General features: G+C 42.0%; 1 protein-coding gene across 2 annotated transcripts; it reads left to right on the top strand.

Moving 5' to 3' along the window:
- The first annotated feature begins 33,961 nt into the window (after positions 1-33,961).
- Positions 33,962-82,676, top strand: PPM1A (protein phosphatase, Mg2+/Mn2+ dependent 1A). Of its 2 annotated transcripts, XM_050952676.1 has the most exons (6): positions 33,962-34,144; positions 62,082-62,935; positions 65,344-65,461; positions 71,195-71,303; positions 76,411-76,468; positions 79,582-79,642. In XM_050952676.1, exons 2-6 carry the CDS (start codon positions 62,102-62,104, stop codon positions 79,627-79,629), a joined length of 1,167 nt encoding a protein of 388 aa, XP_050808633.1. In that variant the 5' UTR covers positions 33,962-34,144; positions 62,082-62,101; the 3' UTR covers positions 79,630-79,642. The 2 variants fall into 2 exon arrangements, with proteins under 2 accessions (XP_050808633.1, XP_050808632.1); XM_050952675.1 differs by lacking the exons at positions 33,962-34,144; positions 79,582-79,642 and adding an exon at positions 79,657-82,676.
- The last annotated feature ends 48,968 nt before the right edge of the window (positions 82,677-131,644 follow it).

Genomic DNA, 131,644 nt, shown 5'->3' with positions numbered 1-131,644 from the left:
AGACAAGTTAGATGTCTTCAAGTCACCAAGGCCTGATGAAATGCATCCTAGAATACTCCAGGAGCTGACTGAGGAGATATCTGAGCCATTAGAGATTATCTTTGAAAAGTCATGGAAGATGGGAGAGATTCCAGAAGATTGGAATAGGGCAAATATAGTGCCCATCTATAAAAAGGGAAATAAGGACAACCCAGGGAATTACAGACCAGTCAGCTTAACTTCTGTACCCAGAAAGATAATGTAGAAAATAATTAAGCAATCCATTTGCAAACATCTAGAAGATAAGGTGATAAGTAACAGTCAGCATGGATTTGTCAAGAACAAATCACGTCAAACCAACCTGATAGCTTTCTTTGACAGGGTAACAAGCCTTATGGATGGGGGAAAGTGGTAAATGTGGTATATCTTGACTTTAGTAAGGCTTTTGCTACTGTCTCACATGACCTTCTTATAAACAAACTAGGGAAATACAACCTAGATGGAGCTACTATAAGGTAGGTGCATGATTGGTTGGAAAACCATTCCCAGACAGTAGTTATCAGTGGTTCACAGTCATGCTGGAAAGGCACTGCAAGTGAGGTCCCTCAGGGATCAGTTCTATTCAATATCTTCATCAATGATTTAGATAAGGCATAGACAGTACACTTATAAAGTTTGTGGATGATACCAAGCTGGGAGGGGTTGCAAGTGCTTTGGAGGACAGGATTAAAATTCAAAATGATCTGGACAAACTGGAGAAATGGTCTGAAGTAAATAGGATGAAATTCAAGAAGGACAAATGCAAAATACTCCACTTAGGAAGAAACAATCAGTTGCACACCTACAAAATGGGAAATGACTGCCTAGGCAGGAATACTGTGGAAAGAAATCTGGGGAGTCATAGTGAACCACAAGCTAAATATGAGTCAAGAGTGTAACACTTGCAAAAAAAGCAAATGTCATTTTGGGCTGTATTAGCAGGAGTGTTGTAAGTATGACACGAGAAGTAATTATTCCGCTCCACTCCACGCTGATTAGGCCTCAATGGAGTATTGTGTCCAGTTCTGGGTGCCACATTTCAGGAAAGATGTGGACAAATTGGAAAAAGTCCAGGCAAGAGCAAAAAAAATGATTAAAGAAAACATGGCCTATGAGGGAAGATTAAATAAACCTATTTTTTTTTCAGTCTGGAAAAAGAGAAAACTGAGAGGGGACATGATAACAGCTTTCAAAGTACATAAAAGGTTGTTACAAGGAGGAGGTAGAAGAATTGTTCTTCTTAACCTCTAAGGATAGGACAAGAAGCAATGGTCTTAAATTGCATCAAGGGAGGTTTAGATTGGACATTAGGAAAAACTTCCTAACTGTCAGGGTGGCTAAGCACTGGAATAAATTGCCTAGGAAGATTGTGGAATCTCCATCATTAGAGATTAAGAGCAGGTTAGACAAACACCTGTCAGCAGGGGCGGCTCCAGGCCCCAGCACACCAAGCGCGTGCTTGGGGCAGCATGCTGGGGGGGTGCTCTGCAGGTCGCCGGGAGGGCAGCAGGCAGGGTTCCTTCAGCGGCTTGCTTGCAGAGGGTCTGCTGGTCCCACGGCTTCGGTGGACCTCCCGCAGGCGTGCCTGCTGAGGGTCTGCTGGTCCCGCAGCTCCACCGAAGCCGCGGGACCAGCGGACCCTCAGCAAGCATGCCTGTGGGAAGTCCACCGGAGCTGCGGGACCGGCAAGTGGCAGAGCGCCTCCCGCAGCATGACGCTGTGCTTGGGGTGGCGAAATGTGTAGAGCCGCCCCTGCCTGTCAGGGATTGTATAGATCAGCAGTTCTCAAACTTTACCAACCCAAGGACCCCCATTTTGATATAAAATTTTTCACAGACACCCAAGCCACCTGCTCAGCCCCAGGCCATGCTCCCACTCCACCCCTTCCCCCAAGGTCCCCCCCACCCCTGCCCCTCCTCTTCCCTGCCTCTGTCTGCCCCCTCCCCCAAGAGCACCTCATCCCAGCTCCTTGCCCTCCCTGCCAGTGGCTCCTGCACGCCAGGGAACAGCTGTTCCATGGGGTGCAGGAGGCACTGGGAGGGAGTGGGAGGAGTTGATCAGTGGGCTGGCAAACCCTCTGGAGTACCCTTGTGGACCCCAGTTTGAGAAACGCTGGTCTAGATAATACTTAGTCCTGCCATGAGTGCAGGGGAATGGACTAGATGATCCTTCTAGGTCTCCTTCAGTCCTATGATTCTATATATTGTTTGTTAATTTACATTGTCTCTGACTGCTCATTATTATCATCACTAAGGTAGCGAGACCAGTGATCTCATAGATGCAGGAAATCCAGACTCATGACCAAAACTAAATCAGCCACTGCTCTCCTTCACCTTGGACAGGTGGGCCTTCCTCCCCTGCTCTTTTAGTGACTAGCTTGTCCTTTGCATGCAGGCAGAGGTTGTCCTCTTCCCCCCTCCCCCTCCTTATTCTTGGTCTCCCTAGTCCTTCTGTGAATCTGACAGCTATTGCTTCCCTCATCTTTTCTCCACTGAGCAGGATTTATTTCATGGGAATAGAACCTCCTGGTACTCTGGCTTGTATCCTCATTTGTGCTCTTTGAGGAAATCATAGGACTGGAAGGGAAATCGAGAAGTCACGTAGTCCTGCCATGAATGCAGGGGACTGGACTAGATAGCCTCTCGAGGACCCTTCCATTATTATGAATCTATGATTTCCTCAATGAGCAAATTCACCATTCAAATCTTTTACCTTCTTAGTTCTTTTGACCATAGAATTATTCCAGATGTTTCTCTTACTGTTCAGACCCAATGTTTGTTTCTGTTCAAGCAGAAGGATTTTTTGGTACTCTTCCTGACTGAGATACACAAACTGATCACAATATTAAAGCCACTCAAAATCTGTCTTGATTTTTTTTTACGAGACGTGAAGAAAGCACAATCTATTGTTTGCAGCACTAATAGTGGAAAAAGAATATTTTTATAACTAATTTTAAACATGTGGCTGAAATATGAAGTCAAAACCTGAAAATAATGTTTTGTGGCAAGTGTAGTCAAATGCTGAATTGTGCGAGAAATAAAAAAATGTGATAGAGCTAAGCTATGTCAGGAAACAAATGTGATGAAAGTTAACAGATTTGGATACATTCTGCCCCAGATAAAAATCTAGATCAAACATGGAGAATAATTTGACCAAGACGTTTTTCTTTAATTACTGCCAGTCATTGGTATACATTACAAGGTAAGGTGACATCACAATAAAGGGTGACATTTTTATCATGATACAGAAACCCTGCTTGGGTCATCAGTGGGGTTTGGAGCCAGAACCTTCAGAGCTAAAAAGCGCGACTTGAGCTACAGCTAAATTCCTTAAGGGGCTCCTAAACCCTGTAGGTGGATCTGCCTTTAGATGGAAACAAGCCCCACATACTTTGCAGTTTAAGAAGCTGCAGCTGCTAATGGAAGAGCTGTTTAACAGAGAACCAAAGCAAGATGAAACACCTTAAATAGGGAGAAGTAAAGGCCCCAAATTTGACTTATATGTAAGCGGGGGATGGTCCTGCTATTGTGGGGAACTTTCCTGGCTCATACACCATCCTAGTGAAATGGGCTAGCAAAGAGATCTGATCTTCACTCCCACTCCCTTTACCCAAAGGCCTGCCTGACCATTCGCCTTCCACTCTCCTGGGTTGCAGAGTCTTCAAAACCCCGACAAGGCTGGGCCCAGGAATCCTGGGGGTCTTGACCCCCAACCTTTTTGTGGTTACTTAGGGCAGGGGATAGAGTGTCCCCACTCCAGAGTGCTCTGGATGCTTCCTTGACATACAGTTCAAAGCAAACAATTTATTAAACAGCAACTACTTTTAAAAAAAAATGGAAAAGAATAAAAGGAAAAACATGTCACCCCACTCTGCGGTACAGGGACATCACAACCAGCGGTCTCTGGAATATAAGGGAAGTTCACAGTCTGTCCCTCACATGTCTCCAGCCTCCTTCACATGCCCTGGCAGTGCTGTACGGATGTAGCAGATCAGACTTTCTCTGGCAGGGGCCACACACCCTCAGGATCTAGGTGGAAGTCCCTTCTTCCCAGCATCAGCCCTGTTGAGGTTATGATTCTCCCCCCATCTGGTGGGGTCTCCCTGCGCTGGGCCCTCATCCTGCCACAGGGACCCTGGGCAGACAACTCACTGGCATAGCGCCTCCTGCTGGTTGTCCAGGGAATTGGCTCTTTTTCAGCTCCAGAGCACCCTCTGCTGGCTGATGCCTCACCTGCTACTGGCCCCCATGTCCCTCCCAGACTCCAGTGACCTTATATACCAGGGTTCTTCCCCTAGTGCTAAGGAAAAACATGTCACCCCACTCTGTGGTACAGGGACATCACAACCTGCGGTCTCTGGAATGTAAGGGAAGTTCACAGTCTGTCCCTCACGTGTCTCCAGCCTCCTTCACATGCCCTGGCAGTGCTGTAGGGGGATAGGGGGTTTGGAGCCCCAGACCTCCTATCCCCACCTTGCCTCAGTGCCTACTGCCAGTCATCATCTAGCCCCTGCTCCCTGGGGAGGACTGCAGTCTATAAACCACTCATCATCAGTAAGGGGGGTTGGACCAGCTGCCTCTGTCTATTCCTGGGCCACCTCTCTGCAGCCCTAGTACCCTTGTGGGCCCTTAACTCAGCCTGCAGCCTGGGGCTTAGCTAGGTGGAGCTCCCTCTGCCCTTCCCCAACACTGCTCCACCCTAGGTATCCCTCTCTGATTCCCAGGCAGCCAGGTCCTTCTCTCTCAAGAAGCTAGCGAGAGAGTGTCTCTGTTTTGAGTGCCTGGATCACAGCCCTTTTATCAGGGCCAGCTGGGCCCTAATTGAGCTGGCCACAGCTGTAGCTGCTTCCCCAAGCAGCCTAGCTATTCTGAGCCATAGCCCCCTCCCATGGCTGTTTTAAGCCCTTCAGGGCCGGAGCAGGGTGACCACCCTGCTACAGTCCCCCTCACCGGTGGGCCAGCCTTTACTCTAGCCTGTTCCTGAGGCCCGCCGGGGATATCAGTTGGTGGCTCCTTCATGGGGCCGTGAGCATGGGTGTGTACTTGGCGCGGTTTACCCCTGTCCCGGACACCTGCCCCTTCTGCGGCGTGAGGGAGACCCTGGCGCATGTTTACTTAGAGTCCGCCAGGTTGCAGCCCCTACACCGGCTCCTCACAGCCATCCTCTTGCGTTTCTGGTTACACTTTTCCCCTCACCTCCTTTTGTATGCACTCCCTATCCGGGGCCCCACGAAGTCCCGGGACCTCCTGGTCAACCTCCTCCTCGCCCTGGCGAAAAAGGCCATTCACGCGACCAGGGAGGGGAGGTTGGCCGATGGAGACTCTGGTGACTGTGGGGCTTGCTTCCGCTCCATGGTCCGATCACGCATCCGGGCGGAGTTCCTCTGGGCGGCGTCCACTGGCTCCCTTGACGCCTTTGAGGAGCAGTGGGCGCTGTCCGGGGTTCTCTGCTCGGTGTCCCCATTAGGTTCTCTCCTTCTGACCCTTTGACCTCACTCCTGTCCCTGTTCTTTTATTAGTTGTCCCCCGCACTTAGTGGGTTCTGTGGCCCTGTGGTTCCTCCCCTTAGGCTGGGGGAGGATCCTTTAGCAGTGGGCAGCTTCGCCCGCCCACTTCCCAGACACCCAATAGATACAGTCCCCCTCACCGGTGGGCCAGCCTTTACTCTAGCCTGTTCCTGAGGCCCGCCGGGGATATCAGTTGGTGGCTCCTTCATGGGGCCGTGAGCATGGGTGTGTACTTGGCGCGGTTTACCCCTGTCCCAGACACCTGCCCCTTCTGCGGCGTGAGGGAGACCCTGGCACACGTCTACTTGGAGTGCGCCAGGTTGCAGCCCCTATACCGGCTCCTCACTAATCTCCTGTTGTGTTTCTGGCTGCACTTTTCCCCTCACCTCCTTCTCTATGCACTCCCTATCCGTGGCCCCATGAAGTCCCGGGACCTCCTGGTCAACCTCCTCCTCGGCTTGGCTAAAAAGGCCATCTACACGACCAGGGAGAGGAGGTTGGCCGATGGAGACTCCGGTGACTGTGGGGCTTGTTTCCAATCCACGATCCGTTCACACATCCAGGCGGAGTTCCTCTGGGCGGCGTCCACTGGCTCCCTTGATGCCTTTGAGGAGCAGTGGGCGCTGTCTGGGGTTCTCTGCTTGGTGTCCCCGTCAGGTTCCCTTCTTATGACCCTTTGACCACACTCCTGTCCCTGTTCTTTTATTAGTTGTCCCCCATAATCAGTGGGTTCTGTGGTCCTGTGGATCCTCCCCTTAGGCTGGGGGGGGATCCTTTAGCAGTGGGCGGGCTTTGCTTTGCCCGCCCACTTCCCAGAAACCCAATAGTACAGTCCCCCTCACTCTCCTTGACTGCTCACCACACTTGGCTCCGGACTGCCCTAGCTCCCATGCTGATGCTGCAGCTCTTCTCCTAGCACAGGTGACAGCTCTGCTCCCTGGACTGCTTCTCTGCTTCTCTCTGGCCCTGGCCAACAAGGCTTTGCTCCTCATCCCAGCCTGGGCTCCTGTTGGCCTCGCCTTAGCTTGGCCCCGCTCAGGCCCAGGGAACACCAGTTCACAGAGAGGATGGGAACCCCCCGCTCCCATGCCTTGGCCTCCTGACTCTCTCATTAGCCTGCCCACCCTGTCAATCATGCTGAGCTGGAGCACTGGCCTCTCCCCATTGCCCCTGAGGGACTGTCAGTCCCATTGTCCAGATTTTCCATCAACTCTTCCCCTTCCTTTTGGTACTGCGAGCTGGCCAACCAACAATCCCCACTAAGTTTTAGTAAGGTGCCAACAGTCCCCTTCAGTGTATTTAAATCCCAGATAAGCTAAATGAAGTTGGTGTTAGAGATTGGTAATACATATCAATAACTTGAGGGTTAAAAATGATTTTAAAAGATTTTTTCCATATTTTCCCCCTCATGGTGCCTTGCCTTACTTCACCCTTATGAAACTAATTTTCACTTCCTGAAGGAACAATGACTCATAACACTGAAAAAAATTAGTAAAAGAATTAAAGCCAGAAGGCAAACTAAATCAAGCTGAACATCAGTGAAGTGGCAGTTCTGGTGCCCTCAGTGCAGTGAGTGATACAGATAGCACTTTGGAGAGCAGTGATCTAGCAAGCACATTTTTGATGACAACACAAAAGAACACAAAGGTGTGGTTGTCAAGAGCAATGGGAGGCAAAGGGAGGATGAATTACAAGGCTGTGAAAACAAAATGACAAAGAGCTACCAATACTGTGCATGTGCAGTCCCGACACTTGTCCACTACTCACTGTGAACTCAGGTGAGCTCCCCCTGCTGACTCCAACAGCAGAAAACAAATTAATGAAGCTCTAGGAATAATCTAACAAGATAACACATATTACTCCCGGAGTTTCACTAATGATACTAATGCACGAAAAGACTATAAATAAACAGAGCTAAGTTGGCTTCTGTTCCAACCAAAATAAGAGAAATAAATGCTTGGTGGTTTTCATTAGATTGTTGTTTCCATATGTTTAGGGATACTGGGTTTCATTAAGGCTACAATTTTGTCACAGAGGTCACAGCAATCATGAATTTGAATAACATACATGAAATCTCAGAAATGGCTCTGAATGTACTTTTGACAGCCCCAAACTGACTGGCGTTATGACCTGGCACATGGGGATACAGTGACACTCTGATTTGGCCTGTCTGCCTCTCTGTCTCCTTCTATAGAGGGGCAGACAAGCCAAATGTGAGAGGCACTGCAACCCGATGTATAGGTCCCTACCAAATTCCTGGTCCCTTTTGGTCAATTTCAGTCATAGGATTTTAAAAATTGTAAATTTCATGATTTCAGCTATTTAAATCTGAAATTTCATGGTCCTGTAATTATATTGGTCCTGACCCAAAAAAAAGTAGTGGGGTGGTCACAAGGTTATTGTAGGGGTGTTGCAGTACTGCTACCCTTACTTCTGCATGGCTGCTGGCAGTGGCTGCCTTCAAAGCTCAGCAGCTGGAGCCATAGGTGCTGACTCCGTGAGTGCTCCGGGGATGGAGCACCCACAGGAAAAAATTGGTGGGTGCCCTGCTCCAACTCACCTCCACCTCCACCTCCTCCCCTGAGCACGCTGCTTCTCCCCCTAGCTCCCAGCGCTCCCCACTGTGAAACATCTGTTTTGCGGCAGCAAGCAGTGGGAGGGAGAGGGAGTGGAGGGGGAACGCTGCACACTCAGGGAAGAGGCGAGGCCGGGCCGGAGATTTGGGGAAGGAGTCCAATGGGGCAGGGAAGGGGCGGAGTTGGGGCAAGGCAGGGGCGAGGCAGGGTCAGACCAGGGCAGGGGGCGGGAGGTGTGAGCACTCACCGGCACTGGGAAAAGTTGGCGCCTATGGCTGGAGCACAGTGTCTGCTGGCTGGGAGCCCAGCTCTGAAGGCAGAGCTGTCACCACCAGCAGCACAGAAGTAAGGGTGCATGGTATCATATTGCCACCCTTACTTCTGCACTGCTGCTGGCAGGGTGGTGCCTTCAGACCTAAGCACCTGGTCAACAGCCGCAGCTCTCTGGCTACCCAGCTCTGAAGGCAGCGCAGAAGTAAGGATGGCAATACCATAACCTCCCCTAAAATAACCTTGTGACCCCCAGTTTGAGAAATGCTCATCTCCCCCCATGAAATCTGTATAGTATAGGGTAAAAGCACACAAGAGACCAGATTTCATGGGGGTAGACCAGATTTCATGGTCTGTGATGTGTTTTTCCATGGCTGTGAATTTGGCAGGGCCTTACCCATGCACCAGGACACAATGCTGGGAGCAGGAAGCCAGGTCCAGCCCTGCTGGAGAGGAGTCACAGCTGCAATGAGTGCAGGATGGGCTTGCTCTCCAACCCTCTCTCTGAGCCTCACTTTTCAGCACCCCCTCTATGCTTCTGTGTATGCTGATGTAGTGAAAGATACATTATTTGGTGACATTTCTGTGACTATTTTTCCCACACCTCTGCCATAAAATTCACTAAAATTTCTGTGCCAAAATCATAGCCTTAGGCATAATGCAATCACTCTATCCAGGCATTTCACTTATAAATAATTCATTTTTAATACTATTCATATTTTTAAATGGGAAAGGAAAATCTGTTTATGATTGAGACACTAACAAAGTGAAAAACAAAAATCTAAATTAGGAGCTCTTGTGCTGGTTTGCTCTCATAGTATATGTTTCCTAGTGGTCAGGGCATAGGCCCTTCAACATGCAGGGTAGGGGGTTGTTAGGGGAGCCAATGCCCTCCCACACCACTGGGCTCCGGTCCATGGCCTGTAAGGGCTATCAAAGGTCTGACACCAGGGGTACCTTAACGCTGCCCTCCCTAGGCCACTTCCTACCACCGCGCTATTGATCAAAGTTCACAGTCTATGGCAAGGAGGTGTGAAGGGGGTCAGCTCAGCACCTCCTCATGGCTGTGCTTGGCATAGCAGCTTGTGGTTTCTTTCGGGGCAGTGGCTACCTCTTCTTGTGACTTAGCTCTTTTGCCAGGTCAGTACCCACTCTCTCCGCTGTTGGAGTGAAACAAGTGAAAGTATTTTAAAATAAGTGTCCAAAATAAATCAAAATCCTCTATAACAGGGGTGGGCAAACTTTTTGGCCTGAGGGCTGCATCGGGTTTTGTAAATTATATGGAGGGGCACTAGGAGAAGGGGGTTGTGGCCCAGGGGAGGCTGTTAGGGGAGGGGGTTATGGCCCGGCCCCCACCTCCTCTCTGCCCCCCCAGGACTCCTGCCCCATCCAACCCCCCCTGTTCCCTGACGGCCCCTCTGGGACCCCTGCCCCATCCACACGCACCTGCTCTCTGTCCCCTGACTGTTCCCAGACCCCCATTGCCCCATCCAACCCCTCCTTTCATTCTTGACAGCCCTCTCAGGACTCCTTCCCCATCCAACCACCCCTTCTCCCTGTCCCCTGACTGCCCCCTGCCGCCCCATCCAAACCCCCCTCCTTCTGGAAACCCTGCCCCCATTCAATGCCCTGTTTCCCCCCAACCACCATCCAGACCTCCGCCCCCTGACCACCACCCTGAACTCCCCTGCCCTCTATCCAACTCCCCCGCTTCCTGCCCCCTTACCGTGCTGCCTGGAGCACTGGTGGCTGGCGGCGCTACAGCTGGGCCACGCCATTGCCGCCACCACGCAGCACAGCCAACCAGGTCAGGCCGGGGTCTGCAGCTGCGCCGCCCCAGGAGCTCACAGCCCCGCCACCCAGAGCATTGCACAAGAGGCAGAGCGAATGAGCTGAGGCTGCGGAGGAGGGGGAACAGTGGAGGAGGGGCCGTGGGTGAGCCTCCCAGGCCAGGAGGTCAGGGGTCAGGCAGGACGGTCCTGCAGGCCGTAGTTTGCCCACCTCTGCTCTACAATCATTGCTGCAGCAGATCGTGTGAAAGAATTTTAAAGCCAAATTCTACATGTCAGGTGACAAACTGTTTTGTACAAGCTGCAGTGTTTTAAAACGTTGGGTCATGCATGATGGGCAATCGTTCAGCACCACTTAAACTCGGAAAGCCATTGAAGCAGAAAGAGGGCTCTGCAGCATAGTGCATTGCTGGGAAACAAAAAGGAAAAAAAACAAAACAATTTCTTCTCTTTCTAAGAAGATCACTGAGAGCTCTGAGACCTGTCATTTAGCTATCACGGAACTTGTGGATGCATTTGCAAGTGCTAATATACTATTGGAAAAACCTGATCTCCCAAAACTGAGTGAATTCATTCAACAGAATGTACAATATGCTGGTTGCTTACCAAGTGCGAATAAGCTACGACAGGACTATCTTCCAAAGGCTTTGCAGACATTTTGAGGAGATGAGGTCTCTAACTCATGTGAATCTTTTGCAGTTATTTCCGATGAGTGCACAGATGAGCAAGACAACTATGCACACCATATTCTGTTTGATTTTATTTCTGATCAGGCCAAAGATATACAGACAGGAAAGCTAACAACTGTGCTTGTCAACTGCATTTACTTGGATGCTGTTAACTCTACTGTAGTTTCTCAAGTGATAATTAAAACTGTTTCAAAATACGGTGTGGACTTTGACAAAGTATCTGCTTTCACACGCGATGATGCAACTTACGTGACAAAATCTTTCAAATCGGTTCTCCAAGATCTAATGCCAAACGCTGTCCATGTTACATGTAATGCACATATAATTTCTCTAGTCAGTGAGCCGTGGAGATGCGAGTTTGGTAAAACTGATAAACTGGTCAGCTACATTAAAAAGATCTTTAAATACTGCCCTGCCCGCAAACTTTGATACAGGCAGTACATTGCAAATGCAACTGAAATTGCAGAACAAAAAATTGCACTTCCCCCAGAACATTAGAATTCTTGATTTTGAGCTGTACAATACTAAGCTGCTCACCTCAAGTACTGCTGAGAGTTCATCCCAGAAGAGCTCACACTGTCTCTGAAAACGCAGGTTTTAACAAAACTTTCAACCCTTCTTACAATGCTCAGCTGAATGAGGAAGTTCAGTTCATTGCCAAGAATGCCACAGGACTGATGGACTTAATCACTTGGTTCAAATCTTGACATGTCATAATCCGCAAAGCTCACAACAAAGTAATGTATGTACTGTTCTAGACGACGCTCAGTCAAATGAAAATCACTCTGACAATGCTGAGTTAAATGCCAGTGCTCAGAAAGTGTTTTCTTGTATGGACAATATTACTGCTATGGGGGAGTCAAGCCATGTAGCAAAAATGGCTCAAAAGTTTTGGCCACCAGCAGCAAGGCTCCTAAAAGCTGTACATATTTTTGATCCTGCATAAATGCCCCTGTTGATGAGGGATTTAACTTCCCTTAATGCAGTTCCTGGCTTTGACAAGAATTGTAGGCGGCAGATTCCTTCCTTCAAAAATATCACGAAAGCAGCACACTGAACTTTGCTTGTGCTACGGTTTTGGATCTCAGGGTAAGGCAGAATCCCCCACCTTGCAAGGCCAGCTCAGCGCTGTCTGACAATTCCAACCTACTCCGTGCATGCAGAGAGCTGTAACTAAACACAGACAGGTGTTTTCAGCACAGAGACAGGGAATGAAGAAAGATACAGTTGCAGGATGCTCAATAATCACATTCAACTGATGACATTTAAAACCAGAACTTCTTTTTCCCTCGCCCGCTTTTGTTAACTTAAGGGCTTTACAGGATTATATTTTTGCTCTCTTTAAAAACATATTCAAGCATGGTTATAACACTGTGAAATTTAAGATTTAAATATCTGACACTGTGAAATTCAAGATTTTTAAATTGCTATAACTATGAAATTCACAAAAATGGCCAAGAATTTGATAGAGCCATGGACATAAAGGTGCATTTAACTATTAGCATGTGGTTAAGTTCCATTGGCTTCAATGGGATATGAACATGTGCTTACTATGAAGCATATACTTAAATGCTTTACTGAATAGTGGCCTATAACTGTAATTCTGGTGAAGCTTTTTCATGTTAAGAATTAGTTTTGCTAGTAAGAACTTGTACATGGTTCTCAAGCACCAGGTGGCTTTCGCAGAGTTCTATAGTCATAATATTAAGCCAGAATTAGAAGTTGATTATAGTTTTGTAATGTAAAGAAACAACTTTCGACGGCTTTTCTATGATTGACTAAGCTAGTTCTTATACCTCTTTTCTTGATCTACTGTTAACTTTTTCACACTGTCCTAAGGCTGTCTCTAGACATTTTAATATCTTTGGGCCATGGCATCTTTGAATGCGTCAAGCAATCCTGGCTTGCTATGGTAACGGAAGTGATTCCTTTTGGGTAATGCCTTGCTTAGTAAACAAAAAGGCCAGAGTCTTCAAACCTGGATGCCTAGAGTGAGGCCACATAATGCACATTTAGGCACCTAAGTGGTCTGATTTTCAGAGGAGCGGAGCCATCCATATTCTGTTCTACTCTGATTATTATAATGTGCCAATCACCATTTCATTGAGGCCATCTGTCATTGTTTCACTGTAACTGGATCACTTTCTTTGTACAACAGATTATTACAATTCCAAATCTACGAAGGATGTTGCCCCAAGACCCTCTGACAGAAGAGCAGGTCAGAATGTCCTTGCTTTTGTTGGATTTTGAAAATATTTTGCTCCTAAATAGCACTTTCCATCTGAAGATCTCAAAGCACCTGACAAATGTTAATTCAATCTCTCAATACCAATGCAAGGTAGGTATCTCTCTGCCTTCTTGTGTCTTGGCCTTTGCTAACTTTTTTCAGGTTTCCTCTAAAACCCTTTGGCACCTTATAGACTAACAGATGTTTTGGAGCATGAGCTTCCATGGGTGAATACTCACTTCGTCAGATGCGTGTAGTGGAAATTTCCAGGGGCAGGTATATATATGCAAGCAAGCTAGAGATAACGAGGTTAATTCAATCAGGGAGGATGAGGCCCTGTTCTAGCAGTTGAGGTGTGAAAAGCAAGGGAGGAGAAACTGGTTCTGTAGTTGGCAAGCCATTCACAGTCTTTGTTTAATCCTGAGCTGATGGTGTCAAATTTGCAGCTGAACTGAAGCTCAGCAGTTTCTCCTTGAAGTCTGGTCCTGAAGTTTTTTTGCTGCAGGATGGCTACCTTAAGGTCTGCTATAGTGTGGCCAGGGAGGTTGAAGTGTTCTCCTACAGGTTTTTATATATTTAAGGTGGCCATCCTGCAGCAAAAAAACTTCAGGACCAGACTTCAAAGAGAAACTGCTGAGCTTCAGTTCATCTGCAAATTTGACACCATCAGCTCAGGATTAAACAAAGACTGTGAATGGCTTGCCAACTACAAAACCAGTTTCTCCTCCCTTGCTTTTCACACCTCAACTGCTAGAACAGGGCCCCATCCTCCCTGATTGAACTAACCTCGTTATCTCTAGCTTGCTTGCCTTATATACCTGCCCCTGGAAATTTCCACTACATGCATCTGACGAAGTGGGTATTCACCCACGAAAGCTCATGCTCCAAAACATCTGCGAGTCTATAAGATGCCACAGGATTCTTTGCTGCTTTTACATATCCAGACTAACACGGCTACCCTTCTGATATCTAAAACCCTTGAAATCCTTAATTGTTTTCCAGGGCTAGGACATTCCTTCAAATATGTTTGCTTATTTGTTCAGTCAGGAACAACCTTAAGTGCCAGCAGGCTTTACTGCCCTGGGATATCCTGAGCTCTCAAGAGTGCTTCAAAAGAAGTAAGTGTAATGCTGGCAGACCAGGTGCCAACGCCCCTACCCCTCATCTGAACACTGACAAATGCATGGCTGGAAACCAGTCTGGCTCATCTGTGAGTTATTATTGGTAAAATAGGTACTAGATTTATAAAAATGTGTTTAGTGTTTAGGCTTTGTGAAATGCTCGTTAATTGCTGCATGTATTAATCTCACTTCTAATATCTGTATCCCAGGTTATAAGATTATCTTAAGTGTTTGCATTGTAAACTTTTGTAACTGTGTAACTCACCAGCGGTCAGGAGAGAAGCATTACCAAGTGTGAAATACTAGTTTGCTGCAGGAGATGTTAGATCCTGCCTGGCAGGGATAAAAAAGGCACAGAGACCCCAGACAAACCACTGTGGAACATCAAAGGACAAAAGACTTTGTTGATTGCTCCCCCCACCCCCAGACACCTGTGAACAGTTGATGTGCAGTGGATTCATCCCATCAGCTTGAATTTTGGGGGAAGGGAATAAAAATCCCAGACAAGAAGAAACTGTATCTTTATGCTGCTTGGACTCTGAGTGGGGAGGATTACTAAGCATAAGCAAAAAATCCCCAGTGCTTGGCCTGGGTTAGCCCTAAAGCAGTGGTTCTCAAAACCCACCCGCCACTTGTTCAGGGAAAGCCCCTGGCAGGCCAGGCTGGTTTGTTTACCTGCCACATCTGCAGATTCGGCCGATTGTGGCTCCGACTGGCTGTGGTTTGCTGCCCCAGGCCAAGGGGGGGTTGCGGGAAGCGGCACGGGCTAAGGGATGTGCTGGCCAGGGGCTTTCCCTGAAGAAGCAGTGGACTGGCTTTGAGAACCACCGTCCTAAAGGACATATAGTGTTTGCTTATGATAGAAGCTTCTACTACTTTTTAGAACTTAAGACTGTAACTCATTTGTGAGTGTATGTTTATCAGCTTTAACCTTGTAAATAACTCCTTTCTTTTTCTTAGTTAGTACATCTTTAGTTATTGTATTATAGGATTGGCTATAAGTGTTGTCTTTGGTGTAAGATCTGAAGTGCAGTTGACCTAGGGTAAGTGACTGGTCCTTTTGGACTGGAAGTAACCTGAATATTGTTGTGATTTTTTTGGTGTAAGGAACCATCTATTGAAGGCAAACTTGCCTGGGTGGCAAGATAGTTTGGAGTACCCAAGGGGACTGTCTGTGATTCTGTGGGTTAGGATGTGATGGTGCCCGATACTTGGTTGCTGAAAACTGAGTATGGAACTTAGCTGGGAATTGGTCCTGCTTTGAGCAAGGGGTTGGACTAGGTGACCTCCTGAGGTCCTTTCTAACCCTAATATTCTATGATTCTATGAACTAGTTTGGGGTTTGTGCCTTGTTTCTTAATAGTCTGCCATGAGGTTGATGCTCATGCTCTTGAGCCACTCCAGGCAGTTTGACAGTAAGATATTAATGAGTACAGTTTTCCCTGATACCAATCCCATAAGAACACATATATGAACAGTTGGACAGGGATGGTGTCTCTAGCCTCTGTTTGCCAGAAGCTGGGAATGAGCGACAGAGGATGGATCACTTGATGATTATGTTCTGTTCATTGCCTCTGGGGCACCTGGCACTGGCCACTGTCAGAAGACAGGAAACTGGGCTAGATGGACCTTATGTTCTTATGTTCAGTTTCCATATAGCTGAGATGCAGGTTCTTTGTTCTACTTTATAGTAAATATAACTCCATTGCAATTAGTTGAAATTATTTCAGTGTCTGTGTAAAATGCAAGCTTGAAAAATCCTCATGTTTCACTAATTTATTTATGCAGGTTCACTAACACTAAAATGGGTATCTACTAAGTAGAACAGTCTTGTATTCTCATGTACTATTGTGATCATAATAGAGCAGTTCTAAGGAGAAAAGCTCTTTCCTTAGGTTAAGAAGATATAGTTTTAGAGCAAATCCATTTTAAAATTAGTACAAATGGAGGGAGGCCAATTTTTCTTCAGTGCTATTGGCTTCAGAATGTTACCTGTGATTCACTGTTTTAGTGTTGCTAGAATAGGGAACAAACAATCAAATATATACAAAGAGCCCTAGGTAAATGTAACTGGATGCTAAAATATGTCCTGCATAAACATGTGTAGCTAGACATTGGGTAGTTTACACTTCATTTACTGTAATCCATATTTTATATCAACTGTAAGTACAAATTATTTTATTGTTAGAAATTGCTCTTTCTTCTTTAATTCAATTGTTACCCAGTTATCGTACAGAAATCATGAAAATTGAAATACACAGCAATTACTACACTTTAATTTTTAATTTAATTAGCTTAAATAATGAGCTATCATTTTGTTCAGACAGTGATTTAAGGCACAATCTTATTTTCATTTAAGTCAATGGAAGTTCTGTTATTGTCTTTAGTGGGAGCAAGATCAGGGTCCTTTCTACATCAGAATTAAGTAAACTGCTCTAGCCTTCAAGATCCTACACAATTTAGCCTCTCACATCCTTCTGTGCCCTACTCTCTTTTCATTTCCCTGCTTATTTACCACTTTGCCCCACGAAGCAGCATGACTAACTTTCTCCCAGTCTCATCTTCATGCTTTGTCCTACAAAACCCCTTCCTCCTAGAACCTCACAACTTACTCAGTCGGTCATGCCTCCATCCTTACTTCCTTCAAGTCTCTCCTTAAATTGCCATTGCTCTTTGGGCTTGTCTACACACACAACTTGCACTGACTTAGCCTAAATTGGTTTAAACTAGTGCAAGTTCTGTGTGGACTCTTTATCAAACTAAAACTGGTTACATCTGTGTAGCTTGTACCTGTAAAATGTAGGCCTTGCCTAGAGGGTTGAGTTGCACTACTTTAACTTAAATTGCCTTTTAAACTGATAAATATAGTGCACACTCTCTGTAGACACTCTTATTTTAGTTTAGCTTAAACCTGTTCCCAGTCAAGTTAAGCTACACCAAAAAGAAATAAATGGAGACTCTTTTACCAAAATCAGTGGGTCCGCACAGAGGTTTGCACAGATTTAATTAATCCCACCTTCAATTAAACTGGTGCAACTTTGTATGTAGACCAGACCTTTTATGTTTTATCCTGGAGATAAATGTTAAATAGAAAAATAAAAATAAAAAGACATTGACAATCAACAAGATATAAAACAAGCATACAAAAAATCAAGATAAAACATACAAATAACAATATATGTGTTAAATAGGCAGCCATCGATACTACTATGATAAATGCTTTATAAATGCATATGGACACGTACATAGAAACACCTGCTGCTTATTCACTTGCTTGTTGTTGCATTCCTTCTCCCATTCTTTGCCTGTATGTTGTATCATTAGCTTGTAAGCTGCTCGGGGCAGGGACCTTGTCTTTATTCTTGTGTGTGTAGAGTGCCTGGCATGCTTTTGGTGCTATATAACTAATACTCTACAATTATTATTTTATTATAAAATGAGCTCATCTGGTGCTCACTGAAGAGTGAAATTCACTCCTATGCAGAGGGACCACACAAGGCCTATGTACTGCTCCAATCGGCCTTCAGTCCTATTTTGAGGGGTTAAGTGGGACTCACGCAGTGCACAGATATTCTTTGTGCAGGCCCTCTGCACAAGGGTAAATTTCACCTCGAGGTGAAATTTAAAGCTCAGGCTCTTTTGACTCGCTAGCCTACGCTCATTTCTCCAGACTCCAGCGCCTTCTGTTTTCTTCCTAGTTTATTGACATTCCATATACTCTTGTCCCTGCTTATGAAAAAAATAAAAATGCCTAGGAAAAGTCCAAGCATTTTTACAAGGGATGGGTAATTTATGTAAAGATCAGGTTTGTTTAGGATACATAAGAGTGATGGAAACCAGGAGTTCTAAAGTTATATCATGCATTTTCTTGTCATAACATACTGTCATCAGTTTACATAAGGCTCTGACTAAACCATCTGTGTTTATATAAGTGCTAAAAATACAGAACATATTCAGTTTATTGTATAAAACTCCACCTGATTCTGATAGCATTTTGCTTGTGTCACAATATGGCAATGGAATTGTTTATGATTCCATCAATGAAATATTTAAATAGGTCAAGATAGAAAAGTGTGATAGGCTTTTTCTTAATATGAGAATTGTCTCTTTTTTCTTACAGGTATAACTATAAGAAATTAGTCTACCCTATATCTGGAATGATGGGAGAAAACAATATTTGATCTCCTCTCATAAAATGTTCTTGTTTTCTAGGTCTGGGAGAGTTGTGTTGTATAAATAATAATAATCAAAAACTGGGAATTAAGATTTGTATATTTGATTCCCAGGTCTGATGAGGAAATGCTGTGTTACTTTGGGCAAATTGTTATGGGCCTGATCCAAAGCCCAGTGGAGTCAGTGGAAAGCCTTTCTTGTACGTCAGTTTTCCCATCCACAAAATGGTTATAACAATGATTAACTCAGCTCAAAGTTAACCATAAAATTAAGAAGGCATACTGACTGGAGTTCTCATCAGCTCTCCCAATCTTGCCCATTTCATACGTATTGAGGAGGATACCGTTATGCAATTTGATTCTGAGTATACATATAGTTAAAGGAACAATATCTGATAGTGCAAGATTGTTAATAATTTCTCAAGGGAAGGAGTGGAAACCTCCTCTTGAGACATTTAAAACTAAATCGAATGAAATTATACTTTAGGGGACCAATCCTGTACTAGGTAGGGGAGGCATGGCTGGAATTAGATGACCCAAAATGTCTTTCTCAACCCTAACACGTATTATACTTTTATATATTACATATTTTAACCTTCATTGTTAGCAATGCCCTTCTGAAAGCCTATTAATAAGTGTCTCCCATGCCCACTTTTTTTCTTTTAGTTTTCAATTATATATTCCCTTTTGTTTCTACTGGAACACTAAATTAAAGGGGCTTTCCTGTGTACTTCCTTTTTTGTGAACCAGTATCATCAAGAATGCCAGCATAAATCTGGGTATATGGTTTGTTAGTTAACTTGTGCACCCTCTGCTGGGTCTTCCATAACAGAGCACAAAGCATCATAGATCCTTCATATACAGTGATGATAATGTGATTGGATTTTAATCCAAAAATCCATATTTTGAATCTACAAGGGTTTCACCACCAGATTATGAATTATAAGGAAGATCAAATTTCAGGTCTAAACTGGCCTTTTAAAAAATAATACTTAATGGTGTAATGAACTCAGAAAATAATTGTTTGGTCCTTCCTGTGAGCTTGTTGACTTTTGGGACAAGACATCAAAGAATGGATATAGTCTGAAAAACTGAGAATGTTCTGAGTTCTAGAACTGTCATTTTAATGAAGAGGTCATGAATGAAACTCCAGAAGCATATATTGTAGGGATTCTTTTTCAGGTTATCAAAGATTGCTGTTTTTCTCTGCATATCCCAAATAAAAACAGTAGTATGTATAGGATGGGTAGACCAATATAAATCCCAGTAAGTACTTTGAAGGTGGTAGAAAAGAAAGGAAATGCTGATATGAAGGACAGATATTTGCAACCATTCCAGCTGCACAACAAAGAGAAATTTGGCTTCAACAGCCAGCTGGGGAAATCCCTGAGTGGCATAGAACAGGCATAGACAGTTGTACAACATGTGCTCTTGGCCCCTGTGAAGTATGGAATGTGTGAGGATGGGAGGGTGTTGCTGGAGTATCGGCATACCAGCATTTTGCAGGTAGCATGGCCTATAGGGAGCCACTCCAGCTTACACAAGTTAAAGCAACACTGACGCTGCTGTAACTTGCACCAGGGGCCACACTGGCTCTTTTTTTCCTGAGGATCGAGGGGACAGAAAGATGGCAGAGTCAGCTATGCCCTTCTTCTCAGGTGTACCGTGTGCTAAGCACAGATTAGGTTGATCTGAGCTTCTGATCCATCACCTGCAGTGACAGAGTCCCAAATTGTGAGCCCAATCCTGCAAGTATTCCACCTGTAGAACTCCAGTTGACTTTATGGAGTACGTAGTGTTGGGATGGATTAATGTTGTTATTGGGAATCATTACAAGCAGCCCAGTGATCTACTTCATTACTATCAATTTTGTGTGTACAACTGCCTGTGTCACAACCTCTATTGTTTCAGTAAAGTTGCACAAAACAATAAGGTTTTGCTTTGGATGAATTGAGTAGAAGATCTATTAGAGTTTTCCAATGATATGAAAAAGCATTTTATTCATTTCACAAAAAAATAAGAGGTTAATCATACTAGCCCCAAGTGTTTAAATAAAAACTTATTTTAATCAGCATCCTGTTATCACTCGCTAATTATCTACATGATCGTTCTACAAGTGACCCAGGCTATAGTGATGAAAGTCAACTGGTCACCGCTGCTGTTTTCTCTAAGCTAGTATGAAATATAGGCTTGATCCAACTCCAGTGAAGTCAGCAGGAGTCTTTGATTCCACTAGATGTGGATCATGGCCTCTAAGAATGGCTTTCAAAACAGATAATGAACTCTTATTTTTCTAACCTGCATTACTAAAATGTACTAGGTTTTTTTCCTCATGTAATCCTCAGATTACTTTTGCAGTCAGAAGACAAAATGGAAGCTCTCCATTAACAATACCTCTACATTTTCACAAACTTTAACTAAGCAGTAACTGACATAACGGTGTAAGAGTGTGCTTCATTTTTCAAAGATATTAATTTCTTTGCTGTTATGGTTGCACATCTATTAAAATGTCCATTATTTTCTATCCAGTATCAGTAAAGAGCCTTTCATCTCTAGACTGGGTCCAATCCAGACCAACTTCAAGTCCAGACATTGTCTGTAGTAAGCAAAAATTGTACCATCAGATCTCTGTGAAATAAATTAATAAGTCCAGTTTAAGTACAGTTATCATGGATGGATGTCCACTTTACCAACACCACACTTTTCTAACATAATTGTTTGTTTGTTTTCCCCACATATTATAGTGCAGAACTATTTTTTTTCTAATTTGTTTCTTTTAAAAAAAGATTATGTTCTTGGTTTTGAACACAGAATAAAACAATACAAAGGGACAGTTAGAATACAGCATGACAAGTGTTGGGTATCAGCAAACAGTTTCATTGAGGTACCATGCAAAAGTAAAAGGTAGAGGTATGCAAAAGAGAAATAAACATGGCATGTATATAATGGAAGTAAGGATTGATAAACCTTATTTAATCAACATATGAGAGGTAAATAATAAACTTTAACAAAAGGAAACAAAGAAAATACATTTTTAAATCCTTAGAGAAGTCATAGTCCCAAGCCTCTCTGGCTTTCTTGGTCTCCATGTGCATGGGACTAGCTGACGTTTTCATTTTCCTGAGGAGCACTAGCCACTATCTGTTCTGTATGGAGAATCAGATTATGTCTAAGGGTAAGGATAGCTCTCTTGGCTACAAACATAGAGGGTCTGTGGGGTTTTTTTTGCTGTGATACAGAGCTGCACTACATTATAACTTGTCTGTTTTTGTGAAATGTGAAATGTTTTGACTCAGGTACTATAATAGCATGTCCTGGGATATGAGGGTTTCCTCTTCTGATAGGTCACCTGCTCCTGGTATACTGAGTTTATACAGCTGCCTTAAGCCCTTTCTCTTAATAACAGCCCTTTCTGCTTGGCTAATGTTTTGTTTCACTCCATCCCTAAAGAAACACGTACTGATGTGGGTTACATAGCGTATTCATTACTTAGAAAAACAGACAGAGGCATAAAAATGCTAAGAACCCAAATTCCTGGCAACAGCAGTTCTTCTCTAAGGAGTCAATTTGATCCCAAAACCATTTTCTGTCCACCATCCTCTTCTGCCCAGCAGGCATTAACAATGTTTTTATTTTTGGCAGCAGTCACACCACACCAGCACAAAAATAATTAGACTAAATTTAACCTCAGCAGTGTTGTCACTAGAGAAGAGCTTAGGTGGCAAAAATCCAGTGGAATATTCTGAACACCCCGCAATTCAGGACTATTAAGGAGTTTCGGATCAGTCCCTTGTAAACACAGGGATTGTTTGCAAAATGTTGATCAAGGTTCAGATTTCAAATATCTCCAAATACAGTATTGAGAGTTTGAATCCAACATTTTGGTTCCAGCTCATCTCTAGTTATAACTGTTCAATTTATGCAAAAAATGTCTCATTAGCTGTGTTGTAGCTAAGAAGCTTGCTAAACGAGAGCAGTGACTGATTAGATTTACATCAATGAATATGGCAAAAAAATAAGTGTTTGAATGTACAAAGATGCCAACCAGATCCAGGTACTTAAAGGAGAAAACTAGATTCAGGTACTTAAAGGAGAAAACTAGAAAAATACAAGAAGTTTAACTTTAGTAAGCAGAAATCTCACCCTCTTGTCTGAACTAATCTGCTGTACTTTTGGGAATTCTTATCTTTATAAAATTTTGAAGTTTCTTGCTTTAATGTTAAATTATATCCAAAAAACCTGAGAAGGCTGCAAGGCTCTCAGTGACTCAATCTAAAGTATCCTCATGGGCCAGAGGTTTATAAAGATATCTTTAGCTGTGACTGAACGAGAATCTGAGTTATTTTAGGCTAAATAAAATTCCTTGAGACAATCCTATGAGAGGTTATAAAAAGTGGTTGGGACTACAGACATTTTACACCCTCAAATATCTTAGTGACTATGGGCCTGATACTGCACCATTGAAAGCAACGGGCACAGACGGCTGATAGCAGACAGCAAGCAAAATCTGTGGCTTATATAAACTCTCATTTTGATGACAGAGACACTATCAGATAAATTAAGTAAAGACTAAAGCTCTAACTGGTAAAACATGTGAGTTGTTCCGTGCTGCACAATTCTTCCTGGGAGTAGAAAAATCTTCTGACCAGAATAAAACTTCTAGCAATTGTACATCCAGGAGTTACAAATGCTCATCAATGAGAGTTCAGCATTCAGACAATTCTGGAAAATACTATACATCTCCTTGTATCTGAAAGAGAATCAGAAAGACAGCTGGTCAAAAAAGTAGTAGTGTGCACTGAGTTTATCTCAACTCCTGTGGTACAGTACTTCTAAATCCACCTAAACTGTTGAATAGTGTTACTTTAAGATGTTACACAGTTGCCATGCTCCACCCCATTGGTGGAACATGTCATGCAGAATTCCCACGAAAGCCAATTAAAAACAGTAAAACCTCATGCTATTGCATATTTTGTATATGCCACATATCACAGAAAAAAACTATTTGAGAAATGTTTGATTTTTGAAAATATTATTAGCACTATTTTTTATATTCCTTTATATTTGGGGGAAAGAAACAAATATTTCTGGACATTCAGCTCTTCAGTAACCTTTTATTACTATCAAAAGGAACCCTCCAAATAGATGGTGTTTTGCAGATGTTGGTGAGCTGTCAAAACGCTGTTGTCAAACTGTATTCAACCTGCACTGTCTGAATTTGTGCCATATTATCTGTGTCTCTTGGGTTCAGCTTTGGAATTGTTACTTGGAAATCTGAATGGGTAAGAAGAGAGAGCGCTTTTTCCCTTCTAGATCACCTGGTGCAAGCTAATAGTGACCAAAAGTCATCGCCATTTGACAGCTATTTAGTGTGGCCTCTCTGAAATAAATTGTAATTCTCCGTCCTTTTCCTAGACAAGACCCCATCGCACCAAAACAAATCCCACGGCAAGGGCTCCTTTATTGCTAGAAAAGAATTCAGATGCTCCACAGACTGAACTAGCTACTCCTGCACTCCACAGAGGGGGAGGCTTCAGTGCTGGTTTTACCCAGGCTCTAGCCCATGTGTTTCACTTTAACCCCTTCCCAGCCATACAAAATACCTCTACCCTGAGCTTGAGAGTGCTTTAAGCCTGAGCTAGCAGGCATAGCTGAGGGTATAGGCTTGAACTTGGGTTTCACTTCAGCCTGAGATGGCAACCCACCAACTTTGCTGTGTGAACACAGGCTAATCCAGCTGGGGTGCTGTTAGTCCTCCTATCCTATCCCACAATTCCACTTGGGCTGTATTTCTTGTCTAACTCCTCCTTTATTGTGCACTATGATTTAAACCTACATTTGCCTGCTCCATTTCTGTTGCACTTCCACAGCATTTACAGAGATGCCATTCAATAAATCCCTCTCCTGTGCTGCCAGTTGGCCAGAAACTGACACCAACCATGTGGTAAAGCTGTGGCATGACATCAGTAAGACCTGCAAGAGCACTTCCACGGGAGCCCAGGAAGGACAGACAAGTTCTCCCACAACACCCTGTGAATGAATTCAAAGAGTGGCCCAATTCAATGTACTGCTAAGAGCCGTGAGTCATTCTGCTAGAAATCCAGCCCAGCAAGTTCAGTACCATTGTGGACACAACCACATGGATCTGGCACAGGTAAGGCTTTGCAGTGGGGATGCGGATGCTCCACTCATGCTAGGCTAGCCCAAGCTAACACTGCAATGAAGACATACTCTAAAAGTGGCCCCTTCAGAATATAGTAAAAGTTCAATGGCAAAGCAGTGTGGGGAAGTTTGCCCCTCCTGTACCTTGTGTAGGACTTCCATTTCCAGAGCTATCAATCCGACATCTTTACCAAGTATTAGCTTAATTTTCAAAAAAGGAAAATGATGTTCTAGTATTCACCCACGAAAGCTCATGCTCCAATACTTCTGTTAGTCTATAAGATGCCACAGGACTCTTCGCTGCTTTTACAGATCCAGACTAACACGGCTACCCCTCTGATAGTTTTGCTATCACTACCTAACTTTTGAATCTGATGTTCCTGAGCAGTTGCCAAATACTGGCTAATAACAATTGTGAGTTTGGAAAATGGGGTCTAGAGTTAGCACATACCAAACCTGAATTCTGATTCCTTTTAGCTTTAAACAAAGATCCCCTCTCAAAGGCAGTATTGGATGCATGGAGAACATCCAAGATGATTTTACTATACTTGGCCTGCTTCTCATTTAGATATATGAATGTGAGTGATAAACATGGTAAGTAATGGTTATCAACAACTGAAAAACCTACATATAAAATACAAATATTGTGAGGAATAAAATCAAACCAAACAACCCTCCTCACCATAACCACCATTCTAGCATAAACCCTCTGCTGGTACAAGTCTTCAAAGTAAAGGGTTTTCCATCCTTTTGAAATGTAGGTGCTTAGTACATTTTTATTTTCTTGATTCTTCTGAACTGTTGCTTACTTCCATCAGAAAATTTTCACTAGAGAAATTCAAACATATTGATAGTTAGTTACTTTCTCTCATTCACAACTAAAGATGAAATAGGAAAATTGCTTTGTCAATCTCATACTGAATTTGTGCATAATTAGTCAGACTTAAAGAGTCTTAGGTTAGTGATTGCTATTCATTAAAAAAAAAGTCACTACCACTTTGCACAACAAGGTATTTGTTTTTAAATAATACTAGTAAAACACAGAGCTTGACTCAGTGTGGCCAGAATGTGAGGATGTGTGTAATGTTTCTTGAAAAACTGTATCGGGAAGACAAATTGTAATAGAGCTGGTACATTTCAAGAATGAAGAAAATGCATACCCAACCTTTCCTCAAAAGGCCAAGCTCTTTATGAAATGCTTGAGGAGAATTAGTTTGGGCGTGGATAAAGCACTGGCATGCAATCTAAACCATCTATTGACTACTTCTTCACTACTGGCATTTATGAAGTTTCCAAGTGTACAGCTGTTTCAGCAGATGCCTACAGATACAAGCTTGCCCGGGTGTTACTGAATTTACACTGAGATGATTGGAAGCATGTAGCATTTTGTTCCAGATGGCTTTTAGATTCCAAGACTAGGTATTCCCTTATAGAGAATATTTTGCAATCCTATGGGCATGAGCGCTTCACAAGATATTTGCAGGGTCTTAGCAATGTCAAGATCATGAGACCACAAGCCCTGGGTATCATTAGTAAAAAGTTTTAGACATGATGTCCCTGAAGTGCCAAGTGATTGCTCATGTGTTTGATGAGATTTATATTTACAGCAGAGTATGCACCTGGGCAATTTCTAGTGGTGGTTGACATCATACCAAGAACCCTGTTAATCATTTGTGTTTTCTAGAAGCTTCAGATGATCTAGAAGCACGCATGGGTGCCATTTTTAGTGGCCTTCCAGCCTCATCCTGAAAATCAGAACTGGTTAAAATGATCACCAGTGATGGTACACAACTGCAAAATGCATCTCAATTTATAACATAGCACAATTACTTAGCAGTAAGTCTCCCATCTAATCTGTGACTTCCATGCAATGACAGGGGAACTCTCCAAAACTGGAGCACTGATTGCCATAGATAAATTATACTGTGGTCCCACAAAGATGACATTGAAAAGGATACATAAGGGACACTGTGGCCTCGCCAAGTGTCAAGAGTCCAAATTGCAGTGTGGCACAATGACCAGAAAGACAGATTCTAAAAACCTTTCATGCCCAAAGCATTACCCAGTAGGCCTTGGAAAAGAAGAGCCCAAAGAAAGTAACATACTTAATTACTAGCCATTAACTATTTTTCTTATAAATATAGGTTCTCACAAGAGCCAACAGCTCACAAGGAAGTTAAAATACATCTTGTCTCATTCTGGCATCCAGAACGAATAGTCGCTGACTATAGGCCAGAGTTTGTCATCTTTTAATTTTAAGCTTTTGGGATATGGTGTAATTTCAAGCATATTGCTTCCAGTTCCCATCATCCACTACTGGCAGATTGGAGGAGATACCAGTACAGATTATTAAGAGAAATCTACAACAAAAAGACTGTTTATTTGATTTGGTGTCCTGTAGTCACTGGAGTAAATCCAGCTTAGCTACTTTTGGATCAACATATCAGAATGATGCCAATGTTATAGGTACATTTGGCCCTCCTTAAATAACATGAAGCCAAACTGAAGAGATCGCAGGCTCTCTTCTTTAACAATTGGAATGCAGCCCAAAATTTACCCATACTTTCACCAGGACACCAAGTCTACCTAAGACTGGATGAGAAAAAATACTGGAAACCACCAACATGTACAGATTCTACCTGATTAAACACTGATCAAAGTAGTCATTACAAAGGAAAGAAGTGGAATCTTCTGCTGGTTCCAAACCCCAGCTGGATTGCTACATGATCCTAGTATCAATGGAATTCAAACACACTCTTAGTGAAGGGAGATAGTCTTGTTGAGAAAAATCCTAAAACTAATGAACATGTTTTTCCACCTTTGCAATCTTACAATCTAAGTGACTCAACTGGACAAAACCCACCTCATGGCTAATAGATAATTTATTGTGGAATGATGGTAAAGCTGACAAACTGTCTTGATCTTTAATTTATTAAATATTCTTGTTAAATATCACGTATAGACAACATTTCCTTTAAAACTTTAGCAGGAAGCTGGGAAGGAGTAGGACTAGAAAAGGCTCTAAGCAGAAATTCTACAATGAAGCAGAGACAGACAGATATTGTAGCTTTAGGGATGTTTTCCTTTTTCGTTGTTCAGTGCCAAGGAACAGGAATCTTTCTGAATTCACTTTTGTCAAATGACACACAGTGCAGCAGAAATTTTACAATGAAGTCCGGGCTGTCCTTGTTAATGTGGAGGTTCTGCCTCCAAAGACTATGGGTCCCCACAGTCAATACCTTATCTTGCTGTGGACCTACATAGAGAATTGTGTGCTGGGAGTTGTAGTCTCTTTAGGCTACAAATATGTAGTAAAGAAGAGTGTAGCTACATAACTCCATTTTATTCAAATTAGATGTGGTCCTTGAGTTTCTGGTTAACTGTTGCCAATGCCAATAAACTAGGTCTGACAAACTCAAAGTTATCCTTTAAGAATGTATTTTGGTTATTTGACTCAACCCCATTTGCTGATAAAAAACATATAAATAGAAAATGACAACAGCAAAACTCTCTACCCATGCATTCCTGCAGCTTAAATCTCGGGCAGCACTGAAAAAGCTAAACCATACTTTTGTTCAGCTTCTTAACATTTGCAATCGCATTTAAAAAAAATACAACCAAAAGCAGTAAATAATACTAATTCAAATCTAAACATTCATTATGATGATACATAATTCAAGGAATTAAAACAGATTCAGCAAAGTATTATGTGTGTTCATGAGAGGAGTGGAGTCTGAAGAATTATCTGTGTGTTGATTTGGAGCCTTCGTTTGGAGAAATGTGTGTGTAGTTTTAGGGCCAACATTTCTACAGATATGCATAAGCTCTCCCTTTTGAAAACGTGGGCATAGAGGATCATTCCTATTATTCAACAAGCTTTAGAAAATTAAATACACTTTCTAAAGCTTGAGCTGATTAAAAAACGTTTATAAATTGTCTGGGTACTACAGGGGACATCACGTCTTATAGATGGGGACATGGTGAGTTAGGTGCTGACCTGTCAAAGTCTCTTGTTGTGGGGTACAGTGGAGGCTTTGCCTGAGGATAGATTTTCAGAGGAATGTGTGCTATAGCTCCTCTATTGGTTTGGCTTCACTAGAAAATTGTATTGTATATGAACATGATTGTGAAGAGCTGAGTTAGCTGAAACACTGCTCATTGACATGACTTACTGGTCTATATAAATGAAGGCAAATTGTGTTCAGTATCATGTTAGTAGTAACGATTAGCTGATGCAATGCTGAACATAATTTGATCTGGTCTACACGCACTGGTCAGTCACGGTCAGCAATGCCAGCTAACTCAATTCTTTGCAATTGCATTTAAACACAATAAACTTTTCTAGTGCAAAAAAGCTCTATGTGTTACAATAGCTCTACCCATCACTGGGAATTGAAAGGGGCAGAATGATTTTGCTCTATGTTTTATGATAGGCCTTTTACGTTACAGCAGTCACTCAGTGAGGTTTCAGGTGATTTTATTCACAGTCCGAAGCCTCACAAATTGAGTGTATCCACACTAGTCATCTGCACTCAATTTAAGGCTTTCCCAGCTTTCACATTAGGGCAACTTTAATCTGATTTAAGATGTGTGTGGCTGTCATGAGCACCATCTCTGACTGCTCTAAGATGACAGCTGCCTCAACCAGTGAACCTCCTTAGTCCTCCAGCTGAGTCCTCACTCTGTGCTTCTCAGCCCTCCACAGTATCTCTGCCCCTCCAACCATAGTCCCAGCTCCACTATCTCTCTTATTCTACCCTGAGAAATGCTCCCCCTCTAGACTCACTCCAGCCCTGAAAGTCCCCAGCCTGTGCTCTAGTTGGAGACTCAGAGAAAACTACACATGCTGCCCCCACATCACTCCCCAGTAACCTTCTGGCCATGCCCCATTCCCATGACAGCCTCCTTGAAAATTCCCCTGCCCACCCCTGCTAAGTTAATACCCCCTGGCTTCAGCCCTGACAACGCAATGCCAGTCCAGCTGTAGCTTCCTAGCTACAGGTACCAGTTTGATGATCTACAGTAGGATTGACAAACTGCTGCTTGCAGCTGGTGATCCACAGTTGAATTGTCATTTTAGACTAGTGTGAGGGGATGATGGGAGTATTGGTGAAGACTGGGAATGAGTAGTGGAAGTATTGGTGGGTTCCTGCTGGCTCCATAAGGATGTCAGCTACAGAGTTGGAGGAAAGTGCTCCCTGTGCTCTGTTGCACCTGTTCAGTTCCCCTTTGACAATGATCTATTTTTGAAAGGATTCAAAAACCACAGGATTGTCCAACCCATACTTCTTGCTGGTGATCCACCGCTGGATTGCCAGCTTTGCACTTTCTGGTCCATGAGAGGGGCTGCTATCATAGAAAACCCTGTCATGAATCAGTGATCATAACCTGTGAGCCACCCAAACCCTTTGGACCTGTTCCTTTGTTGTTGGGGCTGGACATGCTTTCATGGCCTGTTCTTAGTCCAGTAGGGGCTGGATTGGGCCCTTCCCCAAAACCCAGGTAAGGGGGAGATTTCCTTTCCGATTTTACACTTTGGTAGCTTTGTAATTAGGCTAGCCTCCCGCAGGGATCAAAGGACGGTGGCAGCCTGCTCTAGGTGGGCCTCCCTGTCTCAACTATAGATGACCACATCATCTAAATAAGCTCCAGCATATGAACCATGTAGTTCGAGGACTTAGTCTATGAGCAATTGGAACGTCACTAGGATGCCCTGGAAGCCAAAGGGCATAGTCCTAAAGTGATACAAGCCAAACAGAGTGGCAAAATCAGTTTTCACGTGATTCCAGTGTGAGTGGAATCTGCCAGTATCCTTTGGAAGCTCTAACTTTATAATATACTGGGCCTTACCCAGCCAGGCTAGTAATTTATCCACTTGGGGCATGGGCTCGGAATCAAATTTGGAGATAGCAATGATTTTTTCAATCCTATGCAGAACTATATAGCATAGTATATAGCATCCAATTTAGAGATCAGTACCACTGGGTTTTGCCAGTTGTTTTGGGATTCTTCAATGACCCTAGTTCCAATGACACAGAGCTCCTGTTTTACCGCATCCTGCATTTTTTTGGAGAGCGGCTAAGGGCTGTCCCTGATATTTTGCCCTGGCTCCATCTGGACATGGTGTTGAACATGATGAATTTGTCTTGGCTGTGATGAACACACCATTGGAAAGGCATTCAATAGGTGTCTCACTTAGGCCCTTGGCTCCAGGTCTAGATTCTCTCCCCATCTGCATGGGGTCAGGATCCGGGGAGGTGGATGCTTGGAGCCACAGCTCTGGCTCAGAGGAATAAGGAGTGATAAATGAGCTTTCCTGCTCCTTCCAGGGTTTCAGGAGGTTAATATGGTACAGCCTGTTGTCAGAGCTCATAATTAACTAGCCAAATGTGATGGACTACTTCATATGGTCCTTGTCATTTAGAGAGAAGCTTTGCTACAGGCTCACTCCTGAGACTGCGGAGCACTAAGGAGGTTTTTTTTGGTGAAGGTCCCAAGGGTCTTGAGCCTCTCCTGGAGCGTTAATATATATTGTACAACATTCTCTGTTCTAGGAGTTTGTTCCTCACACATCTCACGGATCAGATGAAGAAGACCCTGGGGTTGTCTGAATCGGGAAAACCCAGTAGATGACTGGGAAACCTCTCAACTAGACAATACAAGGGAAGGAATCAGCTGATCTCAATGACAGAGGTCTACAGCAATAAACATTTTCAACATCGTTTTTAGAGTCTGATAAAACCATTCAACCAGATCTTCAGTTTGCAGATGATAGACATACATACACAAGATTTTTATTTTTAATAGATGACACACCTTCAACAGATGAGATATGAAGTTGGTGCCTTGAATGGTGGTGATCATCTTAGGTACCCCAACTCTGGAAAAGATCTTTAGCAGTTCTGTTGCAATAATCTTTGCATGTGAAGAGTGTAGCAGGATTGCCTCCAGGTAGTTGGAGGCATAATCGCTATCACTAATATGTACTCTTTTCTAAGAGTCCAACTAGATCCATTCCTTTTATTTCAAATGGAACACTTACTACAGGGAGTGGAGCTAGATGGGCTTTGCCCACCCCTTAAGGTCCTATGAGTTGGCAATCAGGACAGGGGCTGCAGAAGTCTTTGCCCTCTTGGTAAATCCTGATCCAATAGAAGTGGTCCAGAATCCTGGCCAGGGTCTTCTCATGGCCACAGAAGGAAAAGCACGAGCCAGTCGGATAACCTCACGCTGATGAAACCAGAGAACAAGGAGTTGCAATCAAGTTTCAACCATCTGCCAGTCTTTCTCCAGATGGTACAGTTGCTGTGCCTGGGTCAATCAGTCTTCCCACTTCTCCAGGAGTGGGAAGGTCATGCCTGCAGTCTCCACCATTTTGTCACTGATGTTTCTACACACTAGGGCACCCTGTAGGTCCTAAACCGGGCCCCAGCACTCCTTTAGGCCTCTGCAGTGACCAAGTGTTTCAATACACCAGTCCAGTCCCTCTGGCTGAGCCCAGATAGTCCACCCCTTCCAGAATGCTTCCCTATCTTCCCTGAGAATACTTCTGTAAAGCTGTGGGTCTAACTAGGTTCCCTAGCTAAGGAAAAGGTGCAGTTCCAATACAAGTTGGTTCAGTTGATTCAGCCTCCCTCCAGGGTTGCTGTGCATCAATTGCCTGAGGAATCCTTGCCTTGATTCATCCCAAAATATTACCTGTGCTCCCATCATCTGCCTCCTCATTATATAGCTATTTGTAGATATATACACACAGCTATAGAATATTTCACCCCTCTCCCATTGGCCCCCCAGCCACCAGGAGAATCCCTCTTCCTCCACCTTGTTGGGGTGAAGAGGTTGTGGGGAGGAGGACCCCCCCATACAGAATGCAGCAGGGGCAGCTCTCAGACTCTATTTGGAGGGGTGCACTGTGTGGATAGGGGAGTTCTCCAGCCCCTGGAACCTCCGGAGGGCTCTGATGACCTTGTGGAAGTACTCATCCACGTTGAGGCTGTACCCTCTGTGTAGGGGGACGCAATTCTCCTGGTCGAAGGCCAATGCCTCCTCTTTGGGCACCTGCTGCTGTAGGTCCTGGTTGGCCTCGTTGCCAACAAGGATAATGGGAAACTAATCCTGGTCTTTGATCTGCAGGGTTTCGGTGTGGACTTTGCTTATCTCACTGATGGCATAAATGAGCAGGAACCCTTCCCTAGGCATATGTACTGCTCCTGCAGACCCCCAAACTCCTCCTGCCCTGCCATGTCCAGGAAGTCTAGCTGGGTCGGGGTCCCATCAATGCTGCAAATATTCATGGAGAAGTCCTCAGCTGTGGGCTGAGTCAGAGACAAAGTGCAACTGGATGAACTCAGGACCTACTCTCCTCACTAGCTGGAGCCGGATTTTTCCCTTTTAAGCTCCTCCCTGCAGTTCTGCCATCTCTCACATGAGCCTTGGGCGTAGGGCCACCTGAGACCGTATTAGTTTGTTAGCCCTGTTGGGGGGATTGTATATTTTATGTTACTGTGAGCGGTGTGGGGGAGGGGGAAGCTGTGCTTGTGTACAGGGGTTGTTATTGGGAATGGTGTGCGTGCGTGTGGGTGCCTGTATCATTTTTGTGTAGGTTACAGAGTACCTCCCCTGTGGGGATGACGTATGTATTGAGCAGGGAGTCTATTTTGCTGTGTGGTACATAGTCTCTTTTCCTCTCTGGGTACTGAGAAACGGGTTCCCTATGCATGTTACGCTCAGTCCCCAGCCACGGCCTCGGAGCAGGCGAGTCTCTTGAGCGTATCAGTCTGAGCTGATTAGATTCCCTCTACACCACACAGCAGCATAGGTCAGCGATCCCCTTAGGGGCACCGTGTGTGCGCGCGCGCGGGTTCCCTGTACAGTATGTCTCCCCCATTTCCCGCCAGAGAGCGGGGGGGTTGTTGTGTCCTGGCTGGGTGCCACACACAGGATAGTGTTGCTGTCTCTCCCCCCAGTGAACGGGGCGGTTATACCACCCATCCCCCTCAGCGTCCCTCTCTCTCTCTCTCACACACACACCACCTCCCCGCAGCACACGCGCAGTAAGGAGCCGGGAGGTGATGTAATAGCTCAACAGTCTGCTCCCCCTCCCCCCTTGCAGTTTTCCGAGCTCAACCAACATCCGGGCTCTTTACGCTGCGCCGGAGGCAGCGGCTGTACCAGAAGTCGTCGCAGCCGTCCTGGGCCCCTGCTTGAGAGGAGGAGGAAGGGGGCGCGCGCGCAGGGACAGCAGGGAGCGCGCTCGCAGCACACAGCAGGGTGGAAGGAGAGAGAGAGAGAGCGGCGGCTCGGGAGCGCGCGTGTGCCGCTCAGGGAGGGGAGCGGGGTCTGTGGCGCTGCGCGAGTCGGCGGCGGGCGGCGCTGGGCTCGAGGCAGGGCGAGAGCGAGCGGGGTGGGGGCGGGAGGAGGGGGGGATGAGCTCTTGGTTCCCCCTGGCCAGAGAGCCGCTCTCCGCAGCTGCCTGTGAATGAACTGAAGCGAGGCGCCGGCCCGCCGGCCCAGCCCCGCCGCGGATCCCTACCCCGGCCCCTCGGAGCGCAGAGCGCGGCCCTGCCCTCCCTCCGCTCCCCGGAGAGCCGGTGCCTTTGGCCGCCGCCGCGGGGTAAGTAAGTGCTGCTGCGCAGTGCGGGGCTCGAGTGGGGAGGCGGGCCAGGCGGGCCTAGCGGGAGGCGGCGGGGCGGAGTACGCTAGGGCGCTGAGCGCCGCGCTGCCGCCTGGGCCCCGGGGCCTGTAAACAAGCGGGGGCGGCCCGCGCGCGGGGTTACGGAGAGAGGCGGGAGGGGAGTGTGACACCCCCCCCTAGACCTGCCATCCCGGGCAGCAGCCAGCACCGAGGCGGTCTCTGCGAGCGAGTTTGTCCCTGCCTGGGATGTTGCACTCAAGGGGCTGAAGGTGACCAGGGGCTTGTCCCCAGGGGTCCAGCCCCGCATTGCGGAGTGGGGAATAGCGGGGTGACAGCCCCCCTTCCGCTCCCCTGGGCGAGAGCGGCCCCGGGCCTGCTGCAAGTAACAATCCAGCAGCGCTCCCAGCCAGCCGAGCTCCATTAATAATGCTTATAAACATCCCCCACACACGCCGCCGCCAAGGCACTTGGGGCAGGGCACCATTAAGAAACACATCTATTTATAAAACACCCCACCCCACCAAGGGTCGCTTCACAAACACTCCCAGATAGTGATTTCTTATTTTTATAGCAGACGCCTCCTCCATGCTCGCCTCCCTAGGTGAACCATTGAAACACATTTCAAGTTTGAATTACATATTAAGGTCTTTAAAAACAATTTTGAGAACCAAAGCAAAGGTTACATAGATGAAGCATGTGCCATCATATTTCCCATGTTAAGAGTGGGTGGGAGAGATTAGGCCCCTTGTAAAACTATTGCCCATTGAGGTACTTAGTAATCTTGGCTGGCTTTGGTTTTTTAAATGTCAGAGATGTGGGCTGAGAATTTTTTTTCCTGCAACTAACATGAACTGTACTAGCCAGAGATGTGTTTAGGGTGTGCTGCAAATTAATAGTTTTGAAAGAAGTGATTTGATTAGCATTTCTTTGACATACATACTGGTGAATAATAGGGGTCCTTCAACTTTGCTGTCTTGCTTATGAGGGACTAGTTTTAGGGTTGGTGTGTCCTTTAACAAGTTAGAAAGCCTGTTGCTTGTTGAGAATCACTATTGTGATAACATTACGGTTTAGGGCTCGGTATTTCATACAAAGAAGTTCATCTTTGAAGCAGATGCCTATCTTAAAAGGAAAGACATTCAGGGCAGTAAGGCTTCAAGCTCCACATGCCATTCACCGGTGATGAGGGGAAAGATTTCCCTGGCATGTGTGGGGCCTAAGTCATCAGTGTTTTCAGAATTTAAGCTTCCATTTATAAAATAATGTTTTGTATCTTATGCCTGTGAGAGAGGGCCTTCCAAATATGGACCAGTGCAGTATTTTCTTGGGTCTTCAGAAAAATTGTTCCAGTGTCTGTGCTGCTGCTCCAGGCTTTGCCAAGCCTTGGTAATGTGAAACTAACAGGTTTCACTGCTGTTGAAACCTCTGGGAAGCAACTATCAAGAATTGTCAGTTTCACACAGGTCTTTCTGTGTTAATTTCACATTCCTCCTCCTGCTTGGGAAGCTATGGACAGCAGAAAAGGCAAGAACTGGAGAGTTATTCAGAGGAAAGAGGAGTGAGAAAATTGGGGTTGGGGGAGATGTGATGTACCAGAGACTCTTCTTTAAGTTCCTGCTCCCTTCCAGCAGTTGGGATGAGGGGGGATAGGAGTGTCGTATTTCGTATCCGATTCTTCCTGTCGGTATCCATAACAATGGAACCGTTGAAGAAGAAAAACATTTTGGCAGAAATTCCAGCATCCTTCCCTGCAGTAGAGATTGGGCATCTCACAAGTGTTTTGCCCCTGAATCTCTCTCGCTTTTTGGGGTCTCCTCTCACCTGCCCCCTTGTATCCAAGTCCTAGTCTACACTCAGTTTTGCTGGCATAGCTAGTGGACTGGAAAAAATCATACCCCTAGCCAACACAGTTGTGCTGGCAAAAGCCCCAAGGTAGATGCAGTTAGACTAGGAAAAAAAAGGTCCTTTTCTTAATATAACTTATTTTGTTGTTTTGTTGGGGAACACTTTTGCTGGTATAAAATGCTTCTGGTATATATATCTATACTGGCAAACCCTTTCTAATGTAAACGAGGCCTAACTCTTGCTAATAACTACTTTCCAGAGGACTAAGCTTATCTGGTAGATCTTAGCTTTTCATGGTCAGTATTCAGTGCTTTTATTCTTTTTTAAAAAGTGAATGTATGGAAAACATAAGTATTTACTGAGCTTTCTATGGTAAGGTTTGTAGAGATGTTTCAGTGAAAAACTCAGAGGAGGATGCAGATATCACGGGATTGGTGAGAGTTGGTTCAAGTTAATGCCTGTTCAGACATGTTCACTTGATAGTTTGATGCAAATTCCTTTACAAGCGGTATATTATACAATGTTTTTCCCCCCTATGAAGTCAGGCTGGTTATTTCTTACCTAGAGTATAGTTTAAACACAGTTAAACTGAGTCACGTTCTTGCTGAGACCAGCCTTTTAATATCCCAAAATACTTTAATGGCCCCAAAATACTTCTTAAAGATTTCAGTTGGGTGTGGTTTAATTTGTAAACTTAAGCAACTTTATATGTTTTAGACTGCAGCTGTCAATAAAAGGGAGATCTTATTACACTTTGCCATTTTAGTGGAATTCAGATTATTAAGCATCTGCTTCCCAAAGATGAATTAAATATAAACTTTATGTAACTATAATAACCATGATTAATTATTTTGCACTATTGTCAATGTCAAAATCAATCCTATTCTAATGTCATAAGATTTTTTGAGTTTATCAGCTCAGCAAAAATTGTGTAAGATTTGGGTAAAACAAAAGTGTGTCCATAACTTTTATTTAATTATTTTATGACATTTTAAGTGCCTTGTAACATCTTGAGAAGTACAGTCTTATTGCAACTGAATAGACATTATTTGTAACAAATGTTCATATTTTCATAAAATGAATCTGACTACTGTTTAATTCAGTGGTTTACTGCCCTAGGTTTTTATTTGTGGAAATCTGGGTTCAAATACTATTTGGGTCACAAATGAGCATAAGTTTAGTTCCATCCTTGATTCTGTTGATCCACATCTTAAAAATGTTCACTTTGGCATGCGTTGCTGTTTCATAGAGACCAATCACTTGAATAACAAAGATGCCTTAGGTCAAGATGCTAGTGCTTTGGCAGAGCTGTGTAGGGAAGTTTGTGCAGCTCCTGCCATGTTGTGCGGCCCTGGTAAATTTAGTCTTGGGTTTACTGAAATCATCAGATCAGTGCTGTAAATGGAGACGGTCAACTTGAAAGCTGGTTTATTTTTTGTATGTAAAAGTCTCTCAGTTCTCTTGCAGATTTTTGTGGTTTTATGATCACCTCTTCACATTTTTAAAAATGTTTTTCTTCCACCCTTCAGATATAATAATATTAAGTGTCAAAAATCTCACTTCTGTCAAGTTTAAGTTGACTGTCCCTTCAGTAAAGTGCGCATCACTGTAGTAATTCCAGTGTACAAAGTGTAAAGCCTCTGTAAATGTAGTACACTTCTACTCTGATATAACGTGACCCGATATAACATGAATTCGGGTATAACACGGTAAAGCAGCGCTCTGGGGGGGCGGGGCTATCTGCTCCAGCGGATCAAAGCAAGTTCGATATAACGCGATTTCACCTATAAGGCGGTAAGATTTTTTTGTCTCCCGAGGACAGCGTTATATCAGGGTAGAGGTGCCTGAAAGGATGTTGGTGGACTGAGAATGTTTATTGGGCTGTAGGTCCATGAAATGCAGTCCAACAAGTGTTGCTGTATTTCATGATACCTAGACAACGCGTGTCACAGCTGCATAGGGAGATTCTTTGCATGTCTTCTCTGAGTAATGTTGTGGTATAGGAGGGGATTTCATAAGCATTCAAGATAAGGGGGTAAATTCTTGAAATCATAAGACTAGCAAGGACAGTTAAAATGCGGGGGATCCAGAATGCAGGGAAGGGTGAGAAGTGCTATTGGACAACTGTACTGTCCAGTTGGAAGAATCTCTGCCCCAAATAATATACAGTCCAAAAATAATTCTGAAATTTCTCCAAAAGATTAGTCATTGCATTTAAACAGTCTTCACCTCTCAGTTGCTGAGCTTTCACTGCTAGTTCTCATGTTGTCTTCCAGGTTAGACATGCCCTGAATTTCCAGTGTAAAAAACAAGCAGAAAGAATATAATGAAAGCCTTCTTTAGACATAACAAAGCAAAAAAGGGCACATATCCAATTATTTTCCTTCTGTAGGTCACCTTTAAAAAGAGAATGTAACAGTAATTTGTTAGTTTTTTATATCAAGATAGTTACATCTCAGAAGTTTGCCAGTAAGGCTTTCCCAAGATCTGTGGCTCATTGATGACATCTTCAGTGCCATAAGGATATGTCATAGCAAAACAGTATGCTGTACTGCTCCAAATATGTGTTTGAAGGTTAAAAGGCAAGGTTATGAATTGAAAATCCTTAGGCTTTGCTTTGAAAGTACAGTAGAACCTCAGAGTTATGAACCCCTTGGGAATGGAGTCAAGTATCAGAGGGTAGCCGTGTTAGTCTGGATCTGTAAAAGCAGCAAAGAATCCTGTGGCACCTTATAGACTAACAGACGTTTTGGAGCATGAGCTTTCGTGGGTGAATACCCACTTCCTCAGATGCATGTAATGGAAATATCCAGGGGCAGGTATATATATGTGTGCTAGCAAGCAAGCTAGAGATAACGAGGTCAGTACAATCAGGGAGGATGAGGCCCTGTTCTAGCAGTTGAGGTGTGAAAACCAAGAGAGGAGAAACTGGTTCTGTAATTGGCAAGCCATTCACAGTCTTTGTTCAATCCTGAGCTGATGGTGTCAAATTTGCAGATGAACTGAAGCTCAGCAGTTTCTCTTTGAAGTCTGGTCCTGAAGTTTTTTTGCTGCAGGATGGCCACCTTAAGGTCTGCTATAGTGTGGCCAGGGAGGTTGAAGTGCTCTCCTACAGGTTTTTGTATATTGCCATTCCTAATGTCTGATTTGTGTCCATTTATCCTTTTCCGTAGAGACTGTCCAGTTTGGCCGATGTACATAGCAGAGGGGCATTGCTGGCATATGATGGCGTATATTACATTGGTGGATGTGCAGGTGAATGAACCAGTGATGGTGTGGCTGATCTGGTTAGGTCCTGTGATGGTGTCGCTGGTGTAGATATGTGGGCAGAGTTGGCATCGAGGTTTGTTGCATGGATTGGTTCCTGAGCTAGAGTTATTATGGTGTGGTGTGCAGTCACTGGTGAGAATATGTTTCAGGTTGGCAGGCTGTCTGTGGGCAAGGATTGGCCTGCCACCCAAGGCCTGTGAAAGTGTGGGATCATTGTCCAGGATGGGTTGTAGATCCTTGATGATGCGTTGGAGGGGTTTTAGCTGGGGGCTGTATGTGATGGCCAGTGGAGTCCTGTTGGTTTCTCTCTTGGGTTTGTCTTGCAGTAGGAGGCTTCTGGGTACACGTCTGGCTCTGTTGATCTGTTTCCTTATTTCCTCTTGCGGGTATTGTAGTTTTGAGAATGCTTGGTGGAGATTTTGTAGGTGTTGGTCTCTGTCTGAGGGGTCAGAGCAGATGCGGTTGTACCTCAGTGCTTGGCTGTAGACAATGGATCGTGTGATGTGCCCGGGATGGAAGCTGGAGGCATGAAGGTAGGCATAGCGGTCGGTGGGTTTTCGATATAGGGTGGTGTTAATGTGACCATCACTTATTTGCACCGTGGTGTCAAGAAAGTGGACCTCCCGTGTAGATTGGTCCAGGCTGAGGTTGATGGTGGGGTGGAAGCTGTTGAAATCATGGTGGAATTTTTCCAGAGTCTCCTTCCCATGGGTCCAGATGATGAAGATGTCATCAATGTAGCGTAGATAGAGAAGGGGTGTGAGTGGACGAGAGCTGAGGAAGCGTTGTTCCAGGTCGGCCATGAAGATATTGGCATATTGTGGGGCCATGCGGGTGCCCATAGCAGTGCCACTGATCTGGAGATATATATTGTCATCAAATTTGAAATAGTTGTGTGTAAGTATAAAGGCACAGAGTTCAGCAGCCAGTTGTGCTGTGGCATCATCAGGGATAGTGTTCCTGACAGCTTGTATTCCATCTGTGTGTGGGATGTTTGTGTAGAGAGCCTCTACATCCATGGTGGCTAGGATGGTGTTTTCTGGGAGGTCACCAATGCATTGTAGTTTCCTCAGGAAATCAGTGGTGTCGCGGAGATAGCTGGGAGTGCTGGTGGCATAGGGTCTGAGTAGAGAGTCCATATATCCAGACAGTCCTTCGGTGAGAGTGCCAATGCCCGAGATGATGGGGCGTCCAGGATTTCCGGGTTTGTGGATCTTGGGTAGTAGATAGAATAACCCTGGTCGGGGCTCTAGGGGTATGTTGATTTCTTCTGGTGTTAGTGTAGGGAGTGTCCTGAGTAGATGCTGTAGTTTCTTAGTGTATTCCTCAGTGGGATCTGAGGGAAGTGGCCTGTAGAATTTGGTATTGGAGAGTTGTCTGGCTGCCTCCTTTTGATAGTCAGACCTGTTCATGATGACAACGGCACCTCCTTTATCAGCCTCTTTGATGATAATGTCAGGGTGGTTTCTGAGGCTGTGGATGGCATTGCGTTCTGCACGACTTAGGTTGTGAGGCAAGCGATGTTGTTGTTCCACGATTTCTGCCTGTGCACGCCGGCGGAAGCATTCAATGTATAGGTCCAGGCTGTCATTTCGACCCTCAGGAGGTCAAGGATCTACAACCCATCCTGGACAATGATCCCACACTTTCACAGGCCTTGGGTGGCAGGCCAATCCTTGCCCACAGACAGCCTGCCAACCTGAAACATATTCTCACCAGTGACTGCACACCACACCATAATAACTCTAGCTCAGGAACCAATCCATGCAACAAACCTCGATGCCAACTCTGCCCACATATCTACACCAGCGACACCATCACAGGACCTAACCAGATCAGCCACACCATCACTGGTTCATTCACCTGCACATCCACCAATGTAATATACGCCATCATATGCCAGCAATGCCCCTCTGCTATGTACATCGGCCAAACTGGACAGTCTCTACGGAAAAGGATAAATGGACACAAATCAGACATTAGGAATGGCAATATACAAAAACCTGTAGGAGAGCACTTCAACCTCCCTGGCCACACTATAGCAGACCTTAAGGTGGCCATCCTGCAGCAAAAAAACTTCAGGACCAGACTTCAAAGAGAAACTGCTGAGCTTCAGTTCATCTGCAAATTTGACACCATCAGCTCAGGATTGAACAAAGACTGTGAATGGCTTGCCAATTACAGAACCAGTTTCTCCTCTCTTGGTTTTCACACCTCAACTGCTAGAACAGGGCCTCATCCTCCCTGATTGTACTGACCTCGTTATCTCTAGCTTGCTTGCTAGCACACATATATATACCTGCCCCTGGATATTTCCATTACATGCATCTGAGGAAGTGGGTATTCACCCACGAAAGCTCATGCTCCAAAACGTCTGTTAGTCTATAAGGTGCCACAGGATTCTTTGCTTTTTTGGGAATGGAGGTTGTTCGTAATTCTGAACAAAGTATTGTGGTGGTTCTTTCAAAAGTTTACAATTGAACATTGACTTAATACAGCTTTGAAACTTTACTGTGCAGAAGAAAAATAATGCTTTCTCTTTATTTTTTTATTAGTTTACATTTAATACAGTAGTGTACACTTTTTTTTTTTTTTAACCATCTCTGCTGCTGCCTGACTGCATACTTCCAGTTCCAAATGAGGTGTGTGGTTGACTGGTCAGTTAGTAACTCTTGTGTTCCTAAATCTGAAGTTGTACTGTAACTTTAGCTCACCTGTGGAAGTGTTTGTAAGCTTGAAACTTAAAAAACAAGCCCTAAATGGTGATATTTAAGTTAAATACTTAATCAGTTTTTTCAAGTGGGAATGGGGCTTCTCTGAGAGTCCACTCTTCCCGATTTTTATCCCACTGCCACCTTCCTAATGGTTCGACTTCAGAGGTACAAACCTGGAACTGGACAGAAACCAAAGGGGAGTCCCGTCAACATTATCACTTACTGAAAATGCCACTGTTCAGCTATGCAGTGTTCTTTATTGCACTAACATTAGACCGAATGAACCAATCCCTATTACGGAATAATTACTGTAAACATTTATGTATAAAATAATCAAAGCAGTTGTTACTGCATCAGGAAAAGCTACCTGAAAGCAGAAAACGTTATACTCATATAGAAGTCTGGATCAAATTGTGGAAGGGGGAGGAGGCAGTGGTTGCACTATCCTCTAATTCTGATTATAATTCTGTTAGAGTTAAATGTTGACAACTGAATTTTCTTCATTTGGCCTCATTGTCAATATGCTACTGAAAGTAATAGAGCACAGTTCACACCTGGTGATGTTTCAGTCTATCTCTGAGAAATATGGAAGATAGCATTACATCTGTCAAATTTAGGTGATCTTTGCAGCCATAAAGGGTAGAAATAGTTTTCATTATAATGAAAGATTAAATTCTTCAGAAACTTATAAGGCCACCAACAAGAGTAGTTACTAATCAATAATTGCAGGGTGGGGAGTGTTGAATGTTGTCTATACACAATTCATATGTGGGATATTCTCTGGCCTCCCTACCCGCCATGCATGATCATCTTGTAGGTTATCTCTCTCAGATGCTGTTGCTCCTCTTGGTGGCACCGTCTTGGGGTCCTGTACCCTATAAACATGCTGATCTGTGTGAAGGGGTTCATCTGGTATGTGAATGAGAAGTTCATTCATAATATACACAGCTTGATTGAGGAGGAAGTTCCTACCCATGTATAAAGAAATCAGTCCCTCTAGTCATTGTCCAAACTTTTAATTTTGAAAAAGTAGGACAAAGGTAGACTGAATTACATCACTTAATAATACTAGGGATGTATATTTAGTCAACTGAGATCCACTGTGGTTATACCTTTTTAAATATCTGCAAGAAGAAATAGATTTATAATCCACAGATGAGATTTCAGAGAGCACAGCGAATTGTACTTTAAACAAAATATTTTTTACCTTATATTTTATTTCAGAATTCCGTCTTGCTCTGAGACATTTTTGGTTCAAAAGACTTCTTAGGCTGTATTTGCAGTTCCCCCAGAAGTTGGGAGTGAGGTGGTTAGCTTATAATTGAAACCTGACAAACTGTCAACTGATTGTCATTGCTGCAATGTTTATTTACACGTGTAACACAATTGTGCAACTGTTCGATGTGGTGTTATAGTATGATTTGATCACATTTTATTGCATATGCCAATTACCTTTGCAAAAAAATTGCATTAAAAAGACGGATGAAAGACAAAGGAAAGGGATATAGCCTCCAAGAAAAGTTATCAGTGGTAATAGGCACATATTTGTTGCATTTTGTTTGTTTTGTTTAGGCTAGTCATACTATATCTCCTGCCTACCCCATCTACTCCCCACATACAGCTTCTCTGCTACTGAACTTACATCCTTTCCACCCAATATTTTGCTCCTTCCTGCAACATAAAAGGGAGAGGACAGTCATAAGGTTAGTGAGAAATAATAGATGACTTAATTGTTTTTTCATAAGCAGCACGGAAAAGGGGGGCTTCTGAAAGAGTTAAATGAGAGTCAGCAGCTGAGGAAGGGTTTTTCACATGTAACCCTTGATGTGGTTGTAAAGAAATAAATGATTGGGGTGCAGAGGCTGGCACCATTAGCAGAATGGGTAGAGGTGTAGTCTGATAGACCCATTGTTAGAACTTGGCACAGATAAAAACAGTAAATTCAGCAGATTAGAGTTCTTACAGATTGTATCTGTTGAGTCATACTACATTATATGGGTAGTGTTCTGAGGCTATTTTTTGCTGGAAACGTGCTTCATCAGTATTTGAGGCACTTTCATACTATACAGATGAATATCATAAATAAGTACCATTATAAATAAGTTCTGTTGGCACCAGGTGCTTGGGCCCATAGTAAGAGATTACCCACCCTAACTTTTCTTTAAACAGTGAGGACAAGGGAAAACTGAATGAAAGCATCTTTTAAACTGTGCAACAAACCACTTATTTCACAGAAGATCCTCTACAGTACAGAAAGCTTTTGTATTGCAAGATAGCAGAACCCATTAAGGTTACTGTTTGTTCACATCCATGCTAAAACCAAGCCATATTTTAGCTAGTCATATTGTAACTGGGACCAACAACATGGCAAATTTCTGAACCTCCACCAATAAATGAGCGACTGGGAATATTGTTTAACCTTCTTTAAGGTAAAGTTCTCTAATGGAGGCTTTATTATTGCTCTTAGCATTCTTAACTTCCAACTGTACCCAACTCAGAGGCTATTTCTCCTGCAAATAGTATCTTACTCCAAATGCCAGTGTAACTTAAGACTATTTAACTGAAATGTTGAGGAGCACAGGTCAGTAGGAGCTAAATCCCTAAAAAGGTCCATAGGAAAATTCTTTTGTATATCAGCCAGGAAACTAAACTACAGTTATATTTTGAAAAGCGGCTCTATAAAAATACATGTGGGACCCTATGTTTCTCTCAGTTAATTCTGTATCAAATTAGATAAGTTCATAAATAAATAAAAATGTGTATTTTTCTAACTGCCTGTGCTGCAAACCTAGCCAAGGATCTGAAAATCAATCTATGTACTTCTGGCTTGTGCACCGATAATAAAACTACCTTGAATTAGAACTTGGCTAACAACTCTGAATGAGCTAGAAAAGAATCCAGCTCACTTTCCCATAGAATAAAAAGTAGACAAAACTTCTTGTTGTCAGCAAAGTAAGCACATAGACTCTGTACACAGGGAACAGATCTGTGGAGTGTGAAACTTTTTTCATCACTTATAATTGCTTCGCTTGGAGAGGAGGGGAGACTGCATGCTTCCTTCTTCTGAATAAGGTTTGCGTGAAAAATAGAGCTTTAAAAGAAAAAAAAAATAAAAGCAAACCGTTTCTACTGTTTTAAAATGAAAATGGAAGAGTCAGGGTGGAGTGGTCTTTAAGAAGGTGGCTGAAGAACTGAAATCTGCCATTTCCAACAAGGGAAACCAAGTTATTGTTTCCTTAATAGTCTTTTGACTCAATACTTACTGTTGAAATTCAAGAAGCTAGCACTGCAGGGATGGAAGATATATAAACAGAAGAAGAATTATCTTCTGGTTAGGATGCGGTATCTATGGTCAATTCTTGGGCTTTGTCACAGGCTTCATGTGAGGCTTTGGACAAATCACTTCGGCCATGTCTATGGTAAGAGCACTTTGCCTGTATACTATTCCATCAAAGAGCTTGTAGTATGGATCCAGTTTATTGTGGCAAAACTGCACTTGTGCTGGTATAGCTCATTCTGTACCACCCCTATCTTCCCTCTTCACTAAGGGCTTTTGCTGGAATGGCTTTATCGATTAGGGATCATTCCTCTTCACACCTCTGACCAACATAGCTATGCTGAAAAAGTTTGTAGAGTAGAGTTGGTCTTAATCTGGCTATACCTCATTTTCCATCTGTAAAATGAGGAGAATACTTCCTTTCTCCCAAATGCTATCTGTCTTGTCTGCTTTAGATCATAAGCTCTTTATGGCATGTTCTGTCTTTTACTATAATGCCTAGCATAATAGGGCCCTGATTTTGGTTATTCAGAAGGTGCTACCATAATGCTTCCAATTAGTCCCATATCTACATCTAAGAAGAGTGTATTCTTCATTTCAACTTTTAATATTTTTGAAAGAGTAAGAAAAAGATAAATGAAGGAAACTAACCAGCAAAGTGATGCAGCATTATAAAGTAAGACAAGTCAGTTTGGTAATGTTTGAAATTTTAACAAGTGTGCAACAAGTACTTTCATGCTTTCTCCCAAGCTGCCCACTGTAAACCTCCACAAAGCAACCTCATCATGCTTCAAAACCCTCCTTAAAACTCTCCTTTTCTGTGATGCCTACAAAATTTGTTGAGTTAGGTTGCTGGTGTGCCAAAACCACTGACAATCATGCTGCCCAGTATTGTCTCATTGTTTCCTTATATTACCCCTATCTGTCTGTCTGTTCTCTTGTAATTTTGTTCTGTTTGTACCGCACCTAACAAAATGGGGTCCTGGTTCATGACTAGGTCTCCTAGGTACTACAGTGATACAAACAGTAACTAATAATATCCTCTCCTAAAGTCAACAGAGCAGTTGCTTGTCTGACCAAGGTTATAGTGATCCCAGAAGGAGACAGTTACTTTCTGCTATTGAACAGCTAATAAAATGAAACAAACTTTACAAGGTGGTGTTGAGATTATTGAGAATACATCATCCTGTCTTCAAAATGCTGCAGTAACTACTTGCTTTGCTCGGGTAACACAACTCTGACAGGATGTATTACAGATTTCCATGTCTAAGGTGACTTTTAAGAAAGTCAGGTCAGCTGTATTTTTTCATTGAGTGCTGATCTGTGCATTATGTAGAAGCAGCATTTGTTTATATGGAAAATAAATCACCACTTGCAACAAATTCAACTCAATTAATAAAAACAAGGTTTTTTTGGCGGAAGAAATTGAAATTTTGTTCTGTGATTTTTACTAAAAATGTCTGTCATTCTCTAAACCCCAGAAGAGATTCCTAAGATTTCAGAGGATCAGACCATTCTTTTGTGGCTCCTGTAACCAAAACAAGTAGAAAAGAGTTACTCGCACAGAAAAGCAATTAAGATAAAACACAGTTCATCTCCTAATAGCATGACTATCAAATCTCCCTCAAAGGTCACCTCTGGAGCAGAAGGTGGGGGAGGGGTCCTTTGACCAGACCAGACAAGAAAATATCTCGTGGTCCATACTTGTGGTCCATGCCATCGATCTGAGCTCAGAATTCATTTTTATCAAAGGAGTGATGATTTAGAGCTCCCTAGTCTGGTAGATTTGACTGTGATATTTGAATCTTCACACTGTTAGGTAAATAGCCACATGCACTTGTTAATTACTGTGTGAAACAAAATAACTTGCTCAGTTGGAGGGCACGGAAAGAAAGGAGAATATTTTCTTATGATTTAGATGGATCCGGAAGTATTTCATGTGTTTTTATACCCTTTTCTTTCAGTGTAGTAATCCTAAGCTTGCCTCTTCAGGTAATGAATTCTGTCCTTTCTCAATTCCTGTTTCTATTGCCTTTTTGGTTTTCCCTATCCTTTATTCACTTTCCTGTTCTTGATCATGCTCTTTCTATGCCTAACCCTGATTCCTATGACATTTGTTACTCCCACTGCACTTTCTTCATTCCTCTGCTTTCCTGTCCATCTTCCTACCTCTTCCCATTCTTCCTGCCACAGATCCTTCTGGTTCCAGCAATTCATCTCTTTCCCTATTAGAGGGACATTATCACAAACTTCTTGCTGTTTTCAATATCAGTAGAAAGGAAAAGATTATTGCTACATGATCACCTGTTTACACACTGACTGGTCATTCTAGCCAAGCTGATGCTGAAAAGGAAAACCAGTTCCTTGTTTGTTTCCTTGTAAATGTCACAGAAAAGTAGAAGAAACGAATGATTTGCTTGTCCCACTTGTTACTTTGTGGGATATATGCTCTGGCTTATGTAAGTAATTTGCAGCACATACTACTGTTCAGGGTAGAGACGATAGGACTAATCATGTATGCACACTCCAACACTGGGCATAATTCCGCTTGGTGAAATTTTCAAGGAAACTGGCATGAGGGCAGTTTGAGTTTTAGCATTGAGTCAGAGATGTCAGTCAGCACCTGGAACTTAAGTGCAGCTCAGATAAGAAGTTTGTCCTGGAGAGAGGAACAGAACTAGATGTTTAAAAAGACTAATTAAATACAATTTCCTGTTTGGACAACCAGATAGGAGTTTCAGGTTTTCTTTGGACATGACTTAAACTCCTAGCCTGTGACTGAATTTCTTCAGACAAATGGGCCTTCTCTGACAGGAATACATGGATATAAATCAGTAAGGGATACTCAGTAGAATTTATAAGAATGCCTCATAGCTTCATATGTAACCCCTATATCAATTGATAGAACAAAGAACAATACAATCAGTTTCTTTTCTTGTGGATCAGGAGGCAGTAGAGCTTTGCTGTTTGCTTGACTGGCAAGATTTTAGGGGAACATATGATGGGGCAAAGGAGTTTTATGAATTCTTCTGAGGTGTCCATGGCTGTCCATGGTCCAAATTAGTAACAACTTGTTTTTCTGTGCCAGTTTATTTTGTGCAGCACCATTGCGTTCTGCTTTAGGTCATCACCTCACTGGTTGGCATCATGACTTGTTAGATATTTTGCTGTCTTTTCCAGCCTTTTGTAATATTCTCTGCAGTTCCGTGTGCTGCCTGCACATTGCAACTTGAATTTTGTACACCTTTTCAGTTGTAGGATATTGTCTTCTCAGTTGACTTTTATGAAGGAAGGAAGGAAGGAAACTCAGTACTTCAGTCATGTCTCATGGATGAGCACAATAGCTTCATCTTCTGCCTTGGAGAATACCAGCGTATTCATGCAGTTCAGGTTTTTGTCAAAATGTTGCCCATAATTGTTACTTTGTATAAAGCATCTCAAATCCTTCCTGGAATGACTAACATGAGACAGGCCTCCATTTCTGCAGGAAGCTTCTTCATGAAGAAGGCCCTAAATGGAAGTTAGAGACTGAGATGGTGACAAGAGAAGCCCCATCCTAGTTAGAATTAGAACTTAGTTCTATAGACACTTGCAAGATACACATTTTTGAGTCTGTCATCTGTTTATGGCAATATATTATCAATTTATCCTCTTTGTCAATAAATACAGCAAGAACATTGCAAAGAAATGTTTTGGAACTAAATAGCTTCCAAGGAAAAATTGTGCATGTTTCACATTTCCATTGGCGTCAGGGCAGTGGCATCTTCCTTGTGTTCAAAGCCTGCCAAAACAAATTGTACATTAGAAGAGTCCTGATCTACATAACCAGAGTGCACTACTTCTTTCCTAATTATCTTGATTAGCAATTTTGGATACTATGATAGGATGTGTTGAGCATCTCAAGGTAGGCAGGGAAGAGGTTAATAATCAGTGACTCTCTCTTTTTTTTTTCTTTTCTTTTCTTTTCTTTTTTTTTTTTTTTTTTTTTTTTTTTTTTTTTGCTGATACAAACTAACATGGCTACCACTGAAACCTGTCAGGGAGGACTGCATTTTCTGGCTGTCAGTGCAGGGTAGCAAGGCTGGGTCAAGGGTGGAAAAATAATCCTGCAAGCAGCTATATAAGAGCATTGTGGTGTGAAGAGTTAGGGAGGAATCACATCTAGGAAGGTGTCTGAAGAGAAAGGAGTGTCTTCTTTCTTTGGAACTTGACTGAATTGAGTCATGTTTTGAACTTTGAAGTAAACCATATTATGCTTGTGCTTAGCACTTTGGCAGATGGAAGCTTTTTTGTATATTTTTTTTCTTTTTAAAGATTAGGGTGGATTAAAAATGTTTTTTTATGTAAGCCCTCACCCCCTGGATTTTTAAAATTTATATTAAATACAGGTTTATGTAAAAATAAATAATTTTAAAATTGAAATTGAGAACTTATTAAGGCCTAAAGTACTTACAATATATTTGTCATTTAAGTTAAATACAAAAAAATTAAGCAATAAATGTTTTCTGCAAGCGCTAAATCAGCTTTAGACAGCAGTAGCCACTTCCACGGGTGCAGAGAGAATATTTACTTCATTCCATTGTATTCAATGATTAGTCTAGTCAAAGTTGAGAAATCAATTTGGGGTTGAAAAAGCAGGAAAGCTTGTTTTCTTCTTCTAATCTATGAATAAAACGAGGCGTGAGTTGAAATCTACTAGTTCTGCAAACTTGAATGACATGGTGACCAGAAACAATCCGTTCAATTCACTGACTGCAGATAATGCTTCCTTTGTTTAATAAAACAGTTCTAAATGCATAATGTTTTGATAAACTTTTTTATGTATCCATCATTTTAAGATCTATGTAATACAAAATTGTAATGTAATACAAAAAATTAAATACTATGTTTGAATTTTTAATTGAATTTGGATTTATGGATAATTGACACAATACTCATAAGTTAAGATTAATCATTATGTAATAATAAATACATCATTCACCATTTTGTAACATAAAAAATGTAAAAATCAAGACTCTAAATGTAAATTAAGCTATATTATTCCTTAAATAAATGTGTATAGACATTGTGTATCCTCCTGGTTAGCAAAAAAGTATCACCAAATTTAATGTTTAATGTTGTATTTAGTTGCAAATCAACATGTTTTAATGGTTACCAACTAATGAGAATCAAGTTTTTTCTTTAAGAAAATAACCAATAAGTATGAAAGCAAAACATGATTAAAACTGATTATTTAAATAAAGATTTCCTGTTCACCCACTTCAGTCATGATTAAAATGACTTGCAGACATTATTTTGATTTAAATCAATCTACCCTGTGTAGGAATTTTTTTTTCAATAAAGCATATTGCAAAGATATTTAAATTCTTCTTTGGGTGCTGCCCCTGTAGCAGGTGGCTGTGCATTCTGGTGCTGTCGATTGGAGCTTTATGGTGGCAGTGTCCACGCGGGTCACATATGCACAGTAGGCATCTCGTGGTGCCATTTCCTCGTCTAGCGCACACACAACCCAATCCCTCCAGTTCCTTCTCAGCTGTCCTCTGCTGCAGACGGAACTCGGGGCAGCACTTGTTACTCTTGCCAAACCTTTTAAAAAAACAAAAAATAGTTTAAATAGTTAAAAGTTCTAATTAGTTTTATTTAGTGTTAGTGATGATTTTGGCTGGGGGGGAGTTAACTTTTCCAGTTTACCCTCCCTGCGCCGTGGTTGGTTAACTGTCGGAGATGCCTGGTTCCCCAGGCTTTAAGTGATGCAACTCTTGTTGCAAAGTAATGCCCATTTCTGACAGACACTCTGTGTGCGTCCAGTGTCTTGGGGAGATGCATATTTTGCATAAATGCACCCATTGCAGTAATCTGAAAGCGAGAGCTCGGTGTTACTGAGATCTCCACTTGAAAATGATACTGATAGAGAAATCTCTTCAACAAGAGCCAGACCAATGGACCTCCTCTCTGGGCACCCGACATGCAGAGACAGGAGACTTGCCTTCCTCTAAAAGATGGACGAAGAGGGCACAGAAAGCACTGCAGAAACATTGGCTGTTTCCTGCAAGTCGCTACCTCTGATGCCAACACATGCTTGGGTGAGCACCTATAACACTCTGGCACCTCTGGCACTGCTGTGTCCTGAATGAAGGAGATAGTCAAGGCACAGATGGCAACATGCCTCCTCCAAGGCACTGAATTCACCCGTAGGGGACCTGGTACTGAGCATCTCCTCAAGCACCATGCCTCCACCCCGGCACTGGCATCAGCTGAGAAAACCAAGTTGGCACTGACCATGCTGACTAAATCAACGCCACATCTTGATGGCACCGACATCAGAACTGACATAGAATCTACTGCAACAGAGAGGCTTGGCAGTGTCAGCGGCACTGCAGTCCCCACTTCTTGGTACTGAGGGCTCTCCTGTAAGTTATAGAGCAGATTCCCATACTTCTCATGGCGCAATTCACTCGTCCGATGATGATGATGATATGCAGGAACCATGCACTTTCTCGCCGCACCACTCATCACCGAAAGACAGACCGACCACCATGTAGCCAAATGGGTCCTAAATACCCTTATAACCAGCCAGCTCAACCATGATATGCCCCACCATCGATGTATCCACCAATGGCCTTCCCAATGCAATGGGCATATTGGGAACCCTGGGCAATTTACTGGGGACCCCACACCAGGCCACCCATGGCTCATAGAGGTGAGCTGAGGTCTAATCCCGTGTCTCCCACTCTGCAGCCAACGGAGGCTCAGAATGTTGGGGATGAGACAGAAACAGCCACTGATCAGGAAGCAACATCTGCTCATAATACTTCTCCTCCCCGGATGAGGCAATCATGCCACTGTCGCCTACCTCGGTGGATGACTTCAAACAGTTCTAGGAACAGTGCAGATAAACCAGCACAAGCTGATACAAATCTTATAACTTGCATCTACTTCCAAAATTGCCCTGCCCATCAATGGTGTGATCTTGGAACTAGCTGAGACAGTCTGACAGACATCAGCCTCAATTCCGCTGACATGCAAAAGGGCCGATAGAAAGTATTACATCCCTGCCAAAGGGGTGGACTTCCTCTTCTCTCACCCGCCTCTCAATCCTTTGGTGATCACCACTGCTAACCAATGTGGCAAACTACAGTTTCGCCCCGCAAGACAACACGAGGCTCAACCTCTTTGGATGAAAAAATCACTCCTTGGTGACATTACAATTCTGAGTCGCTAACTATTCAGCCTTGCTGGCCAAATACAATTATGATAATTATGAGAAACTCAGCTCGTTGACAGTGCAGTTCCCCGAGGAGAGACAATCACAATTCCAGGCCATTGTAAATGAGGGTCAACTTGTAGCTAAAACATCCCTCCAAGTGTCTTTAGGCATCATGGACATGGCAGCCAGAATCATGGTTACAGCCTTAGTTATGCACTGAGCATCCTGGTTACAATCCTCTAGCATACATAAAGAACTGCAAACCAGGATCGAGGCCCTACCTTTAGACCAAGAGAAGCTATTTTCGACAAGACACATGAGGTGCTCCACTTAATGAAGGATTCTCGAGCCACACTGCACTTCAGGGATCTACACTCTACTTGCGAAGAGAAGATTAAACCAGCCATATCAGAAGAACAGGGATTCCTCTTCCAACCGACAGCAACAACAGTGGAATATGAGAACCAAAAACATCACCAACGGTCGCAGTGACAGAGAGCATCTCTAGTTCAACTGTTGACTTCTCAGTTGGCTCCGCCCAAGCCACAATTCCGAAATTTTGGTTGAGGGTCTGGATGACCTCCCTCACCAGGCAGCGCTTTCACCCAGTCTGTCCCCATGCTTTGGACATGGCCTTCACCCATTCTACCACATCTGAGCTTCAATAACAATGGATCAATGGATGTTAGAGATTGCACGATCGGGATATACCATCCCGTTTACCTCCTGACCACCTACCAACCCTCCCCACCCCCCCAGTCCCTCCTCAGGTATGCTTCTCATGAGCACCTGATCAACTTCTTGTCATAACATCTTCTGCAACTTGATGCCGTGGAATGAGTACTTTTGCAAAACGGGAAAGGGGTTCTACTCCCACTACTTGATCCAGAAGAAGAATGGGGGATAGAGCCCTGTCCTGGATCTCATGAAACTCGACTAGTTCATACACACTCAAAAGTTCAAAATGGTGACACTGGGCACGATACTTCCAGGGCTGGAAAAGGGGGACTGGTTTTCAGTCCTCGACCTACAAGATGCTTATTTTCGTATTACCATACACCCGGCTCACAGGAAATTCCTGCGTTTCACAATAGGACACGAATGCTTCCAGTACAGAGTACTACTATTCGACCTATCTACTGCACCAAGAGTTTTCTCCAAAACCCTAGCGGTGATAGTGGCACATCTACGCAAACAGGGAATAATGATTTTCCCTTACCTAGATGATTGCCTTCTCAAAGGCCCAATACAACAAGAAGCACTGGACTTAGTACTGATGGTCACACTATTCAGGGATCTAGGACTACAGATAAATGAACGAAAATCCGCTCTAATCCCTGTCCAACAACTGGACTTCATCGGGGCACATCTCAATGCTATAGAAGCCAAGGCATCAGTGCCCCTGAACAGATTCACAACTAGTTTGCATCCATAACGAACCACAAATGTTCCGCTGAATCTGCATGGTTCCATAATGGCAAACTAGCCTGCTCAGAACAAGTTAAACGTGTAACTAAACAGCAAGAAGGTGACCATGCGCAATACTTGCCTTCAAAAATGAAAGAGATTCTCCTCCTGGTATCAAGAAAAACACTTGACTGCCTCCACAGCACCACTATTGGTAGTGCTGGAATACCTACTGGAGCTGAAATGCTTTGGTTTAGCAATGAGCATGATCAGAGTCCATCTTGTGGCAATTACTGCATTCTATCACGAGATTGATGAGAACTCAATTTTGCGCACCCAAATACTAAATGCTTCCTCTTAGGTCTCCAGAACATTTACCCAGAAGTTTGCCAACCTACCCCTGCCTGGGAACTCAAATTGGTGTTGAAATGCCTCACCACACCACCATTTGAACACTAAGGGCTGGTCTACACTGAGGGGGGGATCAATCTAAGATATGCAACTTCAACTACACTATTTGCGTAGCTGAAGTTGAAGTATCTGAGTTCGGCTTACCTGGCCGTCCTCACGGCAGCAAGTTGACCACTGCGGCTCCCCGTAGACTCCGCTTACTGCTCCTGCTGAGATGGAGTACGGGTGTCGATTCGGGGATCAATTTATCATGTCTAGATGAGATGCAATAAATTGATCCCTGATAGATCGATTACTACCCGCTGGTAGGTAGTATAGACGTGGCCTTAGCCTCCTGTTCCCTGCTGCATTTCTCCATGGAAGTGGTCTTTCTGGTTTCTGTTACTTCTGCCAGACGGATGAGTGAGTTTGGGGCGCTCATGGCCGATGCTCCCTGCACAATATTCTTCAAAGACAAGGTCATGCGACATCCTCACCCAAAATTCCTACTGAAGATAACATCAGCCTATGATATGAACCAACCAGTCCATCTTCCCATGTTCTATCCCAGGTCTTACGGCACTCCAACGGAGGCCGTTTTACATACTTTGGATGTTAGGTGGGCATTAGCGTTTTACCTGGAAAGGACCAAATCTTTTGGGAAATCCTCTAGACTTTTTATTTCTATTACTAAGCATTCAAAAGGCTGCGCAATATCCACTTGGAGATTGTCTAAATGGATCTCCACATGCATTCAACAGTGCTATCGTATTTGAAATACTGACCTTCCTACACATATCAGAACGCATTCTGCTTGATCTGTTTCTATCTCAATAGTGTTCCTCAACGATTTTCCGATATTAGAGATTTGTAGGGCAGCCACTTGGGTCTCTGTCCACACATTCACTGAGCACTATGCAGTCACTCAGGACTCCGCAGCTGACACCATAGTTGGCCTAACCGTACTTTCATTTGCATTATAGAGGTATCTGACATGGAGCACCCACAGAGACTGCACTCGAAGAAGAGAAAGTTATTCACCATGTGCAATTACTAAGGTTCTTTGAGATGTGTGTCTCTGTATGTGCTCCACTACCTGCCCTCCTCCCCTCTGCTTTGGAGTTCACCACTAGGAGTCTGCAGTAGAGAAGGAACTGGAGGGCTCGGGTCGTGCTAGACGTGGCACCAATGGCACTGCGAGATGCCTACAGTACACACACGACTTGTGTGGGCACTGCTGCCATAAATCTCTGATCGGTGCCAGGAGGCACAGACACCTGAAGTGGAGCATCTACAGGGACATACATCTCTAAGATCCTCCGTTACTGCACAAGTCTGGCTCAGACTTCTCTCACAGCTATGTTGTTGCATAAAGGACTCGTGATCTCACTTAGGCTATTGGATCTACATAGAAGGTTATACCAGTCTAATTAAAGATGTGATTTTATACCAATTTAGTTAAACCAGTGCAACTTCTATGTTAAGGTAAGCCCTTAGAACTCTATGAATGAGTGAAAGATGTACCAGGGACTTACTGGCTAGAGACTGATATTTGAATGATTAGTGGGATATGCTGGGAAATGATACGGGGTGGTGGAAACAATAAAGTGTGGGCAATATTCTGGTGAGAAAATTGCAGTTTTCTTTCTTAGCACCCCAACACCCCCCACCCCACCAAAAAAAAAAGCCTTTTAATCTTTTTTATGATCTCTGCTTTTTGGATTGTTGTCGTCTTCTCTGTTAGCTCTCCACAAGTAGCTCATCTGCCTTTGTTGCTAGTCATAAGATATCCTAAATCAATCAAATTAAACTAACATGATTTGTTGTTTTAGGCTATGTCTACATCTACAATTTTGCAGCGCTGGTTGTTACAGCTGTATTAGTACAGCTGTATAGGGCCAGCGCTGCAGAGTGGCCACACTTACAGCAACCATCGCTGCAAGTGGTGTTAGATGTGGCCACACTGCAGCGCTGTTGGGCGGCTTCAAGGGGGGCTCGGGGAACGCGAGAGCAAACCGGGGAAGGAGACCAGCTTCGCCGCGGTTTGCTATCGCGTTCCCGGAACCACCCTGCAAACCGCAGGGAAGGAGACCTACTTGTTCGGGGAACGCGAGAGCAAACCGGGGAAGGAGACCAGCTTCGCCGCGGTTTGCTATCGCGTTCCCGGAACCACCCAGCAAACCGCAGGGAAGGAGACCTGCTTGCTCGGGGGTTCGGGGAACGCGAAAGCAAACCGGGGAAGTAGACCAGCTTCGCTGCGGTTTGCTATCGCGTTCCCGGAACCACCCTGCAAACCGCAGGGAAGGAGACCTGCTTGTTCGGGGAACGTGAGAGCAAACCGGGGAAGGAGACCAGCTTCGCCGCGGTTTGCTATCGCGTTCCCGGAACCACCCTGCAAACCGCAGGGAAGGAGACCTGCTTGTTCGGGGAACGCGAGAGCAAACCGGGGAAGGAGACCAGCTTCGCCGCGGTTTGCTCTCGCGTTCCCCGAACCACCCTGCAAACCGCAGGGAAGGAGACCTGCTTGCTCGGGGTTCGGGGAACGCGAGAGCAAACCGGGGAAGGAGACCAGCTTGATTACCAGAGGCTTCCTCAGGTATGCTGGGATACCTGCTTATTCCACGGAGGTCAAGAAAAGCGCTGGTAAGTGTCTACACTTGATTACCAGCGCTGGATCACCAGCACTGGATCCTCTACACCCGAGACAAAACGGGAGTACGGCCAGCGCTGCAAACAGGGAGTTGCAGCGCTGGTGATGCCCTGCAGATGTGTACACCTCCTAAGTTGCAGCGCTGTAACCCCCTCACCAGCGCTGCAACTTTGTGATGTAGACAAGCCCTTACTGTTTTCCTACAAGGTTTTGAGTAGCAGTAGTCATACTGACCAGAATCCTGTATATTTCAGCCTACTGCACTGTGTGGGGAAGCTAGGAATGCCAGCAGAGGCACTGTTGAAACTTTTGAGCTTTGTTTGCGGACTCAGAAAGGCAGTGCTTTAGCTGAATCTAAAGCTATTTTTGCAAGAAATTAATTTGCAGAAATTTATTTTTCAAATGAAAGCTGAAATTCTGCAGAAACTGAAGGCTTAGCACCTTGCTCCTAGGTGAAAGTTTCCTAGGTGCAAATCTATATTTTTTAAGCCAGCTTGGAGCAGAAGTGAAGAACTTTCCTGTTGACTAAAATTTTATGTAGAGTGGCATTGTCATTAATCATACTTTCACAAAAAACATGATAAACCATATATGCCTTCATTTAATGCTCTCTTCAGAGGAGCTCGGGGGCCGGGCAGGAGAGTCCCGCAGGCCGTAGTTTGTCTACCCCTGCTGTAGGCTCTGAATAACTAAATTTCCTAGGGCGAGTTCCACAACCACGTTGTGGTGATCCTCCAGTCTGATTATATTTACTGCTACATTAGATTTTAAAAATATATTCACATGCAAACCTCTCACCTTTAAATTCTAGTCTAGACAAGATAGCAAGAGCTTTGACCTACCCTCATATTGGTGATGAAACTAACTTGACTGGAGTCGGGGTACATAAATTACTCCAAAAATTAACTGAACAGTTTTCCACTGAGGATTGCTAAGGTTGTATATGGTCAGTCTGTCTTAATAAAAGGCCTCGTAGTCAAAGATACTGTCTTTTCAAAAATGTATACAAAAACCTTAATGAAAAGGGAAACACCAACTTAAAAAGCACACCTCTATCTGAATGTTTTGTTTCTATTTCCGTTAAAAGTTAACTCCTAAAACCCTTGTAATTTAAAGATTAGAGGAAAAAATCTAGTTTGTGTAGTTTGCATTTGACAAGCACTTTGTGTATAGTCAGTTTTACTGTATTCTCTGTATATTCACTTTTCCTTTTTGTGCAAATGGTTTACACAGTAGCAAGAGGTAAGAAATACTTTACAAAACATGAAATTACTCTGCTAAATTCTTATTTTATACTCAGATTTTCAAGTCTTGAATTAAAACGTGAAATTATTGAATTGATTAAATTCCATTGTTAATACTTTTTATGCTATTGAAGTTCATTCCAAAACATTCGAGGAATGTTATAGTGGAATAAGTGAGCTGTAGTTTTCTAGGAAATAATTCTATTTTTGAATTATTGTAACACTGTATAAACGAGTGGGGTTTAGGTCAGTATATGATTTCAGCGGGATGATACGCTGGAGAGAGAAATGCATTGTCAAGATGGTATACTCTATAGCAATTGTGGCATGACCCTTTTCATATGTGTAATATTTTATATATGCTTATAAGACTTAGATAACAGTATATACATTGTGCATGCCTTAGCTACAGTTGCTATGGGAATAATTTTTTAAATTAATTTGTTCAAATCCAGAATATTGTGGTAGTATAGCTAAAATTATATTTCTTATATTAAATAATGTAGAACAAATGTGCACTTTGGCCGCTGGCACTTTGTCGACAAAAGTCAGTTTTTGTCGACAAAACTGGGGAGGTGTACACTCAATAATGCTTCTCCTGCTGATTTAATTCTCCTGCTATGCTGACCTAATAAAACCACCTAATAAGTGGCATAGAGCTTTTTGCGACGAAGTTAGAGCAACACAGTGTCAGTATAGATTGTGCGCTTGCTTATGTTGCCCTAAGTAGCTCCAGAATGTGTCCCACAATGCCTGTCGTGACTACTGGTAAGCGGTTTCTACTCTGCTGCAGGTACACAGGTATACACCCTTTAAAGCTCCAGGAATTTTTGAAATTTCCACTTCCTGTTTGCTCGGTGTGGACAGCTCACCTTGCATCTTCCTAGCTGACAATGCTTGCTTTCTGCATCAAACGCACTCCTGCAGGAAGTGCACCAGAGTTGCTGGATCTGTTGGGTCTGTGGGGAGAAGAGGCTATGCAGTCACAGCTCTGATCTAGCTGTAGGAGCTTTGGCGCCTATGAGCAAATTGCTTGTGGCATGGATCAGAAGGGGCACAAAAAGGATACACGTCAATGCTGTGCGAAGATCAAGGAGCTGAGGCAGGTGTACCAGACAGCAAGGGAGGCAAACCATCGCTCTGGTATGGTGCCAAAAACATGTCGCTTCATGAAATACTGCACGATGAGCCACGTTGCATTCATAATGTTCATCACAAGACTGGTGAGCAGTGCAGGATCCATGCTTTCAGGCAGACATGACGGGTGCAAAGTTTATGGGAGCCGTTGAAAAACAGCATGTAACCTAGTCAGAAGCCCTGAGAATTATGGGACAGAAAAAACTGCATCATGGGGCAATGATCCTGCCCTCATGGTGCACTGTGATCCCTTCCCAGAACTCCTAGCAAGAGAAGGTGGTGATTTTCACAGTGGGTCGCTACCAACAGTGCACTGCTCCATCTGTTGGTGCCAGAGCAACAACTGTGGATGCACTGCGCTGACACAAGGATCATTGTATGAATATGCGCAAGCAATGTAATACAGTGGTTTATGATTGTCGTAATTTAAATCAACTTAATTCTGTAATGTAGATATGGTTATATACAGGATTTTGTTCATAGGCAGCATATACATATATTTGAATATATTGTCACTTTCAGATCAAATGTAAATACTCTGAGAACATAAGAATAGGCATACTGGGTCAGACCAGTGGTCCATCTCGCCAAGCATCTTGTCTTCCAACAATGGCCAATGCCAGGTGCTTCAGAGGGAATGAACTTGAACAGGCAATCATTGCGTGATCCATCTCCTGTCATCCAGTCCCAGCTTCTGACAGTTGGAGGCTAAGGACACCCAGGGCATTGATGGACCTACCCTCCATGAACTTATCTAATTTTTTTTGAACCTCGTTATGTTTTTGACCATCACAACATCCCCTGGAAATGAGTTCCACAGGTTGCCATTGCATTATGTGAAGAAGTACATCCTTCTGTTTGTTTTGAACCTGCTGCCTGTTAATTTCATTGGGTGACCCCTGGTTCTTGTGTTCATGTGAAGGAGTAAATAACACTTCTTTATTCCTTTTCTCCACACCATTCATCATTTTATAGACCTCTATTATATTTTCCCCTTAGGTGTCCCTTTCCCAGCTGAAAAGTCCCAGTCTTTTTAATCTCTCCTGATATTGAAGCTGTTCCATATCCTTAATCATCTTTGCTGCCCTTCTGTACCTTTTCCCATTTTAATCTTTTTTGAGATGGGTGACCAGAACTGCACATAGTATTCAGAGTGTACCATGGATTTATAAAATAGCATTATGATATTTTATGTCACGTTATCTATCCCTTTCCTAGTGGTTCCTAGCATTGTTAGCTTTTTTTGACTGCTATTGCACATTAAGTGGATGTTTTCAGAGAACTTCGCACAATGACTTCAAGATCTTTCTTGAGTGATACCAGCTAATTTAGAGCCCATTTGTATTTTGTATATATAGTTTGGATTATGTGCATTACTATGAATTGATCAACATTGAATTTCATCTCCTATTTTGTTGCCCAGACACCCAGTTTTGTGAGATCCCTTTGTAACTCTTCACAGTTTGCTTTGGACTTATCTTAAGCAATTTTGTATCATCTCAGATTTTGCTACTTCACTGTTTATCTCTCTTTCCTCTTGGGCTGTGTGAGCTAGAGTATGCATGTTTTGCTTCCAAAGGAGTGGGGGCCGGGGTAGAAATTATCTGGAAAGCTACCAGGATTAATTTTTTCCTTAGAGATATTTAATGTTCTGATGGAATAAAGTGTTGTTGTCATCCTTAAGACAGTGTGGACTAGTTCCTTTATATGCATGTTTACCCCTTGAAAAGCAACACACATAAATGAAATGCTCTGTCAGAATAGCAGCCTTGTTTGGACCTCGGGCACCCTGAAGTTGGGGACTCTTTCCTAGTCAATATTATGCTTAGCGTATCAATTGTTAGGTGGAATAGGATTTTTCCAACTTTTCTTTATCTTGTGTTGCATCACGACAGGTTGCACAGTCCAAATGGTGGAAAACTTCAGAGCATGTAAAATTTGAGCTGATTTGGGTGATTTAATGACTATGAAGTTAAACTGGTAGGGCTTAAAAGGGCAAGACGAATGGCTAGGGTATGAGAGTACAGAGCAGTCAAGATAGACCAGTTGATTTACACTATTTAAAAGCATTAATAGTGTTTTTTGTGCACAAATATATGCTTGGTTGTCTGTGCCCACATAAAAGTGAATAAAGAAAATATTAAAATAAAATGTGCTTACTGCAACATATGAAATGTGAATTTCTAATACTTGTAATTTTATTTCCAAACAGATTCCTGCAAACATGTCAAAGGTAGTTTTCCTCCTTGAAGTATAAGCACACAGAAAGTTTGACGTTTTAAACACATCTGGACCATAAAATAGACATCTGAGAAGTTAGTTGCTGTAAAAACTAACCAAAAGTCTAAGATGTCTGTTAGTTAAAGTAGTTTGAATGGTGGTTTTTATTAGACTTATTTTCACTACAAGTGTTTTGATGAAAACCACAGACACTAAACTCATGTAAACCCTTCTTCATGCATGGTTACAGCTTAAATATTTACAAAAACATACAGAGTACACTCAATTAGTAGTGAAGTCCTTACTTAAATCAACAACAAATGCAAAACAGGGCAGTTCAGAGTTAAGGCTGACATTTTAGTTAACTTGTTATGATGTAAAATATTGAATTAAGGACCAAAAGTTAGCCATCAATTTTTATTTCCCATCTTCATTTGTGTCTTACCTTAATATTATTTAAGTAACATTTTCTATGTTTCATAGTTTCTAGTAACATGTTTAAATGGTTACTTGTTTTGTTGATATAGCTTAACAATAATATTCTTTTTTCCTTAGAACTGAAGGAACAAGTCATCATGGGAGCATTTTTAGACAAGCCAAAGATGGAGAAGCATAATGCCCAAGGGCAGGGTAATGGGCTACGTTATGGGCTAAGTAGTATGCAAGGTTGGCGAGTTGAGATGGAGGATGCACATACAGCTGTTATTGGTTTGCCAAATGGACTTGATGGATGGTCATTTTTTGCGGTATATGATGGGCATGCTGGATCCCAGGTTGCCAAGTACTGCTGTGAGCATTTATTAGATCACATCACAAGCAACCAGGATTTTAAAGGGTCCGATGGACCACCCTCTGTGGAAAGTGTAAAGAGTGGAATCAGAACAGGTTTTCTGCAAATTGATGAACATATGAGAGTAATCTCTGAGAAGAAACATGGTGCAGATAGAAGCGGGTCAACAGCGGTGGGTGTCATGATTTCTCCTCAACACACTTACTTCATCAACTGTGGAGACTCAAGAGGTTTACTTTGTAGAAACAGGAAGGTTCACTTCTTCACACAAGATCACAAACCAAGTAATCCACTGGAGAAAGAGCGTATACAGAATGCAGGTGGTTCTGTAATGATTCAACGTGTGAATGGCTCTCTTGCTGTGTCTAGAGCTCTTGGGGACTTTGATTACAAATGTGTCCATGGGAAAGGCCCTACAGAGCAGCTTGTCTCACCTGAGCCTGAAGTTTACGAAATTGAGAGATCAGAAGAAGATGATCAGTTTATCATACTGGCTTGTGATGGTATCTGGGATGTTATGGGAAATGAAGAGCTCTGTGACTTTGTAAGATCCAGACTTGAAGTCACTGATGACCTTGAGAAAGTTTGCAATGAGATAGTCGACACCTGCTTGTACAAGGTAGCCAGAATTTTGAGAGGCGAAACCTATTATGTTTTCAGTACAGTAGTAGGAGTTTTTCTGTTGTCAACAAGATGAAAATAAATTTCAGTTCAGATCTATAGAGTAGCTGAAGTTTAGTTTCTGTACAATTTTGTAACAATAACTATATGATGCCACTTACTAGAATGCCATTGGGGATATAACTAGGAACAGCAAATAATAAGGGCACTTGAGCTTCGATAATAGGCCTCCTTATTTGGTTAGGAGTTTAAATCATGTAAAAATATGTTGTGATCTATTGCAGATCAGTTGGCACTTTTATTTCCCTTGGTCATTGTTTAAAACAGTCCCTTTTTGCTGCTTCACAATGTAATAAAAATGAATTTTAAAACATTTGATAGAAATATCAGTCTTGCATCACGTTTCGCATAGAGGCTGAAGTACTTGAGAATTGGTGAGTGGAAAATTTAGTAGCTGAGGAGAAATGATCTATTTCTAAGATTAAAGAAAGGAAATGGAAAAAATGAATAAGCTGCTTTTATACCTTACAAAAAGTAAGTAAAAGGCACAAACAATTTTATTTTTTCCTCTTCTGTCATTGAGAAATGTAGCATTTCTGTCTGAATCATGCCAAAACCATTGCAAAATGACTGAATTTTGATTTCTAAAATTAAGAACTTCAATTAACTACTGAAATCTTTGATCTGATTTTTTTAAATTGTTCTTTATATACTTTTACTTCTGCATAAAGAAAAATTTTATTATACAGTTACTTGCAAATCATTTTGTATAGCTTTTTGATGTCCAGGAGTCCAACTAATTATATCTGCTCAAGAAGACAGGCACAGTTTTACTTAACGAATACAGATTTTGTGATTGTTTTTATATGCAATGAGTCCGAATTTGTATGTTTCTGTAAACAAAATGAAAGGTTGTTCTGTTACTCAATAGGACAGACTGAACATTGTTAAAATGTAATAGTTTGTTTTAACTGTCCCTAGACAAGCATTTAATCGTATTTATAAAACTGAGCTTTGATATGTAAGCTGTAAATAAAGGCAAGATAGCATCATTAGTATTGGCACCGTTTCTCTAAAGAGATATGAAACAATGACCCTGTTAACTATGTAATAGTTTTCTAGAGACAAGTGGGTGAGGTAATATCTTTTATTGGACCAGCTTCTGTTGGTGAGAGATACTGGACTTCTGTGGAGCTCTTCTTTTGGGATCTCTTACCAGCAGAAGTTGGTCCAATAAAAGATATTACCTCACCCACCTTGTCTCTCCAATATCCTGGGACAAACGTTGCTACAACAACATTGCATAAATATTTTCTATCATTTTAAAAAGTTAAACTTCATTCACTGCCAATTTTTCATTTATAATTTCAGCTGCGCTAGTCTGGAAAATGTAAATACCACAGGATAATACTGCTTTTTAATAGCTGCATGGTTTAAGCACCAATCTTGCAAATACTTGCATCCGTGCTTACCATTATTCACATGAGTAGTCTCATTGGCTTCAGTTGGACTACCTGTGTTTAAAGTTCAGCATCTATGTAAGTGTTTGCAGAGTAGGGCCTTGAACAGTTGGAAAATCATTTAAATCAATATTTAGTACTTTTTTCTGCAAGGTGTGGTTGTACAGTACTGCTATCAAGTATTTTATTGAAGTTGTGCTTATTTTGCTCACTTTTATTCTAAAAGTTTACAAAGTGAGAAATATTTTTCATGTGCAAATGAAAATGTGTATGTTACATATACTACTTCTTAATGATTGACCCTTAGGCCAGCTGTAGGGAACTGTCATTTACGGAAAATGCACATTTGACATTAGCAATATTTTTAGTTGTCTAAGTTGGTTTTTTTTTATTTTTCTTTATAACCGGCTTCAGATATCTTAAATGTTCCCAATTAAGCATTTAATATACGTACAACTAATGTAACCTTTCCCTCCAAACGATATTAATATTTAAGCAGGATGGAAACAGGTTTTATAAATCTCAATAATAAATCTCCCATGTTGTTAGTTTTGCAAATAATTTCAGCATTCAGCAAGATGGGAGTCATCAACTATAGGCTCATTGTAAACATCAATCGTGAAGAAAAAAGTTAAAATATATTTAAAAGCTTGTTTGTACTGAATGATACTCAACATGCAGACTTCTTGAACAGTGTTATTTGCAAATGATACAATTTTTTATTTAATGGTATGATGGAAGAAAGTTTTCTAGTTTCACATGATTAGCAATTTATTTTAAAAATTTGATTTTTTAATTATTTTAAATTAAATTAATTTTTTATTTTAATTATTTTAAATAATTATAAACTGCTTTGATATAGATGTGGAATAAAATCAGAGTGTGTATTATTCATTGGATACAGGATATTGTCTCAACTGTTTTGTTTTTTTTTTCTCCCTACCAGGGAAGTCGAGACAACATGAGTGTGATTTTGATCTGTTTTCCAAATGCACCAAAGGTATTGCCAGAGGCGGTGAAGAGAGAGGCAGAGTTGGACAAGTACCTGGAAAGCAGAGTAGAAGGTGGATCATTTAAAAAAAATAAGTAGCTTTGTTTCTAAGCAGTCCCCCAAACAACTAAACTCTTAACACATGTAGGTTTTTTTTTATTAAACCTTTAAGTGCCATTGGACGTTTAAGCTGTCTGCACTTGGAACTAGGAGGTGTGATTCCTAGCTTGCATAGACGTTGAGCTAGTGCTCTAAAAATAGTAGTGTAGCTGTGGTAGTATGGGCTGCATCGGACAGTGGCACAGGCTAGGTACACAGAGTACAAAGGCTCCTGGACCCTGAGATACATAGGCAGGATGGATAGCCTTTGCTCATGCTCACTGCTGCCCTTGCCACTGTGGCAACATTACTATTTTTTGAGCGAATACAAGTGTGTCTGCATGAGTTGGGAATCACACCTCTAGCTCCAGGTGTAGATGTAGCCTACATGTACATCTCTGAAAAAGGCACTCCTGTATTCTGTTGGATGTATGCTGTATGTCATGACAAAATGCTACTAAAACAGAAACTGCAGAAGCTTATGGCCCTGGAGATTTTAGGATGGCAGAGGAAAGTAATCTACTTGTACTCAAAGTTCTTGATGACTCCATTGGCGTCATTAACTTCAGACCAGTAAATTCTGATTCCTGGCATGTGCATTTGAATGAAATCTGGCAGCATATTTTTGAAGATGGTAATTTGAGTGCCATTTTTCTGTAAAGCTATGTTCAGTTACATGGCCCTAATAAGTATATTGTATGATGATTTAAGGGTCACAGCAATGTTACTGTTAACATAGTAGCGCTTGCTAATATGATATTTAAGAGTAAAAGCCTATCAACATTTCTGTTATAGCTACACCTTAAACATTCTTACTGAACTGAAGCCAGGCATATAATGTACCATCCTGCCAGTAACTTTTTAAAAAGCAAATTATATTTACATTTGTGTTTTTTTTTAATTTTAAAAGGGAAACAGAAGTGGAACTGTTTCAGGCACTTTGTGCCATATAGCTAGAAATGTGTTGACTTTACAAAAATACTAAATTTATGTTTTATCTGGACTGTAGTGCCTTTGGGTATTAAAAACTGAAGCAGAGACTGGGATTTAAGAAGCAGCTACTCCTGATTTGCTCAGATCTCCTAAATATTAAATTTCCTAAATATCTAAAACTTACTGTACACATGCAGTTTAGTACATAGATGACATTAATATTTTTCAAATGGAAACATATTGAGGATCTAGATTTTAATTGGTTATTATGAATATATCATGTTACTAATATCCAGGGTAAGAGTCCCTAATAACATGCATTGGCATGATATGCACAGCTCTTAGGGTTTGTCATATCAATGACTGATGAATTATATAAATGCCTCATGAACTTTTTTCCTTTTAAATGTTAAAAATCTTGGAGATTTGACTTAACTTGAATATACTGTGGTCTTAGAGTTAAGGTTGCATCCCTGTTAACTGACCCCATTGGCCTATGTGTATTACAGTAGATGGAATGGGAACATCACGTCCAGATATTGCTGAATGAAGATTCTAAGTATTAGAACTGCATACGGTTATGGTGTAGGGCAGTGATTCTCAAAGCCGGTCCGCTGCTTGTTCAGGGAAAGCCACTGGCGGGCCGGGCTGGTTTGTTTACCTGCCGCATCTGCAGGTTCGACCGATCGTGGCTCCCACTGGCCATGGTTCACCGCTCCAGACCAATGGGGGCTGCGGGAAGTGGCAGCCAGCACATCCCTCGGCCCGAGCCACTTCCCACAGCCCCCATTGGCCTGGAGCGGCGAACTGCAGCCAGTGGGAGCCACGATCAGCCGAACCTGCAGACGCGGCAGGTAAACAAACCGGCCCGGCCCGCCAGGGGCTTTCCCTGAACAAGCGGTGGACCAGCTTTGAGAACCACTGACGTAGGGAACAAATGCCTTTTGTTTGGTTTCTGAGTTTCTTGCATTTTTAGAAATAACACATTTCAGGGACAAGTGAAACTTCATTTTTGTGTGAATGGGGGGAATTTACATGATATAAAGCACTTTAATCCTAATTCAGTGGACACATTTAGAAAAATATATTGCTGCTACCCCTTTAGAGTCCACACTTTGTTTTAAAGTTATTTTTTCTTGGATGTAAACATTTTTTCCCTTTGATAATGCACGCAGAAATAGTATTTACACTTTTTATTATAAGCAAAATATGCAACCTTATAGCAGTTTATAACATTACATAGTTTCTGAACTTACAGCCCTCATTAGCATGAGTGAAATTTTTGGGACTATATGTAAGAAAGGGAAACTCAAGCCACAATGTCACTTTATTACATTAAACTTAACCATATTTATGCAATTAAAATAATATCGTTTCATGCTGGGAATTTAATATACAATATTGTTTACTGAGGTGGGACTAATATGGCCATTTCTGGAACTTTCAACACTGTGCTGAATAATCTTACTACTGTTATCTTGAAATACCTTAGTAATAATGCAGTGTTTAAAATTTTAAAAGCTACAATTTCAGTTGAAGAAATTGGTAAATGTAAAGAAATTCTGAAAGTGGTTTTTACCAGTCTGTAATGTCTAATTTAGAAAATTAAAATCCAATAAAATGGAAATTTTGTGAATGAGCACTGCAGTACATAGCAGTTATATAACAAAATAGGCAATTTGATGATCAAACATAGTCCAAGTAATGTATATTAAAATATAATTTAACCTCATTTTCTTGTTGATCAGTTACATAAAAGCATTTTTTCATCGCATAATGTGCAGTAAAATCTTATTTTAATATTTTCGTATTAAAGTTTGTTGTACTTAGTGCTGTAAAGAAGGCCATGTATTGATGGCCATCTTGAACAACAAAAGGGAATAAAAAAAACTTGGCTGATATAGGTTTCTACTCTTCCCCCTTACACCAGACTATCCACTCCTTTAACCTACATTCTTGCATCAATATTGGACACTTCTGTGGCTCACATTTTGAGCTTAAAATGTCTAACAGGAGGTGAAGTATGAGTGGCCAAACATCTTTGTGCCATCCCTTTCCAATAAATCAGTGTTGCTTCTAAAAGATTTTGAAGACTTGCTGGCTGGAAAAGATTAATCAGTCATTCCCAGATGTATTACTCTAGTTGCACTATTACTCCAGTTACTGAGCTGGTTTGACTCTTTTAATTTAAAAAAAAAAACAAAAAAAACCCATTCCTTAAACTAATTGCCCCATTCTTTAAAACAGATTTTGTAGCATATACATACTTAACACAATAACAAATCTGGTTATTAGATACATGTAATCCACAGAATTAATTGAACTGGATAGTTTTAAATTAACTGGCCATTTTTCAGCAAAACCTGAAATGTTAGACTTTTAAGAATTTTATATGAAATTTCCATTCAAAACAGGAAATAAGTAGATACATTTTGAATTCTTTATTTTTAGTGTAAGTACATTTTTCCCACTGTCTTAAATGGTGAAAACATTGAGAAGGTTCAAAGTAGGTTAAAGAGAAACGGATGCAAGATGCATTGAAACAAAAGAGAATTTAATACTTACTTATTTAAAAAAAAAAAAAAGCAATGGATTGGTTCCATTTGTTGTCATCAGTGTTATTTCAGACTGTATCTATAGTTCTCTCCGAGTATAAATGTATTCATTTAGTGTGACTGTATGTTAAATGTACTGCAGCTTTAGGTTGTGAAACTGTGTAGTTTAGGCAAACTATAAATCCCTTTATTTTTGTACAGCAGAACTTTAGCTTTAGAATGATGTAGAATATACTAGATGTTGAAGATTACACAATAAAGGAACTTGGCGAACCAAATCTGAGATCTTTGCTTTTTATTCAGATTTAAGAGTGTTAGAATTCTTTTTACTAAATGCTAGATGGTAAAATATGAAGTTTGGCCATAGTTCTTAAGAAAGTGGCACATTTGAGTTTTGAGATGTTTGCCTAATGTGTAATGTCACATAGATTTCTTTCCTACTTAAAATGTAGAACTAAACAGCTAATACTTTGTACTGCAAATTTTGACATTTGGTTATTCTACTGCAAGGATATAGCCAGACTACCCGCCGGATCGGCAGGTAGCGATCGATCTATCGGGGATCGATACATTGCGTCTCATCTAGGCGCAATATATCGATTCCCAGTTGCGCTCCCGTCGACTCCGGAACTCCACCAGGGTGAGCGGCAGTAGCGGAGTTGACGGGGGAGCCGTGGCCATCGATCCCGCGCCGTGAGGATGGGAGGTAAGTCGAAATAAGATATGTCGACTTCAGCTACGCCATTCCAGTAGCTAAAGTTGCGTATCTTACATCGACACCCCACCCCACCCCCGCCCAGTGTAGACCAGGCCCAAGTAAGGGCATTCCAGTGTCTGTTACTTGCACAGAATCTGGCTACAAATTGGGCTAAAACTTTTTGCATAGAAGGTTGCAGCCCAGAAAACCTGTTTCGTGCACACAAATCAGTTCATGAATTTGTACTCTTTTTTTATTTAAAAGGAAAGTATACTGGTTTTAGACACTTTAGTGTGCCGTTAGCTCACCAATATGAGTTTAAAATGGTATATTGTACATCTTGATTATTTTTTTCAGTATTTGGGATAAAAAGATAAATTGTCAAAATATTTAAATTGGAAGTGGGTTCTCCATGTGTTCAAACTACTTTTTTTCAAATACATTTTGGAAAGATTTTACTACATAAAGAATATTTAACTGTACATGCACATTATTGTACACATGCCTTGACATCCACTTGGAGATCAACAACTCCAAGCTGATTATTTAATAAAATATCCTTCTTAAATAATTTCTTTTGAAGGAGTTTTCTAGTGCATTGAGAAATTTATATAAATTTAAATGTCATGGGATAGTAGACAATTCTCATTTACCTTGTAAAAAATTTTAACGGATATCACAAAACTGGAAGAAGTCTGATTTTTTTCCCCTCCTCCCCCCCAGGTGATAACTAACTTAAATTCAGCTTCAGATGTGAGTGTTCAACACCTCAGAAGATGAGGCTTAAGAAGTTTAGCTATCTGTAACTTTATTCTTAGCACACTTTGCGGTGGCTACTTCAGAGATTCTTTTGCTTATATGATGAAGAGGTGGATTGGGTTTGTTGTATGTAAAATCACCTTCTGTTGAAATATCCCTTTGGTGAGTTAAGGATGGAGTTGTATCTTAACTCTGACATTCCTGACTCTTCTCAGTTGATGCATAATGACTTTTATGTTTTTATGTTAATATTGTGCCATCTGGTATAACTATATAAAGCATATTCTAAACAAAACACCTAACTTCTTGTTTCTTCCAAATATTATATTTTCTACCATGTCAATAACCTTTTAACATCAATTCATATAAAAAATTGACATTAAAACCTGGCTTTTTCACTGGATGTTTCATTGGCAAAATACAGTAATTATGTTCTAGTGAAGCCTATTTAGAACTACCTAGTTTGTTTACCTGTTAAGATACCCTTTGTTGTGTAATATACTAATCAAAATTATTAAGATTTTGGAAGTATAGAACTATATGAAGAACAGATCATAGTTGGTATTTTTTTTTGTCAAATATCCAATAGCTTTTTACAGGTACACTGGCTTTTTTGTTATGGCACCAAAGATTACAGACAGTGTCCAACATGGTAAATGCTGTCTTTTAAAATGTTATACTGCTTTCTGATAAAACTGAGTGTTTCAATCTTTTCAAGTTAAATTTGGACTGCACTTACAAAAAAAGTACTTCTGATTCCCAGAGATCATAAAGAAGCAGGGTGAAGGAGTACCAGACTTAGTCCACGTGATGCGTACGTTAGCAACTGAGAGCATCCCAAACCTCCCGCCAGGGGGTGAATTGGCAAGCAAGTGAGTCTACGTTAGTGTAAATGTGCTTTTGGTCTAAATTAACAGAGACTTTTTGTAAGGCCACTCTTAAAAATAAATAAATTGAAATAAAGGTTATGGGGAGCAAAAGGGCATCATCCATTCTCAACTAATATTTTTCGCATTTTGATCTGTTTGAAGTTTGGAAAGAAATCCTTGAACAAGACCGTGGTTGACTGTGGATGATAGTTTCTAAAATGAAAAATATGTGAACGTCAAACTATAGTTGTAGAAAGAATGGACTGCTTTTAAGGGTGGCCTCCTCTGTTAATTGTAGCTTTAAAATGTTTACTGCTTTTACTTTTTAAGATGCAAGGGAAATATAATGCATATAATGGCTCATTTTGAAAAGTAGTTTATGTACTTAGTTAACAAACAGCGATTACTCAGTGCATTTAATGCTTCACTTGGCAGCTTTCTTTGCTTTTGCTTTTTTGTTAAATGTATACCTCTTTTTTTAGAATTATAAGCTGTTTAGCTAATTTTCCCTTTAAAGGAAATTACTGTCTCACCCTGGCTAAGCAGGGGATTGAATTTAAAACTTTATACAAATTCATTTTGATTTGTTGTCTTGAAGAAATAGTCTGAAACAGACTTAACTAGTTTAATACATTAGCATTAAACTGTCAAAGAATTCAAATCTCAAGCTCCTCTGTCCAATAAATCTAGCAATTTTAGTATAGATTGCTCACGAACCAATATTTTTCTATTTAAAATGTATTTAATATGAATACATTATAAATCATCTATTTCAAATTTTATCATTTTCATAGTGTGGTGTTTGCTTAAGCATGATAGCTTTCTTTTAGCTGTCTTTATGATAAATTATCTCTGTTTGTGATGTCAGAGTTATGACTTCCAGTGAGCAATAAACAGCTAGACTCCAGAGCGAATGAACTTCTAAAGAAATAAAAACCTTGTTTTCGTGCTAATGTATCAGTGTTTAAAAAAAGGAAAACAGAGCAGGTAGTATGAGATGTCAGAGTGGTATCTATTTTTAGAATATATTTAATTTTCTTTGAAGCATTATTGAGTCTGAGGTATTGTTAGTACATTTGGCAAATCTAAATATTGCAACATTAAATTGGAATGTGTATCATTCTTTTGACTCATCTTTCTAGCTGTTTTTTTTTTCTTGTATTGGGCTTGTGAACAAGTCTATCCTGCTGCACCTGACTTAAGAATATTTTTATGGTGCTAGTGAAAGTGGTGAAAATACACCTTTTTATGGGAGACTGTTACCTGTGTTGTAGGAGAACTACATCATCCTGAGATGTTAGATCTGTTCTGTTTGATACTAATGTGTTTATAGGACACAGTATATGTTAGCCAATTACACTACCTGGTTGATTTAAATAATCTAGACTGCAACTAATTTTAAGGTAGACTGTAAGTGTTGAGACTAAAAATTGACTAATTTTACTCCCATCCTATGTTGGTTTTTCTAACTTCAGGATTCTCTTGTGTGTGTTTGTGTGTGATCATTTTGCAAACCAGTTGTTATGGCTCATTGGTTTTGTTTTAAAGAAATATCTGCAATACCTGAAATCAACTGTGTAACTGAGAATGCACTGATTTGTTTACTCTGAGATGCAGGCATTTAGCTAGTTAATGAACAAATGCAATAGCAGCTTAGGCCCAGATTCAAGAAACCATTCCCTGTTCAGGCACAGCACTTAAAGAATCGGCTCAAATTGCGGTGAAGTCAATGGGGATTTAAGAATGTTTTTAACTTTTACATAAAAACAACGAGGAGTCCTTGTGGCACCTTAGAGACTAAGAAATTTATTTAGGCATAAGCTTTCATGGGCTATAACCCACTTCATCAGACGCATGGAGTGAAAAATACAGTAGGCAGGTATAAATATACTGCACATGAAAAGATGGGAGTTGCCTTACCATCAGTTCATGTCTGACCCAGGAACCAATCCCTACAACAAACCCTGTTGCCAACTCTGTCCGCATATCTATTCAAGGGATACCCATTATAGGACCTAACCACATCAGCCACACCATCAAAGGCTCGTTCACTTGCACATCTACCAATGTGATATATGCTGTCATGTGCAAGCAATGCCCCTCTGCCATGTACATTGGCCAAACTGGACAGTCTATGCAAAAGAATAAATGGACAAAAATCAGACATCAAGAATTGCAACATTCAGAAACCAGTAGGAGAACACTTGAGTCTCCCTGGACACTCAATAACAGACGTAAGTGGCCATTCTTCAACAAAAACACTTCAAAAACAGACTTCAACGAGAAACTGCAGAGCTGGAATTAATTTGCAAACTTGACACCAATTTAAGCCTGAATAAAGACTGGGCATGGCTGGGTCACTACAAAAAGTAATTTTCTCTGTTGATATTCACCCCTTCTTGTCAACTGTTAAGAATGGGCCACATCCATCCTGATTGAATTGGCCTTGTTTGCACTGACCCCCTACTTGGTAAGGCAACTCCCATCTTTTCATGTGCAGTATATTTATACCTGCCTACTGGATTTTTCACTCCATGCGTCTGATGAAGTGGGTTCTGGCCCACAAAAGCTTATGCCCAAATAAATTTGTTAGTCTCTAAGGTACCAGAAGGACTCCTCGTTGTTTTTGCTGATACAGACTAACACAGCTACCCCTCTGAAACCTTTAACTTTTAAATGTGTGCTTAATCAAGTTACTGAACTGGGCCTTACTGTAACTCAAAGGGGTGCTGTCAATTTGAAAATCACATTTATCTGAAAATTGTCTCCTTGTAACACCTGAGATAATTATGTCTGAAAGATTAGAGCGGGGTCTGTTTTTCAATTTGTGCATGGAATATCACTTTTTGATAGTCAGCTTTGCTGTTTTCCTTGTTTATCTGGGACAGCAAAGGAGTAGGGGGGAGGAAAAGATGTTTAAAAAAAAGAGAGAGAGAGAAATGTTATGGTAGACCCACACATTTTTCAAGGGAAATCAAGGACAGTGGTAGTACTTGAAACTACTTATAAAACATTTTTTTAAATAATAATTTACTAGATGTCAGAATGATGAGGTTCTGAAAAAGTCCTTGGTGGTTGGTTTGTTGTACTACCATGTTCTGTTAAAGGAAATAATTTTCTCAATTATTTTAATTATAAAACGCTTTTTTAGAATGTGAGTAATTTAGAATATTTTACTGATTAAATTTCAGGTTTCTGACATTGCATAGCTAGCTGCTTTCTCTTTGAGAATCTTTTCACAGAGACAGCATTATTATTGGGATGTTTTTATCATGCTGAAGTTAATTATTAAAATTGGAAGCAAAAAATTTGGTTTAAAAAACCAAGGCTGAAATTTTTTCAGTGGAGTCCAGCAATACCCTGAAAAAGTATTACTTACTCTTCAAAAATCGTACGCCTTTTGGAACTCTAGACATTAGGATGTCTGGAAATGAGCAGGTATAGATCCAGATTGTTACTCATGGCCATATAATCAATCCCTACCTTGGTTATGCTGCCCACAAGTTACTAGGTGATTCTTGGAAGTGCATGTGCTGATTAGGATCTTCCTCATTCCTTTGTCTGTTTTGCTGTTCTTTGCCTGTCATGGATCTCCATACTTATTCCTCACCCAAAGTCCCTCGTTCCAAAACTAGACACACCAGCCCAGCCAACACCCTTGCTAACATGCTACCAACATGACCCCTCCAAGATACTAACCCCTTTAAATTTTCTTGTATTTCCTACACTGTCCCTGAACATATGCCTGGAGTCAGTATTAGGTCAGTTTATATTTATAAGTATTGGGGGAAAAAAATTAAAACAGCTCATTTTGAGTGTAGCCCAGTCTGCAATCATGACTAACAGAAAGACAAGGGGGAGGACAACATTCTGCCACTTTAAGGCATGAACTGTGTGCAGAGCACTTCTCCACCTGACCCTATTGTATAGAGTAAGAACCGAGGCATTCTTCAGCTATGTCCCCCATCCCCCACTCACCTCTTTCTCAAAAAAACCCTATCATCCAGGATAAAAGTCTTTACAAATCTCTTAACTGTACTAGACCTTCATTTTGTCAGTTATATCATGCTTGCTGAGGAAGGCAAGTGCTTCCTCTTTCCCTTAGCATTCCACTATTTTTTAGTATTGTTGCTCTAACGAACCCCTTGTTAATCTCTTCCCCTACGGTTGGATAAGCAGGGATCACAAGCTATTTTTATGTTTTGTTATATATCTTTGTAATTAATCCTCTACTCCTCATCCACCCTCTAAGTGCAATCAGCAAGGCACAAAAAAGAGGAGGGGAGGAGTACCAAAGCCAAGCTGTTTTGTCAGAGATTATAAAAATTAAAAATTCAGACATGAACAAAAGGTACATTTTCAACACACTATAAACTCATTTGCTGATTTTTCCAAATTCCCCAGGAATATATCTCTGTTACAGGGTGAGATATACTATATAAAATTTCTGTTTTAAGTTGATATTGGTTTCTTTTGGAAATAATTGTAAAAGGAAGTTGAAAATTGGGCATGTAATAGGAAGCTGCTACTGCTCTATAAAAAAAAAAAAAAGAAAAAGAAAGAAAGAAATAACCTAACAAGATTTATAATGGAAACTAACTTAAATCAAACTAAGAATGCAGAGCTTTCATTACGGGGCACACTAAAAATTATATTCAGAAAATACAAATACAGTGTTCTCTCGTGGAAAAAAATTCTTTGTACATCAGTGGTGTGTTATTTACTGCCACCATATCCTGCAAGCGCACACATGCATATGGTCTATACTGCTCATCATTCTGTAACCTCCTTGTCTTACTACTTCAGAGACAAAATGTGGGCATGCCCCTGTCAGTATATCAGGAGCAGACAGTCTAATTGAAAAGTCTCATATGCTAATATGTAATTTTCCATTTTGTTGGCAAAACCCTTAGGAGTGTTTTACCTTTTTAAACTCTCTCTTCCTGAATCCAAAAGAGAGCACTGCATAAATTATATGGAAACATGGCAACTTTATTAGCAAAATCCTGAACTTCTATACATTTTTACCATTTTTAAGGTTTTGCATTTTAGTACATCATAACTGCATTTAGGAAATGTCTGACTTCATTTGTTTTCTGCTTTGGTTTAGACGGAGTGTGATTGAAGCTGTTTATAACAGACTGAACCCCTATAGAAATGATGATGCTGTAAGTACGTTCATTCTCCCATCATTTCCGTCCTACCCTTTAAAATCTTTCAACCTGTTTGCGCAGCCCCTACTACAGCTCTTTGAAGGGGGAGAGATTTTTTCCAATAGTGTGTTCTGTAGACTGTGCCCTGTGAGTTCTCTTCCCCCACTTTCCCTCATCTGAACCTTCAGAACTCTTATTTGTTCTTATCCTCTATCAGTTCAAGACTTGAAAGTCTGATTGTATTCTGTCTCCTCATTTCCACACACCACTAGTAGCAGATATTGTCTTGTTTTGAGATATCTAATTTTATTTGGTTCATCCCTGATACCACAGAGAGAGTGGGAAATTGGTGTTAAAATATTTTTCATTAAGATAACATTTTTGTAAAATTTTAATTCCCTGAATTACAGGCAAAAGTGTTTTTCTTGTAACTTTTGCTAGGTGCTTAGTAGTTTAATACAGTAGTTGCTATGATTAGCATATTTACAATTCTAGTTCAGTTAACATAATTTTCTGATCATTGGATTATATTACGCTGTAACTTTCCTAATATATTTTTTCATAGTGAAAATTCAATAATAAAATGGGAACAGTAACTCCATTTACAACTGAACCACTTTGGGGCAGCAGCTTTAAATTCTTGGGAGTACTGTGTCTCGGAAAGAAAGCAGTTACTTTTTAATGTCTCTGGCAACTAATACCGTTAATATGATTTTTTTAATTAACAAAAAATTATACAAGTGGAATGCAGTTTGCAAATGCTTTGTGTAACAGAAGCCACACAGTTGCTTTTTAAGCTTTATTTGCTACAGTTTACAGCAATCCTCTTCTATTCTTGTCTCCTCCCATTTCTAAGAAATTGACCCATATCTATAAGTAAAATGGAATTATCCCTGCATAGGCATGATATGCAGTCATTCATTATATAACTCTTCTGCAAATGTACAGTAGGCAAATCTAATAGTCATAGTACAGGAATTTGCATAGTATGTTGTCAGTAAGTAAATTTTTGCACTTTGACTTGGTGCTGACTTAATTCTTTATCCATGTGCTCTGACAAACATGGTCATCTCAGATTCTCACCCTGCCTATCCTAGTCCTTTCTAGCTTCTGCCTTCTGCTACTTGTAGTCCCATAGGAAGGCTTAGACATTACTCTTACCAATCATAATTTTTTAAAAGTGAATAATTCATTTTAATTCTCATGACCAATATTCTCTCTCTGGTCCTGCAAAAAGAGAAAATCCTATTAAATTCTACTTAACAGCTGAATAAGGAGTACAGGGCTCCACATCAGCCCCACCAATCTAAGTAGCGAGAGATGGCATTGCTCAGACATACTTTAAACAGACGCCTCTTCCCTCTTAAAGTGCTGCCTCTGACTGTGTAAACACAATCTTGCTGACAACTTCTGATCAGTAAAACTGATGGGCAGTCCAGTATTCCTCATTCAACTTTTTTCTGTTAAATTCTTTGTGCGGAGGGGAAAGAGGATGAAAAAATAAGTATGAGGAGGGAAAGAGGAGAGCTGATTAAGCATAATTTATTATAAGGACATTCCAATATTTTCCCCTCGTGTCATTACAAGCAGAGAATTTAGGTTGCTTTGGGTGCCTTGTGTGTATTTTCCAAATCTTAACATGTTTAAATTTCTTTTAAATTTAATCTTAACTCTCAATAAATTACTTATGGTGTGACTTGGATTCTAAGCCTTCCTTACAGCAAGAGGGTTGAGAATAGGGTTGCCAGGCGTCTGGTTTTCGACCAGAACACCCAGTCGAAAAGGGACTCTGGTGGCTCCAGTCAGCACGGCTGACCGTGCCGTTAAAATTCCGATCGGCAGTGCAGTGGGGCCAAGGAAGGCTCCCTGCCTGCCCTGGCTCCGTGCGGCTCCTGGAAGCAATCAGCATGTCCCTGCAGCCCCTGGGTGCCAGTGAGATCAGGGAATCTCCGTACGCTGTCCCTGCCCCAAGCGCCAGCTCCACAGCTCCCAATGGCCAGGAATTGCGGCCAGTGGGAGCTGCAGAGGTGGTGTCTGCAGGCGCAGGTACTGCGCAGAGCATTCTGGCTGCCCCTGCGCCTAGGAACCAGATGTGCTGGCTGCTTCCAGCAGCTGTGCAGAGTCAGGGCAGGCAAGGAGCCTGCCTTAGCCCTGCTGTGTAACTGACTGGGAGCTGCCTGAGGTAAGCGCCACCCAGCTGGAGCCTGAACCCCCACCCGCACCCCTGCCCCAGATCAGAACCCTTTTGGCTTTGCACCCCGCACTTCTTCCCACACCTCAACTCCATCCCTGAGCCCCCTCCTGCATCCAAACTCCCGGAGCCCATGCCCCAACCCCCTGCCTCAGCCCAGTGCCCGCTCCTGCGCTCCAAACCCCTCCTCATCCCTGGTCCCACCCCAGAGCCCGCACCCCTATCTCCTGTCCCAGATCAGAGCCCGCTCCCACATCCCCAAACCCCTTGTCCCAGCCCAGACCCTCTTCTTAACCCTGAACCCCTCATCCCCAGCCCGGAGCCCGCACCCCCAGCTGGAGCCCTCACCTCTCCTGCACCCCTGCCCCAGCCCAGAGGCCCCTTCTGCCCCGTCACCCCTCATTTCTGGCCCCACCCCGGAGCCTGCACCCCCAACTGGAGCCCTCACCTCCTCCTGCACTCATGCCCCAGCCCAGTGAAAGTGAGTGAGGGGGTGGGGCAAGGGTGTTCAGTTTTGTGCAGTTATAAAGTTGGCTACTCTAGTTGAGAAGGCAGTCAGAGTAGGTGGACCATAATTAAGAATAACTGGAAACATGCTCCCTGTGAACTTAGCACACCTGCAAGGAATTGTCCAAATAGATACATTTAGTGTACTGTCTTAGGTTCTACTGGTAATGTTTTTGAAAGTGCTGGGTTTGATGTTAACAATTATTTAGAGCAGCTTTAAATGTTTAGAAAATGTTAAAGTATATTACACTTTAGCCCAGGTGTTAAAAACCTGCTTTAGTGCTGGCGAATATTTACTGAATTAAAATAGTTTAATTAATGTACATTTTTGCATGTTATTAGGATTAGTGTTTTACAAGTATATAGTATGAAAGCCTTCATTAAAGGGAAAAAAGACTCCTACAATTATCCATTATTTTACCCTTTTCAGTCTGGATTATCCAGAAACTGCTGTAATTTTGGGCACTCCAGACTTTAAAGGGTTCCTTCTTTTTTCTCTATTAAGGACTCTGCATCAACTGATGATATGTGGTAAAACTGCCCATCTAGCTGTGGAATTTACATTCATCCTCCAGTTGAAAGTGCGGCCCAACCTCAGTGACCCTTCTTAACATCCATCTTCAACCTTATTTAAAGAAGGGATTATGATGTGTTGGTGAGAGTGACTACACCAGAAAACTACAGCAGTAGGACATCTAGCCCAGGAACTGATGTTTTTTTTGTAAAACAGACTTCTGTAAACGTGATTTCAAACCATAATTCATGTTGTAAATCAGACTCCAGCAATTTATGTTGTATGATTTTGTTTATGTAAAGTGCAATTGTCCTTGTATAAAATGCTCATATTTAATTATGAACTGCTTTAAATCACTATAAAGGTTAGAAGAAATGTTTGGCTTGTTGTGTGATGCAACAAATATATAGCCCTTTAAATTTATGTTGTGGTTTTGGATTGCAAGGAGCAGCAGCCTAGCCAGCTAGATGCTCAAGAGGTGCACAAAACTGTAAGATTACTTTTTATTTTATATAAAGCAGAACATCTGGGCAATTTATCCCAACTGTAGTGTATGAATTTGCTTGGCAGTGGGAAAAATAACTAACATACTGCTCGTTCTCCAACAAACCTATTTTTTATGTTTTCTGTTGCTATTTACTATTGTCCCAGTCCTGCTGCCACTTGAAATCAATGAGGGTTTCAGCTGTGACTTCAGTGGAAGCAGGATCATGCTGTATAATACAGCGCAATCATAAGTATACCAATTTTGAGGTTAGAATACCTTGATTCTTTGCACCTCTTTTTTACAAACCCTTACCCTAAATTACTAATCAGTTGAGCAAGAGGGAGCAACTTTCTACATACAGTAGGAGTCTGCAGCATTTTTACTATCCTGATTGGCTGAGTCTGCTGCTGTTCCAAGTAAAATATTCTGAATTCCATTTTATCAATAAAGCTTGATTTAACAAACAAGAAATTTAATCATATATGTGTAATTCCTCTTTTTTTTTCCTGCCTTTTGAAATTCTGTGCCATTGTAAATGAGATTTCACATGTGGAAAAATATTTTTAAATTGGTAGCCCATTTTTAAAATGAGGAGAACTTTGACTGTTGCCCAAGGCATAGACACTGGAGGATGTAGTGGGTTTAATCTGTTACTCTATTTTACATGGATTTATTTCAGGTTTTTCGTTTTTCACTGAGATGAGCATCGGTTTGAATTTGCCTACTGTTTAATGAAAATACATTTGTCAAAGCCTGACAATCTTAACATTTTATGGTATGTGTGTTTTTAATTGACCCACTTACTTAGAACGAGAAACTAGTGGTTAAACAGTATTTGTGATTTGAAATATAGCATGTTGACAGTATGTAACTGTTGGTCATTAAAATTAAATTCTAATTTAAAAATTTTAAGGGTAGTAAACTAAATTGACTTAAGCTTAACTTTCTCCCATTGAACATACAAAAAGTAAGTTTTCAAATCAGTCATGTTTGCAAAACTACTGTTTTGTGCACCTTGTGTTCTTGTCGTCTTAGGTTGAGGATATTGTGTTTGTTATTAATATGTAGTTTACTTTAATCATTCAGTAGGCAGAGTCCCCAAAAGGAAAATCAGTAAAATATAAGTAGCTTGTAACACTTACCACAACTAAACAAAAAAATCAAAACTTGGTGTAAAATTACTTTTGATAGGAAAATGTAGTACAATGCGTTTTGCTATATTTGTCTTTTCCCTAACTTTGAAATATACATATTTGTATATATAGCCTTAAAACTAATGCAGAGTTAGGGAACTTTGAACATTGAAAAAGTAACTTATAGTGTCTCAGAATTAAGTATAGTATATACCAACGAAATCTTTCTTTTATCCCTCTTGTTTCTGTGGGGTGCTTAAACGTAACTTCATTGTATTTAGTTTGTAATCTGTTCAAGCATGAATGAAGAAACCATAAGCACTATTTGTATTTATAAATTTATAGCAATTTTTGGTTAAAGAACCAATTCCTTACCTACCTACAAATAAATGCTTAAAATGTCTAATTTTGTTGTAGAGTGCAAAACTATAATAATGTCATAAGTTATAGCTTCGCAAGCACCTAATTAACAAATGTATTTAATACTACACAGTATGCTAGTACAGAAAGCTAAACTTATTTTTAGGATTAGGCAGATAAAGTTCTGTTCTTTACTTTTCTACGTAGACTAAAGTTTAGTTCTCGAAACTGCAAAACCTTGAACTGGACTGTGGAAACTTTGAGACCTAAAATCTTAAAAAATCACAAGCAAAATTGTGGTGGAAAGCCATACTTCAAATATAATCACTTAAAATGTGTCATAATGACATACTGTGTACTAAAAGCATTTTCATCTGAGAGACTCTTCCTAAAAATATAAACATAATTCTTCTGCTATTGCTACCAGTGCTGTAACTAGGTTTGGAGGTAAAGGAGGAATGTCTATTGCAATCCTTCCTTTTTTCTGCCTTACGTTCAGCACTTTTGTGTGGTCAGAGCACTGAGTCTATTATATGTGCATAAACACTGCCATTCTTGGTACAGATTTTGATTACAAAATACATGTATTAAGTACATTAAAACATTCTTGCAAAGAACTAGCTGGTCTTTTCATGAATCTGCAAAAAAAAAAAAAAAATCTTAAAAAGGCACTTTTGCACCTTTGTGCATTTTCCTTTTTGCACCAGTTAAACTTTTTTTAATGCTAAAACATTAGCACCTCAGGGGCAAGGCAGCAGAATTTTTGAAGTATTGTGTGCTATTTATTTCCCTTGGGAGAAGATTCCTGTGTGACAAAAATGCAAACAATGTGCTGTTCAAAAATGTATTTTGAATAGATGTTCAAATAGGATGGTCCCAATTTGCTTGTTTTTAAAAAGAAATGACATTTTGTAATGCTATTTTGCTTCATATGCCATGCAAGTTTCTGTGTTTTTCTTTATATTTGACAGCTTCACTGGTTTCAGTTTCTGTGAATACTGTTATAGTCAGATTAAATGTTTCACTGATCATTTTGGGAAAATATTGTACTGCTTTATAGATAACACCATTTCAAATAATCTTAAACTACTCTAGCTAATTCAGCTTTGGGGAGGTATTTTATTCAAGGTAGAATTTTAAAATTTATTAACTTAAAACCAGTGTCAAACTTATTAAATGCAATTGCATTTTTAATAAATGGGGCACTAGGTTTGCAATTTACAGTGCATGGGAGACCCCTGCATTCATACAGAGCCCTGAAAAGTTTGGGTGCAGGACTCTTGTCCTGCGCTGTAAATTGAAAATCTAGGTTCTTTACAGTTGGCTTGCTGTGGTGCTCGTCCAACAGTAGCACTATAGAGAGCTTGTCACTTTGCCATTGTTCAGTTTCATCCTTCGGCAGAAGTCAGAATCAGAGAAAAGAATTTCATCTGCATGTCTTTATAGTGTGCTGAATTGGGGTAATCCCAGGGCAGGTGACTGTTACAGCAAGATGTCTGAAGAATATTAACCAGTAGTTCAGTAACTACAGCACTCTCTTGATAATTTTTCTAACCTACAACACTTGTTAACATCTTGTAGTTATGGATATTGACTTTTGAACATCGGAGCTATCTACTGCAAAGTTAATGCATCCTCAATTGCATAGGTTAAAATATGAATTAAAAAATTTACTGGTCATTTTGCTCAGTCCAAGAATTTGAAAATTCATAAGGTAATTCAACAAACTGAAATAAGGAATATAGCATTTATTGCAATTGTTATTTTCCTTCTGCTAGTGCCATCTTAACCTAAACTTTTGACTGTTAATTATCAACAGGATGGACAACAAGGCAACATTTTGGCTGAACACTGCTGTTAATTATTAAAAAAAATATATTTTAGGGCTAAATCCTTTGGCAGCTCCTTGTAAGGGAGTGTAAAGGTCTTTGCATATTTCCTTATGGAATTGATTTAAAATATAAGCATTTTGCTTTAGTGTTAAACATTCATTTTTTGTTAAACAACTATTGAATAGAAGTTTCTTTAGCCTTACACGAGAGTGTCACACTAAAAAAAATCAAATTATTTTGCTTCTGGTAGCTCTGTACAAACATGAAGGCATAATTCCTCTCCTGAAGGGCTGACAAGATGGCTGCCACCATCTTGCGACTCAGAAGTATCAGTTGTAAATTGAACTTTATTCCCAAATATATCAGCATTCATTCATGCTGACAAATGCTTCTTACCTTAAGAACCTTTAGACTAACATGTCTTTTTCAAATTAGATAACACTATGTTCAAATAGTTTGATATGTTTGAATACTCGACTTGGTGTGGAAGTTTAAACCTTTAATTCAGAGCATGATGTGTAATAGGCAGCTGAGTATTATAAAACTTTTTACTATATATATTTGCTGGTTAGTTGCTTCATGGGAAATAGAAACTGGCAGCACATTGTTTACTGTAAGTAGGTAAAGAGACCTGCAGTTGACAAATTTAGTGTAATGGAGTGGTCCAATTTGCTGCCAGGCTTCACTTCATTAGATGTGAAAATGATGTTTTTAGCCTCCATTGTAGCTCCTTGTTAGTGTCTAGAAGTACATGTTCATAAATTGTTGTTTGGTCTTTATACCGTTGGCTCAAATTAGGTCACTTTTGATTAGATGGACTCTCAACACTTCAAAAATAAATTGGTGTTGAGAAATGCTCATACCATGTGAATTTTCTGAATGCCTTGCTGAGCAAAATGAAGGCCATCTCTTATGTGAACTGCAAAGCCAACATGGAAATTGAGTGAAGCTTAGAAGTATGTGCTGACCAGACTACAGAAGAATTCAACTCAGAAATCAGACCTTGCAGTACACTGCATGATTGGTCCCCTGAACTGATATGAACTGAAGTCAGTGGGTCTCTGTGCAGGCACAGGAATATACCTGCTGTGGTTCATTGCAGGACTGCTTAAGTCTGCTTAAATGAAATTGCTTTGCTATATTGTCAGTGCGCTGTGCCATGGCAGTTGCTGTCATAGCAATTCTTGTAAGAAACCACAGTAATAATTTTTTTAAAAAAAATTCCCCTCCCTGTCCCTGGCACTTAGGTTCACTGGACATGCCAGAATGCCCCATTTTTTTTGTGATGTGTCAAGGGTGCTGTGCTTGTACTGTCCCACTTGAAAAGCACACTTTTTCAGCAAAATCTATAAACCTGGCCAACTGATTCCTGAACAATAAACGAAAAATTGCACTGCCCCGTGATCTTCTGATCACCTTTTTTTGTCTACTTAGATTATAAACTTGAGAGCAGGGTCCATTTTTTCTCTTTCCTCTGAGTAGCACTGAGTATATTGGAGCTTGACAAATATTTATGATATGACTTGCATTAAAGCTAGAACAGGGAAAATTAAACTAAAACTAAATGTAATTATCTGATGAAGGAGTTCACAATCTGTTATTGGAGGAGGTCTCCAGCATATTTCTGGGTTTAACTTAATTTTTGTTTTAGCTTGGCAGTATACTTTTAATGCCCCATAAATTGTTTATTCTTCCTATGTGGTCATTGTTTCAAGATCCTTACTAACCCAACCTAAGGGACTCATCCTGTTTTTCTCATGTTTATTAGTTTCTCTCAACCTTAATGTTTAAGGAGGTTGGATTTATATAATTTTTCTTTTATGGGGACATGCAGTCAGTAATACACATTAAAATATGGTTCTGGTTTGAAAAGTTGCTTTAAAAATTGTGATACTAATATTGATTTATCTCTGCTATCACAGCTGAAGATCATATCCATTCAGTTTACAAGTAAAAATGTTCTTGAGTTCTACTCTTGCAAATTCTTAAAGTCCCTGAATCTGAAAGTCAAGCTGGGTTCTTTCTGTGCCATTCCTCCTCAACAATAAAGATTCTGCCTTCAGAACTTTGGGCCTAATCCTTCAAGCACTACTAGATGTCAGAGTTTTTAAAATTACGTAGTTGCCTAGTGGGATTTTGAAAAGCACCTAAGTGCCTAACTCCCCTTGAAATCAGTAGGAGTTAGATGCCTATCTGCATTTTTAGGTGCCTAAGTATCTTTAAAAATAAGGCCCATAGTGCTTACCCCCTACAGCTGACCAGTACTATTCATGCTAGCAAACACTATGCTAGGTAGTAAGCTTTTTTTTATAGGACTAGGTCTTTAGTTCTCAACTCTGACTATGCACATGCCAGACTACAAGTCAACTCGCTCTTCATAGCTATTGGGCTTAAAGAGCTAACAGAAGTAGGATGGTTTTTGTTTTTAGCTGAACTATAATTGCAGCATGTAAACTTAAGTGTGTGCGTGTCTTTGTGGCATTGGAGCTTCAACTGTGCTATTTTCACTGGAGTTAAACAACAACAAAAAGGTAATTTTATTCATCTTTGGTTTTGAAAAACATTTTCAAGTCTAAATAGCCTCAGTGTTCTTTTAAAGGGAACAAAGATGATGGTGTTAAAATAAGATGTTTTCATAGAAAATTAAGGACATCTTATTATATAACTTTCAAACTTCTAATTCAGCTATTTTTCTTGAAAGCATCCAACGAGCAATTTTAAGAAATTTCTTCTCTATTATGCAGCTTTTCATCAAAATCTTAGAGAAGGGGTGAAACCAGGTGTAATTTTCTGGGAGGGATTTGGTTACTCCAGCCCTACAATATCTGAACCAGTTTCTTATGTGGTGGGAGCTGGAGTTAACACAATTTCTGTGTCCAGTAATGAACCTACTGAATGCTCTGATACTGAGAGAAACTGTTATAAGGAAATTAGCATTCTTGCTGACAAGATTCAATCTGCTGCCATTTGGAACTTAGAGAATATTAAACTGGAAAATCATCATTTACGATAGAGATAGCAGTGCATTTAGTGTTGCTGTAAATTAAATGTTACCACACATCTTGGTGGCAAGTATTTACCACCACAGCGTAACCACTTGATTCTGGAAGTCAGGATTTCCTAGGATATGTTTCATTGTTGGTATGGGGGTTCATTGTGACCTTGGGTACCAATTTGGATTTATTAACCTAATCTGTTGATGACCCACTTTAACTTTTTGGTGCCAGGAATCTAGTGCTTACTGTAAGTGCTAAATCAAGCAAATGGCTAATAGTGCAAAATGCCCAGTAGTTCAGTGCCTGGAAATCCCAACCACCAGTGCCAAAGGGTTAATGCAAGAGATGGCCTTCTCCAGAAATTTGGGTTCCCTTATCTAGGGCAAACTGAATGCAATTTATTTTCAAGAGGGTGAAGTCTTTAGTATGGTTTCTTGAACTGGCTGGCTGATAAATCATTTAGACCAGAGGTTTTTTGCATCTGTCTTGGTGCTAAGGCCATGTAGAAACATAATGAATTAAAAAGTTTTTCCCCCATCTTCCTTACATAAGTGAATCTACATTGTATCATAAAACAAAATTTCATTTGTAGTGACATGCTGTGCCTGTCTTTTTAGAAAGCTCAATCTACTCTTTATATACATATGTATATATTTTGTGGAAGTGTAACTTTTTCATTGATAACCTGTATAAATGTGTGTTGTGAATGGAGAGATTTAAGCTTGAAAAGCATGTTTGCAGAATACACAGCCTCATTATGAAATTTATAAATTTAACAGAGTAATATACAAGAGCAAAACTATTTTCCTTAAGTAAAAATGTATTACAATATATAATAAATTATCCAGTAATTCACCCACTATTTACAGTTTTACGCAGTTCAAACTGTTTACAGAAAGTTCAATAAATGTATATTTTGTACTATGTACAGATTCCTGGTCCCAAAGAAAATGTGTGAATTTAGTTTTTAACTTTGAGATTGTATTTTTTTTGAGTCGGTTGAACAAATTGCATTAAGCTTAATAATGATGGAGAATTGTAGTTGGGGGATGAACATTAGAAATATCTCTAAATGGTGCCACTAAATAAACAGGCAGTTACATAATGTGTGTGTATTTGACTGGTATGGTATAAAACCTCCTCACATGTATATATTTTTTTGTTACTAAATTAGAAAAGCCTGCATAAGACCTCAATTAAATGTTACAATTCAAGTCTATTTTGTTAAAATAGAATACTGGGCATTTTTTGCTTATTTGATACTAAAACAAATATTGACCCCAGTTTATTGATTTTTCTCACCCTGTGTACAGTTGTTTTAGGATAAAACAATTTGTACTTGACTGTGACTTTTTAGTGTTGACTCGAAATAAGAATACCTGGATTTTCAAAAGAGCCTTTGGGTTTGGATGCCTGACTCCCTTAAGCTCTTCTGAAACTCCCAACCCTGATAATTAGGACATGTGTGGCATGGAAATTCTGCTGCATTTTAGCATGAATTTAAATGTCATGTTATTGCAATAGGACTTAGAGAAGGGGCAATCAATTTTTTGTCAAGATTCAGATTTCTTGGTCAAGGTCCAGACTTCAGAGAAAATAATAATGGTAAGTAGTAAATAAATGAGATTTCAGGATCTGTTCAAAATCATCTGGCGGCTTGAACTTGGTCTGCAGTCCACCTATTGACTACCCTTGATTTAGAGGCTCCAGCTGAGATTAGGGCCCCATTTTGGTTGGCTCTGTACATACTCAGAGTGAGAGAGAGTCCTTGCCTGAAAAAGCTTGCAGTCTAATGCCCTGATTCTGTAAATATTTAGGCCTGTGCTGAGTTTTAGGCATGTGTGTAAATCTTTGCAGACACTGAGGTCTAAATCAACAAGACAGTGAAAGGAAGTAGAATGGGGACCTGAAGTGCAGAGAGATTGCGACTTGGCTGAGGTTACCAAGGAGTTAAACCTAAATATCCTGAGTCCTAATTCAATGTCTTAAGAATTTAGAGATGACCTGGAAAGGGGGAAAATGGGTTTCACCTACTTTGATGCTTTATGATTTAAAAAAACCCACTTGTTTCTTACATTAACAATTCAGGTGGTGTCTTCCCTGGAAGTATTTATGAACAAGTGGAGAACTGGTAGGATTCTAACATCCAGTCCTGTATAAATTCAAACAGATTAAATGATGGATGTCTGATTTGTTATCTTCTAACTAACTCAAATGCCTGATATCAAAGCTGTCTTCCTTAAAGATTCAACACGCCCGTTAAGGGTTGAGAATGCTCTCTGGTCCCAGCTAAGACAACTGAGTTGTCTAGCAAAACAACCAAATATTATTTCTAAGCAGTTTTTTAAAATGATTTTATAGGGTGAGGGTGTGATGGTCAAGCTCCCTTTGTGCATTAAAGTGAAGGGAGGGAGGAAAAAACACTTTTACTAGTTTCTACTTTTTTTGTTGTTTATGGCCTTTTTTGTTGGGAAGATCTTTCTGAATGACATTGAATCACTGTGTTCTTCCTCAGACTGTAGAACTACTGAAACAATATCTGGGTAGCACCTCAAAGGAGCGTATTAATTCTTGAAGCATAATATTGACCTAAATGGCAGCTTCACTTCTTTTACTGCTGATCATTTTATTGGAAACATTCAGCTGATGTGCATTGTCCTGTATGGGTGGATTCAATTGAAAAGGCATTTTTGTAGGCTAATTTAAAAGATGCAAATGGTTAAATGTTCTGTCAAATATTTAATTGCCTTGACACAGGATGAAAATATTAGCATATGTGAGATTAGTCTATAGTAAATCTGGAAGATTTGGGGGAATTACAGGAATTTTCTTAAGACTGACTTTTTTTAAAAACTACTTATATACATAACTTAGGCTACAATGCTGCAAACACTTATGCATGTGAGCAACTGGGAGCTGGATAAACTCGAAGGGACAGCTCACATTTGTTTGCAGAATCAGGAGCTTACTAAAAATCATTTTATTAGAATTCACATTTGAGTGAATTTATTTGTATTAAAAGTGTTGATTTTTCTTGAAGACTTCCCAAAATCTTTACTGAAATCAGGAGGAAGACTTGCCAGAACTTGGCAAAATTCTCCACAAACGTCCACTGACCCTACTGATAACTCATGGGTCACAGAGCTTTTGCAAGAACGATAGGTTTTCCTTCCTGAAGAATGGGCCACTCTTTTGTTTGTTTATGCCCTTATTTTTAAGAGCAGCTTTATGCTATGCATTCAAATTTTATAGGTTTTAAGGGTAGCAAACATGGTAAAGCTTTGTTTTGAGTCAACATGTCAGGACTTGACCAATCCAGAGTTCTAGAAATTTGCTAGAATATATATATAAATCAATGAATGTTGGGGATTTTTAACTAAAGAATAAGTGGCTATAAGTATCCCCTCTCTTCTTAGCAATGGAGGTGATACAGATGTTCAAACTTGTCTCTCTCTGCCTTTATGCTATGGACCCTTTCTAGGCTGCACGCTAAGGAAGTCTTGTCTCACCAAAGCTGTGACTGGAGGTGGTGGTGCCAAAATAAGGACCTCCAGGTTTTTAACCCCTCCCTTTATTTCAAGATTCATTACTGGCTCACCACCAGCAGCCATAACTATTGTTCTTGGCAAAAACAATGATCTCTTCTGAAATGGAATTTTTTTTTTTACACAGTCATTAGTAGTTGGTTATAGGGCAGTATTTCACTTTTGCACAGTCCCTAATATACAGCAGTGTGGCATTTATCTTGCACAAATGCAGTCACTTAAATACCTTTAAAATGTGAGTCTAGATGGTGCTGCAATCCACTTTCCCATGCTTGACTGATTTAAGATCCTAAACCTCATTTTCCAAAAGCATTTAGGCACTTAGGAGTCTCAATTCCATCAACACTTGACGGGCAGACACAGCAGCACCTAAATAGCTTTAAAATGTGGGCCTGAAAAAAATAGAAATATTGACTATTTTTATGTACTTACGTTTCCATTGAGGGGAGGCCTAGAGTCTCTTTGAAAATTAAGTGTTTTGGACTTGGTCTTATTTCCGTGTTTTTTCTTAATCACATTTGGTGTATTTTCTAGTTTGTGTAGATCACTTGAAATTCAACTGCAGTGATTTTTGTAAAAGCCCTGCAGAAATTAAATAACCCCTTAAAGAAGTGACATTTCCTCCATTGTGTCCCCTTATCATTAATAAGATCTACTAAAGATGAGGTAGATTACTCTTGTGTGAAGAATTTAAAGGAACACAGTCATCTTGAAAATCACACTTTGAGCTGAAAATGTTTTACCCACTATTACAAGTATAACCGAAGATTACAACTGAAGGAATATTTTTCTATATATTTGTTTACTTTGGGCATTTGACATTTTCACTGTTTCCACACATTAGGCTCCAGTGCTACAAAAAGTTGTGCACATGCTTAATTATAAGCATGTGATTTGTCCAACTGACATCTGTGGGACTTCTCACGTGCTTAAAATTAAGCTTGTGTATAAATTTTCAGTTTTCGCCATAGTCCGTTCCCTCTATTGTTTTATAGGCCTTTCCTCCCCAAAAGAACAGGGCAGATAATCACATTTTTCTATTGTTCGTACGTTCATGGGCTGGGGGCCACAAAACAGGTGTCGTTATTCCAGTATATGTCCCTATGGGTTCTCCATAGTAGGATGTGTTCAGGCCAGTGCACTCTTGGCCAGAGCCTCTAAAAGCAACGTCCACAGGCCTATGCCTATGCAGAGCAGCTTCTTACACTCCTGTATGAGGGTATAGAAGAAGGTGTGGACCTATCGCCACTCAGTTCCTTCTCAACCACCAGCATTTTTGGGTTCTGTGGTTCTCAGCTTCTCACCTTTTCTCATGTGTAAATCTTATTTTTTTAATTTTCTTAAGTTTTTATTTCATTGTTTTTCTTAATTTCAGCACATTTGTGCTTTGAAAGGGGGGTTCTGGCTGCCTTATTTTAGGGCTTTGGCATGTTGTGCTGAAAACCCTGGGTTCAAGCCCTGCCTGACCTGCCACAGGTCTTTTTCCATAGCTGTCTCTGATGTCTTGTAGACACCCACATCTGGTAGAAGTGTAAGGTCTGCATGAGGTTCGAGGGCAGGTCTCAAAAGGATGGAGAGGCTAAGCTGAACACTTCCTAGCTCCAGCAGGGTCCATAACCCTCTCTCTGCTACTCATACATCAGCCTCAACATCTCTGGCTGCTCCAGTGACTGCTGGGATTCCAGCAGCAGCTCTGGAGATGAAGATATCAGAGAGAAGCCGCCTTCTCCTACTAGGAAATTGGAGAAAAGGGATAAGTCTTCCCATAAATGAGACTCCCAGGAGACCTTGTGTCCCTCAAACGGCACTGCTGAGGCCCTACCTGAAACTGGTACCAAGGCGTCAGTATCCTCTAAGATGCCTAGCAGGCAACACAGGGAAGCACCTACCAAGAGGTACCAAGGACTTCTACTCACATGCTGGTTTCATTGTCTTCAAAACTACAGCACTCTGAGCTCAGAGATATTGTCCCACTGACCTTCCATACTGTGTGCAGTCTTTCCAGCTCTGCAGCAGTCCCTGTTCTAGGCACCAGCACTGACACAGGCTACCATAGCTCTCCATCACCTCTAGATTTCTGTTGTCCCTCTCCTAAGGAGCTCTGTAAAAGCCCCTTTCCCTGTACTGCTCTGACAGCTGCAGCCTGAACGCTCCAGCATCAGCGCAAGATCAGATCAGATCCCCCAGCCCTTGATACAGGGACCAATGCCAGAAGATCCACCCTGTAATGATCTGGGAAAAAAGGTGAACAGTGAGATGGCAAAGTTTGAAGAAAATACAAAATTATTCAAGATAAGTCCAAAGCAAACTGCAAAGCATTGCAAAGGGATCTCACAAAACAAGAATTTTTGCAGTAAACTGGGGACTTACCAATTGGAAGTGACAGAGGAGGACAAAAGCATCGGTGTATTGGTTGATGACAGGATGACTATGAGCCACCAGTGTGGTGCAGCTTTAAAAAAGGCTAATGCAATCCCAGGATGCATCAGGAGAGAGCTTTCCAATGAAGATAGGGAAGTGTTGCCACCATTCTACAACACACTGGTGAGACCTCATCTGGAATAGTATATGCAATTCTGGTCTCCCGTGTTTAAGAAAGATGAAGTCAAACTGTAACAAGTGCAGGGAAAGGCTACTAGAATGATCAGAAGAATGGAGACCCTGCCTTGCTTGAAGAGAATTAAGGAGCTTGGCTTGTTTAGTCAAACAAAACAAAGCGTGAGGAGAGATGTGATTGCTCTCTATAAATACATCAGAGGGATAAATACCAGGGAGGGAGAGGAGTTATTTAAGGGCCCATTTTTGCACAAGAACAAATGGATATCATGAAATGGCCAGCAATAAACTTAGGCTTGAAATTAGACAAACCATCAGAGGAGTGAAGTTCTGGAATAGCCTTCCAAGGGGAATAGTGGGGGCAAAAACCTGTTTCAAGACTGAGTTTGATAAATGTATGGAGGGGATTGTATACTGAGATTGCCTACAATGGTGTATAGCCCGTCCACAGCTGCTATTAGCAAATATCTCCAAGAGCTGGTGATGGAACACTAGGTGGGGAGGGTTCTGAGTTACTACAGAGAATTCTTGCCCTGGTGTCTGGCTGGTGGGTCGTGCCCGCATGCTCTTGGTCTAACTGATTCCTTTCCACCCCCCAAATATGGCAATTCCCCCCCTACCCCCAGTCAGATTGGCAGACACTCGGAGGAGTTTTTCACCTGCCTTTGCACTATGGAGCATGGGTCACTTGCTAGTTTGAACTGGAGTAAATGTTGGTTTCTCTGCAACTTGAAGTCTTTAAATCATAATTTGAGGACTTCAGTAACTCATCCAGACATTATGGACCTATAGCAGAAGTGGGTAAGGTTCTGTGTCTTGTGATGTGCAGGAAGTGAGATCAGGTACTTTCTGGCCTTAAAGTCTATGAGTTTATGATCCTCCACATGCTAGATGCCAGACAGACACTTGCTTTCTACCTTGACAGAACTAAGACCTTTAGGGTCTCTCCCAGATGGTTTGTATCATTGGCATAAAGGATGAAGAGAGAGCTAGTTTCCATGCAAAGGCTGTCCCAGTAGGTTTCTGGTTGTATTTTGACCTGTTATGAAGCTGCTGGGATACAGCTCTCTCATGGGGTGACAGCATAGTCTATTAGGGCGCAGTCCATTTCTGTAGCCCTCCTGCAGGTTGTTCCCATAGCATAAATCTTCAGCTCAGTAACTTGGTCCTCTGTTCACATGTTTGCCAAGCATTTTGCCATCTGACCTGCTTCCAGGGCTGATACTGCCTTTGGTGATGCAGTCCTCTGAACTATCTTGGATCTGCCTCATTAGTACCCACTTCCACTTTGATATTGCCTGGGCTTCTCCTACGTTGGAGCATCTATAGGGACATAAGAAGGAGAGGGTACTTACTGTACAGTAATGTGAGTTCTCTGAGATCTCCATCATTGAAGATTTTTAAGAGCAAGTGAGACAAATACCTGTCAAGGATGGTCTAGATAATACTTAGCCCTGCCATGAGTGCAGGGGACTTGACTAGATGACTTCTCGAGGTCCCTTCCAGTCCTACAGTTCTATGAGTCTATGATTTTATGCTGTGTCCCTCTGGGGTGCTCTACCTCCTACCTTCCTTTCCCTCTGTCATGGAGTCTCTGGTTTTGCTGTTGAGTCTGTGCCTCCTTAAGTGCCCTTGTATGGGAGCATGAGATGCTGCTTGTGAAAGTAGAATGAATTATATTGTAAAAATAAGAATGGATTAAAGAAATGTTGTAAGTACCTTTAAGCAGAAATAAAAAATGTTGAAATACAGGTGCCAGGAAAAGAAACATTAGGCATAAACAAGGATGCTAATAGCGAAACATTAACAGAAGATCGGTAATAGTTAGTAAGGAAATAAGATATGCATGCCTAGCCCGGGTAAACTTATCAGATTCTGCTTCCTTTGTTATCTTGCTAAGTGCTCGCCCTTTTATCTGTATAAATTAGATAGTTTGTGTCTTGCATGGTGCTCACATTATCTGGATGTTATTAGCAGAGCGCTGTGCTAATAAAACAGAGTGGTCTGACAAACTGTGAGTCCTGAGTCTAATTTTGACATGCTCTATGCAAGCATGGGCCCATGACACTGCTTTTACAGTCTCCAGTTTAGAGTGCAAAGGCACACATGCATCCTATGGTGGAGCACCCTTAGAGACAAAACATCTCAAAGAACTCAAGTTATTGTATAAGCAACTAACTTCTCCTTCCTGGGACTAATTTTGACTATTTTTTTTAAATGATCTCGTTTTCAAGTTCGCTATGAGTCTTTAAGGTCCCTGCTATGGCTATGTCCACAAGGCTGTGTTAGTGCAAACTAGGAACCTTTCATTGCATGCCTGCAGCATCCACGTGGAGGAGTTAAAGCACAGCACACTAGTCTGCAGTGCTATTCACACCCCTGTAGTCCAGACTGCAGGGCCATATAGACAAGTCCTAAAAGTCACTTGACCACATGTTGGGCAATTTTAGGGTGTGATCAGAAACCTAATATTTCTTCTTCGTTGAGTCCCAGTACTCCCCCCCTCCATATTCATACAATCTTCCCAACCAAAAAAATCCTTCCCAACATATTTTAACTCAATTATTTGTAAATGAGAGTCTCTTCCTTTTAAAATAGCTTTGCATTATTGTCTGGAAAACACAGCAGTTCAAAAAACTAAGCACTGGTTTGTTGTATATTTTTTAAGCAAAGTTGTGAATATAGCCTTTATGATAGAAGTTCCTGAATATTTGAAAGCCTTTAGCAGCTTCCTGCATTATTACCCATTCTTTCATCTTTACCATGAGTGACTTTTTAAAAGAAACAATATTTTTTGCATGTTTCAATCCTAGAAAAACCATAGCACTTTGATATCATAGAACCTAAAATACTAATCTCACCTATCATAGTTTAGTGTTACACAGCCTCACAGAACTAGCAAACTCAGCAAATGACTGGGAGGTAAGTCCTTGGGAGTTCTTCTGAGTCTGTTACTCTGGTTGGATTTGTTGTCTCAAACAACTCTGGCTGGTGGTGTTTTTCCCCATTTGTAAAGTACCAGGGATACTACTTATGTCTGCCAAGGTGCTGTGAGTCTTAATTAATGTATGTATTAAGGTAGGGTGAGAGGTATTGAAGAATGACACATCGCAGACAAATCAAAGTCCTTTCCCAACATCTCCTTTGCCATCAAAATTAAACTCCATAACATTTGGTGGTTCTCTTCTTCATTGAACACCTGGAGAAACCATCATTTGAAATGAGCAAATAACTTTGTTCGCATGCTGTGGTTATGCCACATGTATTCTAACCATAAAATCTTTAACTGAACTAGATGCATATCTATTTAAGTGCTTGTTTTTAAAGGTACATCCACACAACAGCAAAAAGGAGACATTGACTATAAGGCTAATTGGATCCTTGGTCTGAAAAGAAAATAATTCATTGCATTTCACAATTACTAGTTTGTGGTTTATCCCTTGTACTTCTAACTGAAGAAGATCTTAAGATAAAAGTTACCATGCAGCCCAACGCTTTAGGCCAGCTGTCTATTTTGCCATATATTTCAGTAAGCAGTTGTCTTGTAAGACATGCCTTGTCTTTTATAGTGTGATCTATCACACAGCTGGAAATAAATTTTAAAAAAGCATCATCTTTGGGCTTATGACAGTCAGCCCTTGAAGAGAACAAAGCTCATCTTTTCATTTCTGTGCCTGATCTGAGGAAGAACAGTTTACTGGGTGGTACTGGTTCCATTGGACCTCCTTCTTGCTGGCTACCACAAGAGATCTCAGGACAGAAATCTTTATAATTACCAACTCAATCAGGGAAGGTTTGGCTGTTGTCTGTTTGATACACATAGATAGGGTCATTGACTGTGATCAGCCGTAGGGCTTCTTTAATCAATTTTCAAAGCAGTCTGAGGTCATTGCCTTCCACACCCTCAGGCATTCCAAGGATTTGTAGATTGTGTGCTCTGACCTGAATTACCTCTTTCCCCCTGCCATCCTAATATTTTGAGAGAGCTCTGCAGTGTCTTGTCCTTTTGCAAGTGGTTAGACTGCTGTATAGATCTGATTTATTTTGTATATGATTTCATGGTAGATTCCACACATTCAGTCCACAAGTCCTGCACTTCCATGGTTAGACCTGCCATATCACTTACCTGAGTCACAGGCCTGAAGAAATTTGGCAGCCCAGAGAGGTAATCTGATTCCTCTGTATGATCTGACTTTGCATTTAGGGCAATGACTTACTGATAGAGGAACCAATGATCAGACCCTTAGGCTACGTCTTCACTACCGGGTAGCAATCGATTGCTCGGAGATCGATATATCGCGTCTCATCTAGACATGATATATCGATCCCCGAACGCACTTATCGATTCCATAACTCGTCCAACCCGAACGGAGTTGCGGAATCAACAGGGGGAGCCGCAGACATCGATCCCACGCTGTGAGGACGGTGAGTAATTCGATCTTAGATACTTCGACTTCAGCTACGTTATTCTCATAGCTGAAGTTGCATATCTAAGATCGATTTTCCCCCATAGTGTAGACCAGCCCTTAGTTTCAATTAGCGACAGAACTGAAATGTCCTAAGTAGAGCTCTTTGCCCCTTACTATGATAAAAGGAGATGCTGTACAGTTTACATATTTCCCCCTTCCAACACCTCAAGAGCATATTTGTTCATTATACTGCTGCATAGACTCTAAGATTTAAATATTCCATTTTAATTCTACATACTCCTGTTGATAAAATGTTTATATAAGGCCATGGGTTTGCTTGATGCTTTACAGACATACAAAAATGGAAGGGCCCAACCCAGAGCTTTTTTGCAATCTAATTTAGGTTTAACAGCCAGAGATTACAACAAATGATGCAAAAGGGAACTTGTGATGGGTTGGCTCACAGAGACCTCCTTGGGACTGTCGCCTGATGGGCTGAGACTACCTCTGAGCCTGTTTTCTCTGCCAGTTTGGGCCTCCAGAACCCTGCCTTGTCGAGCCAGACATGCCAGTCTGCTCCAACACAGATTTAGATTTCCTTCAATGGGCAGAAACCCTATTGGTTGGTGGGACTAGAAGAAACTGAAGGTCATATTCTGCATCCCGTCAGACATCGATTAGCTGCTCTAGATGGCACATGGGCTGTACAGTGGACAGAAGGAGAATTCCTCTGGCTCAGCTTTATGCTGTCCTTGCAAGCCTGGCCATGGGGATAGGAAGGGATGGGTTGGGGGCATGGCACTAAGAGATAATGGACTGGGCTGTTGCCTCCAGCCAGCCCAGCAGGGGCTCCTGTAAATCTGAGAAGTCCACAATCTGCAAGGTGCAAAGGTGGTGTACAGCCACCAGGGCATCCCTTCCCCACCTGGACTGTCTTCTGTGCCATGCCTCCTATAGAACTTCTGCTGCAAGCGCTCAAGCTCAACAACCAGACTCACTCTCTGCACATCTCTTATGTATCTTCTTTTACCAGGGGGAATTGTTGCCAGATGGAATACCAGTGAGGACAGAAGCAAGTGGTCTCGAAGATCAAGATGCTACTGAAGTAGGATAAAATTCCTTCTGGATGATTGCAAAGCTAAGCTGGGAATATAAAATAGCAGGGAAACACGAAAGCTAGTACAACTGTGGTCTGAATATGCAAAGACATCATGTTTTCTGCCTGGGTCGTCAGTCGCTGAAATAAACCACTGGGAAATAATACATAATGTTAGCAGGAGCACATATGTGTAACTGGGAGGTTCATGTATGTTGCACATACGTAAAAAGTGTAACATTCTTTTGAGTATGCACCTGCCTTTAGGAGCTTGCTCTGGCGAGAGGACAAGAACCAAAATGCGCATGTTCGAGGGAGTGCTGTGAGCAACTTCGGTGCATCAGTTTACACAAACCAGGCTGGTTGGTGCAGACGCCCTGAACTGCTGCAGGCACAAACAGATCTGAAAACTATTTCCCCCTGACTGGTGCCCTTCTCTAGTGTAGACAGGCCTCGAGAGCAATGAAGTGAAATTGAGCAAAAGCAATTTTAGGCTGAATATTAGGAAAAACTTAAGAGTGATTAGAGAGTCTGTCAGACTCGACAATCTGTGGGCTGCTCTACCTCAGGACATGCTGCAAGCCTCATCGCTTGAATCATTAAAAATTGGGTAAACAAAACTGAAGTCCATAATGGAGGCGCTGTTTGGTACTTTGCAGAAGGTTGGACAAGAGAATCCTAATAGAAATTAGATAAAGAAAGATGTGTGAGGGTACAATATTAGTCAGTAATCAATCAACCTGGCAATCAGCTGGTGAGAGGGGGAGGCTGGAGACCTTACTGACATTCCATAAAGCATTTAAAGTGTTGATCCACTCTGAAAAGTGACTTGGTTTCCTATTAATAATAATAAAAAGCAGTGATGGGTTCCATGTTTCTGTCACTGCTTCTGCTTCTGCATCACATTAGCTCAGGTTACACAAAACAGGATGATGTTTCCTAACGGCCAGTCTTGTCACCGTAATTTGGGAATCTGAGAGTCAGCACTGGATTCTTTCCTGCTTTTGCATCACTGCAAGTAACAAAGGTTCTACGGACCAGAATCTGCCCTCAGTTGCACTTGTGCAACCCCATTCACACTGAACCCCATCACACCATTTCTAGACTTGTTTATCAGAGTGAAACCACACTTTAAAGTGGAACTAGCTCTCCTGTGAACTGAACTATGTTATTCTCACTGTGAAAACTCTGGCAATCAGCATTGTGCTTACCTCTCTTCTGGAGGGTCTGTATCATAGGCAGGTGTTGAAACCTTGAAAATTGACTAATGACACTGGCTGTTGGTCATTTTAGAAACCAGCCCAATAGATGCAATGAAAAATAGCTTGTTATCTGGGGCTTGCTATTCCTTTTAGCCTCTTGTCCAATGGCTCATGTTGCTTTCATTGGTCCTTCTCTGACACTGCTACTCTAAGCTTTAGTGGCTCATGATTTCTTCCTAAAGTTCCATTCTGAACCATGAATATGCTGTAGCATCCAATTGTCTAATATCTTGATCATGGAAGCATGTGTTCCAGCTTGGCGCTTAAAAGGATGTAATTTTTAATCTTTTCCAGCAGAAGGAAACTGATAGACCTTTAGAAAAGGATCCAGTGTCATGTACACCTCGTTTGGTAGGTTGCAGCGTTGGTACTCACAGGTCAGACTCCTGTACCAGATATGGACTGGCCACATAGCCTCTCCTCAGAGATATACACCAGAGATGTGTCTTCCATCATATCCTTTAATCTGGCTGAGGTTAGCCTAAGGAAGGTGTGTTACACACAGCTCCACCTAGTGGCTGAACAGTATAATACAGTTTAGCATTCCATTATACCTCCTCCTCCAAGTCCTACACTCCTACTATTTACAAAATTGACACTATTACACTATCTTTAAATTTCAGGGCAGACCAGTCTGTCAAGTGTCTCTGAATTGTATAGATTTTCTAATTACATGACCTGGAAGCATAAACAACTTGGTCATCTGGCTGTCCATTAGTTGCAACGACTGTTTCTGGATGGCTTGGAATCTTTGGAAAGCCGTCTTCCTATTCTGCATCCACCATCTGTAGAGTTTGCTCTGTTGATTGTTCTTTCTGAGAAACAAACTGTCAATAGTTTCTGTTCAACTGTCCACTGTCAGTCCCAATTACATATGATCTGGGTGCTGAATTCTTTTTCTTTATGACATCTAGCGTTGTCCATCCTTTTTCTCCATCTGGTTTGATACAAACATGGGTCACAAGGTTCTTGACCCAGTAGTTCTTTAACTGAGTGAAGTCTTTTTATAAAAGCATTTGTAACCTCTTTTTGCCTTTTTATCCGAGTTGGCTATTATCTTCATATCTGGCTACTTTGAAGATAGATTCTTTTCTAAAATTGGAATGATAGTTCTGAGTTATCTTTCTGTCAGGATTTACACTGGTCTGTAACACCGAAGAGCAAGGCATTGATCTTCTTGCTGTAGGATTTTCTTGGCTATCTCCATTCACATTGTGGGTAATATGGCTGCTAGTAATACGATAAACATATTTCACTTGGAGTGTTTTAAATTCAGCTGCAGTGAATTGTGGTCCATTGTCCATCATTAGTTGCTCTGGGATACAGAAATGAGCAAAAGCGCACTTGAATATTTCTGTAACATTGCAACATAATGTCTTTCAAGTACATTATTTCTATATATCAGGAAATGCAGTCCACTATCACCAGGAAATGATGTCCTCTGAATTCACATAAATCTGCAGCTAGTCACATCCAAGATCTGTATGGTAGAGGTGTTTGTACCCTGTATGGTTCAGCATTCTCTCTAAAGTTTACTTGTACTGGATCTCCTTTCAAAAGTCCAATATCATCAAATACTCCTTTGAGTTCTTCCACCTTTTTCACTAGGTTCATCATGGCTGCCATGCTGCAGCTGAGAAGGTTGTTGGTCTTCGATCCTTTGATCACATGCACTCTGAATGCAAAGCTTTTGTCTTTGTAAGTTGTTTCTGGGGTGAATGGCCCATGCAATTCAGAATACTTCCAGAGTTAGTCAGAGCTGTATCAGATGATATCAGCTCTGGGCAGCATTGATGGTTATTGTAAATCCCTTCTGAGATGACTGTGATGTCAGCTCCTGAGTCAATTTTAAAGCCAATAATCTTTCTATGAATATTTAGTTTCACTCCCGAGGCAGGATCTGTCATGTGATAGATGCGAGAAACAATGGCTCTTGATTGTCTGTAATATTAGTTAGCTCTCTCTGTGCCTGAGTGCAGCAAATAGCTGCAAAATGTCCATAGTTTGTGCATTTATTATATCTCTCACATTTAGCTAGACCAGGAGTTGGCAACCTTTCAGAAGTGCTGTGTGGAGTCTTCATTTATTCACCCTAATTTAAGGTTTCACCTGCCAGCAATGCATTTTAACATTTTAGAAGGTCTCTCTCTATAAGTCTATATTATATAAATAAACTATTGTTGTATTTAAAGTAAATAAGGTTTTAAAAATATTTAAGAAGCTTCATTTAAAATAAAATTAAGTTCTGTTCTTATCAGTTTAGTGTGATCCTTTTCCTTGCTGAGTTTTCCAATGTGCACCACAGCAGGGAGTGGCTGAGGCCAGGAGCAGAGCCCCAGGCTGGCTGCTGGTACCTCAGACCACCAGTGGGCTGAGCGGGCCTGAAAGTCTGGATACCAGCTGGCAGCGGGGCTGGCGGCCAGAACCCCAGACCAGCAGCGGGCTGAGCCTCTCAGCCTGCCACTGGCCCCGCTCAGTCCACTGCTGGTCTGGATTTCCAGCAGGGGTAAAAGTAACTTTAATTTCTTACAGGTACTGTCGTATTACAACCCCTCTGGGCGGGGAGCAGGTCAGGGGCTGGGATGTGTGTGGGGGAGCACTCAGAGCAGGGGGTTGGAGTGCGGGGTGATCAGGGCAGGGGGTGGGGATGTGGATGGTGCAGGAGTCAGGGCTGGGAGCATGGGGGGTGTAGGAGTCAGAGTTGGGTGACATGAGGGGTTTAGGGCAGGAGGTTGGGGGGTGTAGGGGGAAGTCTCGGGGGGAGGGGACTTGGGGCTGGCCTGAGACAGTCCCGGTTGCGGCCGGGTTACTTGGATGGTGGACAAGTCCCTGCCCCACGCTGTTCCTGTTTCTGTCAAGGGAGCTGTGGGCCAGCTGTGTGGGGGCACTGCATCTGCAGGCAAATGGGGGGCTGTGGTAGAAGACCGGGGGAGTGGCCAATGGAGGGGGGGGCATGTCCGGCTCTTCAGCGGCGGGTCCCTCACTGAGGGAAGGACCAGCCACTGAAGACTGAAGTGGCGGCGGTAGAGCTGCCGCAGATCATCACAGCTTTTTTTTTTTTTTTTTTTTCCTGTTCTGGGTGGCAAAAACACTGGTGCCGGCCCTGCAGAAGACCCTCTGGCCTGCCACTCCCTTTGCCCAGGGGCCGCAGGTACGGCACATGCCTGCAGTGCCCTGATGTCCAGCCACAGTGGTGAGAGAGGGGCAGCAGGACAGGCTGGGACGCGGACACCTCCAGCACCCCTCCCGCAGGCCCCTTTCACTTGCCTGACTGCCTGCTGCTTCAGCCACCAGCGCCAGCCTGCAGGAGAGTGCCAGCAGCCCCCCAGTTGGGAGTGCGCCACGCACTGCGACCCAGCATCCGCCGGCTCTGTGTTTCGGTTTTGGCTGCTGGCCCCTTGCCAGCTGGGGTCTCAGCCGCCGGGCTGCTCAGCCCAATGCCAGCCTGCGGTTCCGTTCACCCAGGCTAGCAGCGGGCTGAGTGGGGCCGGCGGCTGGGACCTCGGCATGCCATTAAAAATTGGCTTGCGTACCACCTTTGGCACGCATGCCGTAGATTGCCTACCCCTGAGCTAGACACATGTGTCTAACTGAAATTTTCCACATCTTGTACATTTATTCATCTAAAAGGCTTCATTGTTTTCCTGGAATTTCCTCATAGCCTCAAAGCTTTTATGGTAATGACTTCTAGTACTCAGGCTGCATCTGTTTACAGCTTCTAGTTTCAGGTTTTCCCCGTTTGCAAGTTCTAGGTTTTGGTGTTTCATTGACTCATACTGCTCTGCTATTGGAATAGCTGTGCATAGCGTTAAGTTTGTTTTTAATTGTAGGTGCTGTGAGAGTTTCTTGTCTGTTAAACCCAATACCTGCCTTTCTCTGATATTTTTGTTTGGCAGTCCCAAAATCAGTTTTTCAGCCAATTTATGCAAAGCACATATAAAACATTCAACATTTTCTCTTGGTTCCTGAATTCTCTGGTGAAAACATGCTCTTTCATAAATGACGTTTCTCTGAGGTATGAAGTATGCATCAAGCATAGCCAGAACCATTTCATAGTCATATTCGTGATTGTTTTCAGTAAAGTCAAAGGATTTAAGTTATACTCTGCCTGCTTCCCCAGAGCATAATTTGAAGATGATACCTGACTATCTCCAGTATCCTTATGGAGTTTTGTAGCAATTTGAAATCTTACAAAATACTGCTTCCAGTCTGACCATAGTGAAGGTTAGTAAAAGCTAAAGTTCTCTGGGGCACTGAAGAGTGGCATGTTGGTGAGATCAATCCTTTGTTGCTTTGTTCTTTCTGTCTGCAACCTTTATTGCTGTTTTCCTTCTGTTTCTGCTCTCTTCTAGCATTAGTTTACTTCTGCCACAGCGTAATGTACACCTTGTACACAGTAGGTTGCAGGAGCTGCTACTAGCGGATCAGGCTCTTGTACCAGGTATTGACTGGCTACAAAGCCTCTTTGTCAGAAAGGTACACCAGAGATCTGTCTTTCATAAGATCCTTTAAGGTATTGCCAGGTCTGGCTGAGGTTAGCTTAAATAAGGTGTAAAAGCAGCAAAGAATCCTGTAGCACCTTATAGACTCAGACGTTTTGGAGCATGAGCTTTCATGGGTGAATACCCGCTTCGTCAGATACATGTAGTGGAAATTTCCAGGGGCAGGTATATATATGCAAGCAAGCTAGAGATAACGAGGTTAGTTCAGTCAGGGAGGATGAGGCCATGTTCTAGCAGCTGAGATGTGAAAACCAAGGGAGGAGAAATTGGTTTTGTAGCTGGCAAGCCATTCACAGTCTTTGTTTAATCCTGGGCTGATGGTGTCAAATCTGCAGATGAACTGAAGCTCAGCAGTTTCTCTTTGAAGTCTGGTCCTGAAGTTTTTTTTGCTGCAGGATGGCCACCTTAAGGTCTGCTATAGTGTGGCCAGGGAGGTTGAAGTGTTCTCCTACAGGTTTGTGTATATTGCCATTCCTAATATCTGATGTGTGTCCATTTATCCTTTTCTGTAGAGACTGTCCAGTTTGGCCGATGTACATAGCAGAGTGGGATTGCTGGCATATATTACATTGGTGGACGTGCAGGTGAATGAACCGGTGATGGTGTGGCTGATATGGTTAGGTCCTGTGATGGTGTCGCTGGTGTAGATATGTGGGCTGAGTTGTCATCGAGGTTTGTTGCATGGATTGGTTCCTGAGCTAGAGTTACTATGGCAGAGCCAGATGTGTACCCAGAAGCCTCCAACTGCAAGACAAACCCAAGAAAGAAACCAACAGGACTCCACTGGCCATCACATACAGTCCCCAGCTAAAACCCCTCCAACACATCATCAGGGATCTACAACCCATCCTGGACAATGATCCCACACTTTCACAGGCCTTGGGTGGCAGGCCAGTCCTCGCCCACAGACAACCTGCCAACCTGAAACATATTCTCACCAGTAACTGCACACCGCGCCATAGTAACTCTAGCTCAGGAACCAATCCATGCAACAAGCCTCGATGCCAACTCTGCCCACATATCTACACTAGTGACACCATCACAGGACCTAACCAGATCAGCTACACCATCACCGGTTCATTTACCTGCACGTCCACCAATGTAATATACGCCATCATATGCCAGCAATGCCCCTCTGCTATGTACATCGGCCAAACTGGACAGTCTCTATGGAAAAGGATAAATGGACACAAATCAGACATTAGGAATGGCAATATACACAAACCTGTAAGTGAACACTTCAACTTCCCTGGCCACACTATAGCAGACCTTAAAGGTGGCCATCCTGCAGCAAAAAAAACTTGAGGACCAGACTTCAAAGAGAAACTGCTGAGCTTCAGTTCATCTGCAAATTTGACACCATCAGCTCAGGATTAAACAAAAACTGTGAATGGCTTGCCAACTACAAAACCAGTTTCTCCTCCCTTGGTTTTCACATCTCAACTGCTAGAACAGGGCCTCATCTTCCCTGATTGAACTAACCTCATTATCTCTAGCTTGCTTGCATATATATACCTGCCCCTGGAAATTTCCACTACATGCATCTGACGAAGTGGGTATTCACCCACGAAAGCTCATGCTCCAAAATGTCTGTTAGTCTATAAGGTGCCACAGGATTCTTTGCTGCTTTTCCAGATCCAGACTAACAGGGCTACCCTTCTGATACTAAATAAGGTGTGTTATACACAGCATCACCTAGTGGCCGAACAGTATATTGCAGTTTAGCATTCCAGTGCACCTAGTATTTCTGGAAAGCCCTGACTTGGAGTGGTTGCTTTTTAGCTTATTAGCTGAGCAAGGCCTCTGACGCTAATGATATTCTAATGAACCTGGAAATTGATTCCATCTGACATGATCAGAATCACATCCCTTGCATCTCCAGCATGTTCCAAGCCAGGATTTTGCTGGGTGAAGTTCAGACATATTAGGTTGTTTCTTAATAAGAAAGAAAAAGTGGACATTAGCTAGGTCTGGTCAGGCTCTTATCAAATGAACTCCAGGAGGGAGGTCCTTTCCCCACAGCCTCATTTCATCATAAAACAGGTTAAGAATCTTTTATTAGAATCACCGGAAAAAATTCCTACACTAAGCAAAGTTGGCATTTGCCAAGAGAGTAAAGATGGTTCAATGTTAAGGGCCCTAGCCTATGACTTAGAAGACCTGGGATCAAATTCTGGCTCTGACACTGACTTCCTGTGTGACCTTGGGCAAGTCACTTAGCCTCTCTGTGCCTCAGTTCCTCATCTGTTAAATAGGGATAATAGCATTTCATGTGGCGGGGATAAATATCTTAAAAATTGTGAGGCATTCATCAGGGCTTTGGAGCTGTGCTCCAGCTCCAGGCAAAAATCTGCAGCTCCACTGCTCTGCGCTCCAGCTCCAGGCTCCTCTCCAAAGCCCTGACATTCATAGCTCGGTAAAGGGGGCCATATATGTACCTAAGATAGACAGAGACCAGATTTGGGACTTATGCAACTGTCAAACCTTAGTCCCAGGTTTGGACCTTAGCGTCCAAAATATGGGGGTTAGCATGAAAACCTCCAAGCTTAGTTACCAGCTTGGACCTGGTACTTGCTGCCACCACCCAAAAAATTAGAGTGTTTTGGGGCACTCTGGTCCCCCTGAAAAACCTTCCCTGGGGACCCCAAGACCCAAATCCCTTGAGTCTCACAACAAAGGGAAATAATCCTTTTTCCCTTCCCTCCCCCCCTCCAGGTGCTCCTGGAGAGATACACAGACACAAGCTCTGTGAATCCAAACAGAGTGACTCCCCCTCTCCGTTCCCAGTCCTGGAAACAAAAGCATTTTCCTCTTCACCCAGAGGGAATGCAAAATCAGGCTAGCAAATCCAACACACACAGATCTCCCCCTGATTTCTTCCTCCCACCAATTCCCTGGTGAGTACAGACTCAATTTCCCTGAAATTTCCCAGAAAAGAAAACTCCAACAGGTCTTAAAAGAAAGCTTTATATAAAAAAGAAAGAAAAAATACATACAAATGGTCTCTCTGTATTAAGGTGACAAAATACAGGGTCAATTGCTTAAAAGAATATTGAATAAACAGCCTTATTCAAAAAGAATACAAATCAAAGCACTCCAGCACTTATATTCATGCAAATACCAAAGAAAAGAAACCATATAACTTACTAGCTGATCTCTTTGTCCTTACACTTAGAAACAGAAGATTAAAAAGCAGAAACTACTTCTCCAAAGCTCAGAGAAAGCAGGCAGACAGACAACAAAGACCTCAGACACAAAATTCCCTTCACCCAAAGTTGAAAAAATCCGGTTTCCTGATTGGTCCTCTGGTCAGGTGCTTCAGGTGAAAGAGACATTAACCCTTAGCTATCTGTTTATGACAGCAACGGCTTCCCTTAAGGGATTGTTCTCAGGTTTGTCTGTGAACTTGAAACATCTGCGAAGGCTAACTCCAGAGCTGTGTTTCTCTGTGCCCTGCTCTGCTCTGCTCTCCTCTGCTGCTGGGGAAGAAGCTTGTAAAGAATGAGAAAAACAGCTGAGAGAATGTTTGTAGAATGGCCTGGGGAAGAAGACATTTAAAAACAAACAAGCAAAAAGCATCTGGTGGGTTAGTGTTAAAGTGAGCCACAATTTCCCTGGTAGGCCGGTTTCCAACATCCATGGTATGAGAGCTGTTTGGAGGAAAGCAGGACTTTTGCCTTTTAAACATTGTGTTACATTTCTTAACAGTTTAAAAAGGCTTGTCCCTGCAAGAAAGATATATTCTAGTAGCTGTCAAATAATGTTGCTGGAATTGTTATTTCAAATGCCCTAGAAAAGAAGTTTCCCTCTCTTCATAGCCCAGATAGGGAATTGCTTCCTAAAAGGCTTGGAGTAATAATAAATACCATACTAAAATGACAGCACGTCTGGAATCCAGCCACTAACAATAGTCTCAGTGAGTGCAAAGCGCCTCTGCACAGATGGCTGTGGTCTCCTCCAGGTGTCCTGTGCTCTGTGCTGACAGCTGCAGGTTTAAGGAGGGGGAGACCCTTTCTTGCGCCACAGGGGGAGCCAAACTTCTCACACCTTACAAAATGTGATCTAACCTGCTGCTGTGTAAATGGCATGGTTTACATAGAGGACTTCTGTGTGTGGATTTGTATAGGAATTAATTTGACAGTGGCCCCCTTGATAAGTTACAGCCTATGCATATGGAAAAGATTTTTAAAATGATGTAATGTCTCTGTATGAAATACATGTACCCACTTCCTCCCCCACCCCTAGAAGCAGAGGAAACTGGAGGTGGACCGCATGGCATTTGTTTTTCTCCTGGATCAGGCTCCAAGCAATTTTCTTTAAGCAAATTTCAGGTTATTTGAATCTAGAAGGCTGTCACCCCAGAGGTTGGGCCTTTTGGTAATCAATCAGGAAAGCGAAAAGTGGCTTTTCTGGCTGAGCATGCTATATATACAATCACTGTGCACGCCTATCTCAGAAGGCACTAAGCAGCAAATGACAGAGCGAGAGGGGTCTGGTTTTAATTGGATATCATAATAAACTTTAACATAATCTTCAGCATCATCATATTCATCATCTGAACTAGATGTAATATTCAGCCTAAACTTTACTGTTTGATGGATAATATACCCCAGAAATAAGATCTGTATATTTCCTTGGCAAGTTGCTGCACAGAAGTTTAAGATTTGCCATACTAGATCAGACCATTGGTCCATCTGATTCAGTATCCTGCCTTCAGCAATGGACTATGTCTGATGCTTCAGAGAAAAATAATCCCATCTTTTCCAAAAAGCACCTGTCCAGTAGCACTATGCTGTGCAGGTGGATGGTGAAGGCAATGCTTTCCTCACTCATGCGTTGATCAGCTGATGACTAGAAGCAGGAGATTTCATTCCTAGTGTGTATAACTGTTATCAAAGGACTCAACCCCCTTCTCTAGAGCAAAGGAGAACTTGCAGACTATACTCTTAAAACTAAAAATCTGTCTGAATTTCTTTAACCTACTGTTTTAGAAATGCGACAAAGAGTCCCGTGGCACCTTATAGACTAACAGACGTATTGGAGCATAAACTTTTGTAGGTGAATACCTACTTCGTCAGATGTCTGATGAAGTGGGTATTCACCCACAAAAGCTCATGCTCCAATAAGTCTGTTAGTCTATAAGGTGCCACAGGACTCTGTCGCTTTTTACAGCTCCAAACTAACATGGCTACCCCTCTGATACTGGTTTTAGAAATGACACCCACAATTGTTCCTTAGATGTTTTTAAGGTCAGGCTTGACAAAGCCCTGGCTGGGGATGATTTAGTTGGGAATTGGTCCTGCTTTGAGCAGGGGATAGGACTAGATGACCTCCTAAGGTTCCTTCCATCCCTGATATTCTATGAATTCCTGTAATTGAAAGAGATCAGAGGAAAATGCATTTACCTATGTTTTTACACTTGGCAGTACTTTGTACATAGTCAGTTTTACTGTTTCCATTATGCAGTACTAGAGTAAGTTTCCCCTGTTCTTTGTGTGAGTACTTCACAGAGAAAGGGGAGAGAAAATTCATTTTAAAATAGGGAGATAGGGGGCTGTAAAACCACAAAAATTGGCAGAGGACTCAGAGGCAGATGCTAGCCTTGATATTTTTAATTGACTAGCTTTCAAATTGACTGTATACCTTTACAGTGCATTCCTCCTTCGGCTGAGTAAGATTACTGACATTTCAAAAGAAAATAATTCTCTGATGACCTTAGCTGACTTCTCTTCCTCCATTTCATTGGCTGTATAGCATATTCACTCTGCTCTCAGTCAGAGAAATACACTGTATAACATCTGACCACAATATTCTTTCCCCTGCAAGGATACTCCCTTGAAAGACTTTCTGTAAAATCAAGTCTAGTTTTATCTCTAGTCCTGTCTAATTACTTTTCAACAGAGACTTTATATGGCTGGTGCCACTGGTCTCACAGAGGAGTGAATGTTCATGGTGGATAAATGGCACCAATATAAACTTAGCCTCATTTGTGAAGCATCCAGCGTGTGTCCAGTCCTGTACACAACCCAAAATAAAGACTGTCAGTGCTGCAGCATTGACAATCTAAGCCAGAGGTGGGCAAACTTTTGGCCAAGGGCCACATCGGGGTTGCAAAACCATTTGGAGGACACGGTAGGGAAATCTGTGCCTCCTCAAACAGCCTGGCCCCCGCCCCATCCGCTCCCTCCCACATCTTTCCCCTGACTGCCCCCATCAGAACCCCAAACCCATCCAAACCCCCTGCTCCTTGTCCCCTGACTGCTCCCTCTGGGGATCCCCTGCTCCTAACCACCCACAGTACCCCATCCCCTAATCAATCCCCCCTGCTCCCTGGATGCCCCAACCCGTCTACACCCTTGCCCCCTGATGGCCCCCCTGAGACTCCCACGCCTATCTAACCCCTGCCCACTTCCCCATTCCGTTTACATTTGTTCCGTGTTGACCTTCATACACTGATTGTGCTCAGCGCCGCTCGGGGAGATGATATTATTATGTTGCTGTAACGGTGCACTTACATCAGTGGGGGATGACTTTAAGTGGAGCCCCATGCACAACTAGATTGATGCAAGGCAGTTTACGTCAGCCTAACTTTGTAGTGTAGACCAGGCCTACATCCCTTTTGAAATTAGAACTTAGGCTCAGCTCCTAAATCCCTTAGGCAATTACACTACTCATTGGCAGAGGGTGAGGGGGCAATAGGCAGAATGATCAGAGTTGAGTCAGAGCCATTTGCGAAGAGCCTTGAAGGTGAGGCTAAGCGTAACCTTCATGCTAAAGGTGTGAGGGAGCCACTGGTGAGATTCAATGGGGGTGGGGAAAAGTTACATGAATAAAGATGTGATGTGAGCTGCTCTGTCTGAGCTTTCCTTCCCACTGTCTTCCAGGGAATCCTAGAAACCAGGTGTAAAAGAACTCCTCCCATAGCCCAGTCATCCTTCTCTTTGTTTTGCCCCTCTCCATATTTTACCCTTTCCCATTTAGAGCTCTGACTAGGATCAATGAGCTGAAATTTTCAAGAGGGAACACGCAGGCTGAATCTCACCAAAACGCTCCCTGATGGCAGTGCGACATATTAATTAAGAAATGGAATATTCTCCCAAGGGAAGTGGCCGAAACCCCATTGCTTAAGATGTTCAAATCCAGGACAATGCAGTAGCAGGTACTGCAGGGAGCCAACCCTGGATGCCCTATCATGGTATTTTTCATCTCTAACATCTATGGTTATTTTTACTTAGTGTATGTGTTACCTTTCTCAGCAAAGAGAAAAACAACCGTTGTTTTAATTGTCTCTCTTATCTTCTTAGATGTTTCCTTAATGCACATGTGGCCTGTGACTTGCCAGTGCATCAGAACAAATCAAAGATGGGAACTGGAATAACCTCAGCTCTCACCTCCTCCTTGTTATCAGTGTTGTTCTTTATTTGCATTACAATAGAATCATAGAATATCAGGGATGGAAGGGACCTCAGGAAGTCATCTAGTCCAACCCCCTGCTCAAAGCAGGACCAATTCCCTACTAAATCATCCCAGCCAGGGCTTTGTCAAGCCTGACCTTAAAAACTTCTTAGGCAGGAGATTCCACCACTTCCCTAGGTAACCCATTCTGGTGCTTCACCACCCTTCTAGTGAAATAATGTTTCCTCATATTCAACCTAGACCTCCCCCACTGCAACTTGTGACCATTGCTTCTTGTTCTGTCATCTGCCACCACTGAGAACAGCCTAGCTCAGAGGTGGGCAAGCTACAGCCCACAGGCCATATCCGGCCCACGGGACCATCCAGCCTGGCCATTGAGCTCCCGGCTGGGGAGGCTAGCCCTCAGCCTCTCCCCTGCTGTTTCCCCTCCCCTGCAGCCTCAACTCACCATGCTGCCAGCACTCTGGGTGGCGGGATTGCGAGCTCCTGTTGGGCAGCACTGCTGCAAGAGCCGCAGGATGTAGTGTATTAAATTGCTCCCTGTAGGAATGTGCTACTCACGGAGCACCAGGACTGGTAGCCATAAGTAATACATAGTAAGTAGCACATTCCTATGGGGAGCAAGTTAATACACGACACCTGCCCTCTATACAGTTTCAGAACCCGGATGTGGACCTCAGCCCAAAAAGTTTTCCCACCCCTGGCCTAGCTCCATCCTCTTTAGACACCCCCTTCAGGTACCTGAAGGTTGCTATCAAATCCCCCCTCACTCTTCTCTACTGCAGACTAAACAAGCCCGGTTCCCTCAGCCACTCCTCGTAAGTCACGTGCCCCAGCCTCCTGATCATTTTTGTTGCCTTCCACTGGACTCTCTCCAATTTTTCCACATCCTTTCTGCAGTGGGGGGCCCAAAACTGGATGCAATACTCCAGATGTGGCCTCACCAGAGCTGAGTAGAGGGGAAAAATCACTTCCCTCGGTCTGCTGGCAATGCTCCTACTAATGCAGCCAATATGCCATTAGCCTTCTTGACTACAAGGGCACACTGCTGACTCATATCCAGCTTCTCATCCACTGTAATCCCCAGGTCCTTTTCTGCAGAACTGCTGCTTAGCCAGTCGGTCCCCAACCTGTAGTGGTGCATGGGATTCTTCCATCCTAGGTGCAGGACTCTGCACTTGTCCTTGTTGAACCTCATCATATTTCTTTTGGCCCAATCCTCCAATATGTCTAGGTTGGGGATGGATGGGGTGCCCACTGCCTGAGCCGCTGTCCAAACACAGAGCAAAGAGATGGTGCCTGCCCCCAAATGGAAGCAATAAAACAGACAGGGGCAGCACAATGAGATGACTCCAGCCAGCCTGGGAAGCGATGGTTACAGCTCACCAGATGTGTAACCAGTGCCAAGAGATTCACATTCTTGTGATGCTGTCACGTCAGTGCCTGATCCTGACTAGTGCTGAGGGGGGCACTAGTCCTGGTGAAGTCAGTGGGAGTTGTGGGTGCTGTATACCAAAGAAGAACAGGCCAATATAATCTAAATAAAGCAGAGCTGGAGATGTTTCTTTTTTGGAAAATGCAAATCCAGTTGAATACATGCCATTGGCATTAAGGAGCCTGCTGGCTAATTTATTTCATTGATTTCAACTTTAAATGACACCAGTTGCATTTAGCAAACTATAGCTACACAAAACACTACAATTACAGCAATTGGCCACCGCCGTGTGTATTTGTTTTCTACTGCTGCTGCCACATTCATGTTTTTAATATGACACAAGCCTTCTGTCACCGGAGACCCTGCAATCAATTCTGTACAGTCACCTGGGGTTTGGAGCAGGGAGCACTAATACCCTTTGTTGGCTGGGTAAATTCTATTTCCCTTTTCATTGTCCTGAGCGCCTTGTCAGTGTAACATTACACCCAGGGTAGGAGACTTTTACAAAGGAACTTTAGTGAAAGCTGGCAAATTACAATTCATGTGCTTGTGAATGGTAAAGTCCTAAGGGATGGGTGGAAGCAATGCACCTGGTGTGAATAATTACATGCTCAAAATGGGGGAAAAGGCCGAAAGTAACCGAAATGCCAGGTGATTGTTCTGAATTGCAATGGAAGAACTTTTGTTGCTGGAGGAACAAATGTGCTGCTCAGGAGTCTAAATTTGATGGAACGATTAATCTTTTCCTTTTCTTCCTCATTCTTCTTTCCTTTACATTCTTTGTCCTGGTTCCCAGATCAACACCTGGTGGCAGGGGCTGTGTGAGGAATGAAACCCCATGGAGGCTAATTTCGACTAAAGTTGTATTTTGAGCAACCTGGTCCTTTGTTTCTCAAACTCATCTGTGAGCTGCAAAGCAAAACCCCTTGACTGATTGACCTAGGAATTTTAATGTACTACAAGCCATTTGAGCTGGGATTTCTGAAAACAGCATCTACTGTGTTGCAGTCACTAATGTGATGAGCTATGGTGGTGGTCCTTGACTTAAATCTTGCTTCATTTGGTTTACCTGTTTTTCATGATTATTGCTGGATTGAAGCCATAAAATAGTGATCACCTTTCAAATTATGAGTACTTGTGGCACCTTAGAGATTAACAAATTTATTTGAGCGTAAGCTTTCATGGGCTAAAGCCCACTTCGTCAGATGCATGCAGTGGAAAATACAGTAGGAAGATAGAAATATATACAGAGAACATGAAAAATGGGTGTTACCGTATCAACTCTAATGAGACTAATTGATTAAGGTGGGCTATTATCAGCAGGAGAAAAATAACTTTTGTAGTTACGTTCGCTTGCTCATACAGCTACAGCAGAGAGCAGAGAGTGACAAAAGCAGATCAGTTTAAAAAATGGTAGACACTTTACATAAAAATGTACCAATCGATGTTGCAGAAGAATAACCACGATAATGTTAATGAAAAAGAGACACCATGAATTGGGAGTGTTTTTAGGAAAGTGTTGTGAGTACAACTTCATGAATGTTAATATTTTATATGTGGAGTAAAGCTGATTCCCATCCACATTTCTGCAGAAGGCTAGTTAACATAAGAATGGCCAGACTGGGTCAGACCAAAGGTCCATCTAACCCAGTATCCTGTCTTTTGACATTGGTGAATGCCAGGTGCTTCAGAGGGAATGAACAGAACAGGTAATCACCAAGTGATCCATCCCCTGTCGGCCCTTCCCAGCTTCTGGCAAACAGAGGCTAGGGGCACCATCCCTGCCCATCCTGGCTAATAGCCATTGATGGACCTATCCTCCATGAATTTATCTAGTTCTTTTTTGAATCCTCTTATAGTCCTGGCCTTCACAACATCCTCTGGCAAAGAGTTCCACAGGTTGACTGTGTTGACTAGCTCAGGCATGTTATGAAATGTCACAAATTGGCCCAGAACCTCAGCTATGGCCTAGCAACATTAATCACAGCTAAGATGGAAGGAATGTAGATGCCTTTCATGCCCCCTCAATCCTGGGACCACTCTGCAATGAGCCAACCCCACCGAAGGGTGCGCTAAACTACACCACTTACAAACAACCCCTGGTGACATATATGGCGACTGTGGGTTACAGGGGAACTTCAGCCTCACTCCATCTCCCCAGTTATGCTCCCTAGGGTGGCAGGTGGGAGAGCGGGAGCAGAAGACCTGATGCCATGTTTCTGTCCACCTGGTCTGAGGATCATTCAGTGCAAGAAAGAGATCAGCTAGAAGCTAGATATGCTAGGCCGAGGCCCACTTCGCAGTAGTGGAGTGGTGCAAAGTGGCTGGAGCATGTCCAAGGCTCTAATAACTCCATAGCATGGAGCAGCTGCCCTACTTTGGTTCAGGGAGCTCTGCAGCATCTTGCTACTCCAACAAGTGGTATGCCTATATGAAGGGCTGTCCTGTCGGTGTTTCCAGACTCTGGAATGAAGAACACATCAGAACATGCACTGAAGAGGCAATGCTGAGCACAGGTGGCAACTCAGCCCATCGTAAAGGTAATCATTTGCAAAGAGTAATTATAACTAATTAAACCTGGGAAATTTAAACTCCGAAATAGAGGTTTTACTTTTCACTCAACCCTCCTCCCTCCCACGAGTTGGTTATTTTTCCTGTTGTTTTTAAAAAAAATAAATCACGGTAACTCAAGAAAAAAATCAGGCTAACTGTGAATATTGCTTGTAAATTATGATGGTGAGTGAAACGCTGAAGTCAATGGCAAATTCCCACTGACTTCAATGGGGCCCAAGTTTCACCCTATGTTTTTAAACTGACTTATTGAGGATTTTCTTTGTTTTGTTTTTCAAAATTATTTCCATTAGAAAAATAAATTCCAAGATAATCTAGTTTATTTTGCAGTATAATGAAGGCTGATAGAATTTTTTATACAACAGATATAAAAGAATCACAGGGCCAGATTCTCAGGTGGTGTAAATTGAAATCAGCAGAGCTACCCTGTTTTACACCAGCTGATGAGCTGACACACATCTTTAACGCATCTTTTGACTTCCTATGTAAAAGGAGAACAAAAATGGAATGTGTATCTGATTCACAACAGGATCTAATAATTAATTTAGCCATTATATGTGATCCACTTTTACAGCCCACAACAGAACTGAAATTAAAAAACCCCATCCTTAAATTGTATGTTTTATTGCTTGAAATGGTTAATAAGTGTGGGAATCGAGACAGGTAGGTGAGAGACTGACAATTCTACCGCCATGATATAATTTAGTTCTTGTCATGCTTTGTTTCTTTGTGCAGCCATTAAGTCAGGCTAATGCAGACACACAGCACCTACCATGGTTTTCCCTGGGGCTGGGGATCTAATGTCAGTAGGGTACGATCCAATTCACATTGAGATGGATACATTAAATCTTTTTACTTGGGGTCTTGTCAAGAAAAGCCGATCTGCCTGCTATCAAATGCACTGAGAGCGCCCCAGCCCATAAAAGCGGCTTTGCGTGCTCATTGATACAGAATAGATTGTCACTAAACCTCTGAGGCACTGTTGTCAAGGTCAATACTACTGATCTTTTTTAACAACAACTGGGGGGAAAAGATTGTATCAAAACATGACCTTTAAAGAACCTCATCTTTGGAGAATCAAAATATTTTTTTTAGTGCAAAAAGGATGTTATATATTTTATTACCGATGAGCTTCCCCCACCCTCCCTTGCTAAGAAACTGGCAGTTTTTATCCATTGTAGCGGAAGAATAGCTCACAAAACCATTTAGAGGTAGAAAGATAATAGTATAACCAATGACATTCAAGAGGACACTAATTTGGAGAATTCACACAAAGACGTTTATAAAATATTTAGGCTATTTGCGGCCGTAAGTAAATGTTTCCAGCTGTCTGATTTGCATAGTAATATTGATTCATGTATTTATGTATTTACATGACTGTAGCGCTTAGGAGCCCTACTTGTGGGCCAGCCCCCCACAGTGCTATATGAACACAGAGACAGTCCCTGCCCCAAAGACCTTACAATCTATGTGTGAGACAAGAAACAACCGACGAATTCAGGCTGCTGGGGGAAGTACAAGGAAACTATGAGACAATATGGACAGCACGATCCGCTGTGGTCTTTACACACCAGCAGCATTTAGATAGCATTTTTCATCCAAGACTCTCAGAGCACGTAGCTAGCTCATGTCGTTGCATGAGCTTATTACTGCTACCCTCATCCATCCTTTCTATCCCCCCTCTTCCTATTGTTTGTTACCTTCACTTCTTGTATCTGGTTTTAAATTAGATTGTAGGACCTTCATGGCAGGGACTGCATCTACCTATTTGTACAGCACCTAGCACCTTAATCCTGAATGGAACCTTTGTACACTACTGCACTGTAAGTATTAAATTATTCACACATTACATGCAATCCCAGTGAACTGCAGCTGCCCCTCGGTGTCACCTATTGGGCTCACAACGGAGGGCAAAAGACACATTAGCCCGGGAACACCAGAACAAACCCTGACTCTGAAAAAATGTGCCAGGGAATCTTGAATGGATGCAGTTCACAGCTCACCAATATGCCTCAGACCTGTTCTGAGGGGGCTGCCTATAAGGCGAAAGGGTCATTCAGTTGCCAAATCCACTACGTTTTTAGCACCTCTGCCGAGCCTGATGAAAGGAAGCTAGTTTTGATAAAGACAGGTGGGCTAAACCAGAAAGTCATTTCATTTAAGCCACCAAACAGTGCTCCGATAGGAATATCGGAATTGCCAGACTGGATTAGACCCACAGTCCATTGAGTCCTGCATCTTGCCCTTGATGGTGGCTGGTACCAGATGCTCCAGAGGAAGAGGTAAGAACCCCGCAGTAGGAAGATGTGTGCTAAGCTTCCCCCCGCATAGGTCTCATTGTGGTCTCTGATAGAGATTAATTTGCACCCTGTCATAAGTCTCATCCCCACTCTGAACTTTAGGGTACAGATGTGGGGACCTGCATGGACACTTCTAAGCTTAAGTACCAGCTTAGATCTAGTCTTGCTGCCACCATCCAGAATATCTGAAAACCTTCCCCTCTCTGGGTAGCCTTGAGAGACTCCTCCACCAATTCCCTGGTGAGTCCAGATCCAATTCCCTTGGATCTAAAAAAAAAACCGGGAAAAAATCAATTAGGTTCTTAAAAGAAGGCTTTTAATTAAAGAAAAGAAAGGTAAAAGAAAGAAAAAAACCTCTGGGATACAGCATACCAGCGTATCTCACAGACAATAGATTGAAAACACAAGATGTTCCCCCAGGCAAAAACCTTAATACACACAAGAATACCCAATTTGATAATTCCCCTAATTGCACCAAGACAAGTTACAAAAGAAAATAAACATAAACCTATTTATTTCTTTCTAAAACTTACTACTCTGATAAGAGGCTGGTTCCTTGATCTTTTTCCCTCGGGCTAAAACTGAAACTGACTAAACAAAGGAAACTTCCCTCCCTCCTTTTGAAACATCTTGTTCCCCCATTGGTTCCTCTGGTCAGGTGTCAGCTAGGCTAGGTGAACTTCTTAACCCTTTACAGGTAAAAGAGACATTAACCCTTAACTATCTGTTTATGACACACCCTGAAGCACAAGATCATTAAGAACCAGGCTCAGATCTGAACCTGTACTAATGAATGCCCCTTTCCCTGCAAAATGCCTGCACAACATGGCAGGGACTCCGGCAGTGACACCCACCCATTGTATACCATAGCCAACTAGTCCACAGCTACACTGTAGCTGAGGTTGAGGTTCTCTTCTATTCCACCCCTCGCCTTCCTCTTCTTTTAGTCACTTATAATATTCCATAAAAGCGGCACTGAGATTTCCCAAATTCGGCCTTGTCCCCAAAGTGAAGGAAGGCTGATCTCATGGTTAATGCACTGGACTGGAGCTCAGGAAAGCTAGGTTAAATTCCTGGCTCTGCCATAGATTTCCTATCTTGTCTTGTGAAAAATGAGGACAATAGTATTTATTTTCTCCTACTCCTTGTCTGTCTTATTGTCTAGTTAGAGCTGAAGTTTTTTGGGGCAGGGGCTGTGTCTCAGTGCCTGTATGGACAGCACCTAAATTGAATCGCTTTAGGGTGACTGTAAGACAAATGATATTTAATAATATTTTGAAAGTTTGGGAACTTTCAGGTTTTGCCTACTTTGAGTTATATGAAAAATGGTGTTTTTAGTACTTGAAACGGTAATCTTCTTTTTCTTTCTTTCTTTCTTATGCAGAACTCAGACAAACAACTGACCACATATCTTAACCTTACCTAATAAAACTTTTCCTGAAGTCCATGCAACTTATTTTTTAAAATGTACCTATACTGACCTGCCAGAGTTTAACTGTATTAGTACGTTCTGCTGATGTCTTGAATCATGAAAGTTATAGACATTTGTAAATGTCAGCAGGATTCCAAGATGAAATTTCAACATTGGTATTTACTTCAGGACCTTCATTACTATTTATTCCCCATGTACATGCTCAGGCATAGATTTGAAAGTATAAATATGCTGAGGAAATTTCTGTGGACAGCAGAACTATGGTTTAGAATATATACATCCATGAGGCAAGAAGAACATGTAATGCACGGGAAACACTAAACAGGCTTTTGCTGGGAAATCATCTTTTTTATATGCTCTAGTTCAGTTTACACTTCAGCCGTCAGCCGTCAGCAGCAGGGCCCATGCAGAGGTAAGGAGAAATTACATTACTTTAAATTACATTTACATTATTTTTCCTGATGTATTTAGATCAGGGTGATAAATTAATCATGAATCATGGTCCGATTCACAAAAGTTTATCGCCTGGTTTATAGTCCCGTATTTGCAGAATTTAAATGTACTGCACTAGACACTCTGCAGATTTTCCATTCACTGAACCCATCATGTGCCAAGTGCTTTCTTCCTTTTAGTGAACAGAGGGCCAGGGCTAACCAGGAATGTAATGGCCTAGTTTGAGCTCCAGACGCAGCTCTCTCCTCTCCTGAAGATGGCCTAATGGGTAGAGCCTACCTTGTGGTGGGAGCAATGGGCATGAAACTGACTCCCCGGCTTGAACACTTGCTAATAAAAACCAGCAGAGAAAACATTCCCGCATTCACAGAATTACGGTTTTGATCCTGCCGGGTGCTGGGAGTCTCCTGAGAGGTGCAAGGCCTCCAGGGGTGTTGAAGGCATGCAGCATCTTTCAAGAAGATATTAGAAGCGTACAGAATCAAACTTGAAGAACATAAGAACGACCTTACTGGGTCAGACCAAAGATCCATCTAGCCCAGTATCCTGTCTTCTGACAGTGGCCAATGCCAGGTGCCCCAGAGGGAATGAACAGAATGTAATCATCAAGTGATCTATTCCCTGTCACTCATTCCTAGCTTCTGGGAAACAGAGGCTAGGGACACCATCCCTGCCCACCCTGGCTAATAGCCGATGATAGGCCTATTCTCCATGAATTTATCTAGTTCTATTTTGAACCCTGTTATAGACTTGGCCTTCACAACATCCTCTGGCAAAGAGTTCTACAGGTTGACTGTGCATTGTGTGAAGAAATACTTCCTTTCGTTTGTTTTAAACCTGCTGCCTATTAATTTCAATTGGTGACCCCTACTTCTTGTGTTATGAGAAGGAGTAAATAACACTTCTTTGTTTACTTTCTTCACATCAGTGATGATTTTATAGACTTAGATCACATCCCCCCTTAGTCGTCTCTTTTCCAAGCTGAAATGTCACAGTCTTATTAATCTCTTCTCATATGGAAACTGTTCTACATCCTTAATCATTTTTGTTGCCCTTCCCTGTACCTTTCCCAAGTCCAATATATCTTTTTTGAGATAGAGTGACCACATCTTCACGCAGTAGTCAAGATGTGGGCATGCCATGGATTTATATAGAGGCAACATGATATTTTCTGTCTTATTATCTATCCCTTTCTTAATGATTCCCAACATTCTGTTGTTCTTAAGGATTGTTAAGAGTCATGGTGTAGGTTTTTCTAAGGCTAGGTCTACACTGGGGTGGGGAGGTCGACCTAAGATACTCAACTTCAGCTACACGAATAGCGTAGCTGAATTTGGTGTATCTTAGGTCGATTTACCTGGCCGTGAGGACAGTGGCGAGTCAACTGCTGCCACTCCCCCATTGACTTCGCTTCTGCCTCTTGCTGTGGTGGAGTTCCGCAGTCAACGGCAGAGCTATCGGAGATCAATTTTATTGCGTCTACACTAGACACGATAAATCGATCCCCGATAGATCAATCACTATCCACCGGATAGGCAGGTAGTGTAGATGTACCCTAAGTTGACAAAAGAGCTAGGAGCAGAGATCTCAGAGTGACACTGGGACTTGTGCACCTAATTCACTTTGGTGCTTTTGAAAATCCCACACTATGGTCTTAATAATGCTCAAGTCTTGGCTCCTGCCTCAGGCTCACTTCAATATAATTGGGTGAAGGAAAGATTTACCCCTTTGGGCATGACTCACACTTTCATCAAGTAGGGATGAAATGTGGCACATTGTGGAGATGATGAGAAGCAGATACAGCAATAGTCTAGCCCAAAAAGCAAGTCTGTACAAACCAGGCAGTGGAGGAGGTCGGTGTCCATGTTTATGGAGATTTTGTCCTTTGGATGTTGTATCTACTTGGTTTATAGATAAGAAAAGATGCTTTAAAAAAAAAAAAGCCCAATCCCACCGATTTGGGATCTGAGAGCCAAGCTGAGTTCTTCCTTCTTCCATATCACCACCTGTCCTGCCAGCCACAGTCTGCTCTGAATGGCATCTTATCTCCAAACCCTGGACATGCTGATTGCTATCAAATGTGCCTCATTTGCAAGTGAAGAGGTGGGTTTTTTCCTACCTGTCCTGCATATTCGATCTGAAGGTGAGCTGGTTTCTTTCCTTCTCGCACATCCTCATCAATAAGAAAGTTTCTGCCCCCTTTTATACCCTCTGTAAACAGCTCGGTTTCTTACAGTACACTGAAAGAAGGCCCAAAGGCAGGGCTCGCTTCAGCCTTTGACCCTGCTTCTCCATCATGGCTCATCCCATCCCATGGTCCTCTTTTCCCAGAGGCAGGATGGCGCCCCATTCACTCAGGAACGTCAGCTGGGTTCTTCTCCTTCCCCATGCCTAGAAAGGTAGCAATTGCAACAAAGGGCCCCTAGTGATTACACCCTGGCTTTGGAGTTCCTAGGCAAGTGGATTGGCTGGTCCCTCCACACTCTTCTCCTTCTGCCACATATACTGTTGGGGTGTAGTTAGTGCGGGATATCCCGACCCGAACAATAGATCTTGGATTTCCTTTAAGTAGCTTATGAACCCTCTAGTGATGTTCACTGTCTCCCATATTTTAGAAGTTGCCATAGTATGTACATAGCTGGCTTTGCATGTTTGTGTACATTTAGTAAACATGGTAATTTGGGACCCAGCTGGTTCAGTGTGACTTCATCTTTTTGTTGTAAAAAGAGCAGAAGATGCAACAACACCCCACTGAGATACCTAGGGAAGATCACACTCCACAGGGCTATTGTTTCAGGCTGTCTGCAGACTCAGGAAAGGGTAGCATCGATGATGTTTGAGTCATGTTTTGCAGATTTTCTTCTTAACTATGCGGGTTAGGGGTTGGCACTTTTTCTTTAAATGAAAGCTCAATTTTTTTTAATCATATGACCTAGGAGTTGCGGCCCTAAGCATGAACCTATAGTGTCTATGCCTTACTTTAGCCCTGCACGAAGGAGTACTATCTGCAGGTTCCATGGAGCAAGAGCGATGCAATGGTTCCTCATGGAGGTTTTTTTTCCTTCTCCTGGCAGATGTTGCCATGGATTGGGGAGAATTGGTCCAGAAAGTGTCTGAAGCTTAACTTCGCTAGAGAGGGCTGCCCTATTTGGTACCTTCAAGACACTTGAGAAGGATGACATGACTGATAGTGTTGACAGCAATGTGGAGATTCTCTATTGATCTGTTGAGTGGCACTTGCAAAGTGAATCACATCTGAAACCTGGAGGGGATGTAGAGAAAGGGAGCATCAATGATGGGTTCAGTGGAGGTGGTAAAGGAGAGGAGATTGGCCTTGAGAGTACCGGGGCACATGTGGTCACTGGAGAACAAGGAGCCTGGGCTCATGGCAGCAGTGGCCTTATACATAGTTTAAGTCTTCGGTTAGCTAGACATTGCAAACTTCTCCCAGGACTCAGTGAGGGAAGGGAGCGAAGAAGACACATTCAGAGGTAGAGTAGGTAGCTGGGGCCACCAGCACCTTCAGCAACAAATGAGAGGAGAAGCTGCATCTTAGCTATCAGGTGTGGGTGTCAGGGAAGTTGGACAATGTTACAGCCAGGCACTGGCTTCTGAGGGCGTGGGAGGAACAGAGCACTGATGTCACGCCAGTGACCACTCACACAAGTATGGATACACCTTTATGGCGACTTGGCATGTTGGCCTTTGCCTAGTTACATGGGGGCGAAAGGTGGGAACATAGCAATTAATACCACTGTATTTTACAGAGGCTTTTTTCCATGCACAGGGGTATTTAACCTTTCAGATGCCAATACTTGCCTTTTTTGTATGGTTTAACACATTTTGGGGTGCACTGAAGGACATTTGAAGCAGTCCTTTGACTTAGGCCTCTTTCTAAACTCACCTCTGATATAAGCGTGGCCCAGCTGAGGTGACCACAGTTACATAAGCCAAAAACTAGTGTGAGTGCAGAATCAGGTCCCCAAGATCTAAAACAAAATTATGAGGGTCAAATCCTCAGGTGGTGTAAGTGTGCATAGCTCCATTATCTTCATATACCCCACTGAATTACACCACTGCAAGTAGGCAGTGTTTTAGCCGTGTTGGTTCCAGGATATTAGAGTGACAAGGTGGGTGAAGTATTATCTTTTATTGAACCAACTGCTATTGGTGTAAAACAAAGCTTTTGAGCTCTGTGTAGGTCAAAAGCTTGTCTCTTCCAACAGAAACTGGTCCAATAAAAGATTTTACCTCACCCTCTTTGTCTCTCTAACTTTATGAATGCAATCTTTTACATTACAAATTGGTGGCAAAGTACAATGATTACTCTAACTACCCTGGATATTACCTCTTGCCAAGGCTGCTAGTGTTTTTACACAAGACAGGCAATTATGAGCTGACCCTGGGCTTGTTGAGAATATCTTAATTCTAAGGATGCACCTAAGAGGTAAATGATGTTAACATTGTAGCAAGGCTTGCTAATAACTGACATGAGATTTGGCAGGTCTCCACCAGGGTGCAAAGTTCCCATGTTTATTTTTTATAGGGTAAATGGAAATGTATTGTAATCTGGACGTGTTAGCTTGTCTTGAGTTGTAATAAGTGCAAATATATAAAATAAAGAGTTGTAAATAGGGCAGATGCATCCAGTAAAGAGATCATGGTACATCAGACATGCTACTTTATTCAAATCAGCAAGTCCCATTACAGCAATGTTTTCTGTCATACTTTTCCTGCTTTGCTTTGTTAGACCTCCACGTCTCATGCACTGGACTGTTTCATGCGGAATTAGGAATTCTGGCGCAGTGGGAGGTACTATCAGCATCAGTTATTTCCATTTCAACTGAGCTGTTTTGATAGGCAATTGCACTACATTTTTGAACATCTGAGGTGCCGTGCAATCCAGATTGCGAAAACTGAAATGCCTAAAAGTTATTTCTCCCAGCTGTTATTCTCATGCTGAAACACACAGCATAATTCTTCCTTGGATTTTATATTTTACTATGTCTAGCAGAAATGCATTGTTTCAATGAAAGTACAATCTTGTGCATATAGTAATAACCAGGAAGCAAAACCAAAGGAGGGCAAATGTCACCCCTTATTATACAACTATGGCCAAGATTTTCAAAAGGAACTAATGATTCAGGGTGTCTCAACTTCTCGGGCGGCTAAACTGAAACACTTTAAAGAGGCCTGATTTTCTTTGGGGGCGGGGGGGGGGGGTCTAAGCAATTCTTGAAGGTTTCCTAAGTGTGTGCACCCTAAAATCTGTGATCACGTCAGCAAATCTTGGTCCAGGATTCTATCTTTTTAGGTAGAACGATATGATCTTCAGACTTGAGTCTGAAGAAAGGGAGTTGGGTAATGTGCAGTGCTAGGGCCTGAGCCCCACAGTGACATGCACAACCCCTGACTTCTATTTCAGCCACTAGTGACTTTGCATTGCTTGGTGCCCACTCCTTCTGTCAGAGTCTCATGCCCTTGGGAAACCCTCCCGCTTCATGAGGCTAGTCCAGCAAAGCTTCCAGCTGGGAGCTGAGGGTGCCCAGGGTGGAGCTCCTCCGCTTGGCGGATCAGACCCAGTGTTTGTGATATGCTTTCCTTGTCCCACCTTCAAATTCCTTGTGAAAACACAGTATTCTTGTACAACCTTCTGACGCTGATTTCCCCAGGGACAGTATCTCCCCATGTTCATCTGCTATATAATGCTCTCCCACAGATCGTGTCTCTTTGAGTTAGATCGTAAGCATTTCAGGGCAAGGACCTTGTCCTTTTACATGTTTGTAAAGTACCATATGCACTTATAGGTCTCAATAAACAATAATATAATAACCCCCTAAATGGAACACTCCTCTGGAATGTAATAGAGAATTATAATCTTAATAGATTTTTTTAGACAACCTATAGAATTCCACAGCAAGGACGTTAAATCCTATAGGAGATTTTTAAGCAACTTATAGAAAAGGTAACATTTTAAATGAAATTTGATAGGTTTTTAGAATTTCATAGAGCCCTTTAAAATGTCTGTAGAGCCCTCTTGGTTTAATCCTTATTGAACTCTATCAGACATGTCCATAAGGATGGGATGAAAACAAAATGGGAGGAAGAAGGCGGCAAGTTCATTTTTATTCAATTTGTGAAAAGCAACATTTGTTGGTTTCACAATCAATTTTTCAGTTTTTCCTAAGAGCGGAAGGAGGCAATTTTTTTCCAGTTGCCTTTTGTCTTAGCAAACACTCCTACTAACATTTAAATCGTCAGCCAAGTGCAGTAGCAAAAATGGTGGCAAGGCAAAAATAATGAAAAGTCATGGTAAAAAAAAAATTAAACTGATGTGAATTGGGTTAAAATTCAATGAGACAGTCACAGGAATCAACATCTTTCCCTCCCTAACACTGTGTGCAGCCCTACAATATGTGATGACTCAAAATATTCCTGGTTTTGCCTGAATTACTAAGTGGAACTTGGTCATGTCAAATGGCTCTGCATAGCAGGTATGGATGAAGATTGGCTTCCTCAACTACAAAGATTTGAAATATAGAAATAACAAATCCTTTTAGCCACATTTTCTCTTATCTATATAATTCGGTTAATATTGTCCTCTAAACAGATTTTTGTAAATAAAACAGTGCCCTTCTTTGTCGTTATGATTGGTGTAGGCCTGCTTTGTACTATGATAAACTAAGAATTTGTAACACTGCTGTTAAATTCATGATTTAATAGCTGGGCCATATTTCAGAGCTTTATTTTTCTTGTTGAATATTAATTTAAACTTTTTGCAAAGGAGCTGCATATCCTATGAAATCCAGTGCTACTCGAACTATCAGCTTTATGTGAGTGAAATTGGGATTGGGATGCATGCTCAGTGTAATAGCATTCAATAAAGGGATTTTGGCAAACCTCAAAACCAAACACTAGGGGGCTCCAGCACCTTTTGTTAGAAATACGCTGATGTACAATAAAACAACACAGTGAAATTGTGTGAAAAATTACCTCATGGCACTATGCTGAAGGCAGGCTTTTCTACAAAGAGCAGACTACGACTGTTGGCAGCATGTTTGATGTGTGTCCTTCTCTGATTCCTGTGTGCATAATAAAAATGAATAAATAACCACATGAATCTACTACAGTGTACCTATTGGAATGAATGGAAACACTGAGAATGTGAAAAATGCTAAGTTTGAGGAATGAGGTTTTGCTGAATGAGTTTGGAGGTTACGTGCTTCAGCGATGAAAAATTAGGTAATGATCAAGGTAAAGTGGCAGTCTGCATTTCAGCTCTGCCCTCCTTTGCGTACACATCATGCAGTTGCTGCTTCTTCACCTTCACCTTGTCTTATTAATTAGAGTCAACTGACACCAACCTTCTTTATGTCCTTGTTCCCCATTTCCAACCACCTCTTTCTAGGTCTTCCTCGTGGTCTTTGTCCCCTGACTACTGGTTCTTGTATTCTCTGGCTAACATATCCCTCGCCTTGTCTCATGTGACCCAGCCATCTCAGTCGATATTCCCTTAGCTTTTCTGTGATTGGAGGGGCTAAGGGCACCATAGCTCAAAACATTCCACGGTGTAGCCTATCTGCTCTTGTCTTCCCAGCGTCCACCTGATCATTCTCATTTCAGCGATATAAAGTAGTTCTTCTCTCTTCCTTATTGGCCCGCATTCTTACCCATAAATCATGGCTGCCATAATCGCGCTCTTATACTCTTTAGTTTACTTGGCAGATGCTTATTTCAGAGAGTTAACAGGAATTCTCTCCATTTATGCCAAGCACTCTTCTTGCAGCTCCTAACATCTGAATCCACATGCCTATCATGGCTCAACACTGAATTGAGATATTTACACAGACTTTAATTCTAATCCCATTTAGTTCTACTGGCTTCTTCTTGTCCCTCTTAGTGAAGCCTCACATGTATTCTGTCTTTTGTCAGCTGATTTGTAAGCCATTTTCTTCTACTCCAGCCCTCCATCACTCTAGATCTCTTTCCAGTTTATATTTATCTTCATGGCACAACGTAATGTCATCGGTGAAAAGCATGACCCATGGAGCCTCTAACCTAATCTGCTGCATCAAGGTGTTCATTACTATCACAAATAGGAATGGTCTTAAGGCTGATCCTTGAGGTAGACCTACCCTGTGACTATAGACCAGGGTAGGCAACCTATGGCAAGCATGCCGAAGACGGCACATGAGCTGATTTTCAGTGGCACTCACACTGCCCAGGTCCTGGGCATCAGTTGGGGGTCTCTGCATTTTAATTTAATTTTAAATGAAACTTCTTAAACATTTTAAAAACCTTATTTTCTTTACATACAACAATAGTTTAGTTGTATATTATAGACTTATAGAAAGATACCTTCTAAAAATGTTAAAATGTATTACTGGCACGTGAAACTTTACATTAGAGTGAATAAATGAAGACTCGGCACACCATTTCTGAAAGGTTGCCGATCCCTGCTATAGACAACGAATGACTGACTTTAGCCACAACAGCTTCTCACTACCTTTGTGCTACCCTCAGTCATGTCCATGATAATCTGAACATACATCTCCAGTAACTTGCATGACTCCAAGCACAACCACAACAATTGTCTGGGAACTCTGTCATAAGCCTTCTTTAAATCCACAAACTCTAAATGCAATTCCTTGTATTTCTTCTGCACTATTTGGGCTGCAAACATGGCATCCGTTGCTGACTTTCCTGGCATAAACCTGAATTGATTGTTGCTTGGTTCATGTTCCATCTCCTCCTGAAGTCATTGCTTGATAATTCTTAAATTTTCCTGAAGAGTTTTCCTGGTCGAGGTGGGTTTGAGGATGAGCTCTCATTCCCTAGAAAATGCCTCATGTGGCCAACATAATATATCACCTGTGGCAGCTAAACTCCTATCACTTGCCTTCTTGTGACTGAGGTTGTGATCCTAAGCAGGCCTATATTCACATCCTATACACTGTTGTAATAATCTTTGCACAAAATAAGCCTTGTGAGGTATAATTCACTCATTAATGTTCTTGTGTGATATATGTTCGCGGTGTAGAATAAGTTATGGATGTATGCTGGAATTATTACTAAAGTGTGTTTACCAACTCCCCCTGATGTGCCTGTCTTAAACAGGTCTGCCCAAGACAAAGGAATGTTTGCTTCTCTGAGCACCCTGGTCAGCAGGCAGAGACAATGAAGGTCTATTTTTACATATTAGATGTAAGCAGGGTCTGAATGAGCTCTCTCCTGACATTTCGTGATGTGCTGGGGTGGGGGTGGGGGTGAGATTTCTGGAACAAACCATGTTCCTGCATAATCACACCTGCTTTGCATAGGTACACAGCATGACGGAGCTACTTTCCCAAAGTCATCAATTCTGGCTGGTGCTGGGTTACAAATCACTTTGGTAATGAAACGTTGTTATCTTTATTGTATGAGTAAAGGGGAGTTGAACTGTGCCTAGCCTGCCCTGAGTGAGGAGGTCACCCTAAACTGAACCTCATTCACTGAACAAGGGGTAGGGATGCCAAACTGCAGTGAGATTAAGAGCAAATATTGCTATCTGCTGTTTGCAATCACTGCTACCCGAAGAGTCCTAAACAATATTTGAGTCTCTCCTTTTTGCTATTTAGATAAAGAATGGAGAGTTCTTGTTTTGTTCAGTGATACCTATAGCTGAAATCACTGCTAACCAGGTGCTGAGCCTTAGAGCTGGCATGGGATAGTGCTGCAGTGAATGAGAAAGCACTGCTGGCACTAGCAGTGAGGTTCCCAGATGTCTGCTGAAATCACTGAGAGCTGGGTTAAGTGGTGGAATCTCAGAACGTGATATTGCAGCAGAAACGCAGTGGGTAGCTGCAGTAGGCAGCGACAGCAGAGTGAACAATGGTGGTAGTGGAGTGAACAGCAGCAGCAGCGGGCAGTGACAGCAGAGTGAACGGTGGCAACTGTGAACCAGTGGCTGTGGCATCTGCAGCAGCAGCTGAGGCATTGCTCAACGCCTTCCCCCTACCTCCTGGGTGGAGCAGGGGGTGAACTCTTGTGAATGCACCTCTGAACTCTGGGTCTTTGCTGACCTAGGACAGCAACTGTGAGGCGGATGTAGTGGAGGGAGAGAGGAGTGGCGTGTTAAAGGAACATTTGTTTGTCAGACTTTCACCACAAGGCAAAGGACACTACTCAGTGTACTCTGTCTATATACAGACTCAGAGCTTGAAGAGGGGAAGTATTGACTCTTAGCGGCACCCAGGGCTGATTTTTAATTTCCCCAAATTACTGGGGTGGGGGCTTGAGCTGGTTCCCCAGAGCCATAACTAAGCATTTTAGCAGCTGGGGTGAGCAAGCATATTTGTACCCCAAGAGGCAATGCTTGGGGGAAGCATGTACAGTCATGTGTCCCCTCCCCCAGATTTATGCCTTCCATTTAGCATAGACATTTTCAAACTGTGGAGTGCACCTCCCGGGGTGCACCCCACAGTTTGAAAACCATTGCCTGCTCCCAGGTGCCAGTGTCAGATTTTGCAACTAATTACAGTTAGTGACATCTATGGATGTTTTCTTTTGCTCCTACGTCATAATTTGCTATCCCTACCTTTGTCATCCTCGGGTCCAGGAGTAGCAAACTGTGACAGGGCTTCACCTGTCTGTCACAATTTGCTAGCCCTAGACCCGAGGATGACAGAGGTGAGAGGTAGCAGATTATGACAGATGGTTGATATATACCCATAGTGCACTGCACTCTAAAATCAGCACAAGCACTCCTGGTGAGTACACTCACACTGACACAAGGAGCCAAGCTGGCATGCATACACATGACAGTCTAACTGCGGCGACTGTGTGCGGCTGTAGCTTGAGTTAACAGAAATTTGTAATGTAGATACGGCCTTAGGTATATGAATTATTTTGGAGAGGTAACAGCAACACTATGAGGCTAGGCCAAGATTCAACCAGGGGATTAAGCGCCTACTTTTGTGGATCTGGGTCTCCTGGCTCATGAACGGAAAAAGCACATAAACACACAGTATTGTTTATTTCTTCTTTTTTTAATTCCATGACTTGGGGGTGTACAACTCATGATTTTTGAATTCTTGTATTTGTCCAGCAATCTTGGGGTTGTAGATATGCGTTCATTATTTTGTGAAGGCCAAAACTATAACCCCAGGTTCAAAAAGGAATTAGATAAATTCCTGGAGAATAGTTCCATCAGTGGCTATTAGTCAAGAAGGTCAGGGGCACAACCCCATACTCAGGTGTCCATGTCCCCGGCCTCTGACTACCAGATGCTGGGAGTGGACGACAGGGGATAGATCACTTGATAACTGCCTGTCCTGTTCCTTCCCTCTGAAGCACCTGGCACTGGCCATGGTCAGAAGACAGGATACTGGGCTAGATGGATCATTGGTATGACTCAGTATGGCCGTTCTTATGTTTTACTGTAATTTTTACTGATGTTTGCCTTTGAGAATTTTGCCTTTAAGAAGGATTTAATAGATGATAGTATATTGTCCGTAGTGAATATTTGGACACCAAGTTCTACACACAAGCAGTGACATGTAAAAGCTCTAAGGGCTGGATTGAAAGGCGAAGAGGCAATGCCCATTGGTGGATCAAATGAAAATGAAGACCAGAAAAATCAGTCAGACTGGAAAACATACGATCCAACAGAATAAACTTGTGCTATAAAAATATTAGAATTAAAAATTAAAATCACAGTAACAACGTAGGACGTGCTATCCTAGAAACAGATGTAATTGTTAAAACTACTAGCAACTATTTACTTATAAATATTTTCAGTGGTTATTTGCTATTAAAATATAAATGAAATAACACGGCAGACATCTGCCCAACGCTGACAGAGCTAAATGATGAAGTGCTAATAAAAAAACAAGTAAACAATTTGAAGGAGCAAAACTGGATTAGCAGGAAGGGAGGGCAATGGCTTTAAAATGGATTAGCAGGAAGGGAGGGCAATTCAGAGAATCAGCAGCAAAGATAAATTTGTGAACTGCCAGGAGACTTTATGCAGAAATATAGACCGATAAGGGACTCAAACACTCAAAATGTGTGACTCACAGTTTTTTGGGAGGGTGTATGTAAAATATTTCACTGAATCTAGTCTCCTGTACCTCCTCAGTATGTTATATCAGACAGAGAGGAACTACTGTGTCTAGGCCTTGGGATGCCCTGTGCCTTTGAGGACACAGCCCAGG

This window comes from Gopherus flavomarginatus, chromosome 5, assembly GCF_025201925.1.
Source record: "Gopherus flavomarginatus isolate rGopFla2 chromosome 5, rGopFla2.mat.asm, whole genome shotgun sequence".
Lineage (NCBI taxonomy): Eukaryota > Metazoa > Chordata > Testudines > Testudinidae > Gopherus > Gopherus flavomarginatus.
This window is presented reverse-complemented; position numbering and strand designations above follow the sequence as displayed.

Excerpts from the sequence above, each read along its gene's own strand:
- PPM1A (XM_050952676.1), top strand. The coding sequence starts at position 62,102 with ATGGGAGCATTTTTAGACAAGCCAAAGATGGAGAAGCATAATGCCCAA. Across the intron at positions 65,462-71,194 it reads CCTGGAAAGCAGAGTAGAAG|AGATCATAAAGAAGCAGGGT; the intron begins GTGGATCATTTA and ends TCTGATTCCCAG. Across the intron at positions 76,469-79,581 it reads CCTATAGAAATGATGATGCT|TCTGGATTATCCAGAAACTG; the intron begins GTAAGTACGTTC and ends TACCCTTTTCAG.